The 141,794-nt window shown below is 44.9% G+C and overlaps 9 protein-coding genes across 17 annotated transcripts in view; 3 read left to right on the top strand and 6 right to left on the bottom strand.

Annotated features, from left to right (window-relative positions):
• Window positions 1-1,327, bottom strand: part of LOC125738868 (dual specificity tyrosine-phosphorylation-regulated kinase 2-like) — a 9,245-nt gene extending 7,918 nt beyond the window's left edge. Inside the window, exons 1-2 of one of the 2 annotated variants that reach the window (XM_049008351.1) lie at window positions 905-1,327; window positions 96-229 (exon numbers count right to left, since the gene is read on the bottom strand). In XM_049008351.1, the coding sequence (XP_048864308.1) occupies window positions 96-229; window positions 905-965 (195 nt within the window). In that variant the 5' untranslated portion in view covers window positions 966-1,327. The other variant, XM_049008353.1, reaches the window with a different exon arrangement.
• Window positions 1,328-11,766: 10,439 nt separating this feature from the next.
• si:dkey-39a18.1 (uncharacterized protein LOC557637 homolog) lies at window positions 11,767-15,297 on the bottom strand. Its single transcript, XM_049008429.1, has 5 exons — window positions 15,238-15,297; window positions 14,519-14,666; window positions 13,879-14,051; window positions 13,355-13,474; window positions 11,767-12,756 (listed from the first exon to the last, which is right to left on the bottom strand). Exons 2-5 carry the CDS (start codon window positions 14,663-14,665, stop codon window positions 12,207-12,209), a joined length of 990 nt encoding a protein of 329 aa, XP_048864386.1. The 5' UTR covers window position 14,666; window positions 15,238-15,297; the 3' UTR covers window positions 11,767-12,206.
• A 1,396-nt stretch (window positions 15,298-16,693) lies between these two features.
• Window positions 16,694-18,629, top strand: LOC125739471 (THAP domain-containing protein 2-like). The gene is made up of 5 exons (XM_049009620.1): window positions 16,694-16,858; window positions 17,071-17,263; window positions 17,382-17,492; window positions 17,606-17,810; window positions 17,976-18,629. The coding sequence occupies exons 1-5, from the start codon at window positions 16,779-16,781 to the stop codon at window positions 18,044-18,046; spliced, it is 660 nt and encodes a 219-aa protein (XP_048865577.1). The 5' UTR covers window positions 16,694-16,778; the 3' UTR covers window positions 18,047-18,629.
• A 13,401-nt stretch (window positions 18,630-32,030) lies between these two features.
• Window positions 32,031-108,261, top strand: LOC125738978 (glutamate receptor-interacting protein 1-like). 7 transcript variants are annotated; one of them, XM_049008560.1, is made up of 25 exons: window positions 32,031-32,397; window positions 90,171-90,245; window positions 91,677-91,812; window positions 92,483-92,628; window positions 92,758-92,841; window positions 93,221-93,296; window positions 94,313-94,458; window positions 95,865-96,012; window positions 96,193-96,362; window positions 96,956-97,102; window positions 98,100-98,249; window positions 99,500-99,686; window positions 99,777-99,922; window positions 100,318-100,398; window positions 100,901-100,970; window positions 101,168-101,313; window positions 101,551-101,695; window positions 102,093-102,232; window positions 102,544-102,735; window positions 102,833-102,974; window positions 103,879-103,917; window positions 104,058-104,169; window positions 105,490-105,732; window positions 105,883-106,029; window positions 106,573-108,261. In XM_049008560.1, exons 1-25 carry the CDS (start codon window positions 32,343-32,345, stop codon window positions 106,792-106,794), a joined length of 3,345 nt encoding a protein of 1,114 aa, XP_048864517.1. In that variant the 5' UTR covers window positions 32,031-32,342; the 3' UTR covers window positions 106,795-108,261. The 7 variants fall into 7 exon arrangements, with proteins under 7 accessions (XP_048864517.1, XP_048864518.1, XP_048864514.1 ...); XM_049008557.1 differs by lacking the exon at window positions 32,031-32,397 and adding an exon at window positions 70,011-70,226 and having other exon boundaries at window positions 102,544-102,723; XM_049008556.1 differs by lacking the exon at window positions 32,031-32,397 and adding an exon at window positions 70,011-70,226.
• A 532-nt stretch (window positions 108,262-108,793) lies between these two features.
• irak3 (interleukin-1 receptor-associated kinase 3) lies at window positions 108,794-115,156 on the bottom strand. Its single transcript, XM_049008564.1, has 13 exons — window positions 114,773-115,156; window positions 114,407-114,589; window positions 113,875-113,945; window positions 113,217-113,304; window positions 112,848-112,999; window positions 112,690-112,757; window positions 112,194-112,308; window positions 111,987-112,105; window positions 111,426-111,624; window positions 110,946-111,005; window positions 110,667-110,834; window positions 109,902-110,244; window positions 108,794-109,182 (listed from the first exon to the last, which is right to left on the bottom strand). The coding sequence occupies exons 1-13, from the start codon at window positions 114,882-114,884 to the stop codon at window positions 109,016-109,018; spliced, it is 1,845 nt and encodes a 614-aa protein (XP_048864521.1). The 5' UTR covers window positions 114,885-115,156; the 3' UTR covers window positions 108,794-109,015.
• A 1,404-nt stretch (window positions 115,157-116,560) lies between these two features.
• LOC125738222 (beta-2-microglobulin-like) lies at window positions 116,561-119,960 on the bottom strand. Its single transcript, XM_049006967.1, has 4 exons — window positions 119,802-119,960; window positions 118,131-118,403; window positions 117,757-117,793; window positions 116,561-117,490 (listed from the first exon to the last, which is right to left on the bottom strand). Exons 1-3 carry the CDS (start codon window positions 119,863-119,865, stop codon window positions 117,780-117,782), a joined length of 351 nt encoding a protein of 116 aa, XP_048862924.1. The 5' UTR covers window positions 119,866-119,960; the 3' UTR covers window positions 116,561-117,490; window positions 117,757-117,779.
• Window positions 119,961-122,305: 2,345 nt separating this feature from the next.
• Window positions 122,306-125,277, bottom strand: LOC125738221 (beta-2-microglobulin-like). Its single transcript, XM_049006966.1, has 4 exons — window positions 125,133-125,277; window positions 123,771-124,043; window positions 123,166-123,213; window positions 122,306-122,839 (listed from the first exon to the last, which is right to left on the bottom strand). The coding sequence occupies exons 1-3, from the start codon at window positions 125,194-125,196 to the stop codon at window positions 123,200-123,202; spliced, it is 351 nt and encodes a 116-aa protein (XP_048862923.1). The 5' UTR covers window positions 125,197-125,277; the 3' UTR covers window positions 122,306-122,839; window positions 123,166-123,199.
• A 2,187-nt stretch (window positions 125,278-127,464) lies between these two features.
• Window positions 127,465-129,507, bottom strand: vhll (von Hippel-Lindau tumor suppressor like). The gene is made up of 3 exons (XM_049006968.1): window positions 129,317-129,507; window positions 129,086-129,220; window positions 127,465-128,869 (listed from the first exon to the last, which is right to left on the bottom strand). The coding sequence occupies exons 1-3, from the start codon at window positions 129,495-129,497 to the stop codon at window positions 128,706-128,708; spliced, it is 480 nt and encodes a 159-aa protein (XP_048862925.1). The 5' UTR covers window positions 129,498-129,507; the 3' UTR covers window positions 127,465-128,705.
• Window positions 129,508-130,064: 557 nt separating this feature from the next.
• LOC125738220 (methionine-R-sulfoxide reductase B3-like) lies at window positions 130,065-133,346 on the top strand. 2 transcript variants are annotated; one of them, XM_049006963.1, is made up of 7 exons: window positions 130,065-130,303; window positions 130,917-131,046; window positions 131,342-131,450; window positions 131,598-131,675; window positions 132,124-132,152; window positions 132,684-132,781; window positions 132,884-133,346. In XM_049006963.1, the coding sequence occupies exons 1-7, from the start codon at window positions 130,274-130,276 to the stop codon at window positions 133,007-133,009; spliced, it is 600 nt and encodes a 199-aa protein (XP_048862920.1). In that variant the 5' UTR covers window positions 130,065-130,273; the 3' UTR covers window positions 133,010-133,346. The 2 variants fall into 2 exon arrangements, with proteins under 2 accessions (XP_048862920.1, XP_048862921.1); XM_049006964.1 differs by having other exon boundaries at window positions 130,082-130,285.
• The last annotated feature ends 8,448 nt before the right edge of the window (window positions 133,347-141,794 follow it).

Below are 141,794 nucleotides of genomic sequence, written 5' to 3'. Positions count from 1 at the left end.
ATCTTGGGCCGGTTTAAAAAAAATAAAAAACCTGGAGCCCCCCTTAACGGCGAAAACATGTGTGCGGTTGTCGGATGGTCGCTCATCCATCATACCGAGATGGAGTTTGGGGTTTTAAGCGGTGGCAGCGTGACAGGAGACGGTGTGTCGGATTCGTCTCCGGTCCGGTGACCCCCAGCGCCGATTCCGGGGGAAGACTGTGTCTGGCAACCAGCCTCACCGCCCTTACCTATAACACAGAGAGGGAGAGAATAAAAAAAACGGGAGCACTGTCATTCATACATAACGCTCATAATTAATCACCCACGTCAGAGCAACGTATACAAATTGCGATCAATCGTTTGTAAAGGGTTAAACCATAAACATGTCCTTGAAAAGTACGGATGTCGTTTAACAGGGGAACCCCACTGTAACAGAAATAATCCATCCTGAATCATCTGAATTGCACAATGCATTTATCTTAAATTTGCACCGCACAGTCAACCTGTGCGCAAAAATAAAAGTTATTACATGCATTTATTGTCGACATTAAATTCACACGTAAGATTTATACAAAGATATTGCAAGGCACCTATTCGTTTTTAATCCTATTGTGCATGTATAATAATTGGCACTGGTTAATACTGTACGGAAAACACTAAAAAGCCACCCCCTTTTTCGATACACAGCTTTCCTTTGGGGAAGAAAAACAACGCCCCGGATATTTAGCTAGAATACAAAACCTAAAATCGTGCGTTAGTAAAGGGACGCTCAGTTAAATGACAGACCCCTGTGTGCATCGCATCAACACCAGTCAGAGCAAACCGATCAGAGAATAAAAAACACTCTCCGCTGACACACGAGAAAAATAATAAATGAAACATGTTTTCTTTCCCCATTCAGTTCTTGGCTTGCGGCTCCTTACCAGAAGGATAGATGGCAGCGCACGGTTTCTTGGTTAACATGGCCGCCTGAGAGTCACACATAAAAACCCACTTCAGATTCTCCCCTCCTCCTCCACTCGTTGATCACCAACTCTTTCACTCCAATCAGCTACATCCAGACTCGAATTCTCAATCCCAGCCGTAAGTGTAGCCTCCGCGAAGGTTGTCCGGCACGCCACCACCATCGCTTTCAGGGTTTAAATGTTGGTGGAGAAGAAATCCGCCAGAGCAGAAGTTGCCCGGACTTTCAGCAGCCGCGACAATAGTGCGCTTAGCTGGCCGCTGTCGCTCGCGCACACCCCACACTCGCTGTCAGACGTGACGTTTGTTAGCCCTGTTTATGAACGCAGCCGGAACCTCTCCGTCCTCCCGGTGATGTGAAGGGAACGCAGATCACTGACAGAACCGGCGATGCACGGGGAGTTCTGAGCGTGCTGGTAACGCTTTAAGTGGGAAATTAAATCGCGAACATCCAATAACTCATCGTGTCTGTTTCCCGCAGTCTTTGGATCGTGCTTATTATTATTATTATTATTATTATTATTATTATTATTATTATTATTATTATAAATCTATCCAGATTTCACTTGGTTCTCATGGACAATGTGATGGAATACCATCATCATCATCGTCATCATCATCATCGTTATTAATATTAATACTATGGTTATGACGTAGCTAGTCAGCTAGTGTCCTTGCTAGGTATTTGTTAATATTCGGTCCAGTGTATAGTGTTATACGGATACTGACAAGTGCCCTGCCTGCTCTTTGCTGGTGTTTATAGCTGATTAAGACAGTCACTGTAATGGTAAAACAGGAAGGCGTTGTTGTGCGTGTACACTGTTCCCACTAGAGGGCGCCGCACTGCACCATCTGTCATTTGTATGCGGCAGACTGGAGCCCCCAGCACTGATGCCGAATACTGATTCTCCTGCATGCCTTTCAGATCTTCCAGATTTTATGCTAGGAGGTAAGAGATTCCTCTGTTTTGGGTTATATGAGACACACTCCACTGCTATTTAGAATGATATGAGTTAACGTCATTATGTGCTTTCAAGACCTACCTGAATCAGCTCTTGGCCATCCAGTTTGCCAGGAACAACATCAATCACCCACTAAAAATGACCTCTTATCTTGTAATCATAATTTCCAATAGTGTTCCAGCGCATTAAACCCCAGCACTGCAGTTTCCATGCACATCAAAACCTTCCATGCACATCACCCTTCAACATGACGTGAACTATGAACAGCCACATATTTATTTACATTTTATCCAAAGCAACATACAATTGCCTAAACAGGGTCAGACAGGTGTCTCTGGAATAATTGCAGTTAATGGCTTTTGCTCAAGGGCCCAACAGTGGTATAACTGTCAGCCAGGGGATTTGAATCAGCAACCATCTGATCACAGACACAGATAGCTACAGACACAGATACCTAACCCGCAGTCCCGGCCACCGCCCACTAAAACCTAAGAAGCTACAATAATTATACATATTGTAAATCACTGTTTCCCAATCTGGTCCTCAGGAACCCATAGCAGTCCACATTTTTGCTCCTTCCCAGCTCAGGAGCAAAAATGTGGACTGTCTGGCAAGGAGCTGGGATGGAGCAAAAACATGGACCGGCAGGGATCCCTGAGGACCGGACTGGGAAATACTGCTGTAAATAGATATTCTGACTATTTAGACGTTATCACCATGTGTTCTGTAAAGGCACTTGTTTTCTGCTTGTCATGATAGATAGAAATTGAACTGACCTCAAATTAACATTCGTTTAACTTCTCAGCCAGGGTTCCTCAGTGCCTGCAGCTCCCAACCTGGAGGAAACCAGGTACCAAATAGCAGATCGTGACTTCCTGTCGTGAGACCATGGTTTTCCACAGCACTGGTGAGTAGAATATTGCATAACACAATAGTATTGGCAGTTGTGTGGTTCTGTAAATGGAATGCAGCCAATCTCTACATACACAGATAATGCATTCAGAGGCAGGTTTGTGAGACTTTGCGCGGCTGCAAGTCCTCTCTCTCTCTCTCTCTCTCTCTCTCTCTCTCCCAGAGAGCTATATATACCTCGGAGGAGAAGTTTGATCACCCACGCGACAGGTCATTTGATAAAATCGCATTACAGAACCACAACACTCTAAAATGGTTCTTTGATGCTGAAATGGTCTGCTTACTGCAGTCTTTATGGTAATCAATCAGTCACATCCAACTATACAACTAGAAAATCCTCGAGGTTTATCGCGCCTTTTCCCCAGCACATTTAATTTGATTGTTTTCTGCTTAAAATTGTGATCTTTTCCCCCTCCTCCCCCCAAAGTTCTGCAACATTTTCATCTTTCCACACCACAGCTGATGGGGGGAAGGAGATCATAACGGGACCATTTTAGCAGCAGGTCTCTGAAGCCTTCATGTGACGAGCTACGTCTGCGACATGGATGCTTCGATAGGATGAGTAAGAGGTGAAGCCATGACTCACGGCTCATTTTAATGCCGTCTGATTACAGGGTATCAAGTATAAATGACATCCAGTTCCTAATCAGGAATGTGTCAAAAAATATGACCGTTGCCTCGTTTGAAGATCTACACAGGCCAGCTAGGTAGTGATAGTGACATCAGCATTGGTGTTAAATACAAACACCTACCACACTCACACTGAGGAGTTAAGTGTGGGCAGGGTGATTGTGACCTCACAGAAGAGGAAAAATCAGTCAGCACTGGCCTCTTAGCCTCACATGTTGCCCTCAGCAGACTGATCTCCAATCCCACACGTGCTCCCAGTCCCATCTGGACTTTGCCCTGCATGTCTCCCCCCGAGCGACAGGACCTCCTCAGGGAGGCAGGTTCTACCGCTGCCCACAGCCACGGACTACAATCCCATGGCGTGACACAGGGTCAGGCATGACAGAGAAAACTGCTCGGAGGGGCAAAAAGAAGCAACATTCGCAGGTGCAGCAGGTAGAGAGGTGGTTGTGTATCATAAGGACAGGACAGCAGTGTCCAACCCAGCAATGGACTTTATAACTTTTAATTGCGTCAAACCATAGAAGACAGCAAAACTACTAGTACTAGTCAGAGCTGGACTAAGATTAAGTGGTAGAGGGCCTCGCTCAAGGACTTGATAGTGAGGTCACGCTGCCGACCACGGGATTTGAACCTGCAACCTTCTGAATCCCAACCCACATAGCTGCCCACCCCAAACAATTTTTCTTTTGTTTAATATTTTTTTGGTCAATGCATAATTCCATGTATGTTATGTTATAGTTTCAGTGTCCTTAGAACTCATCTAAAATGTAGAGAATAGTACAAATAAACCTTTCTCTGGGTAGGTGTGTCCATAATTTTGATTGGTACATAACCACAATAAGTTTGCCAATGGGGGGTCCCTAACTTTGCTAGACATACACCCATTGGCCCACCAGGAAAATGTCCAGTATGCCAGATGACCACTCCAGTACTGGTACTAGTTTGGACCTTTCATAAAGTGTCACCTAATTTAAATTCTAACATGGTGATCAGGCAGGTTAATTCCGTTACTTGAATGCATGCAAAGGAATAATGATATGATTAATTGTCATGGTAACATACATAAGAGATTAGCCAGACCCAGACCTGTGCTGGTACACTAGGTCCTGCTTGTTTCCAAGCACTGAGGCAAGCAGCCCTGCTCTTTTTATCATAGATTAACTCTAACATCTTTTAATCCTTACAGCATGCTGCTAAAACACTGAGTGCTTTACAAAACATTTTAATAAATATCTAAAATGGATCATGGTAATTTGCAACTGTTTTACAGCCGTGGGTATTTACACCCTCCTATGCACCTTTGGGTGTCTAAAGATCTAAGTGATCTGAAGTTGCTCCTTGTTGAGAGATTATGGTGATGTACAGGTGGACCCAGCATCAGCTGTGATACTAAGAATGTATCATCTCATCTCTCTGAGAGTCAGAAGGAAAGACAACTGCTTCACAGCTACCCTCTTATTCCCTGCCTTTGTTTCAGATGTGGACAGTATTCCTCCTGTTAGGGGAATGAGTCAACACACTCAAGTCACACTCAAAGCAAAATTAGAGTGTTTAGTTCCTAATTAAATCTGAGTAGCTTGTAATTTGGTATCACTGCAAGGTGGTTTAATGATCATAAGCATAATTAGTACAGGCTGCAGAGGTGGGACGGAGCACTTGACTGGGTTTGTTTGTATTCTGCTCCAGAAATACCCTCTAGAGTTCCCAAAGGTATGGGAAGCAGGGAGATGTCCTTGTCTCACTGGATTGCTGACTCTGATATATAGTGAATTAGCATTCTGTGTAGAATGGCAATGGAACAAATGTCTCGTCCCTAGGTCAGACCATATTCTCTGAAGGTGCATGAACCTCTCAAGAACATATGCATAACAGTGGCTGGAGTGGAGGTCTGCGATCTTACGTCGTAGATGTGCACATGCTGGAGTGGAGGTCTGCGATCTTATATCGTAGATGTGCACATGCTGGAGTGGAGGTCTGCGATCTTACGTTGTAGATGTGCACATGCTGGAGTGGAGGTCTGCGATCTTACGTCGTAGATGTGCACATGCTGGAGTGGAGGTCTGCGATCATGTGTTGTAGATGTAAACATGCAGGAGAGGAGGTCTGCGATCATGCGTTGCAGATGTGTACATGCTGGAGAGGAGGTCTGCGATCATGCGTCGTTGATGTGCACATGCTGGAGTAGAGGTCTGCGATCATGCATCGTAGATGTGCACATGCTGGAGAGGAGGTTTGCGATCAGGGGTCATAGATGCACACATGCTGGAGAGGAGGTCTGTGATCATGTGTTGTAGATGTACACATGCAGGAGAGGAGGTCTGCGATCATGCGTTGTAGATGTACACATGCTGGAGAGGAGGTCTGTGATCATGCGGCGTAGATGTACACATGCTGGAGAGGAGGTCTGCGATCATGCGGCGTAGATGTACACATGCAGGAGAGGAGGTCTGCGATCATGCGTTGTAGATGTACACATGCTGGAGAGGAGGTCTGCGATCATGCGGCGTAGATGTACACATGCTGGAGAGGAGGTCTGCGATCATGCGGCATAGATGTACACATGCTGGAGAGGAGGTCTGCGATCATGCGGCGTAGATGTACACATGCTGGAGAGGAGGTATGCGATCATGCGGCATAGATGTACACATGCAACCACTGACACGCTCATGTGTAAACACAGGTCATGCACATTTCAGGGTCTGCTACATGTTCCCAACACAATCTGCATATCACTCCACTCATATATGTCATTCCTTGACGAGGAGCGAATTCCAAACATGCTCCTTCAGCTTTTTACGGGACTTAGATCCCCCCCATAAATCTGTCTCTGTCCTCTCTTTGCGCACATCCTCTGCGCATAACCTCCGCACAGAGACAGTAAGTATAGAGGAAGACCACTCCCGTCAGCTATCCTGTCATGAACTCACCCACGGTGCACATATTTAGTGGTGTTTATTTTAGTGCTCGCAGCGTGGGTGTTTGGAAGATTCTGAAAACCTGGGGCCATTGGCGGCTGCTATATTTAGCACTGTTCATGAATCCATAAATGAGTCGTTTCCTCAGCTTATGGGGTGTCTGTGCAGACGAGAGCTCTCCGGTCTGGGCGCCAATGGAACGCGACACCATCAATAGAAAGGCTCGAACACCCTACAGACACTTATTATGTAACTCGTTATTTATATATGTTGTAAGTCACATGAAAAGGCTGAAGGTTTTGCTTGTAGGTCAGAAATTCAGACAGCGCTGTCCACAGAGCTCGGACAGGAATTTGCTCGCGAGAAAACTCATCATTAATGCATTATCTCATGATGACAGATCTCTTTATCTGAACACCTGGCCCGTTTTGGATCCATGGAGCAGACTGCTGTGTGTATCTCCATCCAAACGCCCATCCGGCTGATGAGACGTCACCTGTGTATTGAATCGGTTTCTCATATTCAGTGCCCACGCATGGAAACAGCCTCTGCAGGGAAACCCTGTAGCCCACCAGCAGGATGCCGCTGTCACGTCCGCATGTGATCTTCACCTTTGGATCAGCAGTTTTAATTGTTAGCAGTCTAACATATTCCGTACATTTCTGTCTTTAGACCCCAAGACACCGGATTCTACCTGAAATAAAATACAGGGACAGCAATGTCAGATGGGACCTGGGTCTTTGTACATCAGGGTTCCTTTCCTGCAATGTCTTGCTATTTTCTGGAAGGCCATGTCCAGAAAGATTACTGCACAAGTAAAATGTGTACCTTCAGAGTGGATGCGAAAGGTAGGAGGAAATTATAGAATAACGGGCAAACTTCTCAGGAATGGTGCCTAAGAAACGACCATGGGTTTTTGTAAGCACCGACATGTCGTTCTGGATCTTGGTGAACGGCAAAAACCATATCCACAGTCTGATCTCCAGCTATGAATTTTTATCGTCAAAAGATTGAAGGGGAAGCAATTTAAGGCACTCATTTCATTTTAAACCTGTGTGGAATTCACACAATGAAAAGAAATCCTGACTGTGATCAGCGTGATCTGCACATGGCGGAGAGGAATAACCGGAAGCGGATCGATGCTGAGGGAAATCGACCTGCTTCTCAGACGGCGTCTGTCTGCACATTAGGGGAATGTACGGTATTCCATAGAGTGCACTGTCTGTCTGTTTGTCCGTGATGTGATTTATACAATATCACTTCAAACTATACTACAGGACCCCTGATGCTACGGATTCCTGTTCTGGAGTTGCTCTGGTTTCTCTGATCAGATAGTTGTCGGTTCAAAGCCCTGGCCCCGGAAGAACAGTCACATATCTGTGGGTCCTTCAGCAAGACCCTTAAGCCCCAGCTCCAGGGGGGCTGCACGTTGGCTATCCTTGCGGAGTGACCCCCAAACTGGGGAACAAGATGGGGATGATGAAGAGAAAAATTCCAATGTTCCTGCACCTTGACATTCTTATCCCATCCACGTCTGTTTCTATACAATTCCCCTGGCCTTTAAGGTTTTATTCAACCTCTTGCCAATATCGCCATCCATCCAACCGTAACTGTTTATCCATGCAGTCACGGGGAGCCTGTGGCTTCCTCAGGAGCCAGCACAACCGGCAGAGTTCCAGCTTGGCCTTTGCATGAGAAAAGACTTCCCAAGAGTGGATTATGAAGGACATGCAGGACGCTGAACCAGTTGGCAAGAGGAGACAGTAATCCAACGGACTGCTTAGCCTCATTTCAGCTGCCAGCAGCAGATAAGTATGAAAGGAAGTAGTATGTGTTTTGGATTGTGCACAGATGTGATTATTTGAAAGAAATTTCTGATTTAATGTTGTGCTACGTCATTGTGAGGTTATGAGTTAGTGATACACCCAATGAGACAAATAGCTATATTCCCTCTGATAACCTATTTAAGGGGTTCTTGCTCTACTGCAGTGGGGGGGTGTGAGCCTGTGAGATTAGTACTGAATGGCGTATGTCAGTGGCCACCTCTGGACTTCTCCCTCAAGGGGGTGTTCTGATAAATCCCTAGGGACCCCAAATCTTGGAGGTGTCCTGTGCTGACCTCACTGGGCTCTCAGGTTTATCTCCTCGGACTTGATCCAGAGTCCAGTCCAACTGCACCAAGGATGACTTCTTCATTAACTCCTTTTTTTTGCTTTTCCTCATTGAGTTGTGGGCCAACCATACCGCCCATGCTCTGGGAAGATGAGAGGAATCAGGAGACAGACAAGGATCTTGAAAAACCGCAGATGAACAGATGATCAGGCATTCTAGACTGTCTGGATGAGCATAGCAGCGGATTGTGTAACGCGCATGCAGAAAGCCTGGGGAGACACTGAAGCTTCGAGTTCTGCAATCGCCCGCTATCCCACGCAGCCTTCACACACAAGCACATGCCCCATCTCTGAGCTGACAGAAAACCACCTAAAATTAACTCTAAGTCTTGAAGAATCACATAGCATTTAGGAGTACCTATCAAACATTAATTTGCACCGATGCAAATCCTTATATAAGATTTTACAAGCCCAAATACCCTATTGTTACAGTAGAGATTACACACAGAAATGAGACCTTCTAAAAGCACCTGCTTGTGGTCCAAGACCGTAGCATGTGGTCATCTGAGCCCAGAACCAACAACCTGATTTGTTCTTTCCTCCCTTGACATGCTGCTTTTCTCTATCAACAGATGGGCCAGCTGACAGGTGAAGGGGAAGTTTGAGGAACCAAAGGACTTGCTGGTAGGGGAGTTAAAGGCTCAGGTGTCCTCAGCAGCACCCGTTAGGTGTCATGTGGCGTAACACCGGCTGTAATGTCAGTCAGCAGAATGGTTTCCTGATAGAGCCTGACTGCATAGCTTACCGGGGTGCAGTGACAGAAGACATTGCACCGGCATGCAATGCATGAACGGCTTGAATCTCAGAGAGACAAATAAAAGGACCCCCCCATGTGGAGAAGCGAGCGTGCCTGTAGGATGTGTGAGCAGACAGGGAAGCCACTGGCCATGACATCATGCACGCAGGTCATTAGGAGCTTAAGCCCTCTGAAAAAAATAAAAAAATACCTGCATTCTCGGATCCAACCAGAATAGCTTCCTAGAAGACATGTTTCACTTGTTTGCTGCCTCAATAAAAATATATTTTAAATCTCTGAATGTGTTATGAAGATTTTGGAAACTAGGGACAAAACTAACCAAGCATGCAAAAGGATAATTACTGCAACCCAAGTACACAACAGATATACATTGATATGGCAATGAGTCCCACAATAACAGTCAGAGAAAACCACTGCAGATAGTGCACTGCAAATCTACTGGGTGTGAAAAAGATGCAGCTTTAAATAGAATTCTTAAAGAAAAAACATGCCAGATTAAAGCCGAGAGAAAAACCAAGAAAGTGAAAGCAAGCTTTGGGGAGAATGGATGTGGAGATTCCCCGTATTTAATGGAGGCAGGGAAAGGTCACGGGTTCAAGGGTCAAAGGTGACATGTCCTACGGAAGCTAATAAACAGTTTAGTCATTGACTCATCCAGCCCTGATGTGCACAGATGCCCTGCTGGGACTCCTTTCTGCCAGCAGTCATAAGACTGTATAATGCCTCTTCTCAGGAGGTGCACTCAGCCCCGCCAGCTGTAACTGGACCGGATTCTGAGTCAGTGCCTGTATTTGTATTGAGTCTGTATTGTTCTTCCATGCATTTCTATGTGTTTCTGTGGCACCAGAACTTCCTGCTTGGAATCAGTAAATCACATCATCCATCCATCCATCCATCCATGCATCCATCCATCCATCTATCTATCTATCTATCTATCTATCTATCTATCTATCTATCTATCTATCTATCTATCTATCTATCTATCTATCTAATCTCTCTGTATGTCTGCCCATCTATCTGTCTATTGAAACAAAAGTCACTCACCCACTGTTTGTACCTTAGCTGTCATACATTGGCGCTCAGCTCCGAAGGATTCTTATAAGAATGCTTATCAGTAATCAAATACTCATACAGAAATAGGTTTGATCACTCCCTAACATGGGCCAAGAGCTCCCTCTAATGGAGGTCTAACAAACCCACACCCTACAAGCATAAAATCCAAAGTCTAAGAGGAGGTTACAGAACTGGAGTGGCATGCTGCTGCAGTAGTTAGCACTGTCGCCAGGGTTCGAGTCTCTGCCATGGCTCCATATGTGTGGAGTTTGCGTCTTCTCACCGTGTCATTGCAGGGTTTCCCCAGGGTACTCCAGATTCCCCCCACGGTTCAAAGACATGCTGAGGTTAATTGGGGTTGCCAAACTGCTCGTAGGTCTGCCTGTGTATGTGAATGGTGTGTGAGTGTGCCCTGCGATGGGCTGGCCCCCCATCCTGGGTTGTTCCCTGCCTCGGGCCCATTGCTTCCGGGATAGGCTCCGGACCCCCCGTGAGCCTGAAAGGGACAAGCAGACATAGAAGATGGATGGACAGGTTACAGAAATGCACTGGAATCCCATCCAGGGTGTCTGTTAACTGGAGTTGGAAATTTCAGGTCCAGAAAGTAAAAATCCAGACCAAGATTTTGTTTCAACAACCTAGCTGAGTACTAGGTGACTGTGTTTGTTGAAATAAATTCTTGGTCTGGATTTCAACTATCTGGACCTGAAATTTCTAGACACCAGCCTGGTGACCCAAGCCTGGATAAGCAGAAGATAGATGGATGGTTACAGAAATACCTTCAACATTATCCTGTAAACTGTAAATATCTGAGCAGTAATCCTGCAGACCCAAAGGATGGATATCCACAGCCTGAGGCACTCCTGAAACATTCATTAACCTAACTGTCTGCGGCAATGACAGCAGAATACTTTATATGTCACCTATAAACAGTTTCAAGTTAAAACATAATCCATAACCACCTTATGTAGGGTGTTCACCGAAATAGCAGCAAGTGCCTGTTTGGGGAGGGCACAGAGGTGCAATTACAAGGTCCTAATGCTCGACCATCCCAAGAATGTGAGGAATGCAGTATCACAGTAGGGGAGCAAGAGCCATTGCCTGGCTGAACCACTGGAGCAGAACACCTGGCCCCAGGTCCTGTTATTGGGTTTTGTTGAGGAGAAAGGCAGCAAAACATTGGGAAAACTCTGGAGCCTGCAGAAGCCCGTTCCCCTCAAACAGTGAGCCTGAAAGCCACCCTAGGAAGCATCTGCCACAATGTGAGCAGTGTCCGCTTCCAGTTAATGTTGGTCACATGACCTAGTCCAAGACTTATTCATCACTGTGTAGCATTACCCCCAAAGCTTTTCACAAGATGCAGTAATGAGCAGAGATGCATGGAGCAGTGAATAAATGTCGCTCTTTAATGACACATGGTATGCAAAAAAAAAAAGAATTCATTAGGCAGGTTAATGGACCTCTGTCATCGCCAAAATGTAAACGCTGCAAAGTGTCAATTTTTGTGACAATGAACATTCTCACACGTCAGTTAATATTACATTGTGTATAAAAGTCAGGCATTTTTCATAGCTTGATTAAGATCATTTAACGAAATGTCCAGAGTGCTGCAAAAGTATGCAGTTGTCTATGAAAATATAACGGGTCTGATCTGAAACATTAATCACTGAGCCATAGTGAAAACTTTAGTTCTGGGTAGATCTCAGTCAGGGGATTTATGAGTGAGGTTTAGCAGTTGGGATTTAGAAATGTTTAAGGCTTAATAAATATTGTAATGGGCTGGGATTTGGAGGTGCAGGCCTGCAAAGAGATAAAGAATAATTCCAGAGAGGTTTAAGGAAGTACTTTAGTGGTGGAGCTTAGGGGAGAATTTTAGGGGTGGGGCAGGTCATGGTGATTTTGGGCACCAACCCCCCATTGGAGCTGGCCAGCTCCACGGTGCGGGTTGCCAAGCAACGAGCTGGCATCGAAGGGAACGACAAGCCAGGTAGCTGAAGGAGGTGAGGGGGAGCAGGGCTGTTACAGCGACAGGGTGGTCTCCAAATGTAGGGCCCGTGCCCAGAGTTTGGGGTCCAGCTGCTGTCCTGTGGCTCCCCTCCGCCATGCTGCTGTGGCCTGGGGGGCAAGCGCATACCTTCCTTCTGCGGCACCATTACTTGCCAGAGCTGCTTCCAGCCTTGGGGCTTCCGGAGGAGAAGGTCTCTCCCTCCACCAGGGCCTCTGGGGATGGAGATCCCCAGCCCAAAGAATACTTCACCCATCGCTGGGGTGCCGTCCTCCATCCTGCCCTGGTCTTTAGCCGGGACACAGGTGGAGGTAGGTGGATGGATGTGGAAGTTCTCTGTAGTCATGTGACTTGGGTCAGCATCTTTGCTACAGTCCTCCACCTCACAGAGCCTCTCCATCCCTCTACAGAATGCAACAACCAAGAGCAAAAGCTAATCACAGAAGACAAGATGACAGCAGTTTACAGTACAGATTATTGCTTTAACAGGACAGGCAATGAACCACATAGAAATATTTTTCATATTTCTTAAAGGCATTGTCTTATTATGTCAGATTTTTATAGCATTTTAGATAATCATTTACATGTATTTCTAAGTGAATTACAGTGCTCACAGAAATTCTCGGGGCACTTAATTCAGAAAAAAATCACAAGAACAAACAAAATCATGACTTTTTTTGTTTATAAAAACATATACATCACTTTACAAACAAACAGTAGCTTTATGTAAAACATTCATTTCAAGTAGCAATAAACTGAAACTCAAATAGTTCTGAAGTTAAAAAGTTCATTGACAAGCGGCCTCACTGGGTGCTTTTTAATAGGTAACACCTGTGCAATAACGTAAAACACCAAACATCTGTGTTTCGTATCCCTTTGGGAGCCAATGGCTACAACTGCAGACCTGAATGAGTCATTGAAAAAATGATGACACTTAATAAGGAAATGTGTGCAGAAGATATAATAAACATTGCTTGTCAATGGACTTATCAATGAAACTACCTCTTCCCAGCCCGAGACGGCGGTCTCTCCAGGCCCCAGGCCCGAGCAGTCCTGGGCTGGCATATGGGAGGGAATGCACACCCACGGGGATAGCTGGATCCCTGCACCATCAGACTGCACCTGCAAGGTACGGGGTGCAAAATGCAGCTGGCGGGATCACAGATAGCCCAGAAAACAAGAGAGACAGTAGAGCTGACATCCACAAGCAAAACTGACATTTTTACTCGTTTATATCTGACACTTCAATCCAAACTGACTTAAATACACTAGAATGAAGGGTTACAATTTATTTGTGCTCTCTGTGATTTGAACCCACAATTCTCACCATTTTAGCACACTGTTGGGATGCAGCAGATCTGTCCACCTCTGCTGGGAATTGAACGCTGGTCCTTTGCTTAGCTGGCAGCTATGCTAACCACTTCTCCACCAACATTTGATACATTATTACAGTGCAGCCATCATTGTACGGGCAGATGAATAAGATAGCAGACATAACAGATAAAATACCAGTTGTGCTGACTTACCGGATTTTACTGCCATCAATGGAGACCGGCGGTAGTTTAAGATCCGTGGTTTTGGCAAAAGCCCGTGGCCGCCTGACCCTTCTCCCGCACTGCAGGCTCTTCACACTCTGCGTCTCATCCTCATCCTCCCAGATGCCACACCCACGTAGCCATAGCAACTCACCAGTCACGCCCTGGGCAGCACATGGGCAGAGTTAAGGTCACAGCCGCAAGACACACCGGAAGTGAAGGATGAACACAGCACCTATTCCACATTCTTGGCTCTGAATTTATGTGTGTTACGTAACACAGCCATGTTCCATATCTGAAAGTTCCACTTGCAATGATTCTCAATAGAAGCAAGTGTGGATGTTAACTGCTGACCAACCCACTGAAAAATTAACATTTTTTGTTGAAAATTGCTCCCATATGAAGCCTGAGTTATCATACATGGTTTTAAAATCGGGGAAAAATATACTTAAAGACACAATTTATACAGTATATCCTGGCAACCTTTTGCTGCTCGGAACATCACTGTCAAATAAATTGAGACTCAGAGGATTAAAGTGCTATTAATTATTACAGCATAACCATCACTGTATGAGGATAAGCTGCAGTCATGGGTCATGGTCAATATCTTAAAGGAGCTCTTCTTCAGTACCTTCCGCTGCCTCAAGGAGACGGGTTCAGAGTAGGAAGAGGGCACTGGGGAGATGTCTCTCTGGGCAGAGTGGACCCTCTGCTTTCTCGTTTGCTGGTCCAGAACATTTTGAGCTTTGGGCTGGTGCCTGTGACCAACCAGCTTCATCCTAAAGAGTGGCAGCAGTCAAGGTGCACCAACCATGCATGATGAACTTTGGTTTTGCACCACGAACTTTAAGGCATGATTGCAGGTTTCACATGGAACATGGGGGGGGGGCTGTTTCATCTCTCCCTCTGACATAGAGGACAACTTCCAATCATCTCAACACTCTGATGGACCCCATAAATCTCACCTGGTTAGCTCACACCTATGAGAGCCCCACTACACCTCCTCTCCATGTGTACTATCTTGGTAGATACCTTCCTCTCCAACAAGCCAGCCAATTAAATTTTCATGTTAAACACCATCATGCAAATATGACTGATATATCATCATTAATAAATAAATCATCATTGTCACTAAATCATCATTAATATCATGGATGCTTTGCAAATGTATGGATATTTTGCCTCTGGATACAAATGATTAATCTTTCATTTTACTGCAAAGCCCACCTGACTTCTTTTATAATTATTCTTTCTATAATTATTTCACGATATCAATAAAATATTAAAGTGCGCAAGGAACTCTAAAAGTTTCTCTCCACCATACCATCACCAAAAACAAAGAAGCCCTACCTGATGAGAAGAGCCGGGGATGGAACAAATAGGTTTACCAAAGCAGTGTGTACTTATACTGTGACGTCACAAGGAGTCCGTATGCGGGTCGGTGGGTGGGAGGCTTACCTAGGTTATGAAAAGTGTAGCAGATTGTGTTACGGAAGGGTGCTGCGTTCGTGAAGAAATAACTAAATTCCTCACTGTTCATTTAAACAAACTTTTTACACTTTAAAACGCATTTTGAAATATATTAGCAATTAAAACTGCGATTACGATTACATGATATTGACTTGAGCGTTTTGGTTTGTTTTTACCCAGCAAGAAACCAATTCATCTGATAACTATATTTAGAATAAAAATGTAATCACTATACAATTAATGAATTAAAAAAAGTGTATCAAAATCAAAATAACTGATATTTTGATTGAAATTAAAAAGTGTTTATTTTACATACTCCTTACTTTTAAACAAATTTTGCAGCTACATCTAGAAGAAAAGTAATACAGATTCTAAAGTATAGAACTACATCATATTTGAAACAGCACAAGTAATAACACTTAACTCAAAACTCAAATAGAGTTGATGGAAACTTGAGAGAGCCCTGTAATATCAATGGAGTCTAAATGAGCCTCTGAAAGATTAATATATGAGGCGATTTTGTTTTGCATAAAAGAAGACATCGGTCCCCTTACCAATAAGAATAAGAAATCAAATGTTATTTCTAACTTAGAGCGGGAAATCTATATCAGTTTTATATGTTAACAAATAAAATTTTACATTGATGCAGAACGCTTGAGAGTATTTTTAAGTATTCCCTTTTATCCCAGACTATCCAAGTTCTTGGTCCTAAGTCTAACCAGAGCTCAGCGTGAGATAACTGCAGTACTACCTCCTGCTGAGTGAGCTAGAGGAAACGTTCACAACCATTTTTGCAGGAGCAATGATTAGCTCGCAACAGTTATTACTTCACCTAGTTAGACCACACTGGGTTAATTTAATGCTGTGCTGGGATAATTGTATTATTCTCTCAGAAACCCTCTTAGTATCTCTTTATACAAACATATTGTATCATCGCGGTCTTCTCGATTGTAGATTTCTCAAAAGGGTATTGCATATTAAATAATAAAATGTGTGTTAACTGTGGCAATAAGGAATATTGCCAGTGTAAGGGATGGCTCTGAATTACCAAGCCCGCCTATTAAGATGAAGAAACCCATTCGTAAAAAGTAGAACCTTGTTTGGTGGGAGCGGTTTCATAGGGGAATGTAATTGTCATCGGACCAAAATTAGGAGACCCGGAATGCAGCAGGAACGTGTGAAGGCCGGTCAGTATAAACAGAGGGATCATGTTTTCCATACACATGAAACATGTCTCAAAGTAGCAGTTTTCTTGTGGTCAGTGGGAACATAAAAAAAGGCCTTTTCGGAGATTAAAAGAACCTCGGGATACCGGAAGTGCGTCACGTTCGTAGCTGCCATAGATATCATTGGGATTGTTAGCATGCGTAAATTCCGCCGCCATCTTGTGACGGGGTCCCGACCAGTCCCACAAATGGAAGATGCCGGACTTTTGTGCTGCTTATGGATGCTCTAATCAAAGAAATGATAAAACTAAACAACAGGGAATAACATTTCACAGGTGAGAAGTGGTTTTTACCATATTGGATTTCTGATTGATGGCTAAGTTACTGAATTAAGCTAAAGTAAGCTAACTTTTGTTAGGTAAAGGAAACAAAGGATGAATATGTTTATCAAAGTAATATATCTGTACCATGCTAAAGTTATATTTGTCAAACCGTTATATCGCTGTATGTTACTGTGTTAAGCATAGACGGACTGTTTCGTGTGTAGATTCCCAAATGACAAACTGAGGCGACAGGCATGGACAGCTGCACTGAGGAGGAAGGGGTTCGAGCCACAATCCCGTACAGTCATCTGTAGCTGTCATTTTAAACCTGAAGATTTTGACAGGACTGGACAGACGACCCGTTTAAAGGAAGGAGCGATCCCATCCGTTTTTAAATTTCCCGACCATCTTTCCAAAGTTAGTGTCATGACAGTTTCTCATTTAATTTTCACTAGTCATGTGTAATGCCCACTACATATAAGAATAAAGCAATTTTTTTGCTCCTGTTGACTTAAACTGTTTACATTTTCTCTAGCTGTCCAGTACATCCGGGACTTGCAGGACATACAAAAAGGCAGCCACAGAATGTCCACGTCCACCTGCCAGCGGACTTGGAGGACTCCATCTCAGCAAGGAGTCAGTAACAGTGAGTGAAATGATTTTCACACCTTTGCTGGATGCTGGGCCCCATACAGCAGTGACGTTTATAAAAATGAGCAGGCTCGATTTTAAATTACTGAAAGATGTATATATTTTCAGGATCACCATTATGCCTTTGACCCCGTTAAAGCAAAACACGACATAGCTGAGGCCCAGGAGCAGCTGGAGAAATTACAGCGGGAATTGAGAAATGCCAAGGACCGTGAAAAAAGACACAATAAGAGAGTGAAAACCCTGTTACAGGATTTAAAAGACAAAGACATCCTAACAGAAGAACTGCAGCAGAAGCTGGATAACTACTCTGGTTGGTTGACCTGGTCCAGCTCCTTCCCTATAACAGATGCATGTGTAGCAGTTATTGTTTCATAGTGGTTTAAATGTATGTCTCTTCACACACATTTTGACCAGCTGCTATTACCTGTTATAGTAAAAAATCAGTATACACCTACCTGAAATACTTTCCTAACAGAGCTGTTGAAGTGGCTGCCTCGCCCCAAGATGGCAGCTGCATTGACGCATCACTCCAGTGAACAGCAGTGACCAAGGCGGCATCTACATGTATGATCTTTATGAGTAACTGCATGCGCAGTTAGCACTGGCTCGGAATATTGACAGGACTGAACGATAGAAAGCTTTTTGTGACCTCTGTTAAGCACGTCCCCTTTCTTTAACTTTTGTAATTGTTTGTATGACTGCTATATATTTATGTTATTTATTTGAATTTAACTATAATTTTTGGACATTTATTAAAGGTTGTACATTATGTAGGATCATTTGTATTAGACATATCATGCATTTTTACAGTTTTTTCCAATGACCTACATCAACTCCAGTGGTTTCTTATGTTCTGTAAAATTCCCAAGATTTGTAAATAGAATTGCCTTGAAGTCCAAACCAGATTTGCCCATGGTCTGAGGGAGCCACCCAGTTCATTTGCTTTAGTAATTGGTTTTATACAAAGCTTGTTTTTTTCCCTCTGATTTATACATCCAGCTAATAAGGGTTTGTCTTTTTTCAGTGGTGGATGTAGCCATTGGTGCCTCATTTATCAATGTAATCATGGCTTCAAAAACCTGAGAAAATTTTGTATCAAAGTTTGAATTAAAAGATTCATATGGTAAAATGTTTCGTTTGAGAGAAGGCCTTGGTGACAGACTTAACTGGAACAACGACAGGGTTGGACTCTACAGGCATGAGCCGGGTAGACCAGCGCTTCCCAAACCACCTCAGGGCACACTGTCCTCAGGGCACACTGGACAGATCCACCGTTTTTGTTGTATCCCAGTTTCCCAGAACACCTGTAAAGTATTTCCAGCTCTTGATTGTTTGGGTCAGGTGTTCTGGGGATTCGAATAAAATGTGGATCTACCCAGTGTGCCCTGTGGACTCGTTTGGGAAACACCGGAGTAGACTGCTCTGCTCCCCATGTACTGCCAGTCTGTTCCTGCCTGTATCCCATTCTTCACTGCTGTTTACTGAGGGAGTAACACCAAGAGAAAAGAGGCTGAAGACGCTCAGCTCCAGGGTGGACACAAGGCAGAGAATGGTAGTGTCTGTTCCTGAAGAAGGAAGGCCATCCTCTCGATGGAGGACTCACGGAGATGAGAAGCATGTTCAGCTGTAGGTTCTTCTCTCCAGGGTGGAAATTCTAAGTGCTTCAGACACTCCTGTGTACCCAGTGTCATTTACTTATTCAGTACCTCTTTTGACTCTAGTCAATGGGAGGAACTTCACAAACTCACCAGCTGTAATCTGGTGCCGTTATCTGCACCCCACCCTGGATGTTGATTTGTTAATTCATAGTCCTGTTCCTAGTGATTTCATTCCAACCCATACTGCTTTTCAACTTGCCACAATCTTTATTAGCTCATAAAGGGCCATATGAGCCTGATTGGAATGAAAATATTCTGGTGGAGGGGGGTAGGAACAGGATTGAGAACCACTGCTTTAATGCTTCCGTCTGGCATCATCTTGCCAGTGTACACTGCTTTTATGCTTCCTCCTAGCATCATCTTGCCAGTGTACACTGCTTTAATGCTTCCGTCTAGCATCATCTTGCCAGTGTACACTGCTTTAATGCTTCCGTCTGGCATCATCTTGCCAGTGTACACTGCTTTAATGCTTCTGCCTGGCATCATCTTGCCAGTGTACACTGCTTTTATGCTTCCTCCTAGCATCATCTTGCCAGTGTACACTGCTTTAATGCTTCCGTCTGGCATCATCTTGCCAGTGTACACTGCTTTAATGCTTCCGCCTGGCATCATCTTGCCAGTGTACACTGCTTTTATGCTTCCTCCTAGCATCATGCCAGTGTACACTGCTTTAATGCTTCCGTCTGGCATCATCTTGCCAGTGTACACTGCTTTAATGCTTCCGCCTGGCATCATCTTGCCAGTGTACACTGCTTTAATGTTTCTGCCTGGCATCATCTTGCCAGTGTACACTGCTTTAATGCTTCCGCCTGTATTTGCTGATATTTTTTAATCATTTTGAGAATTGCTACTGGCGTCTAAGGACCCTTAATAATTACCGTTGAAATTAGTGGGGTCTGTGTTTTCGCTTTATAAATTTTCAGCTTGCTCAGGTTTTTATAACCGTGTTGCATTTGTAAATCAGGGGGTTGCTGTATATGCAATCGAGGTCTGAAATTGCAAATGACCCCTTGCGATGCTGATGTAGCTTTTCTTTGGGCTTGTGCTTTTTAAACTGCACCCCGTGAGTGTGCATGGGAAATCCATCCATCCATTTAACTTCTAACCGTTTATCCAGCACAGACTCACAGGAGGGGCTTGGAGCCTATTCCAACCGGCGTGGGAAGAAAAATTATGTAGTTGCACAACTGTGTGACCTCAGACATTCAAGGCTTGTTTTTTGATTTATAATTTAATTTGTTACTTGTTTATCGAGACCTGTTTTTTGTTATTGTGTGATTTTTTTAAGGTATGTTAGGGAGCTAGACCACTGAGCCAGCTCAGTGTTTCCAAACCCCGTTCCCAGGGACCCTCAGACAGTCCACATTTTTGCACCCTCCCAAACCCCAGGTAGTTCACAATTTTGCTCCCTCCCAGCTCCCACTACAAAAATGTGGACTGATTTGGGCCCCCCCGAGGGCTGGGTTGGGACACACTGAGCTAGATTATGTCACATGTTCTTTTAACTACCATGATGCTAGTCATGATCTATCCAATTTGGCATCAATATCCTCCATGTTTCACCTCTTATCCATAAAAACTGAAGTTTGAAAGGCATAATTGCAACAGTCAACATCTAAGAAAATAGATTGGGGGGAGATTGTCTGCATTAAGATAAGAGAACTGAACTGGGCTTCGGAGATTGCGATGAATAATCTTGCTCATCTTAATTGCCGCCATGCTTGCTTTATCAAAGACATCAGTAATTAGTCGACTGAGGAGTTGTGAACCAGCAAGCTTGTTGCTTCCTTTCCTCCATCACATCAGTGCTGCAGACCTTCTGCGGAAATCCTGAGGTAACAGCCAAGAAGCAAAGAAGCTTTTGAAGGGCTGGGATATCAGATGATAAATACTTATCCGCCCTTATGCAGAGGAAACTCCATTAATCACTTTTTCTAATATGAGACTGGAATGGATGCTAAAAAAAGATACGTGCGGACATGCTAATTAAATTCACGTGGCATCTAAGAGAAAAATTCAGTTGGGCGAAAGATGGAATTTGCCGAGGAATGAACAATGGTAATTTTGTTCCTGATTTTGTGGCATACACTTTTATGGCATGATGTAGATTAAAATCCAAAGATCAAATATTGATTTATAGAACTTACATTTTCTTGCCGATTGTCAGATATCTGTGGATTTGTAATGTGTCTGTTTTGTTGACATTGATCTAAGTTTCTTCACCCATCCATGTTTAACTCGGTAATTTCATGCACATTCTTACATCATTTTCATAATTTAACATGTAATTCATGTGAATTCAATAATTTAATAATATCTGATTAATGATGCACGACCATCGCATTTGATTTAGGGACAGAGGATTCTCAGGAACATCTATAAACGTGTGGGCTGTCTTGCTTATCTAACCTGGCACCATTCTTCAAGCGATCCTCTTAATCTTTTATTGATGCTACTTTGGCTGATTGCCGTAATCTTGGTTAGCTCCACTGTAGCAGACATTGCATGGCATCAAACCTTAGAATGGTGCCATTGACTTTCACCCTGGCCATTCCTCAGCAGCAGATACAAACACTCTGGGACATGGTGAGTCTGGGGAGACGAGTCAGTGATCAGCCAAACATGCAACAGAAAGGGCTGCATTCTGCAAATTAAATGGCTGGATACTTCGGACCCGACAGCATTGGCATGGATGGATGGATTGATGGATGGATGTTTTAATCACCTGTTGTGCAGCTCCGGTTCCTTCTTACTCTTGTACCTGGACATTCATTGGAAGCTCAGCCTAGCTGCACTTATGCCTAGTTGGCTCCTTGACCTGTGTTTGCAGGGTACTACTTGCCCCACTTTTACATCATTTTTGACCAAAGCATAATGCTAAATATGTAGATGTAAACCTGGGAGCCAGCTTGACCTTGCTGTGTGTTCCTGATGTTATGGGCTCCTGATAGGCGCTTCTTCATTTCAGTGGTTGAGTCTGGGTGACTTTGAGATCAAATACTGCTCTGCTGGATACTTTGGATTCTACTCTGTGACACAGGCCAGCAGGGATGCCTATGAAGTATTAAATGCAGTTTATATGCAGGCCATTTTACATCAATCTGCTCATAAAAACATTGCAGTCATATTCTAATCAATGGATAATTCTTATTATCATTTTGGGTAGGATCCAGTTTGATGTTGAAGAAATGAAACTCACCTTTCCATGTGACTGACTGACCGCGAAAAGCTTAATTGTAGAAGGGAAGGGCTTGACATTCGCGCGTTACCACAATCTACCAGCAGATGTCAGTGAAGAGAACCTCGTGGCATCTTTGTTCCGCAGTTAGGCAGAAAGAGTGATGAAAATCATGTAAAATATTTAAGATATGTAATTATTTTATCTTTTTTTAGGCACATGATGTTCACAGCCTTGATGATGGAGGGAGGTATTTGCCGGAATATGGTCTCCATTTGCACATAATACTGCTGAGATATACCCAGCAGATATGGAAAATACCTCTGACATGTACAGTATGAAGTGCTTCCCTCAGTGTATCAAAATACATTGTGTCCATTTCCCAGAAGGGTGGTTGACGTTCTTTTTGGGCACTGGATTCCGTGAAAGGGGGAAAGTTAGACCCCATTTATCATCACTTAATCTATCCTTTTCTGACTGGGAGGTAATGCGGCTTTTTATTTTTTCATTACCTTCATTTGCACGATAAAATGGAGGAGAGTCCATTAAAACTGTGGCTCTGTCTTTGCAGCAAAAGCCCTCAGGACTAGAGGCAACTTTCAGCCAGGCAGTGCTCATATGTTTAAACTTTGTGTTGTTACACAGACTCAAGTCCCACAGATTTTGTTGTCCATCCATCCATCCATCCATCCATCCATCCATCCATCCATACTCTAATAAGTTATCCTAGTCAGGATTGCAGGGAGATTTTGTCGTCCGTTTCAATACAAGCCCTTTGGGACCTGCCACAAATTACATCGCTTAATTTTTTTGGTAACATTTTACCAAAAACAGAAATAACGCAGCGGTACACACTTACTTAATCTATTAATTAAGCAGGAACTCGCACGTTCATTCATCGTTAATAAATCATAATGGTTCATGTATGTCGTGCAGTGACTATATTTGTTCATGATTTGTACATGAGTAGTAACTCAGTTATTAAATTGTTTGTGCTCCTCAAGTGATGACGTCATTTTTGAAAAAGGCAGCATGTGTTTGTTCCAGTTGATCACAACAGCAATGAATGCATCGCACTATATGTATATAGATATAGATATAATGTGTGTGTGTATATAATATTATAATGTGTTTCTGTGTGTGTGTGTGTGTGCAAGGGCATGAGCATTGCGAGGGTTGAGGTCTCCATCCATTTAAGAGAGTCCAGTAGGTTATATTGGCTGGTTATAAGTTAAGCTCATGTTTGTGCGACATAACTGCAAACTGGCACAGTGTCACTGGTACTTATTCTGCTGTATCTTCACGTCTTTACCTGGCAGCAGCGGTGTGTAAGGAGCACAGTGAGAGTCAGAAGAATTCACCATCTGCACCGATGCAGCAGGAGCACCATCCCATTTGAACGAGCCCTTCGCTAGATCCAGAGAGCTTATCAGCCAGTGATCGATGGATTGGCTTCATTCTGATGTCTAATAGCCACTATTTGTGTTTGAATTAGGATCAGGGAAATGACCGCAGGTTTTACTGCCTTGAGACGGTTATATATCTCAGGTTGCCAATAACGACCCAGAACAAGTTCTTAATTGGCGATTAAATTCTGTCTGTGAACTGCCCACTGCGTTGTCAGTAACAGGGTTTAATGCTGTGGACACGAGACGTTTGTCACATGTGTACGGGAACGCGCTGTAACCCCGTGCTATGTACTTGGTCATCCCCTCGTCCCCCTTCCCTCCTCCTCAATGAAGCACTTTTGGCTGCTTTCCACAGATGCCTCGCTGCTGTCCCACTTACTTTATTTTTGGAATGCGTTTAATTAAGCAACATTAGTTAAATCACAGTTAATTAAGTGGCAGTAGCTGAAGCTCTGACTCACTGTTGACTGCCGCGTCTTTTGCCGTGTGGTCCTGATACTGTAAGCGATTTCAGCGAGCATGAAATGCAGCGCAGGCCTGCATCCCCGGCCGCATTTGCATTTTAATGCCTTTCTCACAACGTGACCGGGGACCGGCTGCAATTAGATAAGACACAGGTTATTGCAAGCATAGTGGAAAGTAAAACTTTTTCAAATTCTTAGAAACTAATTACTGGCATAACAAATAAGAATAATTAACAGCAAATAGTACATTTGGAACGATATATAAAATGCATATTTCTTACTTGTATATTTAACATTGACTCGCAGAACATTTGGCTCAGCAGGCTAAGCCTTCTGTCCCAGAGATGAGAAGGCTGCTGATTCGAGCCCAGTTTTAGCGGACTAGTTGCATCTGTGGGCCCTTGGGCGCAGCCCTTAGCCTCCAGCTCCATGGCTGCCCTTTGCTGCCAAGCTTGCTGTCACCTATATTAGTCTCATATAGAGCAAGACGGGGTATTGCGAAAAGGGAATTTCCCCATGCTGATCAATGAAGTGTCATTACATTGATAGTGTATGCATATATGTTTACATATACATTCATGTGTATTATATATAGTGATTAGTTGTCGTTGTAATACGCGTCCTCTGCATTTGACCCATATGTGACATAGTAGGGCGTTGCTAATTTAGCACCTGGGTGGGGGGGGGGGGCGGTCAGTATATTGCTCAGGGTACTACAGTGAGACTTTACTGGTCAGGGATTCAAACCAGCAATCCTTTGATTAACCCGCAACCCTGAGATCGGTATACCGTCTCGTGCGCTAACGAACTGAGCTAGCTGGGCAGTATATCTCTATATATATATGTGTGTGTGTGGTTATATATATATATATATATATATATATAATTTTGTAATATTATGGAAGTCTCTCCTTGTGTTTATCCCTGTAGCAATTAATATAATGGTACATAATTTGCCCATTTGTGCGACCAGCTAAATAAGTCTGCATTCCAAAGACAACAGCAGATACAGAGGCACCTGAACACCAACCTGATATAAACTAAACTAAGGCTTCAAGATTATATTCACTGGAATTATTATGTGTTAATCTCCAGATTATATAATGCATGTGAACAAAACATATTTTGTACAATCATTCTGGACTTTGTTTTATTAAATGGAAATTCCAGTACCTCCAAATTTTAGAGGATTGTGTGTCCATGATATATACAGCCATGGAAAAAATTAAGAGACCACGCTATATTTTTAAACAAATCTGCATTTTTAGTCTTGGTTTAATCCTGGTTTAATCGTGGCTCTTTGCTGAGCAGCAGGTTCAAAATGTCTAAGACAGCAGTACATGAGAACAAGGTGAAGCAGGAGACACTGGGAACGATCAGAAACCAGCCAGGTAGAGGGCAGAAACGACTTTCTAATGTCAGAGATGACCGTCAACATGTCCTCATGAATCATAGGATGACATCAGGTGACCTTCAAAAGGAATGGGAAACATTAAGTGCAGTTATGAAGTGCACTGCTAGGACAGTTCGTATCAGGCTCCTAGAAGCAGGACTGAAGTCCCATAAAACATTGAAGAAACCCTTCATTAATGACAAACAGAAGAACCAGGCTGTAGGGTTTGAGTCTCCGCCTGAGTTACATGTGTGCGGAGTTTGCATGTTCTCCCCATGTCATCGTGGGGTTTCCTCCGGGTACTCCGGTTTCCCCCCACAGTCCAAAAACATGCTGAGGCTAATTGGAGTTGCTAAATTGCCCGTAGGATTGCATGTGTGAGTGGATGGTGTGTGAGTGTGCCCTGCAATGGGCTGGCCCCCCATCCTGGGTTGTTCTCTGCCTCGTGCCCATTACTTCCGGGATAGGCTCTGGACCCCCCGCGACCCAGCAGGATTAGCGGTTTGGAAAATGGATGGATGGATGGATGGATGGATATTATTCACAGAGCAGTGCAGCCATAAACCAAGAACTGAGTAAAACAAAACATTTTGGTGTGGTCTCTTAATTTTTAACATGGCTGTAGATTTTTTTTTTGAATAAAAAGAAAATGCAGAATACTATACTTCCTTGAATGAGCAACATTGTCAAGTTTCCTGCCTCTTCTCATGCTTTCATCTCTGCCCGCCATCAGGTGCTTGGCAAGGCAAATGGATATATTTGATTTGTGAATAAGAACTGCATTTTGAACAGCGTTGCCATGGAGCTGGTGCTTTCATCCTAGCTTGCACCACCCAGGGCTCTGAAGTGGGATCCAACCAATGGCATCGTCGCTAAGTGCCTTCCCTTCATGCGTGTGCATTGTCAGCCAATTAGCCAATCACTTAATCAATCACTCGGTTGCATTTTTACATGATATATAATAGTTTTCAAGTAAGTTTTAAAAAAGTATTAGTGATTTATAGCCATTTTAGAAGTGGAAAAGAATAAAAACGAACCCTTGAAAAATGATTCTCTGACGGCGTCGGATAATATGACAAATAGGGTCGAAAACACGGGACGAACGGGGAAGGATTGTGGGTAACTGCTGGGGGTTACGGATCACGGTGAGGTTCTGAAGCTGCTGAGGGGGGGCTGAAAGTGGGCCAGGACAGACATCTGGATCGGTACGCTGCACACATGGGCACGTCCCCCAAGCTGTGACAAGCCAGGCCTCTGGGCCCAACTGACAGGAGGCGGGTTCCGAGAAAAAAGGAGTTTCGTTATATAGCGTTACAGTTATGATCAGGGCTTCTGCTGCAGTTTTTGGGCCCCCACCCCCGACCAGTTTTTTTGTGATTTTTATTCTCACCACCACCCCACCCCCCATTCCCGCTGCCTCAGATTATGACACAGAAAACACATTTCTGATCTAAGATAACAAAACCGAAGCAGGAGACTCTATAGACAGGGTTGATATCAGCCATTTAAACTAACTAATCATTTTAGTTTTGGGATTATCTAAAAATCCACAAGACCTTTCACTCCAGCGCCAGCAGAGATCTTGCTACACTCATGGTTCAGAGCCTCTTTAATTTTGCAAGCAAATATGTATTTAAAAAGCTATGCTTATGCGGCTGCATGCCATATAATGAGGGCAGTCCTTGTTATTTGTTTAGATGTTAATCACAAACAATTTTATATAAACACCTTCTCTTGTGTCCCAACAAGAGACAAAAATAAGGGACCACCAGCCTCCTTGTGTATAGGAAGTGACTAACAGCTGTGGGCTCACAGATGTGTGAACAAGCCTAGTGATCCCAGGGACATGCTTGCACACACACACACACACAGACTGCCCCCTTCGTGCTGAATGTGAGAGACAACAAAGACAGAAGGATATCAGTCTGCATTCAGTAGCTGAATATACAAAAAACAAGCAATAAGAAAAGTAAACTATTTACTAATGTAGGAGTGTAATAAAGAGTTCAGATTATCTACAGTTTCCCCTGAGCTGGGGAACCTGGTGAGACCTGTCGTCAATTTTGAGTAAGTTATTTTTGTTCAGACAAACAAACAAGCAGTTAGTGAATAAGATCACAGCCGCTGCAGGGTGTCGTCCATGTGTACTGATCTAGCGCAGGATCACAAGGATTTATGTAAACAATAACAAAACAGTTGGCTCCCGAAGCTCAACAAACACAGTGTTGCGCTAACAAGAGGAAGGTTGTGGGTTCAAATCCCAAAGAGGTTCCAAAATGTTTTAAATCTTCTCTCTACTGCAAGTCACTTTAGATAAAAGCATCCGATAAATTAATATTAATTTTCAGATTATTAATTTAATTAATAATTTTCGCCAGGTTCTCGTCGAAATGAAGCCACTGGTTATTAGTGGTCGTCATTACAATGAATGCAATAGATTTTAATCATAGAAATCAACAGCTGAAACCCTGGATTTCGTTACAGTAAAACCAGAATGACTGTCTTCTCTACCATGACGTTGGCAGGAGTATCTGAAAATTGAAAGACCTACTCACAGCATTTTCGTTGTGTCCGTACTATACATACATCTGTAAAGGTGAGATCACCATACAGGCATAAAAGTACAAAATTCCGTGCTTCTTCAGGCTTCTGCGCGGTTTCTGTGATGCTATTATGTCGTTTGACGGCCACTAGCACCAAAGACCAAGGTCAAGAACAGACTGTTGAACAGACTATGAAGAGAAACAAACCATTAGGTCAGTGCGAAGCGACGTAAGCATTCAGCAGACCTCTGTCAAAGGGGAATGTCAACTTCAATGATTTTATTACACACATTGTCTCATTTTTAATAGATAAAAAAATGTGGCTTGGTGTTGATTTTCTTGGCATTAGGACAATACGCAGTAAAGGGAATTTTCACACAATTTCCAGGAAATATATTTCTAGTAATCTACACTTTTTTTATAGCACCAAGGGTGGAGGAGGAGGAAATTGGATGAGGAGGTATTTTAACGGAATACCACAAAAAGAGGTACTGAACACACATAGATTTAACACAGCGTGGAATGCATCTTGGTCACTGATTGAGATTGGAAAGTGATATATAATATAGAATTTACATGCACATTTGTTTTAACACCATCAGTGCAAATTTGAAGAGGGATGTTTCCTGGCAAAGATTTCAGAAGCAATACCTCCTTTAGGCAGAATTTTTCAGAAAATCTAAATGCCTGTGAACTGAATGCAGTTTCATTTGGATGTGCAGGACAATGATGATGAACAAATGGTTAACACTCGTACACACAGAGGGAGGATCCTCATTAGAACGCGTAACTCGTTACAGATCAAGTTGAGGAACGGAACCACAGAACATCGATCTTCTGTGTCTGTCACTCAATGCTGCGGATCACTAAATTATTAACAGGACAAATCTTTAAATCTATTCCTAAATACGTATCCCACTGTCGTGTAGTCGACGCGGTGTAGCTATGCTATTTACTCATGGTCATTTTGGTTTATATTATGCTATCAAACCATTCAAAATATGGTTAATTGGGGAAACAAAAAACTGAAAACAGTTGCAGAATGTAAATTCCAGTTTGTGACTGGTTCAAGATCCAGTATCGCCACCATGACTATGCGTGTCATTTCCAATCCTCAGACACAGATGGTTCAATTCTGTACCTCGTGCCCACTATCGCTGCTGTAGCTCACTCTGTTTTCTCGCTAACACATGAGGCTTCACTTCCTCTCTGATGGGGGTGGGCGGCAGTATTTTATCGATCCCTACCCCCACCCCCCCCCCCCCCCCCCCCCCCATCATCCCTTACGACTGTAGTATTCTCTGTCTGCAAAGTGCTGAGCTGACCGCGCATTCTTGGAAGAAACGAAGGCCACCAAACATCTAATTCCTTTCCGGAAAGATCTTACTGCTCTCCAGAGTTTCTCCACCGTAGTGGGGGCACCCTGATGAGGTAGGCATCACACTCAGGCACCCACTGCCCCCCAGTATACATCCAGCGACTATGGCTTCCCCGGCAACTAACAGCCACAGGAACTCCACAGAACATTGACGGCAGTCAACACAGCAGCCAGGCGACCTCGCGGTCAGCCTGTGCAAACCTCTGAAATATTTTATACCGTGTGACGGGAACACTGAAAACAAGACGACATATTTCAAATGAGATGCGATTATGGCTCCGGTTTGACATTATCCAATGAAAGATGCGGTAATGACTGCCAGTGGGCAATTGAGACACCACTAGGCAGACTATCTGACACGAGGCGACTCTCACCGCCTCAGGTGTTGAGGTGACAGGGGCAGTAAAGCTGATTTATTGCAGTCAGGTGTTGTGGAAACATCGTACCTAGACTAATATCCATCAGGATTGACAATAATTGGCTGAAACCTGGCCTTTGCCATGTATTTGTGATTGTACTGACTTTACGAAGACTGACAAGCTAAGTTATCTATTGGAAGGGCACTGCCAGAGGTAAAAATGACTAAAGTTTAAAATGCTGAACCTGCTTCTGCCTCGGAAAACTTTATTTTGAGCTTTGCGGTCAGTGTCTTGCGTTCATGATACTGAGAAGTGACACTTACATTTAGAAGTTGGTAGCTTGGAAAAACCTACCAGTGAAGATCTTGAATTCACTTATTTACTTAGAAGGTGCAACGTACAACTAAAGCAACGTACAACTGAGAAAGCAGTACCAGCCTGTCCCTGGAGCGATGGGTAGCTGGGCTTAAGGGTCCAACAGTCAAATCACTCTGCTAACCTTAGGATATGAATGCGGGATCTTTTGATCACTAACCCACAAAGCAACACGCCATTTAGAACATAGCTAAATGTTGAACTCTGCACACTCCATGCCCTCGCTGAAGAACGGGTAGTCGAGGTCCTCTAAGCATTGATTATGAAGGCTCTTCCTAGATGGTAGCTACCTGGAGCATCATCTGCCAGATCTTCACGCCTGGTGTTGCCTTTTCACAACCGTGGACTGATTCGGCCCTGTGCCGTTCCTGTGCCACACTTTTGACACCCCAAGATGTGACTTTCAAATCATGTATGCAGTCAGTGAATGTGACTGCGGCAACTCCCCATGGTCCGTGTCTGGAGGGGGTGGGGGGGGGTTTGCCAACTAATGGCTAAATAAATTGTGGTATACTGAAAATGTGGAAGGAAGACCATAGGTGTTTGCATTACATATGCATCTATCCAATTCTAATGCTAACATGAACACAACTGCTAACACAGCCCCTATCGCTAACGAGGCCATTGTTTGTGTGTGTACATTCCCTTACACTCCAGAGGGAGTATGTGGCTGTCAGACGTTTGCAGTTCATTGATACCAGTCTGAATGGCTGTTAACTGCCACGAAAACAAAGGACGCCCATCTCATATGAGAACTTCTCCAAGCCAGACGGACCTTTACGGGAACCCCTTAATGTTACACCGCGATAACCAGGCATCATTTGTATTGAATTAATAGAGAATTTAAAAACTACAGCTGGACTACTGATATAGATTCCTTACCAGCTCTAACACATGGATGTAACTGAATCCTGATGAAACCGTCAGTAACACACAGATATGTCTATGGGTGAGGTCATTACTAATTTAACACAGGCTTTACCCGGCAATGTAATTGCATTATCCCTCAGCATTGTGGGGCTCATGGCTCACCCGTCCCCTCTAAACCTTCGCCCGTGTACTGGTGACAGCGATGCACAGACCTGAACCCCCAAGTCCTCATTTCACCGCGGTACAGTTAAAAAAAAAAATCGGCGGTCATACGTAAAGGCAACAGGACGACTTAGTGTTGCTGGGTAGATGGGCAGCTGGTCTGGTCTGCAGCCAGCTTCACCTCCAGCTTCTTCCCAAGTAAAAATGATGTTTTATTTATATAAACCTGTAGGGTTTCACGGTGGCAATACACTACACATAATAACACCGACCACAATAATACTGTTTCTCGCAGTGACAGTGAGTTATTGCTATATAGAGACCGTGACCGTAACATATAAGGTCACTTACATGGTAACATGAAATTGTTTCGAGAACCCAGAAAACAGCACGAAAGAGCAAAAGAGCAGAAGTCGACGTCCCATGCACTGCAGCCAATACTTATTTTTATACTTTGGTTTTCCGTTCTAAATGTATTTGTTTTAACATTTTATTTGCTGATATGTATATTAACCCCCCCCCCCCTCCTAGCATCACAATCTCCTGCTACTGAATGTTCACGATATGCACCTTACGGTCATTAAGAAATGAAACACACAACTTCGTTTGGGTAAAATTTGTTTCCGACAGACGGACACACCTCCCATCACACTGAATGAATGGACTTATACGTATTGTTTCGCATAACGGAGCGCACCGATCCCCAATCCACAGATCCATCACTTATATCTAAACGACTGCTATTGCTAAGGATTCTGCTTTCCCAGTGAAAACGATCTTAATTCAGATAAGGGGAGGGGGGGAACGTGCCCCGACAACTACACGCACGTCATACCGTAATTCCTTTCCCTCCGTCGCCCTCCCCTCCTTTGTCATGTCCTCCGTGGCTCCCTCACTCCATAACGAGGCTGAGCTAGAAGCGGCGTTGAATTTCACCGGCCACAAAAACGAGGATCCGGGGCGGTAGGCACCGAGATCTGTGCGCCGAGGCTGGAATGCGCCAAGGGCTTAAGGTTTAGAAATACATATCTGAATGCAAACACTGCGAAGGAGATGCCTGGCTGGAAAAAGAACATGCCGGCTTGCTTTCAGGCCGACGATGAGACAGGTAAGCAAGGGAGCTGGGCTCTCATTTTTAAAGTGGATACACGCTTTGCACGGAATCAGCTGGCTGTAGGGGAAGGGGGGCTGCTCCAGTTCCTTACAGCTGTGATCGGGACCGGTGCCACGGTATACAAAGTTACTATGCGATCGCAAGCTTGTCGACCTGCTTTGATCGTTCTTATTTGAAGGGGGGTGTGAAGACAATGTGTTTGCTTAGCGTTCGCGCCATGATTTAATTTCAAGTTGCAAACAGAGAAGGGGTTGCGGGCAGTGCATCCAGCACCATGCCGTGTCCGTAAGCAGATGCTCACCGCTCCGGGCTGCACGGGAACCGAAGCGTCCGTCCAGTGTTACTTTGAGGACCAAACGCGTGGTTCAGTGTAGGTTCGGGGTAGCAAGTTATCTTTCCGGTACATGGATCGTGCTGATTGTGGTTTTTGTATGTGTCCCTGTGGTCGCATTTTTGTTAAGGGATTACAGGAAACCAGTACCGTCTTAGATGTGTGGGGGTTTTTTAAAGGTAGGGGTGTGACCACGAGAATTGATTTGAATGTGGGGGAACCATTGCCGTCGGTGTCTGAATTTAAGATCCGTCGGTGTGTGAGCCGGTCACTGACAGTCAGTAGGGTGTATCTGTGCCATGCTCCGTGGAGGCACTGAACGAAATGGCAGCGCATGGTAAATTACTACGTTTGTGTAGGTTTCGGGCATGGATGGTGGTGATCATCACTATCGTGTTATGTTTTGGGGGTGGGTGTGAAGGATTTGCCCTTTTTTGCACGGAAAACAAACCTGCTACACAAAAGATCGGGTAGTACAGTATGTTGTATCATATATATTTTTTGTAACACAACAGCCTACGTAAAAGTTACAACCTCGAATGCAAATATATTCCTGAGTGGTCGTGCTATTTAAGGACACAATATACAGGCGGCAAGAAATAGATGTTTTAATGTTATTTTGAAATAAACGCGAATAAAAGGAAGAATAAAAATGGCTCAGAATGTGTCTTTGCATTTCCCTCAGCACGTGATTCTTCAAAGGCAGCAGAAATAAAGGTCATACGAGAGTATTATCAGTTATGGCTTAACTTTGCCCGTGTTGCAAAGAGCTTCTTTGTGGAAACAACACAGGATTATATGCAGACTTAACAGTTAGGGACGCACACAGTGTTTCCATATACAGTGTAAACTGCAAATCTGATACACGCTTTATGGATTATGTTAGGAGATTTTATGTCTTAAAGCGTATTACACTGATCTCGCGACTTGTCATCTCGGCTGTCATTTTTGGCTGGTAATTATCAGTGCCTTTCACCCCTCTGGGGAGATTCCGGATTTAAGTCGGTCCGCCGTGCCCGTTAGGTAAATCTGTGCACGGCTGGGCGGGGTCTGTGACATCCATTCTGCAGATGGCTCTCAAAGCGGAGTCGGACCTGGCCAAGGTTCCCGTTGAGTCCCTAACATCAGAACCCACCTCGGGGATGGGGCTACACCATGCATCAGTGACTCATACCCTGTGGGGGCCACAGAGAGGTAAGGTGCCACAGACAGCCGTTACAGCTGGTCTTACAGCTGGTGGCACTTATTACAGTGATTATCACTGTACTGAGCTCAGGAAGGGGAGGTTGTGTCTTTGATTACCAGTCTGGGAGTTTCTGTCACTAGCTGGTACAGGGTGCTTAACCTGTTGGTTTGGTACCTTTGCTGCTACATATCATGATGTGCAAAAAGCATGCATATCAGGTAGATATAAAATGCATAAATATTTGGCATCTGCACATCTCAAACTTTTGTCCACAAATCGTAGATCAGGTGGCAAGGTCATAACAGTGTTATGGTGTATTTTCTCCTGGTTTCAGAGTAAGCTGTTTTTTTTTCCTCAAGTAATAATTAAAAGAAACAGAATTACTCTTGGTGACGCATTAATCAAAGTAAGGTGCACCCCACCGCCATGCTGCCATGTTCTGTCCTGCTCGTTCGATTGCCATCCGCGAGGGGGAAGTCCGGAGACTGCCACACAGGCTCTGGCTTTGGTGGGGTCGAGGCTAGGCCCCTCTCCCAATCTCATGGTGTCGTCTGCTGTCAGCTTACCACCTTCATTTCTGTGGGTGGAACAGCGGCTCTAATGGTTTTATGTGCTTGATGATGCCTGTAGATTTATTTTGGGGGGGTCAGTGGTGGAGCACGTGCATTGAAAGTGAGCATTAGTGATAGCAGCCTTCACCACCTCGCAGTTGCCGTGGGTGCTGCCCATTGAGAGTGAGACTTACGACGGGATTAATTGGCCTACCCAGACTGCGAGGAATATTATAAAAATAAATTAAATGAAATTCTAATTCCTTCCCCTGAGCGTATCTTCAGCTTGTCATAGTGCCCTCAATCAGTCGGTCCGCACACTAGGTTTAGAGTATTTTACTTTTTTAATGTGTTTGCAAAGCATTCAGGGCTTTGTACATCACTGTACCCAGAATGCATTTCTGTTAATATATTTAAGTTGTCATACTGGGGTCTTGTCAAAATAAACTTTTACAGTGGGTTTTACGGCTTCAGTGACAGTCCTTCTAGTATTAGAAAGCTAGTCGGCCTTAGATGAGTGTGCTGGAAACCAGTCTGCTGTTTGCTAAGGTTTTTTTCTCATTGCTTGGAGAAGTTTTACACTGTGTAAGTTATATTGTTTCACACTTTTCAGCTCACGCGGCCTTTTGGGTGATCCTCTCTAGCATGCCGCATGTGTGGGCACCCGAGACGAGACCTGCTATGCTGAGTTAATTAGATTTTTCTTCACAAAATGCCCGAAGTCCTTTTTAGCTGATCAGACGCTTAAGCACCAAACTGGTAATGGTGCTCTCTTAGCGTACCTCGGATCCTGGCAGAAAGCGGAAGCGAGACTCCAAACGTGGCACGCCGGGTCAGGGTTTAACAGACAACCGATTCCTCTAACAAATTCATGACAGAGAAATTCGGTTAATATTTCCATTACGGCTGACGACGAGTGCTCTCATTGTAGGTCATGGTAATAACAAGGACAATTTGATGTTCAATCCTGAGAGATAAAATAAATAAATAAATAAAATAAACGAAAAAAAGGAAATGAGCAAGAACATAAAAAGTGTTTGAAATGTAATTTGTTTCTTGGTATTAAGATCTGCTGTGTGAGTTCATCAAACGGAGAAAAAAGGGAATTACGTTCTCATTTATCAGCTTATCTTTTTTTATTCTTCAGTGGCATTTCCGCCTCTGCTTCACTGCTTCACACAGTTGGCGAGTCCCGGAACGTCGGCAGCTGAAGCTGAGATGGAGGAAGGTGCCACCTGTCACCTGGGCCGTGTGGGGGTGGGGGGGGGGGGGCACGGCCTTTGGCACCTGTCTGATGATAACATTAGTCATCCAGCCTGATGTTACAGCTTTCATGGGGCCGTAATTAATTGCCTACCCACTTGAAATGTTGTTCGACTCGGAGGACCCACTAACTGCGGTGACCTTAGACATGTCTGACGCCCAAACGTTCAATACCAAGAGGCCATACTTGTGCTCTCGGCAGGACTGGTCTTGCTTAGTTGCCTTCCCTGTATGAATTTGGGGAGCAATGAATCATGGGATTGGTGTCGTTTGGCAAGGATGCCATCTATGTATCCTTGATATTTGGGGGGGCACACAAGACCAACATTCGGGGAATTTTTACCATCCTCGTGTACTTGTATTCTTAGTATTGGAACTGGTCTTTGGCAGTGGAAGATGACGTAAAACGGGTATTGAGATTCACTCTTGCCTTCTTCGCCCCCACTGACACTTGGCATGGGTCAATGTTCCTTCGCTTTTTTTTATTTCTCTGCCCCAGGGATGGTTGAATTTTTACGGCTAGTTTATCATATTTATGGAGGCCTCAAATGGTTTTAGTATTCTTGGGTTATTCTGGAGTAATATGTTTTAATTAGAGTTATAACTTAATTTTGCTTTTATGGTGTATATTGGTTCTAATATGGCTATGGTGTATGATTAGTCATCTTGTGCGGATTCTGGAGTTGGAGTGCCGTTAACACCTCAGCTATTGCATCTGCTGTAGCTGGTCTACCAGTAGTCATACAATTACTCTGGATAGGACGTCTTTGATTTATCACCTTGGTGTCTCCATTATTTTGTTTCTTTGTACAGCCTCTGCTTCTTGTGACGGAGTACCTAAGGTAACGGAAAGGTGGGACAAAGACATCTGATTGGTTGATCCTGCCTCCTCTAACTGCTCGGACCCACCTCTTCTACAATCTGATTGGTTATCTCTCTTAACCAATCGTTTTTCCTTCTGCCCTCAGAACATTTTTGTGAAGGTAAAACTCCCATGAGCCTCCATTACCTGTTTCTTTGTACAGCCTCTTCTTCCAGCTCCCACAAGTGACTGAGGTAACTGAGGTTACAGAAAGCTCCCCTGGAGCGCCGTATCTAGGTGGCTGGAAACTGCCAGAAATGTGGCATGTAAGACACTGTCTGGTTCTGGAGGTCCTTTGGAGTAGCGGGAGGAACTGGATGCGATGGCACCGGCATTGTGGCTTCGAAGTTCCCTGGGTGTCTCAAAGGGACTGTACGATTTACCAGCTGGTGTAAGAGGTGGGGATCTCCCTAGAAATGCTGGTGCAGCAGCTAACGCCTTTACAAGACCGAGAGCATCTGAGATGCAGCATCTTGCTTTGCTGATCAATGCAGGCTGGTCTGGGTGGGCTTCATTTACAGAGTAGCACTCGACTGAATTTCACCTTTTATCGAGCGACTTGTGCATGGCTGTATTGGATCAGTTCGTCTAGGTTTTGGCTAGACTGGTGCCGGGTCTGGTGGCAGGTTGCTTAGCTGTTAAAATGCCTGGCGTGAACTGTTATTAGCCTGATGGAAAAGCATGTTATTATTCAGAATATCGTTCTGTTCTCTTGATCAAAAGTAAAGTCACACATTTTATTTACCATTTTTGTACAGCTAGGCTCAATTTGTACAGCTTAGCTAGTTTGAATTTAACTCAGTAATAGCTACATTTTATACTGAAGTTTCTTTACTTGTTATTATATATAAGCATTTTAGCTTGTATATTCCGTAATGATTACTAGCATTAACAGGCATACATATTATTTAAATTTTTTACTGATTTGAAATAGGTTGATCTTATCACACTAATGATGCTCACATCAGGAACAGCTTATTAATTTCTATGATGCTACTGCGACTTACATCATTCAGGTTATTCTGCTTCTGCAAATGCTACACATGTTAAAAGAAGTTACTCATTCTACACATGCTAATGCTATACTCATCACTGGGGGAGGTCACTCATTATAATCATGCTAATGCTACACTCATCACTGGGGGAGGTCACTCATTATAATCATGCTAATGCTACACTCATCACTGGGGGAGGTCACTCATTATAATCATGCTAATGCTACACTCATCATTGAGGGAGGTCACTCATTCTACTCTTGCTAATGCTACACTCATCACTGGGGGAGGTCACTCATTATAATCATGCTAATGCTACACTCATCACTGGGGGAGGTCACTCATTATAATCATGCTAATGCTACACTCATCATTGAGGGAGGTCACTCATTCTACTCTTGCTAATGCTACACTCATCATTGAGGGAGGTCACTCATTCTACTCTTGCTAATGCTACACTCATCATTGAGGGAGGTCACTCATTCTACTCTTACGAATGCTACACTCTGAGGGAGGTCACTCATTCTACTCTTGCTAATGCTACACTCATCACTGGGGGAGGTCACTCATAATTATGCTAATGCTACACTCATCATTGAGGGAGGTCACTCATTCTACTCTTGCTAATGCTACACTCATCACTGGGGGAGGTCACTCATAATTATGCTAATGCTACACTCATCATTGAGGGAGGTCACTCATTCTACTCTTGCTAATGCTACACTCATCACTGGGGGAGGTCACTCATAATTATGCTAATGCTACACTCATCATTGAGGGAGGTCACTTATTCTACTCTTGCTAATGCTACACTCATCATTGAGGGAGGTCACTCATTCTACTCTTGCTAATGCTACACTCATCACTGGGAGAGGTCACATAGTTTATTCATGCAAAAAGCTATACTCCTCACGCTATTGTGCTAATGCTATTCTTGTCATTTGGAAAGGTCCCTCATTCTGCCTATGATAATACTACACTTGTCACGACAAGAGCTGTTTCATTCTTGTCACCACTGTCTTTTGCATTTCCATCGCATTCCAAGAGGCTTAACAGTTGGACTTGACACCTCCTGTCTAGTCTGCACCTGGCTATCATAGAGCAGACCCAAGGTGTCAGGTGTCGTGGTGTATTGAGCAGTCGTGGAACTGATTTGTATCCAAAAGTAGCTTTTCTGCACTGGGTCTATTAAAGTCTTCTGCTGAACTGCAGGTAAACATCAGCCAATAATGGGAAAGCAGCCCAGTCGGTAAATCTTTTATACTTGCAAAAGCCAGGTGTCACTCTTTCTTTCCAAATGATTGCTATAATGAATCCGTTGAGTGTTGGGACTAGAGTGATACCCCCTGGATTCCCCCCTCCCCGCTCCACATGGCCCATCTAACAGATTGTAAGCCACATTGTCTTATTGGGGTCAGCCAAAAGCAATGCATCATCCCTTATTACACTTTCATGTTTTCCCTCTAGGAAAGGATGTCTAGTCTGAAGTTACGACACACAGAATTTAGCCCCTGGTGACCATTAAACCACGCTAAAGCTAAGCTAACGTAGGACTAGCATCGTTTCTAGTTGTATAGTTTCTGTAGTGCAGTGTCAGAACCTCTTCAGGAGGGCAGGTGTGTGACTGTGTGTGGGCAGGGACCCGTGCGTGAGCATACATCTGCCTTCATGCCGTGTTTATTTGTCGTCTTTCTCTTGTCATCCTTCCCACCACCAGAGGCTGCTTGTGGAAGCTGGCTGAACAGCAAAGAATGAACGTTTGTCTTGTCGTAAGTGCTCTCGAGTGGATGAACGCAAAACAAAGTCCGATTCAGCGACAGTGTACTCGTCCTGCTTTGTAAGGTTTATGATTCAAAGGCAATGCTTTTCAAAGGTATTTCTTCAACTCTCCTGCAGTGATCGTGGTCTTCTGCCTACTACTGGCTCAAGCGGCTTTCTGTTACTTTAATGGTTGCGCCGTCACTGAAATATCTGCATGAAAATACAATGTTTACATTTTTTTTAAAGCCTAATGCTACCATCCTCTCTCTTTGTTGAATTACTGACTTTTTTTCAAAGCAATTTGCTTTTGTTCACTGGTGGTTCCTGCTTCTCATTTCTGTTTGAGGGCCTTTTGAAAGGCGGTAAAGGGGCCGTTTAGGCCCAAAGCAGCCACTGGGAAGGTTGCTGCCAAAGGTGAAATCCTGCTCCTTGTGTCACTGCCTAACCGGTATAGGATGACATGGTGACATATGGTCACTTTACATTGCAGGACTAGGTGCTGCCGTAATATTGCAGCGTAACACGTCATTAATATAGATGGTGTTAAGATCCAGTTGTAGCTGATGTCTGTTTGTCGGTATCATAGGTCTAATGTGGTGGAAATGGAGGTAAAATTACTTTTGCTTGAAATGTTAATGTTATTTGTCTGGCTGCCGTTTCTAGTTACTTGCACGTTCTTCCACGCTGTTTGGGTGCTCAAAGAGCAATTCTGAATGATCCTGATGGATGGACGGAGCCCCCGTGACTGACACTGATATCCTTTGCGTTATCCTCTGTGCTTGTCTGAGTTTTAACTGTCAAATAGCACATAACAATGGAACTGCTACGCTTCGCTACCATTTTTATTCGTTTAAACCCTCAGTCAAAAATAAACGCTGAAAACTTCTTTTTAATACCTTTAAGAGCTGCATACTTGAAACACTACTGCGTATAAATAGGAACTTGGAGATTATCCAAGAATAAATTGATTTTTTTTTTGTATGTGTGTGTGCCTGGGTGTGCTTTTGATGTTTAAATTGCATACCTTTTAATACGAAAAGTATTTCATTTTCAATTGATATTTACTGTATATATTTTTGAGGCTATAGGGTTGAGATAAATTAATAAAACCTAATGAAGTGTCTTTCTGTGTCTTTTTTGATTGTAATGAATAAAAATAAGGCATTTTAGATGGTTTTTCTTTTTGAGGATGCTGGCAGGTAGGATGGTAGGCCTCATGCTGATACTGCTGACTGTTTCCAGGCGTCGAAAGCTGCCTAAAAAAGAGTGAGGCTTGTTAGGGATGTCCTTGGTAACATTTCTGGTTCCTTTGCTGTAAAACGGGGTTCCCCAGTAGGCACACCCTGAGCCAAATACAGCCTGCGAGAGTCAAATCTGAGGCCCACTGCCAGCGATTAAGGACGTACACCTTGGCTAAGCATATCTAGGTAACGGCAAAATCAGTGCAGAGGAGATAGCCTACTGTTAATTCACCGTGGTAACGAGGTCAGTTGAAAGCAAACCAACAGAGGCAATGTAAATCTTCCTTGCATGAAAGCCTTAGCCAATGATAAAATGCGTAAAATTAATAACGAGAATAGACAATTTAATTCTGACTGGACCGTTTTTTTTTTTTTTTTTTTTTTTTTACGGAACCACATCAGTGTTAAACCAACTTGTTTGCCATGAGCTTTGACTGTAGCTTGCTGCAAAACAGCTGATATGAAGCAGCACTCTGAAACACACCAGAGCTACGGAGTCAGAAAGCTGCGAAGTGTAGGGTGTGAACCTGATCACTGCGTACGATTGTGATTCTGTTATCACCCGCAAGACAAGGGGGGTGTTCCATGAAGCAGGAGAGGAGAGTTAACTTAAGCTAGAAGTCATGATTGTCCAGTTACAGTTTAGGTAAGGAGCATTCCTATTGGACGATCTCGGAGAACTGAGAAATCCTGCTTTGTGAAACACCCGCGAGGACCGCAGGAAGGAACATGAAGGGAAACGGTGACAGATGCAGAGTCGCTGGAGATGTGCAAAAGCGACATGGTGGAGATGTGCAAAAGTGACATGGTGGCGATGTGCAAAAGTGACATGGTGGAAGTTTTAACTCGCAATGGGAGAAAAACCGAAAAGGGTGTGGAGCTGCTGCGGCGGGAGCCATCATCGCACACGATGGCCGCGAGAAGAGCAGAAGTTTGAGACAGACCTCAGGACTGATAAAGGACCTGCTATCGCCGTGTATGAGTTTTTAACGGAACAGCAGCTACTACTGTACGTTCACTTTCCGTACACGAGCACATGACTGGCAGAACGATCTCTAACACACTGAGCCAGCTCTTTGGAAACGTGGAGGGAAACTGTACCAGTAATGGACCTCAGTACATGGTTGGGCAACATAAATCAATAATAATTATAAATATTGTTTTTATGCTGGTACATAAAAACTGCTAATTATAAAACCACATGACAATGCCGCCTTGACCCTCTGCTTCGTGCTGGATTAGCTCCTGAGAAAGGGATTCCTGCTTAAAGTTTCATGCTTAACAGTTAATACATTATCATGGTCTTCGCATGTTTGATGCACACATCGTTTTTGGGCATGTCACTGTTTTCTTCGCCTTTTTAAACATAAATGTAATCCCCATCTTCCTGTAAGGTGTCGTGCATTCAAGTTGCTAATGTGTCCATTTTCCCATCTGCTAAATAAGATTTAGTTTTGAATGTTGTATGATTCTGCTGTAATTAGTGTCATGTTTTTTTTTTCCACTGCGGTTCACTGGCGAGGCAACGTCAAGGTGGAGGAGTCAAGCGGTGTAACGGGTTGAACGAACTTTTGAGGAAAGTTTAATGTCGTCATAGGACAGCAGCAGCAGCACTTCCTGGAAACGGCCGTGGGAACAGCCCCCTGCTGACTGAGGCCTATCCTCTCATCTGCTGGTTCAGCCCTGGAGCACCGTCATCCACTGGCCTGTCTCTTGGAGATGCATGACTGAGCCGTTCAGAGGCTCCTTTGTTTTGCTGACATTTATTTGCGCATCGCTTCTGGTCTCTCGGGTTCCTTGCTCCACCCAACCTGAAGGACACCAACCCTTTGCTCTATTGTTCCATCTTCACTAAATTATGCATATACCATGTTTCCAGCTCACTTGTACCCTGCACTTCCTTTTGATTTCTTTGAGGTGGGTGCAGAATATGGTGCAGGGACTTGTTTACTCTTGTAATGCTTCTGGGCAGCAGAAATTCCCCCTGGAGGGAGATGAGTAAAATTTTATCTCATCTCTGCCACTCAAGTTTGTTGTCCAGTTCGTACTCTGTAATGTCTTTCTGCGCATTTCAAGCTAAATATCTTTTGAAATATTTCTGCATCTGTGCCGAACCAAGTTTAATTTATATCAATTTACCGCCGTATTGCCGGGCTTAGATTTTTTTTTCCCAGCTTCAAGCACCATGAAGAAGGCTTATTCTTATGAACCAAAGACTTCCGCCTCCTGTGGAATGAAAGGCGGTAATCGTTAGCATTTGCATTTGAAGAGGCACTGATATGCTAATGGTTGCGTTTGCTTAGATCACATGGTCTGTCACGTGACTTTCTTTCAGGCCCATGATCCATGTCATTCTCTCACTGCAGTCATGACCATGGTGTTTTGTTTTTCAGTTAAATTGATGCATAAAATCTTCTTCATACCTATAAATATGCAGTATGTACATATTCACCAAGAACATTTGGTTGCTGTAACAACCAAAGAAAGGATGCTGTAAACTTAAGTGTAGAAATCTTTGACTAGGAAATTACGTGGTCTCCTTTCTTCTCTGCCTGACACAGTTTTGACAGGTTTTCCTTCCCTTGCAACCGCAGGGCCGCATTCGTCATCCCCGACTCCGTGTGGAGTGACGTGCCGCTCGCTCTGATGGGTCTCCTCTCCTCCTCTTCTCGTTCCTTCCTCCTGCTCTTTGACAACATCCCTCAGAGCTTCGTAGCTCTTTCCGCACCCCCCCTCCCCCCCCCCCTAATCTCGAGAAATATGTCGCGGGTTGTTTTTTGTTGGTTTATGTGTCAGTCCGATTTTCCTGTTGCGTTTTCGGCACTATCCAGATTGGTGCCATTGCTGCCATTGACCTTTAAAGTGTCCCCCCACCCCATGCAAATTTGGCCTGCTGGAAAAACAGGCTAACCATTCTTACCTGCCTCCAGAGACCAATGTTTGGACTTGGTGCTGGTTGCCCATCCATTGATGCATTTACTGTGTCTGCCTTATCAATCTGTGTGTGTTACTGTTCGATTCCCTTCTTCACTTTAAGCTTCGGTATGACTCTGATTGGGTCTGCCCAGTACACTTATACTGCTGCCCTTTGCATAAGGCTGCTTTCGAGATGGATGAATATTCTTAACAGATCTTGGTGCTCGGCTCTTACATCAGCCCTGCTTACCTGCTGAATTCTGGGAATTCGTGTCATTTTCCTGGCATCTTAAGCAGCAGGTAAGGATGTCACTCGTATGTCTTAAATGACTTTAAAACACTGTGTGAGTTGATGTGATGGAGTTTTAAATGAGTTTAAATGGAGGATACGTCTTGGGTTTTGTTAGATGGGTAAATTTAACCCAGCAAAGCAATTTTGTCCCATTTTCTTTTCAAATAACTTCAAAGATCACATTTCGAGACGCATTTCCTTTAAGAAAGAAACCCCTTTCAGCATTCCCCAGTGTTATTCTATATTCATGTAAATCTGGGCTTCTTAACCTGGGGTTCGTGAACTTGGATGAAGGGAAAAAAAAACATTATTTTCACTAACCTCTAACTGAAACTTAGGGGTGACACACTTTACAGACATCAACAGACTTGGGCCAAAGGCAGTAAAATGGGTAAAACCCACTAATATAAATGTACAGTTTTCAAGTAAAAAATTCCAAGCAAAAATGTTAATTGCCTTCCTGCCCCTGTCTGTGTACTTTTTGTTTGGTTCATTTAGATTGCGTGCTCATTCCAGTGCGTCGCAGTCGTACTTGACAGGCTTCAAACCTACAGAGGCATATTCCTGTGACTTCGGTTCGAGATGAATGCCTTTCTCACAAATCGCCACCGCCGTTAAACTCGGACTCGGGTGTAAAACCTTCTTTGAGATTTGCTTGTGGCCGATTTATACGCGATTCGGGACTTTCCTGCCATGCTATGTTATAGTCACCTTGTGGTGAGATTTTGCATTGAAACGGGAGTGACTGACTGGCCGGGGTGGATCGATATGGTTAAAAATGCGAAATCTCCAGATAGAGGGTGGTCAGCTTTGTGGTCAAATGAATATCTCACTAAGACTGCTACTCATCACCTGCTTTCAGGAGTATAGATCGTGTGTGTGTGTGCACGTGCCTGCCTGCCTACGGAGGCCGGAATTAATGTGTTTCATGATGCTGATCCACTGATTTTTAATGTGACGTTTCTTGTGGACGGATCCGCAAACGGACCGAGGCTGGGGATCCAGGCCGCAGGAGTCACGACAGTCACGACTGTTAGAAATGTTATTGCTTCTGGACTCATTTTTGAGTCCTTCATCGTGATGGTGATGAAAGGCACAGCTATGCTAACGACACCACAAAGTGCAAACGGTGTCAGATGGCACATCTGGAGTGAGGTCCCACGTGATTAATTGCCTCATCGTGACTCAGTGCCTTAAAGACACTAATTTTTTTTTTTTTGAAAACCGTCTCTTCATTCTTTGCTCGGGTGATGACGGAAATCATAAAAAATGGAAGCTTATGTTGCTGTTGAGCACAATGGCTGCTAATTTCCATTGAGATTAATTAGTGGCTGCTTCTAATTGGAGTTTTGAGTGAGTGCAGCTGGGTGGAGGGTAGGAGGCACTTGTACGTCGAGCATGACTGGCAGAATGTGGAGTTGGAGCAGCTGTCAGTTCAATGTCTCTTCTGATGAATACTAGATATGCTACCACAGAAATGGACCTGGATAGTATGTGGGGGGGAAGTGTAATGACTATTATGTATATTCCTGGTAATTCCCATGGAAAGTTTCCAACTTTCCCAGCTTAACTTCCCATGACATGCAAAGTTTCTGGAAGGTTTCTGAAAATTTACCGCCCCTTTGCAACCCTACTAATGCAATAATGTGTCTCTTGCCAAGCTTAGTCTTTTATGTCTATCAGGTGTTATTCTGGTGAATTGTATTTTTTTGGGTTTATATTGTAAGTCTTGGTCATATAGCCTTGGTCTTACTGACTCACCGCCAGGCGATGGAAGTGATGCCGGCATTTCGTTCAAAAAGAAAGCTTCAGAATCGGCTTCCTTTTTTCTCAAAGCACATCCTGAATGACTGGGGGTGTCGAGCAGCGATTAGGCCTAAGCCTTCTTAAGGAGCGAACAGGAAACCGCGATCTCCTTCACGGTCGTGCAGAAGTCCTCCCCTCCGCTTAGGGATCGATGCGTCTCTGGGAGTTAAAGGCGTTTAACTATGGATCGCGGGTGAGAATTTAAGGTTTTTTGTACGCTTGCCAAGTCTTCTAAAAGCTTGTGCCTCATATGTCTGAAAACATTGCATAAAACCCAACACTAAATGCCTAAATATGTCTTTCAGAGCTACAGGAAGTACTTAATGTCTTTTGATGGTTACAGGAATTGATAGATTTTTTTTTTTTTGGAAGTGTCAGGTATTAACAGAGACTTGAGCGGATTGTGAAAAGGTAAATAAACCTTCCAGGAAAAAAAACAAAGAATTATAAAGTGCTCCGGTACCATACCAACGCAGCCTAGCGCTGCTCTACCTGTGAACGACGTGCAAAATGCTCGCTTTACTGATTAGTCACAGCCTGAGCGGCAGATTAGCAGTGTCATAGAATTCTGGAAATATGCAAATGAGCACATCTACATCTTCTGCCCCTGCTGCGAGGTCTCTGTAGCGGGCGGAGCAGGGGCTGATGGGTAAAATCCATCCGCAGGGCGGGAATTGGCTTGGCGTGACATTTCGGCTGTTATTATAGCACGAGAGACATGAGGGTCTGCATTGGTGCTCAGGAGGGAAAGAAGATAACCGTTGCAGTGAGCACTAACATGCAAGTGTCATTTATAAGTGTCTCTTGGTTTTGCCATGTAAGGCTTTTCAGTACCGATCCACTCGGCGATGCTGGTCTTCTAGCTGCTTATTTGATGGTCGCTGCTTTCCTCTTCTTATTTAAACTGCTTGGCTCCATTTTCTTTTCAAGCATCAGTGTTAATTGGATTTATTTCATGCGCTTTTAGCACCAAATTGGAGTTCTCTTCCTGGTTAGCTACGCTCTTCGTGCAGGGAGTGGGTGTCGTCGCTCGTCCTCCTTCCCCTGGGTCCCATGTGGATGGCATGTCTCTGCGCGTTGCAGATCACGGTTGAGCTTGTGGTCACACTGCACAGGGTGGCGTCCCTAAATTACACACGGGCCCCTCAAATCCAGAACATGAGAGTCTAAACTGTGGGTGTAACCAATGCCCAACGGCAAGCCCTCTTCCAGCATGCCGAGTGTTCCCATGGAGACATTCATTTGGGTTCACCTCGTGGCCTTGCTGAAGGGTGGGCTGTAGGTCGTTTCTCAGCCCGCAGCTCATCCAATGGTGCCACGTTCATCATCTGTCTCTTCATCATCTTTATCGCTCCATGTGTTCCCCTTCAAAAAAACAATCCTTGCAGTATCAGGGGTCCCATTTGACGTTGGCAGAGTGAGCTGGCAGTCCAATAGGCTGAATAAATGGATGTGTTTCAAGCAGCTTCTCCCCAGGGTAGTGTGGAGAGGTGGGAGTCGAAGGAACAGGCCTCTTGAATTTTATACTATACGTCTTAATAGCATGTGACATTCCTTGGATATGAATGCTAGTTTTGCTCGAGCTTTGCCTGTAGAATTCTTTGTTGTAGATTTTCTTCCATAAATCCAAATCTCAGAAAAAACGTCCTTCTCTAAAAACATTAAATTACCAATGTACATGCATTATGACATTTTCACCAACCTATTTCACTTATTCAGTCCGGTTTTCATACCCGGATCGAATCCTATGAGCTGAAAAAGGGTTTAAGGTTTCAGATTTTTGACCTGAATCTCTTCTGTTATCCAGTCTTCTTCCCAGCCCTCAGGGGGAAAAACCTGAAGCCTCTCAGGTTGTCATGGTGAGGTAGTGTTATCTGGCCGTTTTGAGGGAGATCGGTGGGGGGGGGGATTCTCCTTGAGGACATAACAGCCCTTTCCCAATCCCCGTAAGAGGCTGTATCGTATTGTGTCCCTCCTCTTCCCCATTGGGGATCAGCCCGTGTACAGGAAATGGGAGTGTCACTGGGATTTAGTCTCCATGTAGGAATGAATGCTGAAGTAGCCTAGCGATGCTAGTTTTGTGAAGATCTACGGCAGAGCGCAGATTTAGCTTAGCATGTCGGTCATGCTCACCGCGACGAGCCCAGATTTAGCTTAGCATGTCGGTGATTCTCACAGTTCAATGTCAGTTGGGTGATGCCTGCAGCTGAGAGACAGCCCCATTTAGCTTAGGGTATCGGTGATGCTCAGGGTGGGAGGCACCCCCGATTTTAGCTTAGCGTGTCAGTGATGTTTTTAGAGCAAAGATAAAAGATTTAGCACAGCGTGTATGTGATACAGCTATGAGCACCAAGTAGCGTTTCTGTGATGCTCAAGGCTGGGAGAAAGCTCCCATTTACCTTAGCATGTCAGTGATGCTCACGCTGAAAGAGAGCCCCCATTGAGCTAGCGTGTCGATGATGTTCTAGCGGGCAGAAAGCCCCCATTTCGGTTAGCGTATCAGTGATGCTCAAGCCGGAAGAAAGCCCCCATGTAGCTTAGCGTGTCTGTAACGCTCAGCCTAGGAGAGAGCCCCCATTTAGCTTAGCATGTCTGTGATGTTCTGGCAGGGAGAGAGCTCTCATTTAGCTTAGCATGTCTGTCTGATGCTCAGGCCGGATGAGACTCCCCCCCCATTTAGCTTAGCTTGTCAGTGATGGTCAGGCCGGAAGAGACCCCCCATTTATCTTAGTGTGTTGGTGATACTCAGGCCAGGAGGGAGCCCCCATTTAGCTTAGCATGTCTGAGATGTTCTGGCAGGGAGAGAGCCCCCATTTAGCTTAGCATGTCTGTGATGCTCAGGTCGGAAGAGACCCCCCCCCCCATTTAGCTTAGCTTGTCAGTGACGGTCAGGCCGGGAGAGAGCCCCCATTTAGCTTTGCATGTCTGTGATGTTCTGGCAGGGAGAGAGTCCTCATTTAGCTTAGCATGTGAGTTAGTCGCCTACCATTTTACCTGAGGCTCTTAATGCTCCATAATTAGGTGAACCATAGGTCTCAATGATGAGCCTGTTCCTCACTGTTGATGTACAGCTGAGCTTTTCCTGATGATTTCTTTGTTCCTACAGCCTTTTATTTCATTGTTGACACACTGTGTTGGACTACTGCTGTTGGACATGTAGTTGATTTTCCATTATAGATGTATCTGATGAAAAGACTGTAAGGTCTTCCACGCCAATTCACGTGGTCTGCATGACACAGTCTGTCGGTAATTGGTTCATTATATCAATAGGTGTTTGAGATATGGGTGCTGTGTTTTGTCAGTAGTTTGCTAGATGAATTTGAGTTGAGCTTGCAGAAGGGTGTCTTGCCTTCTCAAATGTTACCTATCATTCAAAAATGAGTTCAGCTGAGACTCATATCATCTAGCCTTGGTTGTGTTATGTCAAGCTGTTCATCAGTTGGAGTGAACAGCAATTACCTTTCTCCACTCCTGATCCATTATTTATGGTAGTATATGTATTAATTAGCTATCTTAAAGTGGTAACTTGACAACAGCAAATTAACTAGTTCTATTGCCATTTCTGCCACATTTTGGTTCCAACTCAAAACTAATTTGAAGCCCTTGAAGCTTTGAAGTAAAACTACCCTAAAAATCCTGGAAGTCGTACGTTAAGCTGAAAACTCTCCTAAAAAATATGCGGTTTAGAGTGTGCGATTTTAAAGTGCAGCTGAAATGCGCAGTTCAATCCCCAAAACCTACCCCACTGACATTTTCATAAGAACTATAAGATACTTTGTCGTCTAGGAACTGACTCTGCTGACATGTTTTGTGTGTGTTCATGTCTGTCAATCCTCATCGAGTCGAGTATTAGAAGCTTAATATTCATTACTTGGCTATTTACGGTTTTATTTGTATGTATGATTTCTGTTTTCTTGGGGCAGGGGTGACCAGAGCAGCCAAGTGCTGTATCCAGCTCGCTGTGAATTTGACTGTCCCCTTTGTATCTGGGAGTCACAATAATGCGTCAGAAATGTGTTAACGTGGAATAAAGTGATAGGAAGGAGAGACGGGTGTTGAACCACCTACAAAACTTCTCAGGCTCCTTTAGGAGAGAGATTACAGATCTGTGAGGCTGTATGGGATGAAATGCAAGCTGTGCCAACCTGCAAGGAGATCTGAGATTCCGATTCTAATTTGAGTGACGGCTGTGTCTCTTTTTAAGAGTCAGTGTAAGACAGTGTTGTGTGGTTCTTCCAAGTTTGCTTTGTTCCTTCTCAAGGCTGAGCTGCTCTCGCTCCTACAGTGTTTGTGACTTCTCTTTTTGTTTCTTTTTTGTTCAGCTTGTGAAGGATATTTGTCGTCTTTCAGAATTCTGTATTCATGAATGTGCGTAGGGATGCTTAAGGTTACAGATGTGGTCAGGATGCATTATACTGTATCTGTTTTTTTTTTTCTTCCTACTACATGGCTTCTTTGAACGCTGCCTATGTGAGGTAGTGACCTAGTGCCGAGCTTGCTGTGTTGGTTGCCATGGTAATGTCAGGGCATCGTGGGGTTGCATCACAAGGTGCCTGGGGGCCATGGTTTGTGGGCGGAGTCAGGTTGCCATGCTGCCGGAACGCACCCCCTGATTTTTCCCAACGCCAGAAATGTCTGTGATCTTTGAGACAAATGTGGGAAGATCCTTCTTGGTGAGGGACATGGGTGTAAGTGCTGGCTCCAGCAGATGAGGAGATGGAGCTTTGCTCCCTGGCCTTCACTGTGGCAGTATCGCCTATTTCCGCAGAGTCAGAAACCAAACTTGTGGCAGATACGAAGCGTCGCTCATTTGTCGGATCTGCCTTTTCTTTCGCGAGATGGAGACCTCTGACTGTGGCTTTCCTCACACATCTCAAGTACGCTCTCTTCTGGGGGCTTTTAACTCTGCCGACATTTGATTGGCTGCAGCGGGCTGGCTGAGGAGCGCTCTCGCGCGTCATTCACGAAGTCAAGAGGCCGCGGCGTGGAATGCCAGCGCTTGGGAGCAGAGGTGATGGCCGTCCTGGACCTTTTAGATGGCGTCCAGAGCCTCCTCTAATCAACGGAAGGCGCAATGAAAGCAGGGTCCCCACTACATTGTAGTAAAGGAGGAAACATTTAAGGTTTCCACTGTGGGGCACTTCACACTCCAGAAAACTCATGCTGGTTGGGACCTGCATGATGTGATTGGTGGCATTTTTCAAGATATTTCCCAGTAGTACAGAACTTTTTTAAACTCTACTAAGGTTGGGCCCAGACTCCAATGCTTAAAGGGCTTCATTTTGGGTGCTACCAAGGATCGAGTTTGCTTGTGGTGTTGACTGCCTGCGGGAGGGACCCAGACTGTCGGCTGGGAGGATTTGCATGTTTCCTTTTGCACTCATTTCACCTGGAGGATCATTTTAATACTTGAGAAAACAAACGTTTAAAAAAAGTGTATGGAAAACCCCTCAACCCTTTGGTTCAGTGTGTGTGTTCTGGCTTCCGGATTCTTGGACAGGGGCCAGTGCAGGATGTGTTTAGCTGGTTGCCCTGTGGTTTGGATCACTGCCCACTCTTCCTTAGTGACCTTAACCCGTCCTGCGTCCGAAGTGACCTCTGGCCCCCGCCCTCCTTTGAATGTTAAAGGTGTAGCGACCGGTGTCACATGTTGCGTTATGCAGTGTGCCGCCATTTTATTTTTCCCTTTTGAGTGTAAATGAGAATCCCAATTTTATGCCTGTCACACCCTGAGCATGTAAGTTGGGTGATTTGAGCTACAGGGACCGGTCCTTGTCCAAATCATAAGTGGATCCCAGTAGAGAAGTTGTTTGATGGGGTAGAAACAAGATTCAGGCTGTTAATGTGGGAGGGGCAGCAAGACTCACATTTTTTTTTATATACTTCTTCTGACGTTATTATCTTAATGCAGTGACAGGGGTGCACGCGGCTGCCTCAGCTTCTGGCTATCGCTCTGCCTTCCATTAATACGGTCTAACCAGACTCAGCATTTTTGTCAAGCTAGTTGCTGACTCAGATATGTTGTCTAGATCGTTCGGTTAACCTGTGGTCCCTGCTTAGCAGGAAGTGACTGGCAGGTTCATGCACGACCAGCAGGGTGGCGCCCTCCCCCCCCCCCCCCCCACTTACGTTTAAGTCTTGCAGCTCTTGATTTGCAAATGAAACCTGTCAAAAAAAAAAATCCCCTTGACAAAATGTGTGTGAACTTTCTAGAAAGCTACGATGCCCAGGTAGATTTGCCAGGAAAGGTTACCTGGACACGTAGGTGATTTTCAGTGCACCTGGGCGCCGAAGATGTTGTGGGAAATGCTCAAGGGTACAAAATATCGGGACTTGTTCTGAAGATCCTTTCGCTGGAAATAATAGCAAAATTTATGCACCTACTTCAGTTATTAAAAGCTTTTATTTGTGGGCGAGCTGCCCTAGGAGAGAATGCTTGTCGTTCCATCCGCAGCTGCTGTGTAAGCCTCCTTCAGCTCGTTAAGTCTCGCTGTACAGCGGCTTTACCCCCACTGATGACTCCTGCCTCTCATATAATCGATACGGAGCTGCTTCCCACTGGTCGTGCTTGCACTTCCAACATGCACCTGAAGATTGAATGTTGTAGTTACCCTATATAAAACCTACACTTATGGACTTAGGTTGGCCATTGTTCACGTGCAGTAATTTCTGTACCTGCTGAATGTGGTGGTGATGTAATGTTTTCTACTGATTCACCTTTTTCAAATATTTAGGCTATTTGGAGGCAGGGGATGAGTGATATGTGCTGATATTTTACACACACACACACACACACACACACACACACACACACACACACACACACATATATACATTTATATATATATATATATATATATATATATATATATATATATATATATATATATATATATATATATATATATATATATATATATATATATAAACTCTTCCTCAAAGAGAACATGCAGAATCTGCAGCCCCAAAGAACAACGTAAGAGTTTTGATAACTGGGTGCTGGCTGAGGGTTTGGGGGGGGGGGGCTGTCATGGTGGTGGGGGGTGGTGGTGGTTATTATTCCATCTATTAAAAGTGAGGAAATTGCTTTTCCACCACGCTGCCGACTAAGCATTTCCTCCAGCATGATAACGCCTCGAGCTGACCGGCTGTGTCACTGTCAGGGTCGGTGCACCCCCCCCCCCCCCCGCCCAATACTCAGAATGGTACAGGCCTTGGATAGGCAGCATGCAGAGGGTCACAGGAACAGCAACGGCCATACCATGCCCAAGACCAGGGGTGAACATGAACTAAAACTCTTAACTCTAAACTGACCATCTTTAACAAGGAAATGGCACGATTGAAGTTGGTAGAGGGAGCCCTTGTTCAGAAGGGACATGGTCAAACCCTCATATCCCCACCAATAGAGCTGGACCGGTATTTTTAGAGATGCTGCTAGTGGATTGCAGTTGACAATAACCTCTTATGGTTATCTCCAGTCAGAGAAGCATCCAGCTCTTTATGTCAGGCTGCCCTTTTCCTTACCTTGGGTCCCTGTTGTCAGCTGATCACAATCTGTTTTCAAGGGTGATGCTGCTATGAAGGACACTCATTCTGCCAGTCCCAGATGTGCCGTACTACTGATCTTGGATCAGTTCCTCCTCGAAACTCACAAAAATATTCCTTAGTATACTGGTGGTATGTAGAGCTTGCGGTATATGAATTTGGTTGTGGTACTTAAATACACCACTAGATGGTGAGCTTTAGTTTCACAAATGGTGCATATACCTTCCAAATGTCTGTCTAGTCCTGGGTTGCAGTGAGGCCTGGAGTCTATCCCAGGTGGCACTGGGCAGAAGGCTAGGGGACGACTGAATGGGGTGCTTGCCCATCACAGGGCACCCACACTCCCAGTGGGTGACCCAGCCATGCCAAGTAACCTAACTCAGGGCTTCGGCCTACCAAGGGATGCCAGAGTGCCCAGGAAAAACATGCACACCACGGGGGACAAATATGAGAACTCCACACTCACAGAGTTCAGGGTGTATTTCAGACTTCACCCCCCCCCCCCGGAGATGTGAGGCGGCGAGTGTTAACTCCCCCCAGGCCATTATGCTGCCTAATGTTTATTTTTGTCCCCCAATTGCCATGACAGCTGTCTGTCTACCGAAAACTGTCACCCATAGAGAATCTCAGGGAAGTTCCTCCGACGTCACTGGTATACCGAAGCGAACTCTGACACTATACTGTACCTTTGAAGTCCGTACCCTGGGAACTGTTTGCTGCTCAAGTTAAGTCCTTTATCTAGAAGTAATAGCATGTCATGCATATCCAACACCTGGCGTTCGTTCCTGTTATATACCTTTTGTACCTCACTTCTTGCGGTGTACGGGCTGTCATCTGGGCATGGGCTTGTACTCAAACCAATCATCCACCCTACACTGCACACGAGTTCCTGCTGGGTGAAGGTCTGAGGGCCGGAAAGTTAGAGGACAGCAGTGTGGGTTTTTTTTTTGTATTATTTGCTATTCTCTGTGTGCACTTTCCTTTTTTTTTTGTTTGATTTAATGGCACTGCGGGCGGGGGTGGTTGCACTGCAGATGACTTGGTGGGAACTGTACTGCATTCAGTTTTGAACTTTAGTCATTATAGTTCAAAAACAATAATGCATGTTGCAGTGTATTTTCTGTGCATTCCAGCTGAATGCGTAAGAGGTACGTGAAGTCTTTTGCCTTCGGAAACCGTAATAGGGCTGCCTGCATGGGACAGAATGAGCCTAGGTTCTGTTATTTGATTTGATTGGCTGCTCTCTGGGTCATTCCTGTCCTAAAGCCAATTCAACCTTTTTTTATAGGCTCTTTTATCTTTCAATTGCTTATTTGATGTTGCCCCTGTTAGCATTACTCCTGTGTCCAGTGGTCTTTTTTTTCCTGCTGCCTTTCTTGTCCCTTTTGACTGGAATAGACTTTAATCAAAAGCTGACACCTTTGGGCCAGCAGGTGGCACAGTGGTTAATCAAACATGCCAAGATGTTAAAGGCCCATGAGCAAGTTAAATATGTTTTAGTGCATTTACGATATGTCTAGGACCAACTGTTTGATTGGGCCAGTTTCTTGCTCAGTGTCTTGCTTTCGATCCACTGAAGGGATGCGTTCGTCTTTAAACCAGTTCATTGCTAGCCACCTGTTGGATAGGCAGATGTTCTCAGATGACCTGTTGGTTAGTTAGCTCCTATGGGTTTACATTACTTTCAGCATGCAGGTTGTCCTGCAGTGATATCGCAGTGATACGTCAGTGCTCTGTGATGAACATTCTGGAAATGTTCCATGCCATGTGAGTCAGATAAATCGAGGTCATTGGTTAGATTCTAGAACTTGTGTTTCAATCACAAGCCACTCTGGGCTTGAGTCTTTGACCTGCGTCCTTTTTAGTTGCTATTTCACGCTTGCAGTACTTTGCCCCCCCCCCTTTGTCAGTCTGTCAGTTCTTCATACCGCATGGTGGTCACATTTTCTGGGGACGCTGGGGTTCACTGACATGTGAAGTGGCAACTGTTAAATCATCCTGACGGAGGGTGATGGGTTGATTTTAAAAACCATTACAGGATAGACTGAAAAGCTACGACACTTACAAACCCCGCACGACCTAAAAACCACCCCCTTCTCCTTCTTTGGGAATGGGTTGACTTGGTGGCCAGGGTGTCAGGCTAACTGTGTGTCAAACAACTCAAAGACAAAGACCACCGACCCCCTTGGATGCATGTATCACCAGAGGGGGGGCAGCCGGTGACCGGCCCTAGCCCTCCTCTGGCATGTTAGAATTGCAGCCTGAAATGTCTGAGCCAGACTGGGATTTTGGAGGCCTTGAGCTCCTTTCATAAAGCTGGATATTCATGTTAGCAAGAGAACTTATCAGATTTTACGTGGTCTGTGCTAAATACAAGTGAAAGAAGGATTTTAAGATTCACTAATTCACACTGGTGGACCAGCATAGAAGTTCATAGTCTGATTGCCCAGTAAAAAAAATGTCTGCACTGGATATAATTTGAGAACTTGGGATGCATTGTATCAAAGTTCCGTTGCATCGGTACCATATAATGCTCACTGAGTTATAGTACTAGAGGCACAAATCTATTACGTAAACATGGCACTTTTAAGTTAATTTATAATTTGCTATATGCATAAGAAGAGCCAAAGAAATAAAATCAAACTATTTGTACCATATTTAATTGCATAATACCACATTATTTTGCATGGCATCGTATTGCGTTGAATTCGATTGTGTGGAATTGCACTGCATTGTAATAGGGATGAATCACATCGTATCGTATGAGCAGTTACTTTGTATGTATCTAAGACATGCATCACATCGGCCTCAGTGAGGGAGATGCATATCCCAGAAGATAATGTCCATTTCAGCTGCAATTCCTCTGGTCCGACAAGTTATCTAGCTACCAAACAAATCTAGCTATGTGACACAGGTCCATAGTGATGACCCTTCACCTGGTTTACAACAGACCGATGAAGCTAAATAGAGTTACAAGTGATTAAAGGACTTTGAAATAGATGAGAAATGTATTGATCCATTCCAAGGGAGGAATACAAAAAAAATACAATTGATATATTCATATTAGTAATACTAATGTTACAAATTTCCTCAAGTGACAAGATCATGTTGACAATCAACGAATTTTATGATTAGAGTGGTTAGCTAACAAGTCTGTATACTTGTCAGTTGGGATTACTTGAAATTCATTTTTTCTGCTATTTAATTTTATTTGTAATATTATATGTGACCCTGACCAGGTAAAGCCATTGGAAGCAATTAAAGTAAACGATCATGTCACCTAAATATGGAGGCCAGATGGGTATCTTCACTTATACGATTTAACATCAGACTGCAGAGACTCAGAACACGGCTGATTCTTTTTCCTTTCATCCTGACAATTTCTGCCGTGAAACATCTGCATGATGTATTTACAAAGATGGGGATCGATGACCTGCACCACAAGTGTTTCGAAGCCTCATGTAAGAAGCTGTTTTACTCCCTGATAAATTCGGAGGTGCACTGTGGTGATCAGCCGTCAAAACACAGCTGACAGGAAACGAGGGAAGGGTTTTATTCCTCTGTCTCATTGTACACTTTATTGGCAGATGGCTCGCTGCTCTCTGGTGCCTCTTGTGGAGAAATGATATGCTCGCTCGAGAGGCTGCGCTAGCCAGCAAAGCTTTAAGCAGGGAGGTGGTTTTGCCTTGCTAAGCTCGGTTTCCTTATGGCTCAGGCCCACACCGGTGTCCTTAGCATGTGATCTTTGACCACCTTTCTTTTGTCTGTCACAGGTATTTTCCTGCTGCATTGTATTGGAGTCATTTACAGCTGCCCAGTGACTGGCTAACAGAGTTCCATTGACTACGATTATGTTGAGAGGGAAACGGCAACACAATTTACACGTTTTATTAATTTTGCTTCCCCCCCTCCCCAAAATTAAACATTGTTATTACCTCAGATGCATAGCACAGCAGTGAGGGTAAAGGTAAGTTCAGGCTAATTCAACATGATGAGCTTCCTGTTCAAGCTAAACCTATTCACTTGTGTGCGCGAGTGTGTGTGTGTATTATGTTTATATTAATTACATTTTGCAGAACAAATGTTCCCCACAATTTAATAACCTGTTACTTTGATGTTGTAGGGACCATTTTTCAGGTTCCCACAAAGGTCTGTGAATGATATAATTGCAAACCTGTGTGTCTGTGTGTGCGTGTGTGTCTGTGTGCGTGTGTGTCCTCCATCTCGTTCATATTCCATTCAGTGGCGTCGGTATCCACCTGCCCGGGGAAATTTAGCAAACATCCGAGACCCAGCAAAAGCCACGGATCAGCTTCATACTTATTGAGAGCACCAGTTGGGGTTAGGTTTGAGGCCAAGAGCTGTTTGTCCTTTACTGTTCCCTTAAAGGTCTGCATGCCACCAGCAATCAATATTCATGCCCTAATGACCTGGACGAGGGTTACACTGGCACCTGGTTTTAGTAATTGTAGCCGATTCCCGGCATACGCATCCCAGCATGCTTAGGGTCATGTACTGAAGACTTTCAGCTGGGGCTGCCTGCCTGTAATTACAGCTAACATGGCTTAGGGTGGGAACCGCAGTGAATGTGAGTGGCAGGGTTGTTAGCCTGTTTTGGCAGAAGCCTGAATGGTTAACGGCACCTCAGCCTGTCTGTTTCCTGAGCAACCATCTCCAATAGAATGACATCAACAAGAAGCAATAGCACACTAACAATGCAAGGTTCTCCTGGTGGGGGGGGGGGGGGGAGGCGAAAATTAACCATTTATTAGTGAGCGAACAAAATTTTGATCTAAACAAAAAACAAAACTTTTTTCTGAATGTGGTTATGGAACTGTCCCCGTCTGTGGAAGACGTACCGTGTGTTTATGTGATGTTTGGTTCATTAACGTTTTATCTGAAATCATCTTAAATCATCTGTGTGTGTGTGGACATCATGCATGAAAGGGTTAAATCCGAAGTGCAAGTCAAAACAGACCATCAGATGTGAGCCTGACACCTGAGCGGCTAGTTTATTTAAACTGAACCCCAAAGATCAGTATTCCATACTCCTTCTTGCTGTAGTGCACAGCTCATCAATCTCCAGGAGCTATGGATTTCTGAGCAGAAAGATAATGTGCTCATATCGTACTTCACATTGTTTTTGACGGACAGACGAGTGGCAACATGAACTGCAGAGCTGAACCCCACACGATTCCTGCAGTGAGCGATTTTGATGGCACAGTGTGCGTTGTGGTGATATGCATTTTTTTTTTGGTTGTACCTTGATTGTTTCATTAATTAGCTACTAAAGATTCAAGATTCTTTGTTTGCCTTCCGAACATCAGTATGTAGGAATTCTTACTTGTACTATCCAGTCAGTAACACGACATCTAACAGTTAGACGGCACAAAACAAGACACTCGCAAAACATCAAAGCAGGCATATGACTAGGCACTGTAGGGAGGTGTTTTTGTGGAATAAATATGAAATGGCTGAAACTGAAGATACGACAATTATAAATGTATGAAGTAAATACATGGCACGGATGGTTGAAATAGGAAATATGGCAGAGTGAAGTGAAATAAACTATTAACTCGCCGTATCATGGTTTTGAAATATCATCTTCACCTCATTTTTTCCTGCCACGGCAAGTATTTCCAGGATGTGATACAGTCTTCACCAGTCACCTGAGCTCTACCACGGATCTTATGCTCTGTGAAAAATGCCTTAGACAGCAATTCCTTGTCTGTCAACCAGGTGTGAGCTGATAAATTTTTCTCAGTCCTTTCTGTGCAATCTTGTAGTTTGTCGTTCAAAGGCAACATGAAAAATGAACTGTAATTCAAAAGTGTAATCGCATATAGTGACACGTCAAGCAGGAGCCTCTCGTGTTGGTTTCCTCACCTTATATCTACTCTCGGTTGGGTTTTCTCACCGACCTTCATCCATCTTCTAACTGCTTATCTTGGGCTCAGTTCCTGGAGCCTGTGCCAAAAGCCATTGCCATCGCAGGGAGCATATACACCAGCGGTAATTTTAGAGTTGCCAATTAACCTACCCGCACATCTTTGGACTGTGGGAGAAACCCCACGCAACACAGGCAGCGCATGCAAACGCCACGCGGGTAGAGAGGAGGTGGGAGTCGAACACCGTCGCGGGAAATGTGAGGTAGTCAGGCAACCCGCTGAGCCGCCCTGCCATCCGTATGTATTTATTTTTACAGCCATTGGGTAGAGACACGCAAGGACCACGCTGAGACAGAAAATGAAGTAAACTAAATAGGAAAAGCATTAAAAAGAAAGCCTCGGGTTACACCTCTTGCTTCAGAAATGGAACATTCCGGAATTCATTCCAGAACATGGTTGTATTTTTAACTTTTTTTAAAAATACAGAAAGTGCACATATTTGGATGCAAATAACCACACAAATGAAAGTTACAGAAGACACATTTTTGCCATGTATTTAAAATGATTATAATAGATAAATGCATAATGGAAACATTTGCATGTCTGTGTTCATTAGTGATTCACACCTTACTAATTGAATGGCTCAGATCAACAGAACCCGCAACCATGCAGCGGCTGTGAAGTGTAACATGAAAGAACCTGAGAGGCTGAATATTCATCCGCGATTATTTATTTATTTTTTTATTATTTTTTTATTAATTTTTTTGCATTTGACGGCTCTGAAAGGGCCAACAGAAATATACATTGGTATATGCTGCCCAAAAAAAAAAAATAATAATTGCATCATATCCATCAGAGGTCTGTCAGAATTGGTTAAGTAAATGTCCCTTAAATATACAATTATTTTCAGCTGTGCATAATTCATGGCACTTGAAGGAATGCGGCTGGTGTGACTCGCACGTTTTTGTGGAGGTGATTTGATATGCCGCCTGAGATTTATGTGAGTGTTTGTTCGTCAGCTGCCAGCCCCCCCCCCCCCCCCCCATTAATATATTTTATTCTCCATTTTCTGCTTTTGTCAGGATAAATATATCATTGTGGCAATCATGAAGCTTATTGTCTGAACAGATGCACTGACTCACGCCCCCCCACTGCAGGGACAGGCAATTTCAGCCCAGTGTGTGTATCTTCGGTTCTACCACGGTCTGCTTTGACATCAACACTCTGACCTTTGACCCCAAGTAGCTCGTCATTGCTGACATTTTAATTGCAACAAGGTGTATTGTGATGGCTAATTAAGGAGGCTAGATTACTCAGTGGGGGTGTTCATGAAAATGGCCCGTAACTGGTTGGAACCTAATTAAAGATTATTTTCTCCTTTGAAAAATCACGACTGGTGTTTCGGTGAGTGATTGGATATCTGTTTTCCCCTCTCTGTTTGACATTTAGCTTTCCTGACCGTGGGGCCCCTTGAATTATCACAGAACATTGCACCGAAAATGCCGTTCGCTCAAATAATTTTCCAGTGAGTTCGACGAACATCCAGAGTTCATCATCAAGGTCAAGAATAATGAGTGTCTTCATGCAACTGAGCAAACAGTTTAAATGTTTCAACATAAGCAGTAATAATGGACTTTTTGAGGAGCGATTTAGTGCAATATTTTAGTTGTCCTGCATTTCATGACTAATGCTGAATGCCGTCACGTTTGTTAGATGAGGGGGAGGGGCTGTTCGTCTTGGAGATTGTGATTGGTGGGCATCATTGTGTCTGGGGTGGAGCCTTGGTTTGCCTGGGAAATGATTGGCGAATCCCATCGCTAATACATGAGCTTGGTCCACATCACCCAGAAAGTAGTGATATAACACACTGACAGGCAGAAGGACAAAATGTATTTTACTAGTTGTATGTTGGATGTACTTATCATGAAAAAAATTGCATGGTGGCCCTAGAGGAATGAAATTGCATGGTTTCCTGTGCGTTTATTGGTCTAGAGTCCCTCTCAGCTGGACGTTCTGCTTTGCCTTCCACACTAAGGAGAAGCGGTGACGGCCCCCGCCTGCATTCGCTGTCCCGCTTGTTTGACTCGCCAGCATGCCGACAGGGATACTTGTGTTTATTATTGCAGATGAGACACTGGCAGAACCCTCCCTCTTCTTCATGTCTCTTGTTGGCATTATCCAGCTGAGACAGAAGCAAGTCCCCCTATGCACTTCCCAGTTGGTGCAGTCCAGCTGAGACAGTGGCAGATACCATACGCACTCCCCAGTTGGTACAGTCCAGCTGAGACATCGGCAGATACCATACACACTCCCCAGTTGGTACAGTCCAGTTGAGACAGCAGCCGATACCCTATGCACTCCCTGATTGGTACAGTCCAGCTGAGACCAGCAGCAGGTACCCCTACGCGCTCCCTGATTGGTACCGTCCAGCTGAGACCGGTAGCAGGTACCCCTACGCGCTCCCTGATTGGTACCGTCCAGCTGAGACCGGCAGCAGGTACCCCTACGCGCTCCCTGATTGGTACCGTCCAGCTGAGACCGGTAGCAGGTACCCCTACGCGCTCCCTGATTGGTACCGTCCAGCTGAGACCGGCAGCAGCTACCCCTACGCGCTCCCTGATTGGTACCGTCCAGCTGAGACCGGCAGCAGGTACCCCTACGCGCTCCCTGATTGGTACCGTCCAGCTGAGACAGCTCTGTCCCCTGTCTGCAATGTTTTGCTCTACCAGCTGTCCCGAGCTGCCCTCAATGTCCTGACTGGGAGAAACCATTGGGTTTCATTGAAGAGAATTTTCAGCCATTTTACATAAAACATAATCCAGTATAAGGGGACTCATACTAGCTTTATGATGCATTTAACTAAGTGCATGAAGTTTCATATTCCACAAATTTATGTCGTTTTACTGACTTATGCTCAGAGGACACATTATGGCTGGCTCCCTGTAAGAAAATAGGTTATTTTATGTTTTTGTAAAATAGCTGTGGAGTCTGCAGTGGGTTGGCGGCCCATCCTGGGTTATTTCGCATCTTATGCCTGTAGCTTCTGCAATAGGCTCCGGATTCCCATGATCCTGCACGGGACAAGTGAGTATAGAAGATGGGTAATTGGATGGTTCACATAATTCCCCTGCTTTCTCTCACCATACAGCTTGCTTTGTGCATCTGTTGATTAAGAGCATTTTCTGGGTATTACTCCTCCTTGAATGCCTGGACTCTCATGGTTTCATTCCTAATATTTTTGTCCTGGGGGGGCAGAATGGCTCCCGTCATATGCCCGGGGTTTGCATGGGTTACCTCTGAGAAGTCTGATTTCCAAAGATAGGCAGTGAGTTGAGTTGATCTCTCTGAATTGTTCATGGTGTGTGGATGTACTTTTGCATGTGTCCTGTGACGGACTGGCATCCCGTTCAGGGTGTTTGGCCCCCTTGTGTCCTGCGATGCCTGGAATAAACTCAAGTGGTCATTCTCAATACCAAGAATGTGAAGATCACACTTGTGGTCTTGGCAAGAGCAGTCTTGCTAACTTCCCTCCTAAGAACGAACTTGGGACACAGTGAATCGTGGGATGGGTCTCACTTTGCCACTGATGTTCTTGCTCCACCCCAAATATCACGGATACAACATTCGAACCCTCGAACCCAAGATTGGTCATTGTGTGATTCGTGTAGTTTTTAACATTGGGGGGTGATCAGGGTCGGGCAGGGCAGGGTCTTCAGTGATTAAATGACAAACTAAACAAAGAAGCTCCTGGCTTCATACGGGCACTTGCATCCTTGTCACCTTTCTCACCCCTGATGAGTTTGTGTCCCTGTACCTGTGACCTGTGGCTTCCCTCGGTGTGCCTGCCTGCTGGTTTCTGTGCCGCGTCTTTGTACGATCCTGTGTTCTGACGTGGGAAATGCTCCCTAAGGCTCGCAGCATAAATGACGGCGATGCCGACTGCTGTTTATCATAACCGTATAAAAATGTGCTGTATCTAATTAAACGTGATAGATTTTGACAATGAAGCTTAATTTGTATTCGGTGAAGTTTTAGGAAGATGGGCGTCGCGCTCGGATCAGTGATTTCGCCGGGATGGTAGTCGACGTGTTTTTCATGAAATAGACCTGCTGTCTCTCCTTTTATCCAGGCTTATTTTGTTGGGTTCCTGGAGGACGGACAGAGGGCGAGGGAATCGTCAGTAATACAGCATCGTGTCAGCACTGGTGACACGAGGAACACAAGACGTTGACCTAGAAGTAGTAAAGCGTAACTGAACAGTGACCTAGAAGTAGTAAACCAGGCCTGGGCCTGGGGCACCGTCAAGCTGCCCCTTTTCATTACCTTCCACTCGCTGCCCTGTGAGTAACTTTTGGGTTAAGAACTGGCCTTTCAGCATCTCTGAGATGGAGAGCAGCCTAGATCGCAGGCTCCCGTGATTTAGCGCAGCCATCGAGGAGCAGGGGCCCTGCAGCCGGCGTGTGCGGCTTGAGCGACGCGTGTGGCTCTTAGCGCCTCCGCAGTCACAGCTGGAAACTTCCAGCCTGTGCCAATTTAGGCCTGGGCACTGTTGTTTTCAGTAACGTGCGTTTCATCGCATTCTAGCGGCTGCCATGGGGATTAATGGGCTTCACTTATTCCAGCATAGGGGAAGCTGTTACCGTAAAACTCATCTTCCGCTTATACTTCTTTTTAAACATTTTTAGCATAGATCTATTGCATTTGAAAAGTTTCAGATGAGGTTATTTTTCCCAAAATCTACTGCATAAATGGGTAAATATAGTAAGTTCCTTTTGTATGTAACCTACTCAAATGAAATTCAGTGTTATGGTCAGTTGTTTGTGCCCCATCTCCAGTTTGTGGCGGCCTCACGTTATTCGTCTCCATCGCTCTCTCATAGCCGTAAGCGGTTCTCACCACGACAGTGCGTTTCAGCTGTGTGATTTACCTTGTCGGCACCAATCAATGTGCCTGGAGCTTTAACAAGGCCAAATTGACCCTCTGAGTGGTCTGGTCCTCAAATCAACAGCGCTGAAAAACAGCCCTTCCCCCCGCATTACATCACCCCGGGTGGCCTGAGACTTGGACGTCCACTCGATTCGCCAGAGACCCCTGTCAACTGGGTGGTCGTTTAAACCGGCGTTCTCTCCTTTATTTGTGAAATGAATGAATGACGTTATTTTGCGGTTTTGCTCATTTATGATTTTTAAATCAGCAAAATGGTGACTCGCCAACACTACGCAATGCCAAAGTGTTTCATCCAATTTTAATGTCTTATCCGTGCTTAAATGAGCTTGCTTGACTTCTGTTTTAATGTTGCAAGCATTTGTTAGTCGTGAAGTCTGACCCAGATCCGTCCGCTGAATTGGAAGCTTGACTCTCCGTCTGTGCCGTGGTAAGCACTACAGATGCACCGATTGAAATTTTCTTGGCCGATTACGATTTCCAATTTTTTATTTTTTTTTTGCAAGTGTGACTGGCCGATACCGATTTTTGCCGACTTCGATTTTCTTTCTAAGAACTATCATTGACAGCATCCACAAACAAAAATCGGGTTTTCTTCAATGCAAAATTTTACTTTTCATAATTAAAGAAATTGAACTTTACAAACTTCCCCCAAACTGCACTGAGTTACAGGATCTTCTCTTACTTGCAAAAGTCTCAAGCCCTGTTGCTTCTATGGGGGAAAAAAAAATCTCAACACACAATATATCTATCCTGTCCTTCCTGTATCTTCTGTCGTGTGATTCTGTGAACCATTGTGTCAGGAATGCTTCTCATAGATGTCTTATAAATTGTCTTCGTGATTCATAATTTTGTGTGACGCACAACACTAATTTTATCTTCTCATGGTTTTCTGAATTCTAGCAGCGACCTAAAATGTGTCTGGCTCACCTAATGACTCGTGGGAGTTTGATACCGCCTCTATGTGGACCAGTCAAATGTCTTGGTCCCGCCTCCTCTAGATGCTTAGACCCACCTCCTCTACAATCTGATTGGTCACCTCTCTGATCTCCACCCTATGTCGGTGATCACATTATGCTAATTGGATTCATTGAGACGCCATGCTCAGCCGTCTGGGTCTGTAGAAGTTGACCAGCAGGCACCTCTAATCTTACTTGGGTGGTTTTTTTCCACCCTGTATGCTCATTAATTTCTCCCATAACCCAAGTTAGCCTACAAATATTCGCAAGCTGGGAGTCGGCCATTCTCAGTGTTGTTAGTGATTTACTGGGGGCTGTATTTTGTGCTGTGCCGCTCCTGCAGCTAATGGGGTCAGGTTGGGGCTTCTCAGTGCAGTGTTATGGACCGGCGGGCGCAGACAGCCGGGGGAAGGGCTTGGAACCCATAAGCTTTAGAGAGATAGAGATCTTAAGGGTGCCCTAAAGGGAAAAGAGGGTCTTGAAGAGACCTTAATGCAGATCATGGAGTAGTACGAGGAGATCCACCTTAAGGAACACACATCAGATGTGGAGTTAGCTTGACAAGTAAAAGTCCTGACAAGCAGTTTATTTAAGAGTGTGTGACCTTTGAATTTCTGTCGAGAGATTTTAAGTCTCCGTCTGTTAGTATGGATTTAATAAGCATTATTAAAATGCCAAACAATTAAGATCCCCGCCTTGTCCTTAATGTACTCGTAAACAGTAAAATTCTTACATGACGTCCATCTTGATCCCAAAAAAAAAAATGCGCATCTTGCATGTCATTCAGTGGACAGTGCTTCAGGATTGTGCCTGTGTTGTGGTCTGACATCTTCACTCTCGTGAGGTATTCCTGAGAGGTTAGAGGTCCTACTCACACAACATACCCCTGAGGTCAAGGATCAGGCTCTGTGATTCCACTGGCCTGTGATTGCCACCCTCACAGACCTCCCCTGCCTCATGGACTGATACTGTAGAAGATTATTCTCGGCCCTCTGTTTCATTATGCCGCCATCTTTGCCGCCGCGCTCCTGGGCTATTTACACCGTGTCAATAAACAGTCTCAGCCAATCGGCTGGCGGGGGCGGGGCATAGCCTACAAGTCACTTCAGGCAAAAGGTCGCCTTGCATTTGCTGAGGAGGGGACCGTCACAGCTGCAATGGTGTGATTCCAGGGATTGACGTCGTTGAGGCGCTAAACCCTGCCCTCCTCACATGACGCGGGGCCTGTGGGCGACGTCATGGGAACGAGCTGCCAATACCAAACAGACGTCATTGCTATGTTAATTTGTGTAGCTTCTGGGCCCAGTGATGATGCGGTATGATAGACCATATACAAGTACTGTTCGATGCATATACTGGTGCCCACAACACATTGCAACATTGCAGTGGTTCGAGTGAGAGGATAGGCCACATGTGACCCGTGCACAGTTTTCATTTTAGACACACTTGCTTTCCAGACACTCTGTGATGCTGTTTTAAACAAGTATCACACCTAAGAAACTTCGACTGCATGGGTTGGACCGACCCAGTATTCAAAATTTCTGCAGTAACAGGGGAAATCTGAGAGAGCACAGCCCCGGGAATGTAAGGCCTGCGGACTCCCCACGGCTAGACCGCTTCTAGATCTGACAGTCATCACGTCTGTGGAAAAGCTAAGATTGGGCGATGCATTTTCTGTGCATACCTGATGATTACACCTGGTGGGGTGAAAAAAATTATGGGGGGGAGAGAGAGAGAGAGAGAGAGCGAAATCAGAAACTTCATTCTGAAGCCTTTAGCCCGTGCCGAGCTGGAAACCAGGAGTGCAGCTTCCTCCAGATAATGAGGCGCTGAGCACGTTTCCACAGCTAAGCGCTAACGTCTGCTCCACAAACACTGTCAAGGAATTCAAATGAGGTCTTCCTTCATGCTGGCCAGATTGAAATTGGAATTCATTTAGGGGCTGACTGGAGCTGGATGCGACCAAACGTGCTGTTTCATTTCCACACTTCAAAATAAATCGACTTAATGTTGCCGCTTCCTGGTTTCTCCTACAACCATGGACATGGTACCAGGCAATGGGGAGAGAAGCTACCTACATGTGGGTCGGTTACATAACGCTGGAAGAAGGAGTTGAGGAGTTGATGCATAAATCATGCGAAGGATGAAATATTTTGGAAGGAAGTCCCTCACAGCCATAACTCTCAACGCCTCTCAGTATCTGCTTCGTGGATTCTGTGGGCTTAGGAGATAAGGAGGAGAGAATCTCTCTTCCTGTGGCCTAGGGTTAGTCCATGGCCTCTAGCTGCTCTTGGGACCTGGAGTTCCTTCTGTAGCCTGAGGTTCTTCAATGACTTTCTTTGTTGCAGAATGCCTAGGACGAACTTCCCTAGCCTCACTCCCAGTATGACCCTCTACAGCCTGGCTCACCTGATAGTCATCCATGGTGGTTATTTCAGTCTCAGCGGCAGGGAGGGTGTTTGGTTTCGCCACCTATCCATCCGCCCCCTCCGCCCACCCCAGCGGACCTGACGAGCGCTAAACATCGGCGTCATCGCTTCAGTCATGCTAATGCTACATTTTTCAATTTTATTTCCTACGAGAGGCGGGCGATGAAAGTGAAATTAATTTCCATAAATAATTTATCACCAAGCATGATTTAAACATTTGATTAAGACTATCAAGCCGCCCCTGTGTCAGAAAACAGACAACCGGAAGAGGAATAAGGCCACAGCGTTATGGATGCATGTTCAGACTGTAGTGTCCAGTAAGAACCTGCCTGGTCAGAATCCAAAGCCGCTCTGCCTAATTAGAGCCAATCAGAGCTGCTAAGAATAACAGCTTGAAACTTCTGATGGCTGCGCTTGCAGCTCCGTGCCCTTGAGTCACTGTGGCTCATTCATTATTGGCTGTCAGTGGGCCGGAGACAATGATCACATTGTTTATAAGCAGATCCATCATTACTGTGACCGTTTGCTTTATTATTATGCGCGTCTCTGGCAGGGAAGAGCATGCCCAGTGCAGGAAGACCTCAGTGCAGTGCAGGAAGACCTCAATGCAGTGCAGGAAGACCTCAGTGCAGTGCAGGAAGACGTCAGTGCAGTGTAGGAAGACCTCAGTGCAGTGCAGGAAGACATCAGTGCAGTGCAGGAAGACGTCAGTGCAGTGCAGGAAGACGTCAATGCAGTGTAGGAAGTCCTCAGTGCAGTGCAGGAAGACTTCAGTGCAGTGCAGGAAGACTTCAGTGCAGTGCAGGAAGACCTCAGTGCAGTGCAGGAAGACCTCAGTGCAGTGCAGAGTAGCTGCTCTTGAAATGACTAGTGCGCCCTTAGACTGTTTTGCTGTTTATCTGTCTATTTGACCTCGGGGAGGGACGCCATCTTGTTCTTGGTGATGTTATGGCTGTCGTGGTCAGGTGACTGTTTCTTGATGGGCGGGGGGAGGTGGCATGTCTGCCATCTTTCAAAAGCACCCTATAAGACTTGCGAATCACAATTTTGTGCTTTTTATAAGTATGATTTTGAATTTCCGTAGTTTCTCGATGGCTCAGTGAAGTGAGAAAATTCTGAGGCCATGACCTTGATTCAGATCCAAAGTTTCATTCTTTAACAGACCATCATCTCTCTTCTCTTCCCTCATCTGTCATGGTCAGTGTGATCCCTTCACATTCCAGTGGCATCACATCTCTCGACTTTGATTAAATAACTTTGTAATAGAAAGTATGAGTCACAACTAAGAAGCGTAAAATGGCAATTAAATCTAAATTTAGTTGTTTCCTCTGTCTGGGTTCTGTTGATCAGCTCATTGATTGTTTTCTGGATTCCCCAGTTCGCTGCTGAATCAGTAAACATGGCCGTCTCCTGCCCTCCCGTTTCACGGAGCTGGTTTTGGGGGTTACTGTGTTTATGTGGTTTGCTTGCCAAATATGAGCCATCTTAAGATCCGCTTCCATTCACTGCAGACACAGTGACATCAATGCAAATGAATACATGGAGCGGGGCTGATATTTTCCCCATGCTGGTGCTAGTCACAGTTTCGGTCTCTAAAAGATGCCCTTTCTAATGTTATTTTGGGTACCTGAACTAAGCCTGGAGCAAGGTTGTCATTTCCTGTCTGGGCTCGTCTATCTCAGTCGCGCATGTCCAATTTATGAGTCGCGATTCTTTACAAACAACCAGTTCCCGGAGATGCCTGGCATTCCTCGGCCGAGGATGCTTAAAGGGAAGCACCGTTTTTGAGCGCAACACCTGCGTATTGTGATCTGGTAGGCATGCGACGCCTCCTGCGTGTCTGCAACGTGGGTTGGTAGCGCTAGCAGATAAGCAGACGCTTCCTTAGTAAAATAGAGGTTGTGCCATGGGTGGGTGGACACTTTGACCTGGTTTGATGGATCACCCTGTGGTAGAACTGTCACTGACATCCTCATCTACTTCAATTAGCACAACCTCCCACTTTTTAAAGATGATAGTGTGGAATCATAGCTGCCGGTGGAAAGCAGACCCAGAAAAGACTGTGTCTAACCTCCCAGGCAAAGAGCTCATCCCTGGATGTCTGCAGTGTAACTATGTGCCCTGGAATCCTTTTGGCCGGGTTCTGTCCTGGCGCAGTAGGTAGAAAGGAGTCGTATTCCCACCTACATGTGCTTCTGATCTCTCGCTCTCTTGTGTTCTGGCGCTCTCTCCTCTCTCTAAACCCCACCTCTCCCCTTCTGAAGTGGAATGACTAAAGCAGGGAGATGGAACGGGAGAGAGAGAGAGGGAGGGAAGGAGAGGGAGCGAGGGAGAGAGGGAGAGGGAGGTAGAGGGGGCGAAAGGGAAGAGCAGGTTTGCTGGTGACTGCATGGGCAGTAAAAAAAAAAAAAACACAAACCAGCCGTTGCTGGGATTCCTGGTCTCGCTGAGAGCCCCGTTAAACTCTGTATAAAGGAGGAGGATCCGTTTGTTTATCCATACCTCTGTTTCTGGTGTGATGGCTGGTAGAGACAGCCGGTACGGACGGAGCGGGGCTTTGCGACACACGACTGGGACAGGAAGCTAGCGCGGGGAGGGAGGGAGGGGGGGGAGGGAGGGGGGGATTTCAGATACTACGACCAGGCGAAGATACTGCACTTGGCTTGGTGGCGTGAGCTGTTACGCACAGGCACACGAGCGCCCGCACTTGCCCCGCCGGCCATGGACCGTTTCTTTGGCTTCGTCCGGCAGATCAGGTGGTCCAGGCGGCACAAAGGGAAGAGGTATCGGCCGGAGGAGGAGTATCAGGAAGGCTACGAGGACGTCTATTACTACACATCCGAGCATCTGCACCGTAAGTGGGCACGATATGGCCAGTGCAGGGGGGGGGGAAGCGGGGGGTGTCCCGAGTGCCATGTGTTTGGCTCATTAGACTCACAATGAGGGGAGGGCAGCAAAGTCCTTGGGTTGGGGGCAGGTGAGCAGCTGGTCTGCGGGACATCAGAGATGGAGGTCGATTGACATGTCCTCAGCTGTGCCACCCCCTCTCTGGACAGCCGGGGGCTGTCGCGGGTAGTTTGCTCGGCATCTGTGCAGATGAGTTTGCGTGTTTCGCCCGTGTTCCGGACAGATGCGTACGAAAGACACTAACATAGCCGCATTCCGCTCCGAAACTCGCGCCGTCCTAATTGCAGATGTGCAGCATCGCCAGTACCTCGTCCTTTCAACCTTTTGACATTAAGATCTGTTTCGTGATTTTCCTCGAGTGCTCATTCTGTATGTCCATTTATAAAATCCTGCATGCCTTTCCTCTGTCTCATGATTAAATGTCTTTTTTTTTCTTCATGAAAATACAAAAATATTGCTATATTCATATTAAAAACATCGGTATGCATTTTGCGCATGTTTCCACTGATAATTAGTCCTGAGTACAGTTCCTGGACTGAATATTGCCAGTTGACTGAGTGTTTGATGGTGGTCAGATCTCGCCTTTAACTCTGAGGTGGGATCTACGCAATATCGTCCATCAACGTGCCTTGATTAATGTTTCCTTGGGACATCATTCTCGGTGCACTTCCCTGCTGATAGGTACCCTAGGCCTGTCACCTGTGGTTGCATGCTGACCCATACTGGTGCTCAGTTACATGTCCCAGTTCGTGCTGTAAACGCTTTATTGGAGAGCAGCTGAATCATCAAAGCTGCGCTGTAAATAGGGTCTCAATAATTCATTAAAAACCATGCTCCAGTATTCTTGTATAATATTGAAATTCTTCTCAGTTAAGCTTTGTGCTTTGATTTAATGAACGCAAGCTCCCACACCTAAGAATACCACTGTCTGGGAGAGATTAAACGCTTTGGTTGTAGGTCGGTCTTGTTGAGAGTCTCTGGCAGCATGACAGACCAACCGAGCTCCAGACTTGCTCACTGACCTCATGGTCGAGCCCCTCTAATCTAGAGTGCGACTCTACTCCAGTTGGAACCCATAGAATAACCTGATGGACAATGAGGCAGCGGGTGTGTCCTCCTCTCTGGGCAAAAGCGAACGTTTCTCACCTTTCTGCATCCCCCAGGACGAGGCTGCCGTGCCTTTTTTTTTACCTTTGGCAGAGGATGCAGCTTCAGCAGTAAGATGCAACTTTATGCTCCCGAGACGTGGTGAACAAGGAGTTCTTAGCGAGTTGCTGCTCTGCGAACTGCCATTCCCCCCCCCCCCCCCCCCCCCGCCCCTTTGGCTCAGGACTCTGGGAAAGTAAGAGGGCGTACCGCTCGAGATTCATGACTCAACCTTCTTTTATGAGGGAGTACCCCACCATTGCACAAAACTCCTAGGGGTCCCTTTCTCTATGCAATTAAGGCCTAAACACATTTTATATAAAGCAATTTACAGGATATTACGATATATATGTTGCTTGGGATGTGAACCCATGACCTTTCACTTATTAGTGTGATACTCTACTTGTTCAGCTACAAGATTTGCTAACAGCTAATGCGTGATTCCCTGGAAGATCACTGATCTCCATAAGCATCCGGGTGAGATCTATGGTACATGCTTGTAGAAACCTTGAAGTACTTGATAAACGGAGAGAAAAAAAAGCTCACTGATTAGAATGGGAGCTGGGCAGAGACTGGAGATATGCAATGGCCAGTGAGGAACTGGTTTTGCTTTTAACCCTGGGCCAGTATGAGTCCCAGTGACACACCGGCGTAACTGTAAGCAAAGCCGAGTCGACGTTCAAATAAAGCCGTTTTTTAAATTGTATTCAGAATTGTTTCTAATTGCTGTCCAAAAGCCGCCCGCCTCGAACCACTCAGTGTGTAATTATTTACGTGCATAAATCATTTCCATTAGCAGAGCCTGTGCCGCTGTTTAATTACTCTCGACAGAATAATTCTAAGGTCAATGCTTGTTTTATGTACACAGTTTTAAAAACACAATTCATCAGACAGGCACAGACTGCCGTCTCTCCTGATGTTGAGTCGATTGCCCGCAGCCTTGGCAGCAGTAGGGCACAGACATCAGTGGCACGCCAGCCCCATGAACACCACTGGCACTCCTGTCCTCCGTCGTTCACCGCACAGGAGAATGTGCTGCTTTGTAATATCCGCAAAGAGACTTTTGTTGCTCTGGCCAAGGGGTGCTGTTTGGGTTGATTCCATTCGGGGAGCTACAAGAGGCTGCTCTACCTGTTCCTTTTAAGAACTGAACCAAGTACGAAATTCCCAGAGAACTCCGGTCATTAATGTCTTTGCATTTCCATTCAAGACACTTCAAAATCGCCAATATAAACACCGCACACTGCAAGCTTAAATAGTCATCCCAAAGCGCTTCATGGATTCTGTGTCACAAGTTGTAACTCCAGGCAAGGATTATTCTTCTGCTATAGAATCGGGTACCGGTAGGATCCTAAAATCCTAAAAGGTTGGCCGGAAGGTGGAATAATGGATTAGAGCATAAACTCAGAATCTGAAGGTTGCCGACTCAAATCAAGGGAATGACCGTCAGTTTGGTGCCTTGTGTTGGAATGCTTTGTGGGCTGAACTGCTAAACTGTACACGTGTAATGGTCATGAAATGGTGAAGTGACTGTAGAATCTATTATCTGAACAGTGTCAAAACCAGGAGTATTAAATGATGACTGATCGGGCCTAATTTACACGCACCCACCATATGTACGTAGCTGTACGGTGTGGCTGCTGTCTGATGCCATTTGTAGACCCTGCTGTGTAATTTAGACCTTCGTTCTACAGATCGGTCCAGTTATTTATGCATTGCATTTTTAATCCCCCCCCCCCCCCCCCCCACATCTTGTATGTTTTTTTTTTCCATTGATTATGTGAGAATTTGTTTTACTCTCCTGAAACACTTGTCATGAACCCATGTTTCACAGGTTAAATGAGGGGTTAGGGTTGGGGTTGGAAGCCATTTTTTAATGCATCTTATTGTTCAGAGAACATTTCACTAGATTTCACTGTTTTTTTTTCTTCTTCCTGAGAGCTTCTCGCCTCTGTAATTACAGCAGATATTGTTTTTGCCTTTGTAGCTCAGAGCACTCGAACCAAATAAGGAACTTTTATAGACTCTCTTCTTTTATGTGTGTAGTCTAAAGTGTCCCAGAGCTATGTAAATGATGGCGGGGGGGGGGGGTGGTGTCTCAGACATAGAGAACTGCTTTGAACTGTAGATTAGAGGAAACAAGATGATCTGTGGGCATTTGTGTTGGTGCTGCAGAGAAAGGCTGATGAGATCTTCCTCAGGAATTTCCTGAGGGAAACACCAAACTTCGAATGAAACTGAAATCCAGTCAAAACCTTTATTATTCTTTCAATTGCTGATGATATTCGTGAAAACAATAATATGTTAACAGTTATTATTTGGGTATAAGAGACACTTCTCCAGATTCCCTCATCGCTTGCACGTATGTGGCGGGAAGGCGAGGAGTAGAGAATTTAATGGCTTTTTAATAGCTCTGTGCCATTTAGCTCAAAAACCTTGAGACTCCTTTCCTGCTAATGGCATTGCACTGATCCCGGAAAAAAAAATAGTTTTTCACATTTGGCTTCGCGTTATATGACAGCGGCTGCAGATTCCCCGGCTTGATCCAGGGCTCCATGGGAAGTTTTCGTGATTTATAAGCGATCCTGTGAATAGCAGGTCCTTGGTGGGGGGTGGCGGGGGAGGGCGGTGGGTTGTGGATAAGCATGGTATTTACTTGGGGAGAAAGAGCGTTTGATCTGCTGAGGAGGAGATGGAATGTAAGGTTCGAGAGGAGAGGGTTAACCTGACATGTCTGTGCTCTAGGATCAGAGGAACTGGGGAGACGGAGCATGTTCCCATTTTTGTGGCGGTTTTGAAAAGGCCTCAGAACAGCTGGTGAGAGTCACAATACCAGTTTCCAAAATCATCTATAGGGTGGATTTTGTTTCCAGAGAGACAATATTATTGCACATATTGAAAAATGTTTAAAAATCCACGCGCTGTAGTTGAATTAAGTGCAGTCAACTTTCTTGCTGAAGGTCAGTACGAAACAACTTGCCCAAGTCTGCCCTTTAAATACGTATTGTGGTAAATAAGTTTTAATACCCTAATATTACAATTAGCAGTAGCATGTTTAAAGCAACAGCGCTAAAGCAGACCTGTCTATTGGCAATGCGTCACCCCAGTAATCTGCTGTCCTGGTAACTGAGCAAATTTGCATGAATTCTGGATGGGGAAAATACTGCCGGGTCTCTCATCAGGGTGAAGGACAGCTGCCTTCGCTGTGTGTAAATGTACCATCTCTTTAGTATCTGTGTCCTCGTTCATCTTAAACTCTTGTTTGTATCTGTTGTCTTCTGCAGTCTCTCTGATAATGACTGGCTGTATCAGATATGCACCTTCGAAAGCAGGCTTGCAAACTCAGAGTTGGGGGCTAAAGATTTGTGGATTTGCTGTCTGTCGTTGCTGTGTCCTTTACTCAGTTGCTGCAAGCTAGTTTAGTTTAAATTTGCAGGCTCTTATGAAACGGCAACTAAAAAACTGCTAAATAACAGCTGTGGTCGTCTTTGTAACCTGGTTACTCATCTTTGCTGTATAAATTAAGCTGGTATCTGCAGTAATTAGAATCTGTATTTTTTTTTTGTGAGACTACATGTAGACTAAATGTCTGACTGCATGCAGCCGGGTTTTTGGACCCATTAAACACACATGTGTAATAAAATGGCAGACTTTGGTTTCAGAGCAAAAATAATGTCATACAAGCCTGTTGATATTGCAACAATAAATATCGTCTTATCGGCCATGCAGAGCTCCTGGTGTTGGACCATATTGTCGGTGGTGCTGAGTAGATTTGTTATAACAATCTAATGTTATTTTACTAATTTTGTCTTTCAGGAGTTACCTGAGAAGGAACTCTATCTAGGACCATTAATTGAATGGTTATGTACCCATCTCAGCTAAGAATTACCACGGACAATCTATACCTCCAAGACCCAGAGTTAGTCTACATACTGTAGGTATATGTTTAGTGAACCAGTGAGACTCTAAACGTATGTCAGCATGAGAGATGATCCTGCTCATTCTGGTCGTTTTGGAAGCTTCTGTTTGCTGTCAGTCATGTTCCTGCTGATTTTCAAGGTGATCTTCTACAATTCAGCTTAGCAGGACTCTCAGAGCTGAGGTTTGATGCCCAAGAACATGGCAGTAGACCTGTCCAGGTACAGATATCCGAGACACGGGCAAAGGTGTGATGTTAATGGCGTTATTCACGAGGGTTTGAGTCAGCCGTGCTGGCCGTCTCGGTTAATAAAGTGGCAGATCAAGTGGAACATCGCTAATTTGTCATATAGTAATTAAACAAAATCAGTTTTCCCTTTTAGATATGCTTTGTAGTAAAGCAGCTTATCTCCCTGCAAAAGTACGTAATTGTAAGAGCTTTTAAGTTCTCCCATTAGTCAGTCTTAGGATGACGATGACGCACTACGTTCAATTTTGAACGGCGTCCATCTTTTTTAAGGAAACTGCTGCACATCCGTGTGTAAATTTGTCAGAGGGTCGTTTGAGTCACTGTTTATCACCCAAGTGCTAGCAAACTGCTGTTTAATTGGCATCAGAAATCCTGATTTATTGGCCTTCCGTGAGTCAATCCACACGTCTTCCGTACAAAGCATCCATGACGTATGTAGATGGTCAGGTATTAAGGGTTTTTGTGTTTTTAATATGCTTTTAATGAATAGCTCGGGATCTCCAGCTGCTAATGGCATGGCTTGTCCTCCGATCGAGCACGGCGGGCTCTGCTGCGCCGCGGCGAAGCAGCGGAACCTCCACACTGTGCCTTTGCTTCTCATCTGTGATTGGAAGCTGTTGTTCTCGCTCACCTGACAGACATCACCCAGAGCCTTTATTTATAGCAGCCAGAGCCAGAGCAGACGTGGCGTAGGGTGGAGATGAATGAGTTTAGATAAGCCGCGTAAAGGATAAGACTCTGATGGCGGGATAATGAAACGACGACTGATTGCTCCGCCGGTTCGTCGGAGCCCCTGGTTCTGTTGCTCGTATGAACGTTGCTTCAGACCCTTCGATGACGCTTAACCCCTTTTTACATTGACTCTGTGCTTTTATGATGGACTATCGCAAACATCTTCACTATTCAGGAGTCTTATGAGCTAAGCGTCGGCTTGGTCTTTGCAGTGTTTCTTGTAGCAGGAATGCTAGTCTGGGATATGCTAGGCAGGGCAGCCAATGGCAACGCAGAGGGGTCCCTATGACACTGACATGGCTGTCGATGAGGCAGTGAAGCACTATGGGATTCAGTGAAGCACTGATTCATTCTATAGAAGTCACTGAAGCCCTGATGTTCTGTCCACGAGTCATTGTAGTACTGGAGCACTGTGTTGCTCTTTGCGGTTTGCACACTCTAACCTGCAGGTTTCCTGGGGTGGGACCAGACCCCACCTGCCGTCAGCCATCCATCACCATACGTCTCAGGGACCGGATGCTCAGTGACTAAAACAAGTGCACAGTAATTTGATAAGCAGGGCCCACCCCCACCTTCAGAATGAGGGGTTTGTGTGGGTCACCTACAATGCTAAGTGTACCAACATGCTTCTTCCTGCAGCAGAGTAGTCAGTACTGGATACAGTACCTCCCTCTAAGTAGCAGAGTACAGACTATTGTTGTAGTGTACAACATGTACGTTTCACACATTATGTTAATGGTCATTGTCATGGCAATGGAGGGACAGATACATAAAAGACCAAAATTTGTCTGCTTTGTACCCATGGAAAGTATCACATCTGTGTTATTGCCTTCTACAGTTAATTACTTTGATTCGGTAGGTGCTTGGAGCTGAATCTGTTGGCTTTCATCACGCCTGTGCTGCAGAGCGTCTCGCTCATTCTGAGCGCTCCCTTTGAGCCTTTTGGCTGATCAGGCTTATTGTCAGTATTTCTTTCATTTTCAGTTGTTATCCCTGATTACTGGAGGTCATGCCAGAGTTTCAAGAGCAAGATTGTTAACTATAGCGATTGTGAGGCAGAACGCTGTATCTGACGTCTGGTTGGCCGTCGGCATCGATGAACGATCGATCTAGTCTCATTGGCAGATAGAGTTGCTGAATTCTTCATTCTGTCTTCTGATTGGCTGTGGGGGAGTCCCTGCATTGAACATGAATAATCACATGTCTGTAAGCGAGAAGACTGCATCGCCGCAGTGTTGGCGAGTACTGGAGCAGTGCTCAGTGGTGCTGTAAAGCGGCCTGCATTTTTCCCTGCAGTCGCTGCATTTATCTTCCCCAGTTTGCTTGCACTTCAAATACAAGAATTTATAGTAACACGGATGAATTAGTCATACGTCAGAGGCAGGGGCGCTATATGTCCTTTTGTACACTTACTGCCTTACCGCATCTTTCAGAGGAGGTTAAATGAAACCAAAGATTTACCGTTTGGATCCCTGTTAAGTGTCGAATAACATGAGCCAATAATGCTGCTGGAATTGGTCTAGAGGAGTCTGGGCACGAACTGAGGAGAAACATCCCAGCACAGGGAAGCTGCCTCTTCGGCTCTGTTGATTTTTGTTGGCTTTTCACTAAAATAGATACTGTCCTCAGTTCAGTAAAAGTCATTACGAAACAAAGGCACCGCTAATGCAGGTGTTGCTTAAAAATAATAATAAATACAGACAGATGCTTAGAGATGAGCTCGGCTTTTGCTCTGGGCACATGGGAGTACAGGGGGGGTTACAAGGTGGGGTGCAGAGAGGGCTGATTTGCAAAGGGATGTGTCATTCGAATATCATTCCGTTCTTCCCACCCTGAGTGTTATGCCATTTCCAGACCAGTAGGGGTCAGATGGATGGCAGAGGTGCCTGTGCCCGCCTCTGCGGTCACATGACGAGGCCCGGCTGGGCTCGAGAGGGACTTGGCTGTCACACCAATACATGCCGAGTCGGGGGGGGAAATAAACGCGAGCTACTTCTAAGGGACCTGGCGGCACTGCATGCAGCAGATCCGGCAGGTGCGCTACCCTCGTGCAGAGCACGATCGGCACAGAGCCGGTGCCGCATCGGGAAGTCCAACCTGCCTGCTTTGGCAGAACTGGGCCGAGAACAATCCACGATACCAGCAGTCACAGGTGCTGCACAGAGGACTTTCGCGTGTGTGTTGAAAAGCCCCCCCTCCCACCTGCACTCTGCCGCTGGGGCCTTTACTGGTGCGTGATGATTTACAGCTTCTGTAAAACCTGCCTTTAGTGGAATTCCAACATGAACGGCCTGCACAATTACATCATATACAATATAAATTTCCTTCTACCAGCGGATGCTATAGGGGCAGTATTACTCTACCAGAACTATTACTCTGTGTGAGGATTTGCTCCGGGCAGGACAGGAAGAAGGAATAGGGATGTTCTTTGGCAACAGGAGTGGAGAAGTAATGTAGGAAAGCAAGGGGGGGGGAGTGAAAAGCCAGCCATTTCTGTATCAGTTCAAGGAGAAGGCACAGGAAAGCAAGACTGGCATCTGGCTGTGGAGGAGGGGTGACTGGGTTCATGTTCGGGGTCAGAGAGGAAATCAGCAGAATCTCACAGGGTTGGTGAAAAAGCCCAGCTGAAGTAAATGAATGCACTTGTCACCTGACGCCCCACACTGGGTCACCTCCAGGTCCCCAACCTTAAACCTTAAAGTCACAGTGTCATGCATACAAAGACTTTTCAAGAAGCAAAGCTGGAATGTAAAATTTGAATCAATCTCAAATAAGGTTTTGAAGTGCATATATTTTGGGTTTAATCACATTCCAGAGTGTGTTAAACTTTTTTTTCCTGTAGATAAAACTAGACCATTCGACTGAATATTGAGCCACAAATCTGTGTTTTGCAGTCATGGCTGCGAATGAGGTTCCGGTGCCTGTCCCAGTCTGCACCTGTGTACCACTTAAAGTCCTCAGTTGTTCTGTCTCTGTTCATTTCCAAAGAGGCAGGTAAGGTCTTATGTACTGTCAATTATAGCTTTCAAGCCTAGCTGGTTTAAATATGACTGTTGCCATGTGACGTCAACACAGAAATAATGGCGTTCATCTAGACACAGACCTGCCGGACCAGTCTCCACGGAAACGGCCGGATTCTACGATGGAGCCTCCTGTTTGAGTTTCCCGAGGGTCAGAGTCCCCATGGCTGGGCGCTAATGACAGGCCTGCTAAACCCTGTCATCCCTGTGCAGCTGGCCTCAGGCCTAAAGTGGGGTGCGTAGATTACAGATGGCAGGCCTCCGGACTGACAGCAATGACTGGCTGCGCAGGGCACCTCTGGGCTAATCACGATGACTGACTCTGCAAGCCTCAGCAAGACCGAATATTTGAAACAAGCTTCTTCTTATTGATGAAACTAAACTTGTAATATTCAAGTAAGTTAAGTAAGTTAATAAGTACATCGACGACTCTTTAAAATGACCAGCAGATGTTGACACGTTGGATACCATTTACATGAAATCACTAGTGTTAATTGAGAAAATACGTTTAGTTTATAACAAACTTGATGAGTTGAGCTACCTATCGAGACGTGTTATCCAGCCTTTCTGCGCATGTGCGGTTCCACCGTTTTGTGATTAGGGATAGGTTTTAGGGGTAGGGGTTAGGGTTAGGTTTAGGGCTATCGATTAGCACTATGGTAGCCTCATAAAAAAAAATCTGAACGCTTTAACTTGAAATGTTAATGTACGGCGTAAACTGTACAAATGCCCAGATGCCAGTGATTGTTTTGTATTGCATACAGCGCACTTTGGAAATGCACGGAGCCCCTGAAGGCACCTGTGCAAAAAAAAATTGTATGCTCTTTCTTGCTCTTAGGCAAGACAATTAGTAGTTCGCATACGCGTTATTGGAAATCTGATTCATGTTACCGTCTCCAAAACCTGCCCACCATATAAAAAAAATAAAACTCCGTTCGTGGACTGTGCATGTCCTTCCTGTGTCATCGAGGGGTTTCCATCCGGACTCCAAGACATTACAAAAAATATGTTGAGATTAACTGAAGTTACCATGTGTGCGCGCGCACCCTGCGATGGCGCCCCCTGCTGGGTTGTTCCCTGCCTTGCACCCATAGCTTCCAGGATCGGCTCTGCATAGGATCGCCGGTTACAGAAGATGGATGGATGGCAGCCGTACACACGGACAGGGAATGGCTTATCGGCTCGGTCATACTTCGCTCAGCAGCGACCCCCGCTTGCTTTCCACGTGTGGTGCTTTTCCTGCTACTGTCATGAGGAGTGATAGTTAGCGCCATGTCACTTCCCTCACCCAGTAGAGTTTAAAGCCTCACTGCCCCTAAATTGAGAACCTAAGGGAGCTTGCTCGTTCTCATATTTTATTTACATGGTTTGAACGCAATAATTCATTTACACCATTACCCAAGGACACGATTTCTTTGATGAGGCTTCGGATTAAAAGTTGAATTAAAATTTGTTTCTGATACACTGTGGGGGTGTAAGTCAAATGTGCGGTCACTGTAACTTGGATTGCGTTTTGTATGTCCCAGTCGGATCTTTCACACTTGTGTCTCTCGTGCATAAATCAAGCAGCAGCGTCTGTGCGTTGATCAGCCACCAGGTGGCGATGTTACCCAAACGCATGGGAGTCCGTCTCGGTGTAATTTGCCCCAACAGAATAAAGATCAAGCCGATTGCAGTTTCTGTTATGAACATTATCGACTGTCAGCCTGATCCACGAAGAAGGTAATCAGAACTTCTGTGTGCATTTGGGTCATGTAATGGAAGAACAGCAGTGATTGACATTCTTACTGTTTGTAGCCCCAGTCCTGATTCTTTGTGGCAGATTCACGCTTCAACTTTTCATTCAGACAGACTCTGCTCCTCTGAGGGAGCTGTTCCCCTGTTCTAAGCAATTCCGTAGTGTTCCAAAGCAACACTATGGTCTGTTTTCTAAACTGATAGCCTGTGTTTTAAATGGGCTCCTTGTGTTCTAAGGCAGTGTCTTGCTCTGCATTCCAAACTGACTGCCTTCATATGAGGTATTAATGTTCTCAGATGTAAAGTGATAATTTGTGCACTAAAACAGTGTAACATTCTGGGTTCTAAAGTGATGCCCTATATTCTTAAGCATTGTAATGTCCTGGGTTCCAGACTGATTTTCTTAAAGGAACACCACTTATTCTTTAAATAAAATCAGAATTTGGGAATTCGTCGTGTAATATGAATTAAGAGCTGGGGCGAATTACTATGGACTGAATCAAAAGTGAGGGGCGGCATGGTGGTGCAGTGGTTAGCACTGTTGCCTCACACCTCTGGGACCCATGTTCGAGTCTCCGCCTGGGTCACATGTGTGCGGAGTTTGCATGTTCTCCCCATGTCGTCGTGGGGTTTCCTCCAGGTACTCCAGTTTCCCCCCACAGTCCAAAAACATGCTGAGGCTAATTGGAGTCACTAAATTGCCCATTGGTGTGCATGTGTGAGTGAATGGTGTGTGAGTGTGCCCTGCGATGGGCTGGCCCCCCATCCTGGGTTGTTCCCTGCCTCGTGCCCATTGCTTCCGGGATAGGCTCCGGACCCCCCGCGACCCAATAGGATAAGCGGTTTGGAAAATGGTAGGATGGATGGATGGATGGATGGATGGATGGATGAATGAATCAAAAGTGTGGTCGAAACCGCTATTGGTCTGCTCCTGCACTTCACCTTCTCCACCACTAGGGGCTGGTGATATTAAACGGTAGTTGTCTGCCACTGCAGCACTGCATGTTATAGCTGTGCAGATAAGGTCACTGACGGGGCTGTCACGGCAAAAGTGGTGAAGTAGTGCCAGAGACCGAGATGTTTTCGCCTTTATGAAATTAAATGGAACATCAGAGTGCCAGTTACATGCATTTAATAAAGGGAGACAAAAATATTGAATATAAAAGCAATTTATGGCTGAATGTAGGCAATGGGCAGCAAAAATATATATATATATATATCGTGATAAATGACCAATAAAGTATATATTTTCGGGGTCTCAAACATGTGCAGTTCGTAAATTTTAAGCCAATTTTTTTACGGATGCTTGGGATGGAAAGGAAAATTATGGACAGGTCTAGGTGCTTATGCACTAAATGCAGAGTGCAGGCCAGCATGAGGGAGCAGCCACTGATTGGCTGATTGTGACTGTCAGCTTGTCACGATAGGCTGCCAGAATCATTTAAAAAAAAAAAAAAAAAAAGGTCTTTCAGGAAGTCCACAGAGAGGGATAATGTTGTCCGGCTGCGGTGTAGAACCCCTCTCAGCACTCGAGATAAATGCAATTTTGCACATCAGTGGTGCAAGGAGCATGATCAGTGGGCTATGAGATGGGGAAGGAATCTGATCGTCTGGATCATCCGTTCATTTTGTAGGATGATGTCATGCTGATTGTGATTTTTATGTGATAATTTTTTTCTTCAAACATTGCAGTTGTAACACCCGTAACAACAATGTATTTGCACTAGAGATGAATGCTTATTTGCTCATTTTTAAACGTATGCCGTGCCTGGCGTTTTGCCCCTACAACACCTCTCATTGTGCCTTGGAATTAAAAAGGTGCTGTGTAGTGGATGTGATTTATCACTGCTTTGTTGTAGTGCCACCAGTTGGTTTGAACATTTGGCAAAAAAAAATATATATATATATGTAGGCTAGCAATTGAACTGCAAACTGCGAGGGCTGAGCCTCTTTGTGCAAAGCTTGGGCATAGAGTGAAGTAAATTAATTTTAAACACAGATAATTTATATATGATGGGTAGTTGTGTGCCAGTTTGTCCAAGCAAAGAATTGAGACGTTTCGTACTGGAAGCGTGTGAGTCTGTATTCGTGTCATTCGCCCAAACAGAATGAAGACTAACCCTTGGATGACGCTGCAATAAATATGAAGATTATCGACAGTCTGTCTTCTTCATAGGTCAGACTCTTTTTTGGAATCTCACCAGTAAGGTTCAGTCCAGACCTCTCGTGGTGTGTTACGGATGGAGCTTCTGCTTTCTGTATTAAAGTTGTACCTTCGTGTCGCAGTGTAATCGGTCTTTCACCGTCCCCGTCACCCCCCCCCCCCCTCCACTTTGCCTCCCTAGCAACCAAGAGAGACCCCGTCCTCGGGTGTGAAGTCAGAATAAGGAATGCTGTTAATCCTGATGTTAAGCGGCAGTAAAACGGAGATACACACCAGTCATGTCCGTCCTCACACCGACCGCACTTTGCAGTATAAAACCGTAAATGCATGAAACAGTCCTGATTTTATTTTTTTATTGTTTTATTTTTCAGGGGTTCCACGCTGTTTAAATCGCTCCTTTTCTGTCTACCAAAAATCACATGCCTTTCCGTGTGCTGGGGGCGTCGCTCGAGGGCAGAAAAGTGAGCACACAAACACGACATGTAGCCCTCAGCCTCAGCCAGCTGTGGGATTGACTTTGGGCTCACAAACCTCTATAAGGCTGTCGAGACTGGCATTTAACATTAACGCCGAGCCCCAGCAGTACCTCAATTGGCATCGCAACCCTGTCATGCCCCTGTCACGCGGTAGGTAATCAGCACGTCTGAGGGCTGAATTATCCTCCGTATATGTGCATGCGCGTACACACTGCCCTCACTGCATACGCACACTCATCACACGTATTCACGTCAGTGTTTGACACGTACAGTCACAGTTCCTCGTCTTGAAGATGAGTGGTACTGAAATAATATGGAACCGCAGGATCCCGGTGAAATGACCCTATAGACTTACAGATTTGTAAATCAGTTAACTGATTATGGGTGTGTGTGCCCTGTGCTCCCTATAGGACAGACCTCAGGGTAAGAGCAACAGCGCACTGGCTAAGTGATTATGGATTTCATTGCGCATAATGGGTGTAATGGAATGAGAAGGAGATGTACTGTTTGGTGGAAATATACTGGGCAAATTCCAGCTGGGGTTTCGGGCATTTGAACAAGCATTGGATTCGTGTATTGGCTGGTTTACGTTAAGAAGCGTATGCGGGGAATCTCTTGCCGCTAATGCTGTAACGCAGGGCGTTTAAGCCGCGTAAGAATCCGCATGCAGTGCCGTCATACGGTCTGATGGTTTTAACTGAAATTTTTTGGACATCTGCGGTTGTATTCCATTCACCCGTCCCCCAGTGTGACTGTGATTACATTTGGATGGTAGTTTTATTGTGGTTGACATGTGCTTGGCGGAATGATGGTTTGACCTTGTGAACAGTACCGCAAGCAACCTAATGTCCATACAAGAAGCTAAAAAAATGATATGATAAAAATGACCTTAAATAAGTTTGGTAAGAACCCTGTATACATCAAAACAACAAAGCTATAAAGGAACAGTAATTATTAATTATTACCTCCTGATATTGAAGGCAAACACGATAAATTATTTGATAAGATAAGAATTATTTAATATTTTCCTGTTTGGGGGGTGGAACAATCATTTTCCTTCACTTGAAAGAACAACGTAAATATTACTCTAGGAATTACATCAAAATAATGCAACGCCAGCGTTTTAATGGAGGACGAAAGAACGGATTAAGTGGATTAATTGTGTTTTGGCCCGAAGAACATGCGGAGGAGCTCAATTTAACTCCTGTGATGAATTCCCTTGTCATTCGGCATGGGTGCTTATATTAAAATAGGATGCAAAAGCAGTAAATTTAATAAACGCAATATTCTCGGAGTATATTAACCCACTTGGCAGTACGAGCCGGGTTACAGTGTCAGCATATAAATGTATGTATGTTGCTCCTCTGGTGAGGAAGTTCTCGGGCTCCATCGCACGGCGCGGCGTGAGGAGGCGGCGGGCTCTGGATGCGCCGCGCAGCCCGTCGCCTTTAACGCCGGAGACGGTGTGATGTGTCATTACGCCGCACTGATCTGCGCCGAGCGGAAAGGAGGGGGGCGATCGCCGCGCTCCCTGGCTTCATCTCCGCCGGACTCCCGTCGCTGTTTCACCGCTCGGCTCGGGGTCTTGCCGCCGCCCGTCGGAAGTGAGCGGTCCGCTGGTATGAGCGAGGAAGCCGGACGCCGGTGCGCCGTTTACCGTCAGACCGGAGTCGTCATCCTGGCCAGCGACAATGATAGCGCTGTCTTTTAAATGCCGCTGTCAGATACTGCGGAGAGTGAAAAAAGGTACAGTGGCTCCTTTTTTCTTTTTAATAATGTCCGTGCTGCGTTTGCATTTTCAATACCACGATGTCGCCGGTACTTGGACGAAGTGGTTGGACGCTTTGTTTCCCAATAACGTGGGTTATGGACGATGACCGCATCTTTGCTTTGAGATGCCTGATTTACGTGCCTGCATATTGCCGCCGGCTAAACGACGCACCGAAGCAGGTTTCCGTCCCTCTCCATGCATGCAAAAGCAATGAATATTCATCAGCTAGCAGTGCTGTTGTAATCTGCCAGCCGCAGTGTTGGTGCATTTACACACACGTACAGTACGGTGCGAGGGAGTGACTGCCGATGAGGCATCAGCCCCGAGTGGCAGACTTGCAGCCCGAAATATTACTCTCTTGCAATATTGTAACCTCCTGACAGTCTGTGCATTGTTAAAATTCCCTGCAGGGGTGTGAATTTCTCGGAAATGTGTCGGCGTATGCGTGCAAATATTGTGTGCCGATCGTTTATGTGCTTGGACACACGTGTCTGGGGAACTGTGAACTGTATTAGGAAAATGGTAGCCAGGTTTAAGGCTCACCCCAGCTGGGACAGTGAAGCAAGCCAGATGACATCAGGCTGGGAGGAAGAACAGGTGTAACAAAAGCAGCAGGAGGACGAGAAAATCAGAACAAAAGACATAAGAACGCTGGGTAAAATGATGCTCAAGAACCAAATGACTATTGGGCACTGGGAGGGTCGGTCGCCAGGGTTTGGGTGGGTTTACTGAGGCCAGGAGAGAACTGAGCTCATTCTAATGATTTGGCACCAAAACCAGATAAACAGAGTGAGTTGGCCTGTTACCCACTCCTCCCAACCAAGGACATCGTACGCGAGCTTTGAATTGTTTCGTCTGTACAAAACCATTACATTCAGCGAAGTGTCATCAATAAAGTGTGTATTTAAGAATTTAAAAATAAGGTATGGTTGTTTAATAATACAAAATAATTAAATATATAATGCAAACAACTAAATGCTGAGAATTGAAAGCGCTAGATAGTTTGTTCATATTTGCATTCAGCGCCAGGTTTGATGTCATTTGACTTAATTCTGTCAATATTTTATACATAGAAATGTCTCATTGAGAGCTATTGGCAAATGCCTGGTCCTGGGCTGAATTGAACCACTAGATCAGCTTGTGAGGTAATGCACAATACTCCAGCTCTTTACTGGTCCTGAGGGCGCAGTCTCACATTTCGTTTGTTTGTTTGACAGCATTTGTTAGTGTTTGTAACAGTGACTGCGTTAAACAGAATGCAAAGACTCGGCGATTTATGTAAATTGCTAAGGTGCAGCGCGGTGATGCGATGAGGTCAAAATGAAAAGCTACAAAAATGAACCATTCAGTGCACAGTTTTGACAGCATGGTAATGTATGTCCGGGTCCTGCAGAAGACGGAGAAGGTTAAGGGTTTGGTTGGTGTCTAAGTCTTCTGCAAACAGTAGCCCCAGATTGGGTACCGAGTGCCTTGTCTTTGACAGTCTGAAGTGATGATTTTCAATTTGTGGTGAGATGTCAGTAAGGCACACTAATATGGGAGAGAATGGAATGCCAGAGCAGGGCGAGAAAGCAAGATGCACCTGAATATTAGCAGCAGAATAGCGATATGTGAAGCTGGGAGGAGATCGTGAAACCCAGAGATGCTGTGTATGGGAGCAGGTTCGATGGGACTGAGGCGGAGAGCTAACCTGAGCTTACCGTGTTGCTAAGTGGTCAAATCAGGATGGGAGGGAGCATAGGCTCAGAAGCATCCAAGATGGCCGACGTCAATGCCGCTATCTGTTCGATTAGCAAGCCGGGCTGTGGGGGTTCTACCTGTTTGCAGCGACATCAGGATTCTTCCTACATCCCTTTAGCGAGCTCAGGTTCTCATTTGTTCTTCACGCTCTGGTTCTCTCCTCTGTAGCTCTAGTCTTCGGATCCAAATTTATTGGTCATATAACAAAATTATTAACTTATTCTTTCGTTAAAAATCACATTAGAAGCAATCGGTAGTTTTAAGTAAAACATTCTTAAATTTTAGTTCTAAAAGAGCTGTTCTAAGTTAAAAAGTTAATTGACAAGCAGTCTCTTTGGGTGCATTTTCATTGGTAACACCTTTGCTATAACATAAAATCCTTTTGTTCAGTATCCCTTTGGGAGCCAGTGATTACAGCTGCAATTGATAGCAAAATGGCAAGAAAAACTGAACGGTAAAAATGATAACGCTTAATAAAAAGAAAATGTCTGTGAAAGATAAGTTGCAGATATTTTCAACGTTGCTCGTCAACGAACTTTTGTTCCGAAATCAATAAATCTGCAGCATTGTTACAGAATTAAGCAAGCATCCCAAAGACTTTCTGTGAGGACTGTGTTTGCCTCGCTGACAACAATCCGCGCAAAATCTATTTAAAACATTAACCTGTTCACTGATAGCTATATAAAGACAACGTGTTAAGGGTGGCTCATTACGTCCTTTTAGGTTCATTTTATGAAGCAGTTTCTGAGGAAACTGATTTTTTTTTGTCATACTCCTGAAATAACGACAACAAGCTAAGTGTAGGTCTAGGTCAGCAGTGTTAATGTCATGTTTAACTGAAGTATCCCTTTTAATGGCAGTTTCCTTACATGAGACTTCCAGGTTTGGTGATTGTCTCTCATGCTGCTTTCTGATTGGACGATCTATACCTGATCTTGACACTGCCGTACCGTCAAACCACCCATGTCAGCTATAATGGCCACTTTACCGCACTCCCTGATTCATGCAGCCTTGTGATTGGCCTGCAGATATCCCAGTAGGCTGAAGCTGGCTTTTGTTCCTGCCTTAATTCCAGGCAGGTCTCGCCGCTGCATCAAAAGGGCTTATGTCCGTGGTTCTTACACGGATGTACCATGCTCTCCAGGGTCCCCCAACAGTTCTCATTACATGCAATGGCTCTGTGCTGGGTTGCTCTGCTGTTACTGTATGTAGACCGTGGATTTTATAGGTCATGCATCACTGTGTTCATTTTCAGCCTAGTCATTTCTTGTTTCCATGTAGATTGTGCGTGACATAGATATGCCACTTATGTATTGTGTTCCAGTGCCCAATGAATAATGTAATTATGAGCTTTCTTGTCAAGCTCCTTATTGGCAGAATCTGGAGCCTTCCATGAACCCATTTTGAGGACCACTGGACGTCTTCATCTTGAGGGTCACACAAGCTGCGCGTCTTGCCTGTGTTTCCCGTGTTGGGCATTGCGTTACTCTTGGCATGGCTTGCTTGTCTGTTGACGCTGGAGACGGACGGAGCGCATCGCTGGGGCCCAGCTGTGAAAGCAGAGCTTTTCCCAGTAGAAAGGCTCCTAGAGATCAATAAATGTGAACAATAAAGCCAAGGAAATGGGGGCCTGAGATGTTACCTTGTTGCCCTTGGAAACTGACCAGTTTATCATGCCTGATTCACAAGGAAATCGAGTTTTGCGTCATTGATGCAGAGTGCTGTGTTTTGGCCATTTATGAAGAGCTCTCCCTACTGAAAGGAAATGATGTATTTCTAAGATGTGAAGGCTGGGCCTCGTTTGTGTCAATGCAGCCCCCCTTGCTGATCCCTCTTTTGATTGTGTATAATACCATCCTCTGTTGGGTAATTGACTGATTCTTCTGGAGATGAGTGACCTAAATAATGAGGGTAAAAAATGGCAAGAAAAAACCATTAGTCATTAATGATGGCTGGCCAGGTGGCCTTTGAATATGTAATTAGATTATGGATCTTCTGAGGATCTGCGATCCCTTTACCTTCCCTCTACCTACTTAAAGTGAGAGAACGTCGCACACCTGCGACACTATTGCATCGAAAATGGACCACAGCCTTGCATGGATGTCAATTTATTGACCATGTTCTGGAGAACACCAGCCCCGCTTGAAACGTGGTACAGAGCCCAGCTCGGACCCCGTGATTGGTTCTTCTTGCATCCGGTCATCCCAGCAGGTGTCAGAGGCCCGAAGGTGTCGTCCAGCCTGGGATCTATTGTGGGAATCTGCAGTTTCCAGGCAAATATCAAGTCGTTATGGTTACTTCGGTTTATTTGAGTTTGAAGCTCATTGCTCATCAGGTTCCAGAGTTACGTGTCATAGTCAGAATTAATTCTCAGCATCCACAGAGGAGAACCTCTTCATTAATATCCTGGAAGAACACAGAAATAAAAGGTTTGGAATGGTCCAATCAAAGATCCATACCCCAGTGATGGTTTATGATAAGACCTGAAATAAGTTTGTGAAAGTGTCATTTCCTAGAAGTTGTCTGTGAAGGATTGGACCATAACCCTTCTGCAGCTCTGTGAGGGTCTCGTCAATACCTCCAGGAGGCTCTCAACACTATTGCTGCTAAAGGAGGAGGGCCTGACACTGAGTGTGAAGGGCTAATTATCTTTTCATACTGGGTCATTGGATGCTGGTTAATATAACAAACACATGGCATACAAATAACTTGTCTATTTGTGTTTTGTGTCTGCGTGTTTGCCTACTCGGAATTCCCCTTTATGTGATTAATATTCAGTGTTGTTTAAAGGCCGGATCTTGCTGTGTAAAATATGCAAACATGCCGAAAATCAGACGGGCGATTTCTGGTTTTTGCAGTGGTTCTTAGCAGGCGGACGTGGTTTGGCATCCGAGGTGTGCGGAGGTCTGTGACAGTATGGCTGCTTTTCGTTCCCAGATGAGGGGCCGTACTCAAAGTCCTCCCACAGACAGGTGGATGGATCATTGTCCCTGCGAAGGCAGAGCATCCCAGGTAAAGCTGTCTCAGACTGTTATCTGTCTTTGTGCCTTGACATTTCGATTCTAAGAGCCTCTTTCTAAGGAATAGACCAGAGTCATAGACTACAGTCTTGTGTCTTTAGGTTCCTAAAATGTCTAATCCCATTCTGTTAGCTTCGTTGCTAATGGTCAGTCATGCCATATGTACCAGGGGAAAGTATCCCCTACCGCACTACTGTGTGAGCTCGCTGCTCATGTCTCTAAGTGCGCATTTCCCAACCCGGTTCTCAGGGGGACCCCCCAGACATTCCACGTTTTTGCTCCTTCCCATTTCCCGGGCAAAAAATGGGCACTGCCTGGCAGGGAGCTGGGAGGGAGCAAAAACGTGGTCTGTCTGGGGATTCCCCGAGGACCGGATTGGGAAAAGCTGCGGAAAGTTCTTCATCACGGTAGTTTGTGATCAAGCCAGAGAGCTGATAAAGCCCATCGAGCCCTTTCAGAGTGGTTTGTGGTCATCCCTCCACATTGCACCCCCAATTTGTTGGCTCAGATGAGTGTTTTGACAGCCATTATGGAACCTGATGCGCGTGCTGTGACCGTGTCTTCATCTGATCCAATTAAACACTTCTGCTTAGTGTAATCACTATAGCGAATGATCTGTCCCCTGAACCAAAGTACTTCTTGGACTTGAATTGAAGCTGAAAGGTCATCTGTGGTTTGTGAGGCTGAGCCACGGATGCCGGGGGTGTCGACACGTCGGTGGTCTTTCTGGACCCTTTCTGGTCACGTTCTGCTTTGCCTTCGCATCTGTTTTTCCAGCGTGTTTCATTAGTCTGCGTCAGTTTGGACACATAACAACTTGGGATCGCTATCTGTATGTCAGAATTTTAGGAACAGAACAGGAAGTAGCAGACAGCTTTGTTATGTATTTAATCTCAAGTCTAATTTATTTTGATTTATCGTTCTGTTTAGAATTTCGCTAACCCTGCAGTGATTTGTGTGTTTTTTTTTAAAATGGCATAAATACAGGAATGCAGTTTACTTTAAAAATATGTAAAAATTCTAATAAAACATATACAGCTTTGAATTACAAGCCCACGAGAATCAGCTAGAGTACAAAGGAAAGTCAGCCTCTCATTCCTGTTATTAACATATTTCATTAGGCCATAACAATCCCTTTCAGCTCTGCGGATAAAAATTAATTTAGAATCCAAAGAGGATGAATTATTTGTGTCCTTGCCCTCTGAAAGCATGCATTTCTTGTAATGCCGTCAGATGTGCAGTGTGTATCGCATGGCACATCGATTCTCTGCTCTTCCGTATTTCCGCATCTGCTTGAGTTAACATCAGGGGCAAGGCTGGTGGGCCAGCGCAAACCGTCAGACGCTCGTAGATGAATGGCAGCCCCCCCGTATCCATAAACGGGATGTTGTAACCCGGCCGCCTCCCCTCCCCTCCCCCGCAGAGGAGCTCAGGGGCACCAGCCTTGTGGAGCTGCTGAAGAAGGAGGGCTGTACGCTGGGCCTGACCGTGTCCGGCGGCGTTGACAAGGACGGCCGACCCCGCGTGTCCAACCTGCGGCAAGGAGGCATCGCCGCCAGGTGAGCTGGTGACTTCAGAGAAAACGGCCAAAGCCAGATTTACGGCAGGGCTGGTCTGGGCTCCCACCTTATAGGGGCTCCCACCGTATAGGGGCTCCCACCTTATAGGGGCTCCCACCTTATAGGGACTCCCACCGTATAGGGGCTCCCACCTTATAGGGACTCCCACCTTATAGGGACTCCCACCGTATAGGGGCTCCCACCTTATAGGGGCTCCCACCGTATAGGGGCTCCCACTTTATTTCTGGTGGTTATGGTGCCGTTTTCTGCTGTAAGCAGGGACCCCAACAATGATTGTAACCCCAGGGCCCCCCACTCCTTAAGTTCGGCCCTGAAGGTAGCGTGTGTCTCTGTGCTTCAGTGTGTTTTTGTGCGATGCCTGTTTCAGTGTGTGCGTGTGTGTGTGTGTGTGTGTGTGTGTGTGTGTGTGTGTGTGTGTGTGTGTGTGTGTGTGTGTGTGTGTGTGTGTGTGTGTGTGTGTGTGTGCGCGCGCGTGTGTGTGTGCGTGACTCTGAGCAGTCAGTATCGGCGCCTGTGCTACACCTGTCCGTTTTCAGCATAAGAAGATAATAATAATAATAAAGAATTGTCTCCAAGTACAATTAAAACACGTGTTTTCTTCCATCCTCTGTCCTCCCCATCACCCCCCCGTCTACTGCCCCACTGACAGGAGTGACCAGCTCTGCATCGGCGACTATATCAAATCGGTCAACGGGATCAACTTGGCGAAGTTTCGCCACGATGAGATCATCAGTCTGCTGAAGAATGTGGGGGAACGGGTGGTGCTGGAGGTGGAGTATGAGCTGCCCCCCGCCTGTGAGTGCCTGCCTGGCTATACTGCTGGCTCTGTACTATCAGCTGTGCGCACGTTGCTGTTTGTTGGGCGGGTGTTGAACCGGGTTCGTCCTCTGAGTCCAAAGCCAGGTGCCTTTTCTTTCCTCACAGCTGTGCAGGGCTCGGGGGTGATGTTTAAAAGTGTCGAGGTCACGCTGCACAAGGAGGGAAACACGTTCGGCTTTGTCGTCAGAGGTGCGTAAACGCCGTCTCTGCCAGCACGCAGAAACAAACCCAGAAGCCCGAACGCGTCTCCGTCGCTCTTCGTGTTTAACATCCCCATCGTCTTTCTGTCTCTCCTTTCCTTAGTGAAATTTTTTGCACCAGTGCTGTGCAGAACAACAAAGAAGGCTTTGGAAAGTGCTTCACTTATTTAAATTCACGTACTAACTTATTGATTTCAATAAATCATATTTATTGATTTTCCTTCTGTATTGCTCTCATGCTGTGGTTTCACTTGCGTGTGTCCGGTCAGCGATGAAAGTCATAAACGGACATAATGTCACTGGTGCGAAAGTGACGAAGGAGAATATCCGTGGTGCATGCTGTGACAGCTGTGTGCTGACTGTTGCAGGGGGCACCCATGAGGACAGGAGCAAATCCCGGCCTGTCGTCATAACGAACATCAGGCCAGGTGGCCCAGCTGACAGGTGAGATCGCTCATTCAGCTCAGGTGACTAGAAGTCCAGCAGGCTCGTCTCCCATTGACTCAAAACGAGCTTCGCTCCCATCGGCTTTGAGTGACTGCCGAGGGTTCCACTAGTTTCATGCTTTCGGTGACCTCTAAAATCATTTCAAACTGCACTCAAGCCCCATGCACAGCCATGGGGAAAACAGTCATGAAAACGTCTGGATGTGTTTGTGGTCTCTTCCCTCCTCCAGCCCTTTTCATCTGGATGCACCCCCCACTCCCCCTTTAGGGCTAATTTTACAGATGCGGTTCTTTCTCCACTGCTCTGACCTTTCTTTGAGTCCCTTTGCCACTGCTGAGTGGTTTTCTGGGCCACCTAAATTAAAACGAACAGCATGCCTTAGGGCGCTTTGCACTAGGCTGGGCGTCATGGTTACTTAGCCTTTTTCCTATGGTACTGGTCACGGTTCTGGTTCCGCTGCTGGTTCAGGCTCCACTGCAGGCCCACTCACTCGCAAGGATCCAAAAATAGATGACAGTTAACGGTAAATACAGGGAAATCATGCGCTCCTCGTCTTCTATGTTTAGACTCCTGGCTGTTCCACATGGTTGTGCCTCTCGAGAATCGGGTTCTGGCCCAGCCTAGGTCTTCGTGCTGTCTGTGTCATGGCCAGAAGCCTGCCACGGATGTGCTAATGGCTGTATTCACACTCCGCCGGACCAGAGGCGCCAACTCTTAACGGACCGGCTCCCTTTAAATCTTTCGGCGACGTGTTTTTGGTTTATTTTTCTTTTAAATTGACACTCACATAAGATGCACAGGAGGACCTCTGGAGATAACGATCGCTGCCCTGCTTGAGCACAGGCGTGTAATTGGATCCTCAAGTTGATTCTCCAGCTTCCTGCTTCTTTGTAGAACTCGAACGGAGTTTTATCTACTGCGCCAGGCTGAAACCAGACTCTATAAGCCTTTAAACTGGCTGTTCTGGAGCTCACCCCCACTCTCGGAGGGCTCACACTGCGCTCTCCTTCCAGGGAAGGCACCGTCAGGCCTGGGGACCGGCTGCTGAGCGTCGACGGCATCCGCCTGCAGGGCTGCTCGCACGCCGAGGCCCTGAGCATCCTGAAGCAATGTGGGCAGGAGGCCACGCTGCTTGTGGAGTACGACGTCTCTGTCATGGGTACGTGCAGCCCCGTTACCCAGGCGACAGAACCACACTTACTGTCCGCAGACCCCGCCCCCTTCCATAAAACTTCCCCTTATGAGACAGACACTAACACCCCTCTTTCGTCTCCACATCCTCCGTACTGTTACCCTTCACACTTCCTCTCTCTGCCTCTCTTTCTCTAGCAGCTCGAAATCGGTCCCTAAATGTCTGCGGCATGCCTTAGCTCGGAGGGCATTACGGTAGTACAGTACACCGCTATATTTGGGGAATAACAGTGTAATTTTGGGTGGCATTTTGAAATCTTGGCGACAGAATTAGCCAAGCGGAATAATAATTTGTGGCAGCGAATCTTGTCGGCAGAATAGCGCCGCTCTTGAAAATACCGTCAAAATACCGCGCACCACGGTATGATGCCCGGACGGCATGGAAAATGAGATCCACCCAAACTTAGGTACACTAGGAGTCTGTCATGACCACCTCTGAAATAGGTTCAGGCATCTGCGCCTGCCCTCTGACCCATATTCATTTTCATGTCTGCCTCCATATATCTCTGCTTAAACTACTATTAGTGGCACGGTAGGTAAAATACACTCTCTGTTTGATGTCTAATCTACTCCCTGTATCTATTCAGTATCTATTCAGTTATAGAATCAACAGCGTCATAACGGATATGTTTATACATCTCAGTTTCATGTCTCTTTATTTCTCACCGTGTCTGTGGTTAAACTACTAGTAACATAGTAGGTAAATTACAAAAATCTGTTTGATATCTCATTTACTCCCTAGATCACTTCACTTAAAGGATCAACCGTGTCATAATGGATAAATTCTGCATCTCTCTTTGGTATCTCTCTTGGCCTCTGTGTACCTTTGATTAAAGTATTCGCAGGGTATGTCTCTGTTTGATATCTAATTGAGGCTTCATATCTCAGTGCCAGATGAATTATCCATGTCTGTTTGATGTCCTGTTAGGCTGTGCGTGTCTCTGTTTGAAGTACCGCCGGCGTCATGCAGGCTGAATTCAGGTGTTGCGCTTTACCGTCGCCTTGGGAGGTGGGGAGGCCTGGCCTGGATATATGGCGGGGGGGTAGCACATAAAGTCATGTCCACTCATCTGCTTGCTTTTGAAAAGCTCAGATCTAACTTTCCGCCTCTACATGACTTCAGGCTTTTATTAATAAGGCTTTTCAGTTTGCATAAAACAATTTGTCGGTGGCTTTTACTGGTCATCTCCGCTTTCGTAACGATGCTCCGAAAGTTGCACAGTCCTCGGTGGTCGCCATGGTTCCGTGGTCCATGCTGTGCCCCACACTGCCCACTGAAGGATAGGTGGTGGGGGACAGTGGCGCCACCTACTTGCAATCCCCGTGTGACCACGGCATGCGGCGCCTCTCACCCCATCTCATTCCCGACCCCAGACTCGATAGCCTCCGCCTCCGGCCCGCTGCTTGTGGAGGTGGCCAAACCGGCGGGATCCAGCCTGGGAATAGCGCTGTCTACCTCGATGTACTGCAGCAAGCAGGTGATCGTCATTGACAAGGTGAAGCCCGCCAGCATCGCGGACAGGTAACGAACCGGCGGCCTGGGGCACGGCGTCTGCACTTGCTGCGTTGTTGCCATTGAGTCAGAAATGCTGCATTAGTCTTGTTCGCTTGGCTGCTGTCTAAAGAATGGGCCGAACGGGAGGCCTTTCCTGATTGGTGGGGTCAAGCGGTATGACTAGATGCAGTGTCATGTGGTCTTCAGGTGCGGGGCGTTGCATGCTGGGGACCACATCCTGTCTGTCGACGGCACCAGCATGGAGTACTGCTCCCTGCCAGAGGCCACGCAGCTGCTGGCGAATGCCTGCGAGAACGTTAAGATGGAGATTCTGCCTCATCACCAGACCCCGATGGCTCTCAAGACCACGGAGCATGGTGAGGCTGCACCGAGGGGGGGGGGGGGGGGGGGGTCAGACACAGCAGGACCATGGACGCAAACACACAGGAGCTCTTCATAAGCCAAACACCTCAGGGTGCATGCAGGTAATTAATTAAACCAAAGATTAATGGAAGCTTAAGTCCAAAGCTATTCAGAATCCACGGGAGGAACCTGAGACTCCGAACTCATGCTGTAAAAGCAGAGAATTGGAAGATCAGAGTGCAGAAGGCGTGCAGACCCCCCAGCCGATATCAGCCGGGTGTCTCATCCAAACCCACGTGACACCCTTCCAACGGCTGTAGGCACCACAGATACAGTCATGCGTTTATTTAGGGACAGACTGTCTCCAAGGGCTTGAAATAAACCCAATCAATGGGACAGTATCTGAAGTTTCACCGTTCGTCCTCTGTAGTCTTACTCAGGGAGACTCTGTCCTCTAGGCAGGCAGACGTTGGTGCTCAAGGTGCCTCTTAGAATCTGACATTTATGCTGTTTTCAGGTCGCTGTTTCCACGTCGTTTCTTACGGTTGTACCTGTGTCTGTCTTTACCTCCCCCGTGGTGGTGCTGTCCCTGACTCGACCCGGACAGTCAAGGTTCAGAGGAGTGCCCGTCCACTTCCCTGGGATACCTGCCCCAGCAGCAACGGGCACACCTTGCCCCCACACTACAACACCTACCACCCTGACCAGTCACGAACCCAGGCCTCGAAACACCACAAGTCCTCCAACAACCCGTGTAAATGCTCCTTACGTTATTCCTCTACCTCATAGTCGTCATCCTCCTCGCTTTTCATCTCGTCCGGATTGTAATTTATACACATAGAGCAGATCTAGATTCTTCTGAGACCTTCTTCAAAGGTAGGTGACGTTCCTTGGAGGAACTTGCTCCACAGGAAGGGGCTTTCCGTAGGGATTTCCAGGTTGGGATAGTCCTGTCTGGGGTGTATTTTTGGTTACTGCTTATGGGCTGTGTATCCATAGTCTTTCCCATGTGCTTGTGTTGTGTTAGACCTCCTCTCAGTGGTTCTGTTTTGTAAAATCGGGCTGTTGTGTTGATCCCGCTGGGGTAGCCTTGTAGAGGTGGTCCTGAAGATGGGACTAGTGCTTCTGCTGTTGTACCTGTTTTTCCCCTCTGCCCCCCGTTTGTTCAGTAAGTCTGCTGACCTGAGTGGCAGCTGTTATTCCTTGTTCTTGCCTCGATTTCAAAGCGGTGCCTTGCGTGAGTGTTACATCCGAAAGCCTGCAGGCGTTTTCATCACGTCAGAGATGCGAAGAGTGTCACGGCCTCGCGTCTGTCTGGGCCGCCGGGGTCCCTGGGATGCCTGTGGTGATGTCTGAAAGGATAGTGCAGATCGCCTGACCCCCAGAACCAGGCATCGTGCGATGTCGAGATTCGTCTGCTTGGTCTGTTGTAGAGAATGCTGATGCTTTCTTCTTGAAAGCCTGTTGATGTAGTGGAACCTCTCATGATACCGATGATTTGACTCTTCAGACGTACTGCTTGGCCTGCAGTCAGTAATGGACACCGACAGCTGGTGTCCTATGCAAATGTCTCCATGTTGACAATGGAAGAGTGCTCCAGGTCAATATGGATCCATTATAAAGTCTCTTACCCATTTCCTTCAGTAATGAAGCTTGTGGGTTGAAGTGCAAGAAGCCTGTAGGTTCAGTAGAAGGTGTAGCCTGGACCCCTCCCCTCATTGAACCCTTCTTCTCCCTCTGTCTCCCCCCAGCCCTGAGCTCCACCTTTTCGCCTTCCTCCATGAGCGCCTACAGCCTGAGCTCCCTGAGCCTGGGAACACTTCCCCGCTCCATGCCTCCCAACAGCCCCCGAACCAACACCATGCGACGCAAGCTGCACAGGAAAGACCACAAGAGCTCCCGTACGTGCCCCCCCCCCCCCCAACCCGTAACGAGGTCCTGCAGGAGGACCTCAGCATCTCCTCACGCCAGACATCTCCTTGCACTTAAACGGCGCTTTTGCCGTTTTGTAAGTTTTGCCGCTCGGGCCGAGCCGATGTTCCGGTTCAGTCCGCCGTCCGTGCTGTCCCTGCGAGCCCAGCTTACCTCTGCTTCTGGTATCTTCCGGTCTCACGTTCCGGCCAGATCGAGCACAAGGGTTTTTGGGTTTGATGTTCCTCTATTACTGTCATCTTCCTGACTTCGGCTATTTTTGTTTAGTTTTAAATGCTCTCTAATACATTTCGGGTAGCGAACTTCCTGTGATTATCACTGCTTTTTGCATTAGCATCTTAGATTTGTGCAAATTACAGATTTTTTTAGTTTAAATGGGACCAAAGCTAGATTTTTATTAGTAGTTTGACTAGACTTTTAATGACGTCACCACATGATTACATTGGGAAAAAATTAAGAATATATGTGTATAACAAAACTGCCTCAGACCTTATTCAGCCCGGTTCCTGCCCGACATTGCGGTAACACGTGTAATCTAATCTAATTTTTTTAATCTCTCCCCCTGTTCTGATGTAATCACATTAATAAACTCCTCCTACAGCTGTTCCGTGCAGTGAAGTCATGTCCAGCTGTCGTGGGGGGGTGTTGTAGGGGTGCTTATAGTTTAGTAATATAACAATGGCGGGGGGGGGGTGTGGCTTACATATGCCATCTGTCCCGGAAAAGGCATGCAGATCTGGGTGACTAAGTGAGGACCGGAAACAGGATGTGAACCTGTTACCGTCTACCTCCAAATCCTTGATGCTTCGGGTCTGGAGCGCTGGTGGCATGGTGTTCAAGCACCGGTGCTTGTAAACCGGAAGGTTGCTAGTTCAAATCTCCGGAGGAGCCTCTGCTTGAGTCTTATGTGCTTAACATGCATTAGCTGTGAAATATCCAGCTGAGCAGACATGTCGCGCTGCCGGTGGCTTGTAAAACCATGCTCCCCAGCCTCTGTATGTCCCCCCCCCCCCCCCCACGCAAGTAGCCAATAAAAGGGCGCCACATTTAAAACAATAATAGTAATAACTCTGTCCGGGGCCGTACATTTTTCCGCTATAGGTGTCCTGTAATTCCTGGAGGCAAACTCACCTTGGCCGTGGTTAACAATGTGCAGCGAATAACAGGTTCTTTCTGACCTCCGTACTGACACAACCCCCCTCCCTCCCAACCTCCCCAGTGTCTCTGGCTTCCAGCACGCTTGGTCTGTCTGGTCAGGTGGTCCACACCGAAACTACGGAGGTCACCTTGGTCAGCGATTCAATCATGGGCTTTGGGATTCAGCTGCAGGGGGGTGTTTTTGCCACAGAATCCATGTCCTCCCCCCCGTTAATCGCCTACCTGGACCCAGACAGCCCTGCAGAGAGGTAAGGCCCGTGTCCCACTCTATTTATGGTCGACCTCTCTCTTCTGTGACCTCTCCCGTGACCTTCAAACTGTGCCACCCGTGCTGACAGGAGTGGAATCCTGCAAATCGGCGACCGCATGCTGGCCGTCAACGGCGTCGCCACGGAGGACAGCTCCCTGGAAGAGACCAATCAGATGCTGCGGAACTCTGCCGTTGGCACCAGGGTCACCCTGGAGATCGAGTTTGATGTGGCAGGTACACAGCTCCCTCTACTGGAGTGGTATTTCACATCAAAGTGGGATTGCTGATTTTGGTGCATGACAAAAACCAGTCATCACTGATAAGAGCCCAACTAATTAAAAGTAATGGCAGAGGCTGTGAGCCTAGGTGATGCACATAATTATGTTGTTTATAGTTGTTTGCTCTAGACAATAGCTTCAGACTATTACAGGTTTGCTGTTGTACTGCTGGTCAAGTGACTCGTGTAATTTTAATGTTCAAGCCCTGCAGTGGTTGCAGTGCTTTCTATTCAATAGGTAATCATATTGTGGCAATGTTTTTGTTTTATTTGACTATCAGCAAGCTGATTGTTTACTACAGGGTTCTGTTTTGCCCTTTGACCCCTGACCTCTCCCCTCTCTGCCACACAGAGTCTGTCATCCCCAGCAGCGGCACCTTCCATGTCAAGCTTCCCAAGAAGCCCGGGGTGGAGTTGGGGATCACCATCAGCGGTGAGGACACCGCACGGGCCCGTGTCACGCTGCACACCCCCATGCGCATTTTCACATCACAGGGTGGTTCTGGGAAGCTCATTAATATTCATGAGAGAAGCGCTACCTGATTGGCTGGTGAACGTGCTCTCATCGGCACGTGCTTCCTCATGTTTGCTGTCAAAATTTTGCCTGATGGCAGTAAAGTAGATTGTTTAGGGTAGGGTTACTGCATTAAATTGTGTCGTAGTATTTCTGCAAATACATGTCTTAGATGGAAACATGGAACATATTGCTTCTGGAAGTTAGCGATTAGCCTGGTTTCTTAGGCATTCTGTCTAAGAATTCACTGGCCAATCAGGTAGCGCTTCTCATGAATATTAAGCAGTTTTCCCAAACCGCCCTGTAACACATAAGATCGCCACCGCCGCACGCTCCCACATAGCGAGCAGCATCCCTGCTGTCTGTCATTCCGGATCTGCTGCTGTTTCACCTGTTCTGCTTTCTCGTCTCTGGGTCTCAGCTCCGTCCAGCAGGAGGCCTGGTGATGCTCTCATCATCTCTGACATCAAGAAGGGCAGCATGGCTCACAGGTAAAGCTGCACCTCCTCTTCAGTCTGCCAGACAGTGTCTATTTGTGGGTTTGCACTGGCGGTTTTTATGTTAAGATAGGAATTCTGTTTCACTTATTTTGATTTAACTTTGTATATGTAGACAACAATGCACTATAAAGACAGAAGATGTCAGGGCTGCTTGTGTGTGTGTGTGTGTGTGTGTGTGTGTGTGACAGGACGGGCACCCTGGAGGTGGGGGACAAGCTGCTGTCCATCGATAACATCCGCCTGGAGACCTGCTCCATAGAGGACGCCGTGCAGATCCTGCAGCGCTGCGAGGAGGTGGTCAAACTCAAGATTCGCAAGGACGAGGACAACTCAGGTACCCTCAGGGCAGGCCGGGTGCAGGTGGAGGTACTTAGAGTGCTATGGCCGTTCTTGCCTGGGGTTGGTTGTGGGGGTCATTTTATATACTGTCTGCCTCATACCTCTGGGACCCCGCTTAGAATTCTGGGAAGAACAAGCCTCAGTCCTCAAGAACAGCTGTCTCCATCGCCTGCTGCACTCGCTGCGCTCAGTGTCTCCAGGTGACGTATCAGATCATGCTGATGTGTTGCAGATGAGCAGGAGAACTCAGGCACCATCATCTACACCGTGGAGCTTAAGCGCTACGGCGGCCCCCTGGGCATCACCATCTCGGGCACCGAGGAGCCCTTTGACCCCATCATCATCTCCAGCCTGACCAAGGGTGGCCTGGCTGAGAGGTGAGTACTGCCAGATCCGTGGTGTCTGGCAGAGCGAGATAGCAGCACGATGAGCAGTGAGATTGTACCTCATGAAAGAACACAGCAGGATCCTGGATATTAGTTCAGCCAAAAATAGCGTTAGAATGCTACTTCATTACTTAAGTCATTTGTGTATTTAATGAACTGTTCTAGCCTTGCTGGTTTAATCTTCAGTGAAATTAGAGCTGTACAGTAATTTAAAATGCTGTCTTTGAATTACAAGTGAAGGAGAAGGTAATCATGGATATTTTTGGAGTGGAACCAGCAAGCCGTGACCAGCTTTTCATTTCTCAGTTGTAACTGGTTGTTGAATAAGTGCTTCGGATCTAGCGTTAGCACCTGAGCTAACCCCCGCCATCTCATTCGCCTGCGGCAGGACCGGCGCCATCCATGTGGGAGACCGCATCCTCGCTATCAACAGCCGCAGCCTGAAGGGCAAGCCTTTGAGCGAGGCCATCCACCTCCTGCAGGCCGCCGGGGAGTCCGTCACACTGCGGATCAAGAAGCAAGGCGAGCGTGAGTCCCCTCGGCCCGTGCCTAATATCGCCTCCTAGTGGCAGGCATCGGATACTGTCCGACTTCAGATTCTGGTGATCGTTTCCTTTTATTTTCTTTTATTAAATTAGTGACCAGCTGCTAGTTAGTGCTGTCAGTTTTTATACGTGGGGTTAACAGAATGCAATACCTACTCCTTTGCAAAATTATCTTAATTTTCATTGGTGGTCAGGTCGTGACTTATTTGTGTTTTTTTTGAGTGGGTGGGGTCAGGGACAGGGGGAGAATGCCAGTCCTTTGTACAAACCCACCCAGCGCTTTTCCCACTGCAGTGCCCAGTCCCAAGCAGCAGCAGGGCATGAACAAGCTTGCCAGCGACCTGGAGGACGACGTGCAGGTTATAGGAAACCTGGGCAAGCTGTCCGACAGCTACTCTGCCACCCTCCCCAGCGTGGACAGTGCCGTGGAGTCCTGGGACAGCTCCACCATCGACACCGCCATCAGCGGACAGGGTGAAGACTGTGGTACCAACCGCGCTTAACAGCCAACTATGTATCTAAGGTGTATGTCACCGGTCGCTAATGCTAACGTGCGTGTGTGTCTCTGGTTTGCATGTGCCAGCCTCCGGATCCAGCCTCCACAGTCCCGAGGGAAGGAACACCCACACGCTGAGCAGCATGTCCCCAGTGAGCACTCAAAAAGAGCGCCCCCTACAGGACCTCGGGCAGAGCTTCGATAAATGGGAGCACATTACCATTGGCAGGTAGGGCCTGTTCATGGCGTATGGGGGGTGGGGGGGGGGCTTGATGGGTTTTAGTGTCTATCTGAGGTTTATGAAACTACAATTTGTTGTTTAACATTGATAATTAATCATTGCATTCCCTACATTTATTGGTTCATCTGATGGCAATGACATTGCATACAGGAATTTTATTTCACAGGAGCAGTTTATATTAAATACTACACTAAGGCCCCCTGGTGTCCACATTTGTAACTGCAACGATGCCTGCTGCTCAGAAGAACATGATTAGATTTTCTATTTTGCAATATACACTTTTTTACTTATTGCACAGTATATGCCACATTGGTATAGTTATCCCAGTTTTGATCCCCTCTTTGTTTATGCTGATGCCAGTTGATTAATGCACCGCGGAGATGGCGTGAGCAGTAAACGCCCTACATCACTCCTTAATTGAGTTTGACACTGTTGCCCTGTGTCCTACTTTGTCAGCATAATTTCCATTAATAAATTAGTGTTTAGGACACTTTTAAAATAGGGACTGACCTCAGGAGAGAGAGAAAAAAATGCAGTGAAAAGGAGGCGCTGATGAAAACTGTCAGAGGTTTCTGTGCTTTCATTCATTCAGGCTTCCTTGGGCAACACAGGGCTTAAAGACGCCCTTTGCAAAGAATATCTGCAGGTGGTCCTATCTCATGTATCACACGTGTTTACATATAAACTCACGCACACATACATGTTTTACTGCACAGCCTATAACTTCCTCCTTCATCATCTTCCTTGCAATTCTGCTCCAGAAGAAACATATATTTAATATTTGATGCTTCATTATTAAAGAATGAAATACAGTTGTAATCTTTTATCGTCCTGAGAGACTTTTAACTCGGCCGCCGCGATTGCCTGATGTTCCTGTCCCTCACACCTGCAGGGCCGCCACGCTACCCTCTGGCCGTTCCTCTGAGAGCAGGTAGGGCTCAGGGCAGTTCCGCTGCTGGTGCCTTAGTCCTTGCGCATTGTCTTTCCAAAACTCCACTCATCTCTGATCGGTCTCTGCCATTAGTCAACCAGAGGTAGGGGCTCACGATTCCCCTCTGACTGTACTTGTAGGTTCAGCATGAGTCATGAGCGGACAGTGCCCGATCAGGAGGAGAGCTTCTGGTCTCAGGCCCTGGAAGACCTAGAGACATGTGGGCAGTCAGGCATCTTGCGGGAGCTGGAGGTAAAGACTTAAACCAACAGCCAATCGGAATGTGGGCCAATACAGAATTCAGGGCACCTGATGACCAATCAACTGAATTGCCTCCTTATGCCCACCCCTTTTCACCATGATGTCACTTCCTCTGGATGCATATAATATTCCTTCTCTTTCTAGGACAAACCAGACAGGCTTCTGGATAAGAGAAACCTGAGCAAATTGGTACCTTTTCTGTGCTTCCTGTCTGCTTGTAGTCTTGGCACTTGGCCGCGTCCTGCTAATCATTTCGTTGGTCCTCTGTAGCCTGCTGGTACCCGTCGCGACGCAAGCGGGGCGCCCCGTCACTGGGGTGGGGGTGGAATGCATCACCCATGTCTGTCCTGACCTTCTGTTTGCACATCACTCGGTTTCAACCATTTTTCATTGTGACAGCCAGTCATTCATATTGTAGCACTAGGGTAAAAATTTCCTAAATAGTAATGAAACTATTTTGTATTGAAGAGCCTAGATATGTAGTCATGAATCCCAGCCTCAGTTCTGGGCAACAACAATGCTGTAGCGTGCTGACATTGATACCATTTCAAAGTATTTCGTAAAAATAAAGAATTTAAAATGAATAATTCAAAGAATAGATAGAAGGCTGATGCACCCTTAATGTTTTCATTTGAATATGAGTAACACGAATCCACTTTCCGAAAGACTGCTAACGTTTGTCGAAACAAACGCTGGAGTCATGTAGCTAAGTGGGCCGATGACATGAAAGACGTTTACAGAGCGTGAGCGGTACCAATGCGCTGTTTCCTGCCGTTTGTTCGTGTTCGTCGGGTTCAGACGAGGTGCCGCTCCCCGGCGAGACTCGTAACCCAACAATCGAACGAGCCGTTGATTGGGCATGGCGGACGGCGCAGAGCATGATGGGTACTGAGCTTTGATGGGAGGGGTGCGTGAACGCACATGGGCAGCATTCTGAATGCAATACACGGATGCGGAGGTGGCTGAAGACTACAGCTGATCCGGGGTGGGGGGGTGGGTATCTCACGCTGCTGTGAAATGTGTTTCTGTGTTGATAACAGGAAACATTCATCATGTGACACCCGGTGGGTCACATTCCTGATGCAGTGAGAACTCCATCGACAAAAACTGCGCCCGTTTTCCGCATCTCTTGTCGCGGAATATTGCAAGAGATGCGTTCGCATTATGCATGAACGGGTGTGTGTTTCTGGGCGTGGTTATGCGTGTGTGCATGCACAAGGGGTGCGCCTGGGCGATTGTGTGTGCGTGCTTGGAATGCCCCACTGAAGCCTCGCTTCTTCCTGACCCCCCCCACCTCCCCCCCCGTCCCAGGCCAGCATGGCAGGCAGCACCCTCAGCCTGAACGAGGGCCCTCCCCCACGTAGCCACCTGGGGCGCCAGGCCAGCCTACAGGAGCGCAGCTCCAACCGGGCCCAGTACGGCCAGTATACCCACTACAACCAGGGTAGCCGTAGCCACACGCTACCCAGCCACCCTGGCCACAAACCCTTTAGCATGAGGAAGACGAAACAGGATGTGAACGACGTGTCTCCCATGCCTGTAGAACTGCATAAGGTGAGCGAATGGGCATCCATTGATCTTCATTGTGCAGTGGGGGCCTCTAGTGGTGAATTTAAGTAATGCAGGTTCTGAATATTCTTTTTATTATGAGAACCTTTGAAGCCAAACTGGTACAGCAACTCTTGAAGGCCTGTCTCTCTACAGGTTACTCTCTACAAGGAGGCGGGCGCTGAGGACTTTGGCTTCAGTGTATCTGACGGTATCCTGGAAAAGGGCGTCTATGTCAGCAACATCCGGCCGGGTGGCCCCGCCCACCTGGGCGGGCTGAAGGCCTATGACCGGCTGCTTCAGGTACCAGCGTGGCGAGGCATGCAGGCGGCGCAGCTCACCTCATCCAAAAATTTAATACCTTATCTGGGAGGCATTATAGATGAGAACTCCTGCAAGATGGTTGACTTCCTGTAAATATCAATGTTATTTTTGTGTAATGGTAGTGAACTAATTGTGAACACGCTGGCTATTGGCAGCTGGTTATATTGCAGCATTTTTACTGCCGGGCTGTCCTCTAACGGTAGCGCTGGCTAACAGCAGCTGGTTATATTGCAGCATTTTTACTGCCGGGCTGTCCGCTAACGGTAGCGCTGGCTAACGGCAGCTGGTTATATTGCAGCATTTTTACTGCTGGGCTGTCCGCTAACGACAGCTGGTTATATTGCAGCATTTTTAATGCTGGGCTGTCCGCTAACGGTAGCACTGGCTAATAATAGCTGGTGAATCTCAGGGGCTAACTGCTGACCCTGGTGTTGACTCACAACAGCTGGCTGCCTGTTACAGCAAAAGAGATCAAGCCCTGTTGGGTTCACGGTCCCTTCGTCCTCATCTCCTTGCCTGTAGGTCAACCACGTCCGAACGAGAGACTTTGACTGCTGCCTCGTGGCTCCTTTGATCGCCGAGTCGGACGACAAACTGGAGCTGGTCATCAGCAGGAACCTACGGGCCTCGCCGTCCTGTACGGAACTTAACCAGGCAACGGAAGGTCTGCTGGACTGGAACGAGCCCATGCAGAACCACCGGGCCACAGAAATCGAGGCCCGAGACACATCCCAGACTTTATAGCAGCTGGACCGGAGCCGGAAGAGTAAGAACCAGCCTCTATGGTGCTAACATCCGTAGGATGGTAGCTCTGTCCAGGCACGGCAGAGCTAAGCAAAGGTGTCACCCGCTTCCTGTTTGGGCGAGTCCTACTACCCCCTTTAAAGGACTGAATAGTAAGAAGGCTCTCCGGTATCTGGGAAAAAAATGATATGGGGGAAAAAGTGGAAACTGTGCCATCCTTTTCTTAATTCTGAAGGACAATAATATTCAATGAGAGCAGGAACTGCGATGTTTACATGTGATGTCGGACGTGCTTGTGTGTACGTGCGTGTGGTGTGCGTTTACGTGCGTGAACGTGGGCGTACGTTTGTGCGTGCAGCCAAGACGATTCAGAGTACCAACCCACCTCCCTCCCAGCGCCAACTTGGGTGCCCTCTGCTACGCCAAGCCAGGTAGACCTTGACGGGCTCCTTCACCCTTGAGTGCAAGCCCCGCATCAGCACGCACAAATGCCTCACGTTTCCATGTTTATTTATTTGGTTTTTAGCATTAGTTTTATATTTAAATCTTGGAGCACTGCTATAAATCCAGACCGGTAAGCGACATCCTGGTGGGCAAGACACTGGACAAAACTGCAGTGAAAATAATTCAGCACAAAGAGCCACTGAAAATATACGGGTCAATACTTCGACTGCAGAGTCGCTGTTCCCACAGTGAAGCCTGCGAGATACACACGTTCTTCACTTTGCAAAAGCTCTCGTTTCACTCACGGGAACGGATGTGCTGCCAGTAAGCAGAGACTCTGGGCCACGGTAGTAAGGGGGTTACTGGAGTCTGAGCGGCACCTGCAGCCACGCCCACCCAGCCATGCCCCCCCAGCCAAACTCCCACAACAGACCCAGCACTGCGCGTGTCCGAGGGCTCCCACTGGGAGCCAGTAGCTGCTACAACACCACTGACATGTCCCAGTACCTCTGTCAATGTCATTGTGACTGATCCACAGAACGCTCCTCCTTTGATCGATCGATCGGACCTTGCCGAAAGCCAGCTCTGCAATGGGGGGGCAGCAGCCATTGATTTAAGGCAGACCGAGGTGAGCCTTCAGAGTTATGGTTGGAGGTAATTTGGTGTGAAACGGCCTTCGATGGAGGTGCCAGTGCCAGTAGTTTTGCCCTGGGCTTAAATAGCTGGAGCTGCTGGGATAACTGGAGTTTCCTAGCAACTCTTCGTGCGCAAAAAAAAGCAAGCAGCGGAAACAGGTTTGATTAAATTCAACGAAGGTCGGTGTAGACCAACAAAAAAATACAGTAAGAAGTCAAGCATGAGGTTCCCAACACTGCAACACTGACATGTTTACTGTGGATTTGTATTTTGTATTTTTCCCTGCTTTAAGTAAATATGAATATATGTATATATGTGAAACTGGAATTATTAAAAGGGTCCATTTTCTATGTTTTTCTACCTTCTGTTGTTTCTGGGGGGGGGGGGGGTCACATCGCTCTGGCTGAGTGTACAGACATGACTGTGTGTGTGTGCATGTGTATATGTGTGCGTGTGCATGTGTACATCGTTTAAAATCTTCCTTCTCTTGTGGAAAATCTACAAGCTATTGTTCTGTCCTGGCAGTCAGACTGATAAGTACACTGTCAGTCTCCTATTCATTTCAGTTTATTTATTATTGGCAAAATGCATGTTCCATGAACTTACAGACTGTTTGGCACTGACACCCAGGTGATCGAAGACTAATTCTAATACTTGGTCTGTGTAGGCTACCACGTTATAGTTATTCGGCATGTCATCCACCAGGGGGCGATGGAGTGAGCGGAAGTAGCTGAGACATTAGAGAGGGGAATTAAAGACCAGCCTGGACCATTGCAGTGTTCTGTGGATTTGAAGGGATCTGTTTAAGTTATTACATGGTCACTTCATTTATAAAGCAAAAACATCATGTATAAAGTCAAATACAAAATCTTTACTTTTCGTCAGATTATAAATATTTTACAAAAAAATTGTATATATATATATTTTTTTTTTTTTGTTTAAATCAATGTAATAACACAAAAATAGTTAAATTCAAAATTACTACTACAAAGTCCAGAAATGAATGCTAATTAATTACTGGTACAGTGTTTAAGCATTTCTGTTCAGTGATAAACAAGCTCATTGCGATTTTCATATCGATTTTCTCCACTTTGTGGTGCTTGCGGAATGAACTTTGAGGATCTGTAGAGAGAGACCTGGGCTACATGTGCTGTCCGCCCGCACTCCTGTCACAGCCCAGCTCCATGGAGAGCAGCTCCTGAGTGTTAATCTGGCCCTGGTTGTACTGCTGGATCTTCTCCCTGAGTCGGGCCTTGGCGGGGCTCTCCACAATGTCCTCGGTGATGCCATAAGCACCATGCTGAGTAGCTGTGAAAGGTTTCAGATGTGAACTACGACATCATTATTATTCCCTGCCGCTGGATCTCAACCCAGTTGATGCTAGATTTACAGTTAAATAACTGTAAAGCACAGGCATGCTGGTGGTGGGTTAGGACAAAAACCTGGACCGGCTGAGGTGGGCGGGAGGCCTGGGTTGAGCACCATTCTACCGCAGTCACTTGGGTGCTGCTAATAAGATGATATATTACACATAGTTACTTTACCTTCAGCTAGGGTCCCGCTAGGCGACACCCCATGTCCGAGCATATTTGACCCCCCAAAGTCCAGTTTATTTGACGAATGAGGTGGGTCCATACCGTGCCCAGGCCTGCTTGAAGAGGTGGGCACAGTATGCAACTATTGTGATCGCTGACATGTCCGGGCACAGAACACGGACATGATGTCATATGCATATGTGACTACAGGAGAGGTTCAGCATTTGCTGGAAATCGGATCTGCAAGAGTATCCAGGAACAACTGGATGCGACTCACAGAAACACAGAGATATTTGGTCTAATGCAGGACTGTTTTCTTATACATGTGACAATTGAAAATCACTGTGTTCTATACTCAAATGCGCCCACAGCGACTCCAAATATGCCACAAAATAAGACATTGATCATAAACTCCACGGCATCCGGGCGCATTTCACCAATGCATGAAAAGGACAAAAACTTGGTAGGAAATGAGGGTGAAAAAATACCTGCCTTCATGTATATGGAGCTGTGCAGGAACGAATCCACTGGCTTTGCAGTTGTAACTTCGCAGACTGTCTGCCTCCGCTGCGCAGTTGGAGTGCACTGGCTGGCAACTGCAGAGATCCAGCCCCTCCCAACTCCAGGGGCTGCCACGTGTCGCTGTCATATCGTCAGCCTCCTGGGCCGGTGCACTGCTCAGGTAGGTGACCTCTGATTGGCTGCACTCGCAGGGGCGTGGCTGAGGGCTGGCCAGGCGTAGGGGCTGCGTCTCATCGTCCTCCACAGGCAGACTTGGGGTGGGGTTTTCCAGGGGGCGGGGCCTGTCCTGAAGCTCGCACAGCACTTTTAGCACCTGGGTCAGTCACCATAACAATGTCATCACACTGCACGCACACGCTTTGTCTGCATGTACTCTGGGTAGCACGTCGCCATCATACGTGTGCTCTGTATCTACACTGCACTTCACTGCATCAGCTGTCTGATTACAGTGCCATTTAAAACACAGCTACTAAAAGTGAAGCTGGTTGGAAGAATGGCAAGAGTCCGCAATGCTGTCATCGAAACAAAAGGGGGCTGTTTGGAAGAGTCTAAGAAAATTGTGAGTTACAGAACACTTCTCCAGATCTCATGTGTATTGCTTCATTTCCCCGTGGCCTTTTACTACAGGTTTACTATAAGATGAAAGAACACAGCTGCATTAAAAGCAGGTGCTGCCAGACTTAACACTGGAACTGTAGGGATATGGATGTTTTGGCTGTTGATGCTTCCTCTCACCGTCTCCGTGCCAGGCCTGCTCCTAGCCCGCACAGCGGTGCACTCCAGTGCCAGGCCAAGCAGTGTCTGTGCCGTTTGGGGAATCCAGGAGCCGGCGGTGGGGTCCAGCCATTGCAGGCACGTGTCCAGGCTGCTTGTGCCCTCGAGGGCCTCGCGCAGCCGGTCTGCCTGGGAGACGTGGTACGGGTGAGTCCAGCAGGAAGCTAGGGGCTTCGGTGTCAGAAGGCGTGCCACTGATCGAGGGCAGCCGGGCTGGGAGGCCCGGCAGACCGGTCTTACCAGATGAGTACGCGTCCGGGCCTCCTGCACGACCTGTCCTGTCAGGGTCTCCAGGATAATCTGAAACCAGGACGATCTCAGTCAATCTATCTGCTTCACATTTCTGCACTGGTAGGTGGGTCTCCTCATAGGCCATTCTATGCTTTTCTCATAGGGGATGGAACGTGAGAGCGAACAGCCAGTCATTCATTACAGTCTACACCAAACTGAGCTACGCATAAAAAAATAGTAAATACATTTACAATAAACCATTATTACATCTTGATATGAGATTTCCAAATATAATTTATAATACTATATAATTTTATTGAATATGTTCAAGTAGCGTTTTAATCAAAATTGCACCCCGGTAAAATTGCCTGTGATTCTCATCACGATGACATTACTTTGATCTGGAAGGTTCCGTTAACTGCATTAAAGCAGGGAGGTCTGCAGCAGCAGCTGCGGGAAAGAAAATCTGACTGCCAGGGGGCCACTCACCACCCCTAGGCTGTACACATCCACCCCGACGGACAGCTTCCCGTTGCGGATGTACTCCTCGGGCAGGTATCCCAGGGTGCCGTGCGAGGCGGTTACCATGGTAACAATGCCGCTTTGAGTTACAGAGTGTGGTCTCAAGTGTGCTGTCCCAAAATCACACAGCTTGGGCTTCAGGCCATCATCTAGCAGTATGTTTGCACTGGGGGCAGGAGGGGAGGGGGCACAAGACACAGGTAGGAGATCTCAACATGCTCTGGAAATGGTGTTATGTTGAAATTACAGCATTGGAAAAGGGAACAAAACACCACGGTATTAGCACACTAGAAATTACTCATTAAACTTTTGTTATAACATTTTCACATTATTATTATAATCTATTCCAGTGTTAAACATCCTGGTCCTCGGGGAACCACAGTTGTCCACATTTTTGCTCCCTGCCAGGGAGGGAGCAAAAACATGAACTGTCTGCGGGCTCCTGAGGATCATATTGGGAAACAATGATCTGTTCTGTAGGTTGTGACAGTTCCAGGTTCTGCACAGTGATTGACTGGATGCAGTCACCTGGTGATGTTTCCACAGACAACAACAGTGGGCCGTGCAGTATGCAGGTAGTGGACGGCCTTCGATGTCCCGTCGATGATGTCCAGGCGCGTCTGGCAGGATAGTGGCTCACCTACACCCTAATGGAGGACAGATGGCAGGTGACGCTGTAGACTAGAGGACATCTAACCCCAGGGTGAACCTGGCAGTTACATCTCAGATGCTCACCCGCGAGTGCAGTCTGTCGAACAGGGACCCATTGGCCAGGTAGGGGCGAACCAGGCAGTAGGTGTCTCCTTCCCAAAAATAGCCCCAGAGCTCCAGGATGTTGGGGTGCCGGTAACTAAGGAGGGGAGAGTCTTTTACAGCCAGTGTCATAATGCTCAGAGCGACGGGAGAGTTCATATTCATAAGATCCACAGCTTTACTGTAGACATCCGTAACACTGTCACTGCACAAGTGAGACATGTATCAAGTGGAAAAAAAAACACACACACAAATGAATGGGAAAATTATACCAACACAGGGCTCCCAGAGATGCTACCCAACACTAATTTTCTCTCCAGTAGTATAACCAGATATTTGTTGGTTGTTCGCTCGTTACTGTGCTGCTACTACTACTGTCAGCTCAGCCAATAGCTACAGAGAAACAGCGGCTCATTAGCATAAATCGCACGAGCAATGATGCTATCGGATGTGTTCGTTCATAAATCCTCCGACGTACCTTTGAAGAATCTGGACCTCCCTTTGAAACAGCTTCCACTGCGGGCTCCACAAATCCCTGTTTTTCTGCTACAAAAGTGAAAATGAAGCGGGGGAAAAAGTTAGTAACAGGTAGTCATATACAGCAGCGGAACAAAAAGTCATCTAAGAGCCCTGTACCTGCTTGAACATTTTGGCAGCAAAGACTACTCCTCCTTTAGTTCCTCTGTACAGTTCAGACAGAGGGCCTTCAGCAATCTTACAGCTGGGGTGAAAATGCAGCGTTCCCACTAAGACGTCAGAGTAAGTTATCAGGGAGTCTTGCTCGCAATCTGCCCAGGAGAAATGAAAGTAAAAAGATAAGCTGTGTGTTCCTCAAAGCTGCACTTAAAGTGTAAAAGGAAAATGGGCTAAATATGAGTGTAGGGAAGGGCGTCTCCTTCCTTAAAGAATACATCATAGCTATGTGAAACAAGCAATGCTAACGTGCAGTTTCATGCAATTGTCGCAACAACCACTGGGGGATTTTCAGTGTCCCGCAAGTCTCACCGAGAATGAATGCGCGGTGCTCTCTGGGGGAGAAGCCGGCAGTCTCTTGATTAGGTAAGGATTCTTTATGTTCTGCCTCGCACAGTGCCTGTCAAAGAAGTTGCAGCAGTGTCCTTACAGAGGTTGGCTTCGTCTTCAGTTCCACATTTGCAGATACCAAAAACAGACGCTTGGAGAGTCTAGTCCAGAGGTTCTCAAATGCCGTAAGTGTGTTTGTGTGGGTGTCTGTGTCTGTTTTCAGATTCTGACTCATATTAGTCATAAATAGGACCTTCCTATGCAAATAACAAAAAATAGAAGATGATAAACTTTCCAAATTATTTAAACAAACATGATTGTGATTTTGAACCAGGACGAAGCTCAAATTAAGCTACGTATTGTAATAAATAACCTGTTTTTGTACACTGAATCCTTATTTTGTTATAGCAATGATTAGTATAACAATGGGCCTAAATAAAATTGCCATAGGACAAAAAAGTTTGAGAACCACTGGTGTAGTCAGAACTTGCCCATCAATTTCGATATAAGCACATTTGATACGGTATCTTTGTGAAAGGTTTTGGACAGTTGGTTTGTTTTTAATTTCCAAAATCACTGCATTAACAAAAACGTATTTATTGACATATAGAGTCCATAAGGCGTGATATGATCCCACTACCTGGAGACAAATGCCATTTCCTTTTCGCTCTGATAAGCTGTACTGCCGATGATCCAAATTTGTTCTTGATGCTAAGTTGAAGGAAGGAAAAGGAGCATCGTTACATATAATACTCCAACATAATTAAAATTAGAATATTTTAAGTGCATGATCTAACTGAAGTTGAATGCAAGGTTTATTCATGTACGAACAATATGCGTAATATTTTGTAATATTGCTTATTTAAATGCAATATAAAATGCAGTACATATTGACCGCTGGTATCACTGTTTTCAGTATTTAATACATTTCATTTTGAAGTCGCATTCACCTAACCCCATTTTTCCTATTGAATATGTGTATTTCAGTATGCGGTTTTAGTGAAGGCGCAGTTTTTCAGGAACACAATAGTCCCGCTGTAGCAGGACTGATTGTAAATTGAAGCAATTTCAAATGCATCATGTGATCAAATGCTTCAAATATTTTAAGCTGATTCCTCATTTCCAACAAAGTCGTCGGCACATTTGAGAGGTTTGAGTAACAGGAGGCTTACGTGCGGTTGCAAAGAGCTCCGCTGCTTTGCGGTGGCCCATTTCCTCCAGCACGCCGAGCAGGTCGCCCAGCGTCTTGTTCTGCAGACCCCACCTCCAGAGCACCTCGCGCGTCGGACTTTTTCCAGCGGCCGCGAGCCTTTCCGCGAGACGCATCTCCAACCAATTCGGCAAGATACGCGATGCTAAAATGAAACGACATTAGATTCAAAATCCTCCAAAACTTACCTAGTAAAAAAAAAACTGGATTCAAGTACAAAAGAATACAAACATTTTGGCTAGATTTCACTGTTGACGCGTAAAAGGCAACGTCGATATATACAATCGCATGAGGTGTGCATTTACAAAACATTTGTGTAATTACTTACCAAATCCCCTCCATCCAAGATTCCCGTCGCCACTGTCAATGATATTACAGAATTTCTCTATTAACAGCGGGGAGATTTCAAAGAGAAATGTTGAAGAACTTAACGTTTCCATTCTTGCGCATTAGTGCTGTTTGACAGTTCGCTTCCTGAAACTCAGTGCTTTGGTCTCTCCGATTGTACTTTTAATCGAAGATGTTTGAAATCCATTAATACGAAACGTTTTTTTTCTTTTACTGACTAATCATGTAAATAATAAATATCACACAGCTATACGGGTTCTGTGGTGTAGTGAGGAAGTGCATGTATTGCTAAGTAAACGCCTTCAGTGGCCTTACTGTCTTACTGATGTAATATTTGACTGCCGACGTAACGTGAGCCCCGAGTTACGCGCGTCATCTGCCACGAATTGGCTAATCCTGGAAAGTTGGGCCTACCTTTTTATTTTAGCACATTCTGGTAAGATAAATTACGTTTTTTGCCCAAAACTGATCAGTGATATTTAATAAATATAAGTGGTCGGTGCTGAACGATTATTGCATGGCAAAAGGGCAAAATCAAAATCTAAGATTAAAGATGACTTGATTGATTGATTGATTGATTGATTGATTGATTGATTGATTGTTTGATTAGGCAGAGCACCAGCTTTTTGGACTATGTTCGAAGGATGTAGGCTATGTAATACACAAAACAATAATATGAAAAGATAAATAAAAATAGTTAAAGTAACAAAAAATATTTCTGAATATATATAAAAGTTTACGTCATGAAGATGACAACTATTTGCAAAATGTTCTTTTTTATACTATCCAGTAGGCTTAGCATGTTGGCTAGTTTATCAAAGAAAATTCAGTGATACTGAATGTAATTTGCTTATTTCTACGAGTACATTATCGTGATAAAAATACATTATGTAGTTTATGTACACTGTCGTACGTAGGATAGTTGCTTTTTCTCTCAAGTCTAGCTGTGTTTATTAATGGTGTTTAAGCTGCTACAGTTCTGTGTTTCTGTGGTTAAATGGTATAGCTGTTGTGTCCATGTAGTCTTTTTCTACGTGTAATGAATAAAGACTCGTGTCCGGAAATCTTCCTCCTAATGCGTTACACTTTTCAGCCAGCAGAGGGCAATACCGATCTCTTAATGATAATGAAACCAAAAAGGGGAATTCCGCAATTTTTGTTTGATATTTTTAGATCGGTAATCTTTCAAAAGTCCCTGCCCTTTTCATTTCCCATTAACTCAACATCTTCTAGTGAGTGCCTAGAGATAGTTTTCTTCGTTTGTTAGGTTTATTTGAAAAACGAAATAAAAAGTTAATCGCAGTTACAACTTTGCTTTTCACGCTTCAAGCAGATATGGAAAAATTATTACGTTTTCATACTTAAGTACAGATATCACAACAAAATGTTAGTCAAGTATGAGTCATCCAGTAACTACTTAAGCTAAAGTAAAACAACACCTGTTTTTTATATATATATATTTAAGTACAAATGGTTAGGGTTATGTCAATATAGATTATACCAATAACCGAATTCTTTATTGATTAATCTGACGATTCGTCGAGTAATCGCGCGCATATGTGTATATATATATATATATATATATATATATATATATATATATATATATATATATATATATATAATGTGTATATGATGTTATACATACAATACATTGCAACTGGCACTAGGCAGGAACCAATTAACCAACCATCGAAGGGTGCACACTGTACGGCAGAGAGCAACCAGCAGTTTTTATAACACTATACAAAATAATTTCGAAAGTCAGTTTCAGTTTTTCAGATTTTTATTGTGAAGCCCGTAGACAAGGTTTTTTATCTTAATTATTATTACAAACATTACGTTTATGATTTCATTACATTTAATCAGAATTTGTAATTTGTAATGATTTTGGTTTTTACTCTTTCTACAGTAAGTATGCAATGATATTGGTGTGTTTTTTCTTTAAAGTTCACCAGATAATAATCCACTTCAGTGCTTTTCATTTCTCCTTTCTTGTGAATATCGCAGTACACTTGAAATCTTTTGCACACTAGCTTCAGCTCCAGAGATGTAGGTTTCTTACGTGATTTTTATCCCGAATAATAGAAAACAGTAAAGTGCTCACTACAAAGCAATAGGCACACATAAATCAACAAACAACATATCTGTAATTATATGGTAACTCTATGACAGTCAGCTAAGATATACTAACATACAGTCGCTAATCAGAAAGCTTAATTATATAGCATTAAAAGTGAGGAAAAAACTACTGATGTTAGCCAGTCATATCGATTCAGACTTGAAATACAAAACAATATGTATTTTTATTTGTAGAACAGCCCAATTTAATAATGACACCTCACTGTCTTTTGGGTGGCTGCTATTATGATGTTTTAAGTAATCGATCGCACAAAATATTTAAAGTCGCCTCAATGTAAATAATATATTCAGTTTAACCTATAAAATTAGGTGCAGTGTTATATTCCAATTCTGTCACCCATCAAATAGTCATGTGTAGCAAAAATGTTACAGTGCAAGAGTATTGATTTACAAAAGTTGTGATGCAATCATTTAAATTAAAACAGATGTGAATGCAACGTTTTATCTGGTCTGATCTGAGATCTGCTTTGTTGGAGTAGGGATTTCTGTCCTGCATTGATTGGTTAATGTAATCCTTGTGTTTTCATTGGCCGCTGGCGACATCTGAGACTGCATCCTGTTGGGGAAAATGGAGGCATCAACCCAGCTGTCACAAAGTCATCACTACCGCACAGATAAATGATTATTCAACGCATCTTTACAGGTCACAGAATTTTCAATCTAATGTCGTTTCAAACGAAACTGATTTCAGTAGCTCCAGGATGTAGTAAGACTGAACTTGTGTTTTATAGCTTTGGCACAAGCAATAATCCAAATAACAATCAATAAATCATAGATTAATTGCAATGTATGGAATTTGAGTTTAATGTAAAGATGACTTACCAACATTGTTCTTCTACTAATTTCTACATATCAGGTTCTGAAAAAAGAAAACAATATTTAATACATTTGCTGCAGCTTCACTAGTGCAAAAAAAAAAAAAACAGTAATGTAATCATAAGCTTAGTAATGCGGAGCCACTTTCTAAGTTGCTCATTGGTCAGTCTGCAGACAGTGTCTGGACCCCTATGCTGGGTGGCTTCGTTCACCATTCCCTCCCATAACGATTCTTACGGTTATATAACCCAGTATATACACATAAGATCACAGTACATAGATATGAAGGGTTCCTGCAGTACTGAATGATCTCCGTCTTCATAGGGAAGATGAAACGGTTCGCGGGATAATTTCTGCCAATAACTGTGTGCTTCTCTCACCCCAGGTGTAGCTTTTGGTGTCGGACAGGTGTCTGACTCTGCACACGTAGTTCTCGCCCTTGACTGGTGTGAATTCCACCGTCTTGGTGAGATGGAACTGCCAGCCCTGCTCGAAAGCCAGGTCGGTCTGTTTGGCGTTGGGGATCTCCTTATTGTCCTTCAGCAGCTCGATGGCGATGTCGGGGGGGTGGAATCCGCTCACGTGGCAGATGAGAGTGTTACCCTTGCCATATTCCCCAGGGTTACGGCTGTACACCTGCACCTTGGGAGGGGCTGTGAGGGGCGGAGAAATAAGGGATAGGGAGAATATTAATAATAACAATAATAATAATAGAATTATTAGGTTTTCTTTTGTTTTTGCAGAATTCCCCGCCGCTTCCCCAGCTACCAGGACATTGACATTCGATGCAGGCTCACCCAGTTGAGGGCCCTGTAACATTTCACTTTTATTTTCTCACAGCCAATCACAGGCTGCCATATATTTTGTCAGGTGTCCGCATTACAGCACGTTTTCCACCAGTAGAGCAGTCCAGTCACAAACAGTAAACAATGCAGTCCGGATATGAAGAAAAAATCAGCCCAAAAGGGGCATCAGTGTCGCTATTCAAGCCATTTCGAGGTTTAGATATTTATATTTGGAACAGCCCCATCTATAAATGTACATCAACAGGTCTCTCTTGGGGGGCTCAAACTTCAAACCCTTTGCTCACTGATACAGGCTTTACTTTCCGATTAAATAATAATCAACACTGTCAAACATTTGGATGAAGACGCAATTTATACCATGGACTTGGGACATAAAAAGCCTGCATAGTTTTTCATACTCAGTAGAAACACTTAACCCAGGACCACGCGCCAACCTAACACAGGGCACACACGGGTACTCGGCCTTGTGCCTGTTATTTCCGGGATAGGGCGTGGACCCCCGTGACCCAGCATAGGACAGGCGGGTATGGAAAGTGGATGGATGGATGGAAAACCACTGACACCATTGTCTGTGTACAGGACAAGCTGAAAATCCCGGATTAAAACTGAAATCAGATCATAAATACAGATAATTCTTTAACTGGAATTCTAATTTTAGTTGAAATGTTAGTTCTCACTATTTTTTTCCTGTTTATTAATTTTTTTAAACGACTTATTTGTATGTATATTCATGCAAACAAATAATTCAAGCCTAATAATATATATATAAAGGAATTTAACAAACATAAGTACAGTATATCGGTGTTTTCAATAATTTTACTCAAATTTCGTTCCTATCGTAGCGGGATGTCCAGTTTGTTGAAGACGCAGTATCTACTGTATCCTTCAGAACAACGGACTTCCTTGTTACAAATATATGATCTTAAATATCACGCGACAAGTTGCTTGCTGTTCCACTCTAATTTACATTAAACCGAACCCCAACAAAATAGTTTTCAAGATTTACCACAAAACATCATAGAATCCTGAATTAAAATGATAATGGATCAGTTTTCATACACAATAATCAAAAGGCCTATTCCGACGTTGTAAAATATAAGCAGAACATTGTTGATTAAGTGACTATTTTCTATTTTCTGAATCGGCCTCTTGAGACGACTCTCATAACTATCTGCTGTACCTGAAATTTATACGGTATCGTGAAACAAAAAACAAACCTATATAATAAATATATAGTATTCTTACATTCTTTTGCATCCACGAAGAACAGCACCACGCCGATCACAAGAGCGATGAGAATTCGCGTCATTTTCCACTTTAAATTTTCACTTTGTTGAAGACAAATACAGCCAAGGTCTTTACCAGGGATGTTTTGGGCGTAATGAACCGAAAGTGAGAATACGCAGCGCTTCACTTCTTAGCGCGGCTCTCCCCCCTCTGTATCTCAACAGCCAATCACAATATTTTATTTGTTGTTACCAGGCAGAATTAAGATCTTCAGGTTTCCTCTCTTTTTTGTCCTGTTGAGCGCTAGGCTTCACCAAAAGCGTATTTTTGCTCGATGGTGTTGAATAGGCTCTTACCTGCGTCTTATGTATATTGTAAATTACCTAGCACATTGTACATATTGCCAATAGATTTTTGTAAGCTTTAAATATAGTGATGGAAATTAATTTACATTTCTATCAAGTAAAATTTAGTTAGCAGGCAAGTTTTGTTTGAACAATTAATAGCAAAATGTAAAGCTATAATGATTAACTAAAATGCATACACGAAGTACGAAACTGGCGTAACATTTTAAAAATTGGACTATGAATAAACGATGACGTGTTTCAGAAACATTCACGGTGTCAATAAATTAAATCTGGCCTGCCTGTAAAATAAGTTGTTTAGAAAAATAACAAAATTGTAGGTTTATGAGTACCATGTCAATAAACAGGTTTCCTCCAGGTACTCTGGTTTCCCCCCACATTCCAAAAACATGCTGAGGCTAATTGGACTAAATTGCCAGTAAGTGTGCATGTGTGAGTGAATGGTGTGTGAGTGTGCCCTGCGATGGGCTGGCCCCCCATCCTGGGTTGTTCCCTGCCTCGTGCCCATTGCTTCCGGGATAGGCTCCGGACCCCCCCCCCCCCCCCCCCGCAACTCAGTGGGATAAGCGGTTTGGAAAATGGGTGGATGGATGGATGGATGGATGGATGGATGGATGGATGGATGTCAATAAACAGGCGCGGTGATTCTGAAATTGACTTTTACTTCATTGCAGATAGTATGAACCCAAGGGTTTTCATGTTTTATCTGGTCAGCTTTGTTTCATTTGTTCACCGTTTTGCAATGTTGCTATTCCTTCTCACAACACGCAAAAGTCGTTTTGGTTTTCATGAGGTCCAAGTCTTTACAGTCCTGGTGCTCCTTGTCTTGCTGTATGGCTGTGAGACATGGACACAATCCAGTGACCTGAGATGAAGACTGGACTCCTTGGTTCTGTTTCGCCTCGGAGAATCCTTGCGTACCGCTGGTTTGACTTTAGGGAGTCCCAAATGAGACACAGTACCAGCATTGTGAGGGAATGTCAGTTACCACACTACAGCCATGTGGTGCGATTCCCTGAGGGTGATCCGGCTCACAGGATCCTCATTGCTGAGCACCCGAGTGGCTGGACCAGGTCAAGGGGACGTCCACCTAACACCTGGCTGCAGCAGATGGATGGCCATTTCCGGAGTGTGTGTATGGACTGTGTGTCGGCCTGGGGGGCTCGCCAGCCGGAATCCAGAGGAGTTTCACCGTGTGGTGGGTGCGGCAACGCACTGCATCAGTGCATGCCCCCCAATCTGGCCTGACCTGGTTCAAAAACAGTTTAGGTAGGTCACCCTACTCATAGACTGTATGGTGCTTTGTCAGCACTGTGTGTTTGATGGTACAACTCAACCAACTTATTTGACAGACTCTCTTGCTACATACGTAAGTTCTATTTCGCTATGTAGTTAATTTTCAATTCCAAGACATCGCAGAAACTTCATGTATGGCAATGTGAATTTTTAAAAATGTTGTTCAAACCTAGTTAAAACACATAACGCTTTCAAACAAAAACAATTGGCCTTTTATATGGGTCTTATTTACCGTATGAGGTGAGATGATGTTTTTTATGTGACAGTGCTAACCTTTCTTTTTTCAGCAATTGTTTTCACATACCGGAATTCTAGAAAGTGAATTAAGCAAAATTAAGCCAAAGTGACAGATAAAACAGACTGGTCGACTCCTAGAAGCTAAATGGCACGTGGCTAATCTCGCGATGTCAGACCTGATTGTCTTCCGTTAAGACCTATTTGCATTGTGGTCGTATTGTGGTGACATTTAAGTTCTGCCTTGCGATACTGACAGATAGCACAACTGATGTTCTCGCTCTTCCACTACGTTCCGTCACCTTTCCGCCAAATTGCCCAGTATTCGAGAAAGAAACCAATAGGATAAGCGGTTTGGAAAATGGATGGATGTAGCAATGTGAAAATTGAAGTTGCTTGAGCATTTCAACATGTTAGAAAGTTCAAACGCACTTAAATACATTAACAAAGTATTTGTAGCATACTTTACTTTATACCTCTCCAAGTACTTGTCTGCAGTGGATGGTATATTTCATCATGGGCCTCACAGTAAACCATCTATAAGTATGATCATTCCCATTCTGTTATGTAATATAAACAGACTTCTACACTAGATCTGAAAGCTGAGAAACTAATGGAAACATGCCATAGTTTTAACAACTTTATTTGAAAATTAAATGTTAACAAACATAGTTCATGTCCAAATATTCACTGTCCTTTCTATTCCAAAATGCTTTAATAGGTGTGCTAGCATCCAACAAAATCTCTCTCTTTAATGGAGGAAAGTATTTCATCTTTTAGGTGTGTTCCTAATTTGCATGATCGAAAAAGAAACCACTGTTATTATTGCTAAGTTACCCAAAAACTTCCCAGTTTTCTATTAACATTAATGTTTGAAAAGAATGTAAAACCCAAGAGTCCCAGCAGCAGTTTGCAGATGTGAAGCCATTTTAAAAATGTTTTAGAACCAGGAGAAATATCATTGTAAATCAAAACGCAGCAAAAACCCAATGCCTTTTGCTTTCCAAGTCCAGTTGCGGTATCATGCAAGTTTTACGTCCATCTCATTTTCTAGTAGACCTGATTGGCTGTTATTGCAGTGGTGTTATTTGCTTTGATTGCTGATAAGTTGAAAATTCCAGAAGGAGAATGTCTGGACACATTCTTCCCATGCGATGGTACCTAGAAGAATGACAAGCAGGCAAATTAACGGAGATATTTCCCAGTTACCAAGCAAATGCAGAACACTGACTTGCCTAGTTTCTATTCAGTGATTCAACTGGATAGTTACCAGAAAACGTAACTTGCTCAAAACTACAGTGGCATGCGCCTTCTGTGCTACATTAATTGCTTCCTCACTGTATACAGTAAAACTATAATTCATGTTAAATTCATATATATATGAACAACTGATCAGTTTTTAACAGGATTAATAACTGATCGATCAATTAATTTAATAATTACAAATAATTTCATTAATGCATATGCAAACAAGCACAGAAAAGTACCTGCTGCCTGTATCCACCAGACTGCTCCCAATCCTTACATATCAGGTTCTGGAAAAGGGAACATTTTAAACATTATTATTTTTTAATGCAGAGACCAGAGGAGAAAAATACATTTTAGCAATAAACGAACACAAGATTCTCTGTTATGCCTTCAGAGGTTTAAACCCTATTTGTAAAGCCCATCGTATGTAATTGCAAGGAGGAGCAATACAGATACCTGTCCCTCATCCCCAATCAATATGTACCAGTGCAATTTCACTTTTTTCTCAAATGAAACCTGACCCAGCACTCGGGTGTAGCTCATGTATGACACGATGCCTGTGCACCCAAGCGCCCACCCCCCCGACTACCAGCCCAACTACCACGATAGCTCTGTGCTGCTCAGTTTCCATCTCTAATTCCTTCCTCTGAACCCTGCATTGTGTGTTTACATTCATTATTTCAGCAAAGATTGATTCTTACGGTTATATAACCTAGTATATACACATAAGATCACAGTACATAGATATGAAGGGTTCCTGCAGTACTGAATGATCTCCGTCTTCATAGGGAAGATGAAACGGTTCGCGGAATAATTTCTGCCAATAACTGTGTGCTTCTCTCACCCCAGGTGAAGGTTTTGGTGTCGGACAGGTGTCTGACTCTGCACACGTAGTTCTCGCCCTTGACTGGTGTGAATTCCACCGTCTTGGTGAGATGGAACTGCCAGCCCTGCTCGAAAGCCAGGTCGGTCTGTTTGGCGTTGGGGATCTCCTTATTGTCCTTCAGCAGCTCGATGGCGATGTCGGGGGGGTGGAATCCGCTCACGTGGCAGATGAGAGTGTTACCCTTGCCATATTCCCCAGGGTTACGGCTGTACACCTGCACCTTGGGAGGGGCTGTAAACAAGGACAGGGGAACGCAAATTATTATGGCCAATGAAATTAAAAAAATATCTATCGTGTTATTTCTGGTCTTCCAGATAAAGTAAGATAGTGATGCTACTCGTTTCTGTAAAACATCTGACTCCACCCAAGTGTGGGTATACCTGAGTGTGGGTATACCTGGAAGATGTCAACAATCTCAGCTCTCACATAATAACAATTACTGAAGATCCAATAGCACTAATTGAAAAGTGTCTGACATCCTGGGTTAGTTAACCATTCCCAGAAAATCTACTAGCTTTTAACTGATTTTACTGGAGCTTTTAATTTGGCTCCAGTATATTTAAGGTCTGTAACAACACACTATAACCCAAAATGTGTGTTATGCTTCTTGTTAATTTTTCAATAAACCCTTTTTTTGCCTTTTTACATAAAATGTAATTTGTGTAAATCTTCAGTCCCCCAATAGTGGCTGGAAGATACGCATATTAATTTGTCATTGTACAGAACTGATTATTTAAAACTACAGTTTGTCCAGCAGAGGGCACTATTAAGCAACAGATCCCTGTTATAAGAAAACGAAACTCAAGTCAAGGGGGGAATTCCACCATCTCGAAACAATCACATCACTAAGCATGTAACTGAAGACAATTCAATGTATTTATATGCGCCTGAGTCACCGATCGCCATACATTAGATTCCAGCGCATATGAAAAGCTCCTTTAAAAATATTTGTTAACATCATTTCAGTTGTAATACGCATTGTCCTTGTGCTATATTAACATATAGGCTATTGGACGCATAATCCATCGATTAGACAGAATTTTCTATAAAATTATTATCAAGCTCTGATAACACAAAGTGCTCAGTAATTAAAGATGACCCCAGAATAATTTTATGGTTGACGATTATAATTTTGTGAACAAAAATTTAACCACTGAAAAACATATATTTTGAAAGAGTAGAAAGCAGGCACCGTGAAAACTGAAAGAACTACAAAATAGCGCAAACTACGCCACGATAATTTAACAACTACTCGAGGACATACTCAAAGTTTTTCCGACTCAGTTGAAAATATAATAATTATTTAACGTAGATACTTACATACTTTAGCGTTGACACTGCACAAAGCTAGCGCCAGAACAACAGCTACCAGATAAATATTCATTGTTAGTTAAATCTGTATTTCAGCCGGGCCTATATAGAATCAGCAGTACAGACTACGCGTAAACGCGACCTAATTGGTACTAAAACCGAAAGTAAACTGCAGCGACTTCTATACGCCTCTAGACCACGCCCAACTACATATTTTAAGCCAATCAAAAGACAGTCGTCAGGTAAATGGGAAAGTATGAGGTTGCGTTTAATCTGCAGCGGCTGAGCAGAAAATATAAACATCCGTTTTGCATTTGTGTGCTTGTATATGTGACTGCATATAAAACATTTAATTGATGTATTATGAAACGTGAATTTAGCAGTCGATAAGACTAGCCCTGACAAACGTTTTTCATTACGTAATTTAGAAGACACGTTTATCCAAGACGACATATAAGTCAGTATTGATGTTTTATCTTTTTATCCAGATATTCTTTTTTATTATTGTAAATTGGCTCAGGAGCACAATGAGAAAGTCCATTCTCTGAGATGACGCCAGCAAACACGCCGAAGTGTCCAGCCTGCGGACCCTTTGTGCCGTAGTCATATTGTTCTTCTCGTGGTCATGCGCTTTTTATGCACATTAAAATCTACATTTTTACATTTTTATCTACATTAAATCTATATTAATGTTGTTGTCATCATTGTTGATATTATTACCCCAGACCCCTGAGCATGATAAGCGATTAGAAGATGGATGGATGATTCTTATTATTAATCTGTTCCAAGCTTCTGGGGTGGACTTGGCGCCCTCAAACTTGTGGCCTGTCCTTCCTGGAATAGCCTCCAGGCGTACTGTATCGCATCAGTAATATGAAAGGACAATGGATGGTTGTCCCAGTTGGTTTTTACGACCACGTAGAACACTCCCTGCTTTGTGTTTAATTGCCTCGTGACTGTTAATACTTGTGGGGCGGCATGGTGGTGCAATGGTTAGCATTGTTGCCTCACACCTCTGGGACCCGGGTCGAATCTCTGCATGTTTGCATGCGGTTTCCCCCCACAGTCCAAAAACATGCTGAGGCTAATTGGAGTTGCTAAATTGCCTGTAGGTGTGAGTGAATGGTGTGTGAGTGTGCCCTGCGATGAGCTGGCCCCCCATCCTGGGTTGTCCCTGCCTCGTGCCCATTGCTTCCGGGATAGGCTCCGGACCCCCCGCGACCCAGTAGGATAAGCGGTTTGGACAATGGATGGATTGATGTTAATACTTGTCTGTGGAAAGTACCATTGTTAAACTACAAAATGGCTGAGAAGAACCATCTCCCTCTGGTCTGACTGCGATGGTAGAGAAATGGGCTGAACACAATGCCAGATCCAAAAATATCTCATAAAAATTCACCGAAACGGAAAGTCCCTGATTATCCGAGCCAGTCACAGCCTCCCATCGCAGCCAATCACCGCTTTGCTCTCTCACAACTGAAAACACTTGGCATAGGCCTCACCTCAGGGGAATACCAGAGTGAAAATCAGACATGAAACCAAAGAGAAAAACCAAAGGCTGGGCATGAATAACATTATGGCACTAGGGCAACATTATTAACATAACACTCTCCATATACCATATATTACCCCTGCCCCCCAAAAGGAATAACACCCCAACCCAAAACAACTCAAGCAAAAAAGAAACACTCATAAAAACTACAAATTCGCTCTCCACATGTTTACAAACTACAAATACCAGCACAGAGAGGCGCATAGTTCTTGTCCTGCACTGTGACCCAATCGTGGGATCTGACAAGGGAGGGCGTTCCTCTTCACCCAGGAGTGGATCTATCTATCCAGTGATGCAGTATGCAGTAACATTGGTGAAGAAAATTCAGACCAAAGCATTTTACCATTTATTTACACATAAAGGTATAGCCGCAAAACCTGTATGAGTCTAACTCTGATGTATAATACATTTTATTGCACCAGTTAAGTAACATTAAATGTTCGAGCGTGCTGTTAGCAAAATGGAATTTAAATGAATCCCAGGCAGACTACAGAAAGGAAAAAATGTGGATCAGTAATCTGACACATAACTAATTACTCCACATATTAATATCTATCTTAAATAATATAATACATTTTAAACAACTGCTGTATGGATTGTTTCATTCAGTTTTTCAGTTGTGCAGCCTTCACAACCATATAGAAAGTTACAGTAAACACTAAATCATAAGTCTTCAGACTCACTAGATTCTGTCTTCTGCAGAATTTTACTGTTCTATAACCAGTTATTCCAATAACCATTGTCGTGGTTTTTTCTCCTTCCCCGCCAAATCAGAAGTCAGAGGTCCGCTTGTGCAGTATCCAGAATTCAGTCTTTATTGCAACAATGAAGTTACAACCAAGACTGGACACGTAAAGTATGTCCAGTACTGTTTTACACCAATTTTTATACAAGTTCTTATTTAACAATATCTCATCACTTAAGCATCATCATTCCTTCAGCCATTCACAATAATTGTTTTTTCCCTTAATCCGCACCCCTAGGTGATAAGTTTGTCCATCATTTCTTTTGCCGTTTGGTCTCTCAGCTGAACATAATGGTGGCACGAGCAGCTCCACTTGGTTTTTTAAAAATGCTCAGCCGTGAACTTCTGGTGAACTCAGGCGAATCCCTTCCTTCAGTAGTAAACCCTGGTAGTTTCAGCCTTTTACACATTGTCTAACCAAAAGGTTGATAATATATTTGTCCTTTAACATAGTGATAAAATATACGCTAATAAAAGTGAATATTCATAAATTCAGGACTAACATAAAGTAGCTAACAGAAACTCAGACTAACAAAAGGTGCAAATACATACTCATTTGGTTACATTGTATTGATTACATTATGTTTACATTGTGGGGGGCAGCATGGTGGTGCAGTGGTTAGCACTGTCGCCTCACACCTCTGGGACCCAGGTTCGAGTCTCCGCCTGGGTTACATGTGTGTGGAGTTTGCATGTTCTCCCCATGTCGTCGTGGGGTTTCCTCCGGGTACTCCGGTTTCCCCCCACGGTCCAAAAACATGCTGAGGCTAATTGGAGTTGCTAAATTGCCCATAGATGAGCATGCATGAGTGAATGGTGTGTGAGTGTGCCCTGCGATGGGCTGGCCCCCCATCCAGGGTTGTTCCCTGCCTCGTGCCCATTGCTTCCGGGATAGGCTCCAGACCCCCCGCGACCCAATAGGATAAGCGGTTTGGAAAATGGATGGATGGATGTTTACATTGTAATGTTTACATCATGGATATTTGGCATACTTTTTAATAATATCATAATACTTGTATTCTACGTTATATAGTGCTAAATAATATTCCATACCATATAACATACATATGAACAGTAATAACACGGTGGCTCACACCTTCCACGCCTTGTGTCTCAAGGTACTTCAGTTGGCTCAAGTTGGTGAATTGAAGTCTCTAAATTTCCCATAATTTGCCTGCGCCCTACACCAGACTGGCGTCCCAGTTATATAATAAGTCGGTATTAACTGGTCCTCATGTTAAACAATATACCAAAGAGACAAGTGCAATGTAGACATTGTAACGTTTTATCCATCACTGTATTGTGCTCGAGCTATCTGTAATTCCTTCAGTAGATCTGGAGTCCTGGTAAGATCGCTCTTCAGGCATTCAGGAATGTCAAGTTTGTCAAAGTCTTCCCTCTTCACCATTTTACGGATCAGCATGCAGCAATACTCCTGTAAGGTATTAACTAGATAAATTCACTTAATGTTAGAATGCGTTTTAAAAAGTCGCACACTGTTTTTCAATCGGTTCGCTACGGTGCTAAATCATTTGCGTAAAAAAAATCTGCTGTAATTGCTAAATAACCCCATATGCTTCACGTTTTTATTGAGTGATATAGTAATTTGCGGTGGGTTCAAGTTTCCAAAAAAGAAACAACATATGGTAAGATTATCCAACCCACCTTGTGAGATTATCAGCACATCTTTATATACTGGAAATCCGTCTTCATACTCTGTTAAAGTAGGAAAATATACCTCTTCTCTGTCCGCCAGAAGTTGTACATAACCGTCAGATGTTCTAAAGACCCACGGATGAGCTATAAAACCAGAAGACATTATACTTTAATTAACACGACTCAAAACAGCGAAACTTCATTTTTCATTTCTAATTGCTTAGGATTTTGTCTACCCACTGAGAAACGTGTTCATTTTCAAGGATCCGCCCGGCCGAATGTCACCGTAGGATACAGGGAGCCCAGAAAAGTTTAGCCACCAAGCTCTGACCATTTGTCTGGACTTGTTGATGAACTTCACATGAGTAGGTGTATTTGAATTGAGAGATCTTAGTGTCTTCCTTGCTTCCTGGTCAGCCATGTTGTTTAGGAACAACATTCTTTTGCATATTCTAATAATCTTGGTTTGGTATGGCTGTAAACACTAGATGGCGCCAGTCGCTCAAGTATCGGACGCATTAAACTGGTGATCTTGCTATATTTGTGACGTGCGGGTGAGCTGATTTGGAATATTTTTCAGTCTTCCAGAAACCTATAAAGATAAATGCTGATCGTTAGTTTCGGGAGACATGCAAAGTCTGTTTGTGCGGATCGACTGTACTGGTTTGTACTAGACGACCGCTGTTCATTCCGTAAGCAGAAGGGTTTTCTCAAAAGCAATAAAAACCTCTGTGTGTTTTAAGCGTTGTGTTGCCATATGGATTCCAGTAATCAGGCACATTCTGACAGTAGGTATGTCAGTATGCGCTAGTTTTATTATACCCTGAGACATTCTAGGTTGGATATTCGACAGATATTCAGATCCACACTCTTCAGACAAATCATATAAAATACACAAAGGGTTAAAAACTCATGAAAGTTCCAGTGCCCTGTGAGGTAGTAGCAGAATTTGCATCCGTTTTGGGGTCACTGGCTCTAACCTATAAGCTTTTAAAACATCGTATAAAATACAATAAAGGGTTAAATGAGTAAGTTCTACAATACGCGTTAATTTTGAAGTCACTGGATGCCATGGCATGGAAGTTATTGCAATTAGTATTTTGTAATTTCGGCAGTAATTCGTTGACGGTCCCTTAGTCAGCGGTAGGCGATCATCTGCGAGGACGTGGAACTAACTGACCGTCTTTCGACAGCTTTATGCCGTTTAGTGTGAGTGAAACACCGCCAGTAGGTCTGGAGAGAGTGCATCTGAATATCTGTCGAATATCCAGCCTAAAACTGATTTAACCTCGGTCAGCAGTATTTCCCACAGTACGTTGTGTACATTACTTATCTACAGCTAAACAGTACGCAAGCTGATTTCAAATAGTTTGACCGGCGTTTGTTTGGTTGGCTGTACCAAACCCACCCATACGGGGACATAGTAGATGAATTTATCCGTATTAAAGTCTTATATGCAATATAGACATTTTGCAATGAAAGCCGGGTCTGCAGAAGGTCAGTGTCAAATATTGAGGCAATGATACCACCTTCGTTCAGTGCAGCAGCTGAAACATGGCTGTCGCGTATTAAACTTTGTTTTGGTTGCTAAGATCATGGTAAGAAACCTCTAGCTATATATAAACATTTGCAAAGAACACATTCCAAGGATCGATTCAGTATCACGTCCTGGTCGGTTGTGACAATATTGTATTGTATTTTATTTTATTTAATCAGTAGTAATAAAGACGATTCAGCTAGCACGTAGGGCTGCCTTTTCAGCAGTCCAACCACTAGGGGGCGTCCACACACCACGCATTTCCTCTCTTTCGTTTTCATGTCCCTGACGTGTGACGGACAGTGTGCTGCAGGCCGGACGGCTGCATTGTTGAGATGTACGAGCTTTCTGGCCTTCCGGGTTTTGCTCAGGTGGAGCAGAAGGACCTGGCAGCCTCATATTCAACCCCTCAGTCTCTCAGTTGCTCCCCTAGGTACTGTGACCTCTTGCCGTTTACTTAAGTGTATCGAAATGTTAGGCCTAACTGAGACAAATCATCTTCGGAGCTGCTGAAGTGAGAGTGTGATTCTAAGGATTCTGAAGCTGAAAGCTCTGCAGGTGTAAGTGGGTTTCTCTCGGACAGGGGGCATCTGTTGTCCTTGGGGTTTGCTTATGGAAGCTGTTTCCCTACTTTCTGGAGAATGTCATCCAGAAGTAAAGGCAGTGGTGTCGGTTTCTGGCTTTCGGCCTCCATGACGCTCCCCACCTGTCGCTCTCACTTGTCCCAGGGAGGCACAAAGACAGGAATAACTATCCCCTGGAGGTCTCCCAGCAGGAGCTCCGGCGACGTCTCACACCCATCCAGTACCACGTCACACAAGAGGCTGGCACTGAGAGGTGGGTCTGTTGGGTGGAGAAGACTGGGAGGTTTGGGAGGACCATGGAGAATCAAACCCAGGCTGAGCTCCATCTCTTACCCCCTCCACATTCATAAATTGATCCCACGCTGAGGATGACTTCTTGGTTGTCCCTCCTCTTTCACAGGCCCTTTGTAGGAGAGTTTACAGACCACAAGGAAGATGGTACATATGCATGCGTGGTCTGCGGGACACCGCTGTTCAGGTGGGTGTCCAAGAAAACAGTGTGTCTGTGTCGACTATCTGTGGGTGACACATGTAGGGGTCAGACTGGGGCCACATTGACTGCAGGCTTAACAGTCAACAGGAAGTTCGTACCAAGTACCTCAGTATGAGGGGTCCCACACCGGGGTCTCAGTAACCCCCCCACACCCTAATGGTATCCGCCTACAGAGTACAGCACTCATTGTTTTTTTTAGTCCAAAATACACCCCAAGCATTTCATACTTAACGCACTTTACTCTTCATAACATATCATTTGCTCACTCAGCTTTGCAGGATCCTGCCGCTTTGAATCACTAAATGTTCTATCAACAGCTTTTAATTTTATTTACTAATTAATGATCATTAACTTTGAGATTTGTGAGGCCAGTGAATGGCCAGTATGTGTTTTTGTGCAGTTTTTACAACTGTATACTTTTCTTGAACTGCAGCTCCAGTAAGAAGTTTGACTCAGGATCAGGTGAGACTCGTCTTGAGGAAACGCCACAGAATTTATGTCAGATCACAGGAAATCCATTGCATGCTTTAGCGTGTGTGTGTGTGTGTGTGTGTGTGTGTGTGTGTGTGTGTGTGTGTGTGTGTGTGTGTGTGTGTCATCTGCATTGTACATGCGCTGCAATAAGACTATCCAGGTTATGTGTTTGTAGTTTGGGTTCATAATGTGAATTAAATCCATATGTAATCACAATTTAAAGCTGTGTATCTATGTAGAATCAAAAACATGATTCTCATCAGAAATGAGCATAAAGAGGAGTAACAGTGGCTTTGCATTAAGGTTTCCTCACTGCATGTTGCAGTCTACGTCTCTGTACTCAGAACTGGTTATATTTATGGGGGTAAACAGGCTTATCGATGATGTCACGGAGGGGGTATTACAGTGAGTCATACACTAGGGGCACTCTGACAGCCACATAGATTTCACAGGAAGGACCATAACGTCACATGACATCATGGGCGTCTGGCATGTCTCGCCTGTACCATGTGGTTACAGGATGGCCGTCATTCTTTGATCCGCTTCATGAGGAATCCGTCACACTGACTGATGATTCCTCCTACGGGATGCGGAGAGTGGAAACCACCTGCCGTCAGGTAAGTCTCCTTCCAGGTGTGCTCAATTAAGATGGTAATCACTGACATTTGGATTGGCGTGTATGTGTCTGAGTGAAGTAATCCAACCTTCACACCTTCCAGTGCGGGGCTCACCTGGGGCACGTGTTTGACGATGGACCCCAGCCTACAGGAAAGCGATACTGCATCAATTCCGCTGCCCTGGCCTTCCGGCCGCAGGATCCAGGGGGAGCCAGCAGGTCAGGATAGGGGACCCAGAATCCAGTGCTGCAGGAAGATAAACCCGAACTCTGCAGCTCCTCACAACAGTGAACCTATTCCCGACTCAATCCTGAAGTGAAAAATGACCTGGGCTCAAGGACCTGCCAGCTCCGTACTCTGTAAGATTACTCTCTTCAGGTAAAATGCGAAGAAGCGTCTGTACTCGCCACTGTGGTATGGACACCTTTATCAGCGACCAAGTCAGAATATGTAGCAAAATTCGTAACACCGATATTGTTTCTGAAATAAACAATTCAGACAGGAGTAATATTTTGAATGTAAATTTTGAATAAAATTGTGGCGTTAAAGCACTTCTTCTTCTTAACTTCAGCATCGTTCTGTCATTAATGACTGGAGTTGTTGTTAAAATACAAAGATGCATAAAGAAATGTAGGAACACAATTGGTGGGGGTAGGAGGGAATGCTGTCACTGGGTAAATGGTTACATTTTAGCAGTGTGTTTGTATTAGCAGTGCATTTGTAAGAAGTCTATGTGTTTATTTAGTTATTTCTGCTTGAATTACGATATGATAGTGTTGAGTGAGATGACCTTAACATCCCAAGCCCTGGTTCTGTTTCTGGTCTTGACATCCCAAACTGGTTAATGGCGTAGATTATGGGAAAGACTAACTCCTATGACTCTGAACAGGATAATTTGGTCAATCATTCATCAGTCAGTCATTATGCAGTATCTGGCATATGGCAGTGTTTCCAGATGCAAAGTTTTGCTCAGCTGTAGTTTAAGCGTGACAGTAGGCTTGTTTCACTTGGTCTACCGGTAGTTTTGGTGTGTTTGTGTGGGAAGTGTGTCCGAATGAAGTGCAACTTTTGCAGTATTCAGTGCGTAACGTGCGATGTGGATGCTCGTTGTTGCCTTCATGCTCTGGCCGTGTGCGACAGAGAGGCAGCGGCTATTGATCTGGACGAGTTTGTCAAGTTACCAGACCGCAGTGTTTCACATCTCCAGTAATGGTCCATCAAGATCCTCATTTGTGAAGAAAGGCCTCTGATGGTGGGTCCTCCATTACATCTGAGTGGAATAAAAGGAAAGATCACTTTCACTCGACAGCGAAAAAGACTCTTTTGGCGTAATGGAGATTTTCAGCACTGAATGTGAAAAGCCTATAGACAGACTGTTGGAACAGCAGTTAATTGAAGGGAATTGAAGTCTAAATTGCATCACCGACGTTTCAAAACTGCATTTTCAAACTGGAGGAGGTCCGCATTCCGACAATCACAGGTATGGCTGCATTGAAAAAGACTTTGCTATGTGCTCGTGCAGTTTCCAGCAGGACTGTACGTATGGATTTTCCCTGCCCAGGGCGTAAGAAATTGAGTTTTTTTTTGTTGGAGTGTAGGAATGGTTATGCAAAGGTATTTCATTAGATAATTTATTTTACAGGAAACTTGGAACCTTAGAAAGGAATTCCCAGAGCAGGCCAAAGAGATATTTTTCTTATTGGTAGTTTTCTGTATCTGTTCGCATTTTGCTTGACTGACCCAGTATGGCCCAGTAGTGATGCAGTCGGTAAGATGAAACTAGCTTGGATTGCTGAGCAACATAACGAAAAAGTTACTCTAAATCTGTCTTGACGTTTCCTTGTTTATAGACATGTACCACTTGATGCATATGTATAAGTAAGTAGTGCAACAAAGCCTTTATAAATACCACACACACACAATACTTCATAGCCAGAAGAGTATTGATGTGAATGTCACAGTGATACATGGGCAGTTAATCCCGACGTGTCCGTTCATCCATTTCCAATAACCGCTTAGTACGGTGGACCGCGCCTATGCCGGCACTTTTGGATACTTTCAAATTACAGCTGATAATTTATTTTAGGTTTTAATTTGAGTGTGGGAATGATAGATTTTTGGTAGAAGAATTTAGGTATATTGCTTTATTTGTTTATTTTTAGTTTTTGTTCCTATTTGTTGATTAAAATTAAAATCTAAGCTCGGGATTTTGATTCTGTATATCTGCATATATGAGCTTTTTTTCTAATCTTTGGTTTTTAATAATGAAAAACGGTGGGGGGTTTCCGTATGGAACCATGTGAAACCGGAAAATCGACGTGGGTCTGTGCGTTTCTTGGCGATTTTCATGCAGATTTGGCGGTAGATGTGCGGGAGGCGTCTGCGTATTGCGGACACGCTGCTTTCTCCCCGCGACGGCCTTCGCGGGGCTGCCGACTAGGGACCGTGTATTTCACTAATCATCACGTTTTAAGCCGATTATGGTGCCAAATCGTCCGCGAGTCTGATTAAGACCGTTATTAAAATGCATTGCTTTTGTCACCACGCTCAGTTCTTAATCTCCTCTTGTTTCTATGAATTTGGGATGAGGTTTCTGAAATTGAATAATAATTTGATCCGTTCATCTCCGGAGCCGGCAGTTTTACTTGGCGCTCTCCCGGCTGGTGAAAGGACAGAGCTTCATTAAGTCGTATGCGTTTAATAACCGTTATCCATTATCATGTAATTAACACTCCCCATAAAGACTCGTACGGAAAATGCAAGTTTAACGGAGAAAAAAAATGGACAGTGATGTGGGGCGAGTGGGACACACGGAACATATCTTTAATGAACTGGAAAATGTTCATCTTGTTCTGTTCGTTAATGGGAGGTGCTCAGCTGCCATTAAACTTGTGACAGAGCAGAAGGGGCCGATTTTTATGTCTCCAGTTTGTGGTTAATCTATTAAAAGCCCTGTTTAATCATCTATTTTTATCAGATAGCTTATTAAAGCCCCCACCCCTTTTGTCTGTGTGAAAGGAAAATGCTTTATAGATGAGTGCGCATGTGTTTGAGACTGTGCTCCTGTTGCTGTCGTTAGGGGCCCAGAGATGCGACTTTTATCTGTGCTGCAGATACCAGCGAATGCTCAGCCGCCACGCAGTGTTCAGTAGATCTGATCCGCGGCCGAGTCTGTGAGCCATTTAAAGTTCCATCCTTTGATCGGGAGTGACGGCAGATTTCATGTATGCAGATGGCGCTTGCGTTGATGGTTAAGAACAAATGCGTGTCGTGCACTTCGGCGCCAAGCAGCAACGTAGCTTGTATGTCAGGCGACAAGGGAGAATTTGTGACCGTGTTTTCGCAGTGATATTCAGATCTAATGAATCAGCTTAGCGTCTGGATAATGCCTTTCTGGGGTGATGGAGATGTCATGGACAGTCGGGATCCTGTAGTCGTGTCCTGCTTGGAGAGCACTAGTTAGTTACACTGGCTAATTATGTACCTGTGTGATTGCAAAGACATTTAGGTGTGTCCGTCAGTGGGTAGATTACGCTTGGCGTCGTCTCAAAGGGCACCTACTCGTAGACACTCTTTCGGCTGGGCCCGCCTTCCACTCACCAGCATCAGTAGACATAAAATACCTGCAGTTACTTCCTGTTTAACACACTGCTTCACCAATGCTACAGCAGTCAGTCTGATTGAGGTGCCAGCACCTATATTAAGTAGCGTGGTTCTGTGTGACCCATCATGAAATATCAACAGTCGGTGGTTTAGCGAATCCACAGAAGAGTAACTATCGTTCCATATTCCGTCTCCATGTGCGAGTTGACGTGAAACGTGCAGAAGCTGATGCAGAGTGGTGTCCTTCACCTGCGATGGCGTAGCTAGCTAGTTCTATTCAGCTTCTTGGTTGACATTTTAACCCAAAGTGATGTCTTGCCACTTTTCTCCCCCCCCCCTCCCCCCCCCCCCCCCCCCCCATTTATAGAGACGGAAGGTCAGACTAAGTTCTGGAATTTTGTAATTTGAGCTTTAAGCGTTACATTAGGCATTTCAGCTGTTAACCTGCAGGTTGAATTTAAGTTCATGTATGTTATTCTCTGCTCCTTAGTGGTGTGAGTCTGTATACGAATTCCAGGAGTCACCTCAAGCCTCAGTCGAACTACTAGAACAATATGTAAATCACTCCCTTTCCTGTGTGCTTAATTAATGAATAACCTAATTGTTAAAGTGAGTGTGTCTGATTAATTAGGCGCTAAGTGAGTTTAAACAATTTGATTTAGCAGCTTGTGGATTTCAGTTTAATTCACCAACTCCTGCTTTTGCTTTTCCTTTATCCTCACCTTCTGTAATTTAAGCATCTGAAGTGCAGACCTTGTCTCTTGGCAACAGTGGGGGGGGGGGGGGGGGGGGAGAATGATCTGATTAATTGTGGGATTTAATAAGTATCCCCAGTGGACGTAGACAGGGAGGAGCAGAGGCCTGGAAGAATCATCTGCATTTCATTAAGTTTAAAGGTCCGATATTGGCGCAGTTCCGATAAACCAGAGGAGAAATGACATATAGAAAATGCTATGGCTGTGAATTAGCTGCTGACACCTGTGGGCAGAACAGAATTCGCCATTAAGCTTACGGAGTCGGGGGGGGGGTGGTGATGAGCTTCAGCAGGGAATATGAGGGCCTGGAACTACGCCGTCTATCTTGCGATGAAGCTCATTCCCTGGGTTCAGCTCCGCGTTTAAAAGCGACGTAGATCCCTGAATGACAGGGTGATATCTCAGATCGTCGTGACGACAGCTGTGGGAAGCCCCCTAGTTACGGTCAGGGTTCGGGTCACCATGGGATGCGCGTGGACACCATCCCTCCTGTTAAAAGAAATGACAAAAATCTTCGCCTTTGAAAATATACCACCCCCCCCCCCCAAAGTCTTCTATGTAATTTCACTCACGTAAAGATTAATATACCCTTTATATCATGGATAGTCAGCTGGTGGACTCCATTGCCCAACTGGACTAAAACATTATTTAATCCAGACTGCACTAATCTAGATGTTGTCATCAGCAATCCACTCAGCAGATTTTATCGTGACCACCCCCCACTATCCCCCATGAAATATTTTTCCAACTTGATCACTGGTTATGGGCACCCGGAGACGGAAAGGTGCGGCAGACGTTTGTGGGCCAATGGCAGCCCCAGGCATGGCGGAAGTCGAGAGTCCTACCTGGCCTGTCATGTTTATACCCTGCCGTGTGACGGCTTGGAAGGAGCACAGGTGAATAACGTGAGCAGAGACTGGTTACTGCTCGCAATGGCCGCATAATTAAATCCATAGAAATTTTCTTCATTTGAAACAATTAAATCTCTATTCAACACAGCACAATGTACTCCTATATCATACAAAGAGGCTAATTAGGAATTAAACAGCTGGCCGTAATAAGCATGATGTGGAGATGAAGCAGAATGTAATTTGTCATTTCCATTAAAATGCAAAATATGTAAGTATAAATAAATATCCCATGCTAAAAAGAATAATTAATAACACTAAACAAAGTGAATGCGTTATACCCTAATGAATGTTTTGAAATTCTGACAATGTGGATTTCCTAGCTCGCTGTTTGGCTGATTCTCTCTTCTGAAATGCAACCAAAAACCACAGACGACGTGATCAATATGTAAACGGAAAAATGTATAACTCAGGTAATGGCAGATGAAGAGGCTTTATTGAATAAAGCCTCTTGGCGTAAAACTTTAATGACAAGAGCTTGAAGAGTCTCAATCTCCTGCATGTGGGGGTTGGGAACTTGGAGTGTGTGTCCCAAATATTTAATTTCGATTCATTCATCCCCTCCAATAAATAGACCTTAGTATTTATATTATAAAGTTGTGTGTCCCCCAATATTAATCTCTCTTCTACACCGTTGTGGATGTGGACACGACTCTCTTCTACACCGTTGTGGATGTGGACACGAAAAAAATGTCAGGAGCGACACTGCGATCTGTGAGATACTTTCTCGCATGATAACGGCTCATTTTGGGTAGCTATGCGATCTACTACTGCAGAAGGACCTTGCAACAGAAGACTCGGACAGTTAAAGCACACACTATATTTAGGGGTTGGTTGCTTAGATACTGCTTTCATTGAAAGTTACCTGCATTTGTCCAGCTGGATATTTCATCGCCGCAGCGCACAGTAGGGATGTTGTTTACGAGTGATACAGCCGGGTCTGGCAGTTGAACCTTCAGTCCGTGTCTTGATCGCTGAGTTAGCTGCTGCCCGCTAGGGGGTGATTAGGCAGGCAGGATCTGCAGCGATCGCTGCTGAAACGTGTCACGGCTGCAGTGTCGCACTCGTCCACGTTTGACACAGACTTACAGCTTCAGAGGCGACACAGATAGCAACACACTGTACTGTATGCAATCCAGTGCATCGCACTGCCTTCAGACGGATGTCTGTTACACATCAGCACGCCGGGCAGCCATGCAGACACCTCACACCCGTGTCCTTGGGGTCTCACACACTGACCATATTTCACGAATGTCCAATAATGACCCATCCTTCATCTCTTCGCTCTTCATGTCTCTTTATTGAAGGGGAAAATAATGATAAACTAATACTTGCCTGATATGACTTGCAGAATGAGAAGGTGATTAAAATATTTGACACTTATTAACATAGTAATTAGAGAATCTGTACCGGGGATGATAGGATGATCAGTGTAGAGGGATTGATTACTGTTACATGTAATTACCCGTTCATTAGAATACTTCAGATGCTTGGTTTGAGCACGATGACTGATAGTGTCACCAGCATTTCTATTCTGGTGTAAATACGACACTCTTAGTCTTGAAGTGTTAAAGTGAAACGCATTATTATGATTAGCTGTAACAGCACCTTTATGTCACACTGGCTACTTTTAAATTGTTACTCATAGCCCATTTTTACTCTTTGCCTTTTAATTAGATTGGATTATTTATCTTACTGTCGCCATCCATCCATCCATCCATCTATTTTCTGTAACCACTTGTCCTATTCAGGGTTGGGGGGGGTCTGGAGCCTATCCTGGAGGCTACAGGTACAAAGCAGGGAATAACCCAGGGTGGGGCGTCAGCCCATCGCAGGGCATGTCCTGATTAACATTCGTATTATTTCTGTTTATTTACTAATATATTTACTTTTGCTTTATTTTTGTATACGGTTATGAATTATTCAACCTTTTTTGCGTTTACAAATGTGCTTGTTGGTTTGTATGCAGTACAGTACTTTGGACAACATGCGTTACTTCAGAAATAAAGTCGACATTGACATTATTCAGTTTATCAGCAACTAATACTTTTACATGTGAACATGTGGTGCAGCTTTGATACGATATACTGCTCTGTGGGGCTACAACACAAACTGTACACTGATCTTCACTTTATGAGTCTGTGTCTATAAACCTCCTGCTACTTATGCTACACACTGTCATGATGTCATCATCTAAGATGCAATTTTCAGGCTGAAAGAATGATAGGGAAGTGATGTCATGGTGATGTAATCACCGTCATGATGTCAAGCCCGGTAGAATGCCAAGCGAGTGATGTCACAGAAAATGATGTAGTCCCTCTTCCATAAGATTTACTCAACAGAGTGAGTTACATTAGCATTCTGTGTGCGTCACGTGCGGATGTACATTTGCATACGGTTAGAATGGAGGTTAACAGTGTCTGCCTCTCAATACAGCACAGAGCAGCATACATCAATCTTCTGCCCTTTGTTCCTATTATAGTACAGCACAGACCACTGACTCAATTATGGGAGAGATTGAAAGAGACAGAGAGACCCTAATGTTACAGTGGCAGGGGCCCAGAAAATGAGTAACAAATTATTCACATGACCTGGATGTGAAATGGATTTGCGTCTGCAGATTGGACCCGCGGCGTGAGAAATGGAAGACGTCGCCGTGGCTGCTCCCTGCAGAAGGTCCCAGCTTCTCATGCAGCCGCGATGGGCTGGAGAGGCAGAAGCCATCCCTTAAGAGAAGGTTCCTCCTCCCAGTGCTGATGTGATGAGGAGCCCAGCAGAAAGCTGCTGTAGCATTTGTCTGCCTATTTTTTTCCCTCCAAAAGCAGCATTCAAGTGAGGATCAGAAAGCGTGCTCAGATAGTGTCCTCTGGAGAAAACAGGGTTAAAGTTGTTGTCGAGCCCAACAGTGACATCACTCTGCCAGGCATGGGAGTTGAACCAGCGACCTTCTGATTGCAAGCGGAGAGCCCTAAGCAACAGAGCCACGTGTCATAGCTTAGAGTAAAATATCTACTACGGGTAACAGATGAAACTTCACTTGGAACTCTACAATTGTGTCTCATTAAAAAGAGGCAAAAACAGTTTCCTGTGGCAGGATCTTAAAACCTTGATCCAGTTCTGTCCTCTTCCAAGGAATCTCACAGATTGACTCCAGCAGTTTTTCTGGAATGACATTGAACATTTTTAGCAGAAGACATAAATTCCTTAAAGGAATCATAGATTTTAAAATATGTTTTTTCTTGCTTAGGTTCCACAAAAGAACTTTCCTGTCGACAGTTATAATTTGTCCTTATTTTTTATTTAGTGCTGAGCCATCAGCTGAGTTTAGCACTGTGAGGTGCCCCAGTGTTCTGATTGGTTCACACCGATGTACTTTGTCATCAATGATTACAATACTGACATGCTAAGGTCTTCCGTTATGTAAAGATTACCCAAAGCCATTTAGAGAGGTCATCCAGGTTGAGGTATCAGCAGCCCTTTCATTAGTAGTACAATCCACATCTGAATGTGACACACTTTTATATTTTATGCACACATTGCTGGTGAAATAGCAGTCTGGCCGGTGGAACGTGAAAGCTACCCACTGAGAAGTCTGTGTGAGTTATTTTGATTTTATTTTTATAAAACGTCTGAGCCTTTTATGAAGACTAACCTTGTACATTAAAGTAATTCAAAGAATAGTTCTCAGTATGATATTACATGGGATATTTCAGCCATCAATATTTTAAGTTATAAAAGGAAAACCAA

This window comes from Brienomyrus brachyistius, chromosome 3 (assembly GCF_023856365.1).
Source record: "Brienomyrus brachyistius isolate T26 chromosome 3, BBRACH_0.4, whole genome shotgun sequence".
NCBI classification, from domain to species: Eukaryota; Metazoa; Chordata; class Actinopteri; order Osteoglossiformes; family Mormyridae; genus Brienomyrus; species Brienomyrus brachyistius.
This window is presented reverse-complemented; position numbering and strand designations above follow the sequence as displayed.

Excerpts from the sequence above, each read along its gene's own strand:
- si:dkey-39a18.1 (XM_049008429.1), bottom strand. The coding sequence starts at position 14,665 with ATGAAGCTGGTTGGTCACAGGCACCAGCCCAAAGCTCAAAATGTTCTG. Across the intron at positions 14,052-14,518 it reads TCTCCTTGAGGCAGCGGAAG|GGCGTGACTGGTGAGTTGCT; the intron begins GTACTGAAGAAG and ends TGTGCTGCCCAG. Across the intron at positions 12,757-13,354 it reads CCGTCTCGGGCTGGGAAGAG|AGGGATGGAGAGGCTCTGTG; the intron begins GTAGTTTCATTG and ends TGCATTCTGTAG.
- LOC125739471 (XM_049009620.1), top strand. The coding sequence starts at position 16,779 with ATGCCGGACTTTTGTGCTGCTTATGGATGCTCTAATCAAAGAAATGAT. Across the intron at positions 16,859-17,070 it reads CAGGGAATAACATTTCACAG|ATTCCCAAATGACAAACTGA; the intron begins GTGAGAAGTGGT and ends TTTCGTGTGTAG. Across the intron at positions 17,811-17,975 it reads GAAGCTGGATAACTACTCTG|AGCTGTTGAAGTGGCTGCCT; the intron begins GTTGGTTGACCT and ends CTTTCCTAACAG.
- LOC125738978 (XM_049008556.1), top strand. The coding sequence starts at position 70,094 with ATGGACCGTTTCTTTGGCTTCGTCCGGCAGATCAGGTGGTCCAGGCGG. Across the intron at positions 70,227-90,170 it reads CACATCCGAGCATCTGCACC|ATGAGGGGCCGTACTCAAAG; the intron begins GTAAGTGGGCAC and ends TTTCGTTCCCAG. Across the intron at positions 100,399-100,900 it reads GTTGGGGATCACCATCAGCG|CTCCGTCCAGCAGGAGGCCT; the intron begins GTGAGGACACCG and ends TCTGGGTCTCAG.
- irak3 (XM_049008564.1), bottom strand. The coding sequence starts at position 114,884 with ATGGAAACGTTAAGTTCTTCAACATTTCTCTTTGAAATCTCCCCGCTG. Across the intron at positions 112,758-112,847 it reads CTGCCAAAATGTTCAAGCAG|CAGAAAAACAGGGATTTGTG; the intron begins GTACAGGGCTCT and ends TCACTTTTGTAG. Across the intron at positions 111,625-111,986 it reads GTCTGTGGAAACATCACCAG|TGCAAACATACTGCTAGATG; the intron begins GTGACTGCATCC and ends TCCTGCCCCCAG.
- LOC125738222 (XM_049006967.1), bottom strand. The coding sequence starts at position 119,865 with ATGACGCGAATTCTCATCGCTCTTGTGATCGGCGTGGTGCTGTTCTTC. Across the intron at positions 118,404-119,801 it reads CTTCGTGGATGCAAAAGAAT|CCCCTCCCAAGGTGCAGGTG; the intron begins GTAAGAATACTA and ends CGCCCCTCACAG.
- LOC125738221 (XM_049006966.1), bottom strand. The coding sequence starts at position 125,196 with ATGAATATTTATCTGGTAGCTGTTGTTCTGGCGCTAGCTTTGTGCAGT. Across the intron at positions 124,044-125,132 it reads CAGTGTCAACGCTAAAGTAT|CCCCTCCCAAGGTGCAGGTG; the intron begins GTAAGTATCTAC and ends CCTTGTTTACAG.
- vhll (XM_049006968.1), bottom strand. The coding sequence starts at position 129,497 with ATGGCTGACCAGGAAGCAAGGAAGACACTAAGATCTCTCAATTCAAAT. Across the intron at positions 129,221-129,316 it reads GAAAATGAACACGTTTCTCA|CTCATCCGTGGGTCTTTAGA; the intron begins GTGGGTAGACAA and ends CTGGTTTTATAG. Across the intron at positions 128,870-129,085 it reads TGTGCTGATAATCTCACAAG|TTAATACCTTACAGGAGTAT; the intron begins GTGGGTTGGATA and ends GAATTTATCTAG.
- LOC125738220 (XM_049006963.1), top strand. The coding sequence starts at position 130,274 with ATGCCGTTTAGTGTGAGTGAAACACCGCCA. Across the intron at positions 131,451-131,597 it reads CAAGAGGCTGGCACTGAGAG|GCCCTTTGTAGGAGAGTTTA; the intron begins GTGGGTCTGTTG and ends CCTCTTTCACAG. Across the intron at positions 132,782-132,883 it reads TGGAAACCACCTGCCGTCAG|TGCGGGGCTCACCTGGGGCA; the intron begins GTAAGTCTCCTT and ends CACACCTTCCAG.